This window comes from Cervus canadensis, chromosome 21 (assembly GCF_019320065.1).
Source record: "Cervus canadensis isolate Bull #8, Minnesota chromosome 21, ASM1932006v1, whole genome shotgun sequence".
Lineage (NCBI taxonomy): Eukaryota > Metazoa > Chordata > Mammalia > Artiodactyla > Cervidae > Cervus > Cervus canadensis.
The window spans coordinates 9,096,633-9,205,485 of record NC_057406.1 but is presented as its reverse complement, the minus strand read 5'-3'; the positions used below and the strand labels follow the sequence as shown (position 1 = coordinate 9,205,485).

The following is a 108,853-nucleotide window of genomic DNA, read 5'->3' as shown; positions in this document are numbered from 1 at the left end:
CGGCGCCCCCCCCCCCCCCCCCCCGTCCTTCCCGAGCTCGCTCTTTCAAGAGGTCTGGGGAGGGGCGGAGGCCCGGCCTTCGCGGGGTGAAGCCCCAGGCTCCAGCACTTGCTGCGCGCTGGCCGCGCCCACCGCCATGCCAGGCGCCTCACCCACATCATTTCAGAACGTCTGTCCTCAGGACCACCCAGCGAGGAGGCAGCATCCTCGCCTCCGGCACAGACCGGGAAACTGGGGCCGGGCGATGAGAACTGGCCTGTCCAAGGTTAAAGAGCTAGCAAGGGGCTGGAGACTGAGATTTGAGCTTGGGCCTGCCTGGCCTGAAGCCTGGGTACACAGTGGCCAGGGTCGGCCTCCCCCACAGGCTGCCACCACACTGGCTTCCTTCTTGTTCACCAGCAGACTGATGAATGGCTTTTCCTGTGTTGATGCCTACCTGTCGTATTGCCAGCACCTAGGACAGTGCCTGGCACAGGGATGGTGTTTAACATCTTTTCTGAATGGATGAATGGATACATGAATGAATGCCTGGGCGGGCCTCTGTTCTCCACTGGGATGGAGCCAGGGGGAAAGGTAACCTATTTTGCAGCCCACCTGAGACGGGGCACGTGGACAGGTGCGTCACAGAAAGTCCCCCGGCTCTTCTCCCTCTAGCACTGGGTCAGTGCCCGAGATAGCACCAGCTTCTGCCCTCACCGGCCTTCCACGCGCTCTGAATGCTTCCCAGGAAGGATTTAGCCTGGCCCCAGCGGCACTCTCTATAGCTGGATGCGGGGACTGGGGCCACAGGGGTCACCCAAGGCACGAGGGGCCACACTGATGGCAATACCTCATTGTTGTTGGAGAACTTCTCACAGGCCGTGACGCACAGCTCCATGGTCTCCACTCGCATCTCCTCCGGCATGTCCGAGTGCTGGAGGCGGGGCGGGGACAGACAGACAGAGCCTCAGCCTGTGACCCGTCTTCTGGGCTGGCCTCTCGTCCCAAGCTTAAGGCACGGGCAGAGCCCAGAGAGATGACCCGTCTGCTGACGGAACCGAGCGAGGCCTCGTGGGCTCTTACGCCCGGGGCCCCTGTGTAACCAATGCATCCCAGCGACATACAGGGGAAGGCGGCTGGCCCAGGCAGGAGCACGCCGGCCGCAGAGACACTTCACCAGCAGCCTCAGGGCACAGCTGACTCGCTCAGATCCTGAAGAGATGGTGTGGCCGCGCTGAGGGCCCCCTGCTGTTCTTCCTGGCCCTCTCTGGGTGCCCTCCTCCCCTGGGCTCCGTCTCCACCCTCGCCTCTTCTCCAGCTCCTGCTCTCCAGGGGCCCCGCCCTGCTCTGTGGGTGCAGACACCTTCTATGCGGGCAGGGTTCCCACATGTTCACCCCTACTTTAACTTCTTTTTTGGGGCTCCGGATTCCTATGTCCAACTGCCTACTTGCCAGCTTCAGAGGTCTGAAAGATAACGCTTGATGTTCTCCCACAAATCTAGTCCTCCGTCTTCCCCCTTTTGGTAACCGACACAGTTTTCTCTCCCACACTCAGGACAAAACCAACCCTGGCAGTCACCCTTGGCCTGCTTTCCCTCACACCCAGCATCCAGTGCACTGCTGAATTCTACTGCTCTGCCGTCAACATCTGTTGAGAACCCTACCCTGTCTTGCCATCTCTGCTCCGTGACCTGGACCCGGCCACCCTCTCTCTCCCTGGGCCTCTGCAGTAGCATCCTGGTTGGTCTCCCTCCTTCACCTCGGGTTCCCTAAAATCCACTCTCCATCCAACAGCTGGAGGGCTCTTTCAGAAACATTAAAAAGATCACTGGACTCCTACTCCTCTGCTGAAGGCTCTTTACTGTTTCCCTTTGAAGTCAGGATGGGATCCCCATTGCATGCTGTGGCCCCCAGGCCTGGCAGGCTGACACTTACATCCTGTGCCCCCTCCCTTAGCACTTATTCCAGCCACACTGGCCTTCCTCCGGCGCCTCCCAGACGCTGAGCCTGCTCGGGTTTTCCATGCCTGCTGCTCCCCCTGCCTGGAGAATGTTCTCCAGACTCTCACAAGGCGTGCTCCCTGACTTTATTCAGGTCTCTGATCAGAGAACCCTTTCCAGAAGCCAATCTTTACTCTCCAGCTCCTTGCTTTTGCTTTATTTTTCTTCAGGGCACTTGTGACCTGAAATTATGTTCTTTAAACCTTTTTTTCACGTGGGCCAGGCCTCTGTCTTGTTCACTCCCATATCCACAGTGCCCAGAACAGCGCCCAATATGTAGTAGGTGGCCTAAATAATTGTTGAATGAATGAATGGATGAATGAAAGAATGAATTACTGTAGGCGCCCTCTTGGTCTCTAGACTGGCCAGCAGAGCCCGTCATAACCTCCTCCCAATGCTATCCTGCAGCGGACAAGCTCCCCCTTGCCTCTTTCTCTAGGGCTCTTGGGCCCTGCTGGCCACCTGCCTCCCTCCCCTGGGCCTTACCCTGACCAGAGGGAAGGTCTGCAGTCGTTTATAATCAGCCTCATCTTTCTTCCCTTCTGTTTCTCCCATGATACTTCCACTGTGACCAGGAGGAGAGAGGGATGTTTTCAGGAGGTGCTGGGACTGGTAATTAAGACACACCCAGGAGATTCAGGAAGCAGGCCCTGCCAGCTTGGTGGAAGCAGAAAATGTCTTTCCCCAAGGGGTGCTGCAGAAAACAGGGAAAACCAGGAGAAACGAGTTGGCTTAAAAACTATACATCACAAATTAGAAATGTCTCAGTAACAATCTGACACCTCCCCGTCTCAACTCCTCCACATCCTTTTCCAAATGGCCAGCAAGTCTGGAGACAGGAGGATGAGTCAACACGAGATGCTGGGACCCAGTTAAGAACACGCTGATACGATGCTGCAAGCCCACACTGTCATTATCAAGACAAATACTTGACTGCGGGCCAGGCCGAGGGTAGAGCCTTCAGCTTGCAATTAACGAACTTGGCTTCTCTGCTAGGCCACTATGTACATCATCCTTGCTTCTCGGCAGAAGTGGTCAGGAAGTGAAATGTCAGGTTGTGCTCAACAGTCCTGGGCTTATGGGCAAGCAAGTGCCTCCTTCCACAGGTCCTGGCTCTAGAGGAGAAATGTGACCAGTGATGCTCTGTGCCCTCCATGGTGTGCCAGGCAGCCCGGCTCTCCTAGTCCACTCCCGCAGGCCGCCCTGTCCTGTCTGGCTGGCCCAGGAGCTGGGAGGTTCAGGCCTTAGTTCCTGGTCCTTCCACTCACTAGTTATGTGGTCTTGGGCCTCAGATTCCTCATCAGTAACATGAAGGTGGTCATGTCTACCTCGTGGGGCTGTTACAAGAATCAAATGAGATGGCGTATGCCAGGCACGTAGTAGGCACTCAGCAAATACCCAGCAAACTGTCTTTCCCTCCCTCTGGCTCCCTGGAGATTCACACAAGGATATGATGGAAAAGTTATAAAGCCTAATACACATGCGTAGATTTCTTTTTTCTTTCCAAATCTTACGGAAAAACAGATGGGGCTCTTCCTTAAAAGATGGGCCTGGATCCTAAATGACTGGAAGCAGAGCTTGAAACTCAGTGTTTCTCTCTATCCTACAAGTCAATTTATCCTATAATTAAAAGAACTTTTAATCTCAGAAGTACAACTAATATAAATGAAAACAAACCACCACATCATTAAACCCCTTTTAACTGTCCTTATTGGACAAATGGGTGTCCCTGATGGCTCAGTAGCAGAGAATCTGCCTTCAATGCAGGAGCCACAGGTTTGATCCCTGACTTGAGATGATCCCCTGGAGGAGGAAATGGCAACCCACTCCAGTGTTCTTACCTGGAGAGTCCCACAGACAAGAGGAGCCTGGCGGGCTATAGTCCATGGGGTTGAAAAGAGTTGGATAGGACTGAGCTGCTATGCAAGTACAGCCAAATAATGTTATAATATTCCAGCATCGCTCACATTTCCAAATTAATTTTCACTGCACAGCCCCCAAACCCTGAAGATGCCCAGCGTAGTAACCAACGGGTAGGTAATGACGGGTGACATCAGTTGGGTCTCCCGCGGGCCAGACACTGTTCCAAGGACTCCATGTGCATTTACTTGGCCCTGTGCCACCAACCACCCCATGAGTTAGGTCCTGCATGTGAGGGAGGTGTCACTACTCCGAAGGTCACTCAGCTACTGAACGGCAGACCTGGGGCTGACCCGGGATGGTCTCCAGCACAGGTGATCCTAACACCCTCCTCACAGCAGGCACACGAGGTGGGTGCCCACACACCTTCCCCCCTGAGGCATGACCACTAGCACGGCTCCCGTGATCCCAGAAGTGAGAGGAACGTTAGAGCTTCCCTTTCAGTGTCTCCCCTTCCAGTGCTAACTTGATCCTTGTTTGGTCAAGCCTTAAGCTTTCTGGGCACATTTTTTTCTGGGTGGTGCAGAAATCCTCAGCACTACTCCATGTGGTCGGCTCCCTCGAGGGAAGCTGGAGGCCTGGCGTCACCCTCTGCCTCCCCTCCCCCCCATCGCCTGGGTATGCTCTGGTTTCCCAGCGGACAGACGGCTCCTCTTATCTCACCATCCTGGGCATTTGTACCACCCGGATATTAGCCGTGTCTGTTTGTCTCTACATATAAGCTGGCAAACGACCAAGTACGATCTCACTGTACTTTCTGCTTAAGTTCCTTTATTTCACCAAAGGCAGTGAATCATCTTGTCCTTTCTTGTTCCTATTAAGGCCCCATTCCCCCCGTCCTCCTTGCAGTCTTTGGTAAAGGCCACTTTGTCGCCTCCTCCCCAGCATCATCAAGGGGTGACAGAAGGTGGGGGCTACACTGATGTAGAAGGATTATATCCTTTGTAAGCTTTGCTGTCTCCCGAGACTTTCAAGTGGGAACAACTTATGACACTGAAGCGGCTGCTTTAGGCCCCTTCCACCTGAATATTTCAATCCGATTCAATCCGGCCTCTGGGCTAACAAGTGCCAGCGTGGAGGGGAACTCAGAGGCAACTGTGTACACGTCTGCCCTCCGGGACCTCACAGTCCGTGACCACTGCTCGGACTCTGCTTCGGCACGTGGAATCCTGGATGAAACCACACTTCAGAGGTGTTATCAAAGCCGATTCTTCAGGAACAAAGTGGGAAAGCCACTGGGACAGTTTTTTTTTTTTTTTTTTCGGGGGGTGGGATATCACCTGATAGAGAAGAGAAGGTACAAGACTATAAGATAGGGCATTAAGGCTAGAGTACCAGCTCTGAAACCGAAAGCAGTTCTGCCCTCTTCCCTGCTTTGCAGCCTGAGGCAAGTAATTTAACCTCCTGAGCCTTGGTGTCCTCCTTTGCGAAGTGGGATGATCCCACTTTCTCCTTCTCAGGGAGCTGTCGTGAGCACCAAGTATATATGCATGTGAGCGTTTGGAAACCGTAGGGCCCTCTGCACCCAGCATCACGCTGCTCTAACCACCACCATGTTATCAGCCGGGACTTCGTCCACATCATTCGGCCACGTTTATTAAGGATCGTGACTGCAAATGGCTTTTCCTAACCTCTACACACACTTCTGGGGATCCAAAAGGGATGAGACAGAATGAAAAGGAACAGTTATAGACAAGGTGTCTCCAAATGTAAAAAGGTAGAATTTTTTATGACATTGTATCATTATGGTACAACTATAGGCATTCAGCTCGGATTTTAAAACCCTGCTGAAAGAATGTTACCCAAAATAGCACAACTCAAGTTTTAATAACCTTATCAATCTTCCATGCAAACGAGTGTGTGCCTGACAGGTCCAGGCCAGGAAGCAGTTGCGTCAGGTCTAAAAGAGAGCCCTTTAATAATTTAAGTGTGCTCCCGGCCAGGGCATGCGAATCTGTTGGGTAGCAGAGCTTGACTCTCCCCAGAGCCCGTCTGGGTACACAGAGCCAGCGTCAGCCTTGCTCCCTCTCTGCCCTTTATTCTCCTTCTCACCCAAGGGCCCTTCTGGAGCCTTACGCAGCCTCGCCCGTGTCTGACGCGAGGCTTCTCCTCGGCAACGAGCTGGGCTCCTCATCTCATCATCTTGTCAAAGCCTGTGTCCTTTGTTCTTTTGTGGGCACTGACCTCAGTCACCATTTATTCTTTTGCTTCTGAAATGTTTGGGAAGAATCCTTAAGTGGGTTAGGGGATGTGGGAAGGACGAAGGAAAAACGAACGAATTCTGGGAAACAAGGCCAAAAAGGTCTGCTAGCAGGCCCCTCACCACCCCCTCCAGCCACTCAGCACCTGGAACAAGCTTGGTCCGTAGACCACGGCTTGCCGCCTTGACCTCTTTCCAGCATCGGAGAGATGGGAGGACATGTGTGGAGCATAGCTTTATGGTTGTGAGTACAGCCTCCACAGGAAGGTCTGGCTTCACACCTCAGACTGTCTCGGATAAGTGTTTACCTCTCCAGGCCTCAGTTTTCTCATCTGGAAGCTGGGTCTAAGAACAGACTCTACTTCACAGTCCATGTCAGCTTTTGTTACTGGTGTGGGAGGAAGCGTCCTTCTTTGAATCCCAACCAACTAATCAGTGAAATGCTCAGGCAAACAGACCAACACTCATTGAGCTCCCGCTCTGTGTTGTTAGTACTGAGCCAGGAAGGAGTCACAGGGAATTCTGCAAACACAGTTGGGCCGGGGGGCTGGGGTGGAGTGATACGGTGCGTTCACACCTGCTGTCTCATTTCATCCCAGAACAACCTGTGCGGGCAGCACCCGCTCACAGTTCTCAGACAAGGCACCTTAGAGAGGTCTGGGGGCTGGCCTGGGGGGACACAGCCAGCAATGACACAGCCAGGATCGGAATCCTTATCTATTCTTCTCTACCTTTTGCGCTTTCTCTCCTGTCCCAAGTAAGAAGGAAACAAGACAGTAACACAAACAATGTCCATCCTTGGCAGCCGGCGGTTCAGACTCCTGCCCACATAGGCCTGCTGGTTCCAGCCGTAGTGAGGCTACACACACCCTCCAGACCTCGAACATCCTCCTGCCCTCCCCTGACAAGTCCACCCTCCGCCTTCTGGCAAACAAAAGGTGAGGCTCGTAAGGTGAGGAGAAAGGAATCTGAGGACTTGAAGGCATTCATCTAAGATATCGGGGAGGTCAGGAAACAACACGGACCATCTAGGTTTCACCATCAGTTTGAAATGCATCATCTACTATAAAAGAAAGTTTCAAGAGTAAGAAAGAGATGATTGCAGGATAAAGAACAGTCCTCGAGAAGACAGTTACTTTTCATGTACACAAAGGGTTTCTGTTTTTGTTTTTCACATCCCCCTTATTTTTTTTAATTTCACTTAGGTCTGGTGAAAACTGATGTGCCTTAAACCAGGGAGAGGGAAGGAAAGAAAGATGGAGAGATGGAGAGATAAGAGATCAAGACATTTTCTTTATGTGTAAGATGATGTAATAAACCATACTGACTCACATGGTACTCCCTCACGGACATACCCAAGTTTGGATGCAATCCAAACACTTTAGTCAAGATACAAAGTACAACAAATAGCATTAACTATCACAGTCATCACAGGGGAACAGCTGCTTACTACAGACAGTGGATTACTAAGTCTCTTACCCGCCCCTTCCCCACCTCCCCTCCCTTTCACACCTACTCCCCCCTTTCCTACTCAAGAGAACAGATTTGAACGTAAGTGACTAAGAATGATGTTATCACAAAAATAAACTGGAATTAGCACTGAGTTACTTTTTAAAAAAATCATTCATAATCACTAATTACCGGTGATGTCTCATAGCCAGTCACGACTCAACAGTGCGTCGTGAGTCCAGACAATCTCCCGGGGATGAAGGACTTGATTTGCTCTCCTGTAGATACCCCCAGAGCAGTTTCCAGTGTCTGGCACATGGCAGAAGCCCAAGAAATATCTAAACTCTAATTAAACTGTATTTCATTTGTCCCCTGGGAAGGGGGGCCCTATCAAATCCCTTCAATAACATCTATTGAGCACTGACCTTAAGCAAGGCAACAGGATGGGTGTTTTATGTAGAGGATCTCATTTACTCCCCCTAAGAACTCCATCAGATGAACACTATTATCCCTACTTCCCTGATGATCATTCAGGCTGAGCAAAGCAAAGTGACTTCCCACCCAGCTAATAAATGAATGAGCCAGGATGCACTCAGCCATAAATGATTTTAGGACTAAGCTTTTTCAACTGCTCTGCTATAAGCAAGAGAGAGTCTCTGCTTTCAAGGAGCATGCAATCTAATATGAGGGAACAACACACATACACAAGGAACTAACTATGTTCATGGCAGAGAACAGGAATGCCACCAGACAGACACAGAACTAGAGGAAAGAGGAGAATTCTAGAGGACAGGGAAGAGGACAGTGAGAGTTTGGTGGCAAAGGCAGCATTTGAATCAGACCTTAAAAGGTGAGTGGGAATCCTGACTGATGGGCAACGTGAGGAAGACATTCCAGGCAGAGTGATGAACAAACACAGTGATGTGGAAGCAGAAAGCTCAAAGTGTTTTATGGGAAAGTCTAACAGTCCAATATGGCCAGAGGACAGAACCTGGCAAAGGAGAAGAGAGGAGGCATGCTGGGAAAGAGGCTGTGGTGGGTTGTGGATGTGGAGAAGAGCCCTGAGACCCAGGCTTAAGAAATATGGATATTTTTAGTGGAGAAAGAGAAGTCCTTTGGAGGTCTCCTGGGGGCTGGTGACATGGCTGTGTTTTGACAATTACTCTGGTGGACTGGGTTAACAGGAGGAGATACTGGGGGTAGGAACACCAGTTAGGAAGCTATAGCAATGGCCTGGGTGACAGGCATTAAAAACTTGAACCAGGATGATGGCTTCAGGCATGGAGAGACTATGAGATCCTTGCAGAGGCAGAACCAAAGATGTAACACTGCCTAAGTGGGATAAGCAGGGCAGAGGGGCAGATGATGCCCCAGAAGGATGGTGATCTAACTGAGAGAGACAGGAGAATTCAGGTAGAACAGATGGACAGACAGAGATGTGGGATGCTGTGATGTTTGAATTACTGAGTTTAATCTGTTGGCGAGATATGCAAATGGAGGTATCTCCTCAGGAGCAGAGGATCACAGAATCATGGATTACCAGGGGCAGGAGGGGAGCCGTCAAGTCCAATCAATAAAGCAATATCTATTCCAACGCCCACCCCCAAAGTCTCACTAACCATGGAAGCCCAGGAGAAATACCTGAGCTGGAGATGTGAATTAGAGGGTGAAATGGAGAAACAGAGTGATTCTCAGGGGGAGGGAAATGCACGGAAATATGAGACAAAGGAAGGAAGTTCATATTATTCTCAGAATCCACCGAGGAGATGTGCTATAGTATCCTAATTCTGTATATACTCAGGCTGGACTCCAGGGAGATTAGAGAACTTGCTAGGGTCCTGTAGCTGGGAATCCAAATTAAGTTTGCCAAGTCCTTTTCTCCAGGAGACGTGAAGGACAGGGAAGCCTGGTGTGCTGCAGTCCATGGGGTCGCAAAGAGTCGGAGGACAAGACTGAGCGACTGAACAACAACAAAGTCCTTTTCACTACACTTCAAACTTCCCATGAGGATCACGTCCTCGGGGAAGTCTACAGTTGGGTCAAAGAATCACATCCTGGAACGTCAGAGTCAAAGAGACCTTAGGGATCATTTCAACCTCATTTACAAATAGGGAAACTGAGGCCCAAAGAGGGAAATGACCAGCCTCGACTCCCAGACAGTCGTCAACTGTCCAACTCAAGCGGTCTGGAAGGAGGCGATGGCGACCACCCACCCAGCCGCGGGAGGAGGGGGTTACTCTGCGAACGATGGGGAATCAAGGTGCAGGGGGAGTCGGGTTAGAGAGGACGGGGGAACGTGAAGCTGAAGGGCCTGCAGAGTAGCGACGGCGAAACTGTCTCGACAGAGCTCGCAGGTCCCCGAAGTGGTGGTGGGGGGTGGGGGGTGGGGGTTGGGAGGATCTGAAACTGGGGACCAACAGGCAGAAGGCTAAGGTGGGGCCTCCGCGGTGGGCGAGGCCCCGCCCGCCCCGCAATTCCTCCCGGCCCCCTTTCGGGCCGGCCCTCCCCGCCCAGTTGCCCGCCGCACCCCGTGGCCTCACCTGCTCCCGAGGGGGCCGGAGCTAAGGCCTCAGCGAGCGCACCCCCGCCAGGGTTGTCAAGGAGCGAAACAAGAGTGTCTTAGCAACAGCGAGGAAGTCCTGCCCCCTCACCGGACGTTACGGGACTTTTACTTCCTATTGGTGAGCCAAGATGTCAATCAACACTGAAGGGCCCTACAACGGGAGATTGTACGGAAAGAGGCGTGGCTTACAGATTGAGGAGGCGGGGCTTCACTTATAGTTGTCTTAAGTGGGCCTGAGGAGTCGGGCATAAACAGAAGTTCTCATTTTGGAGAAATTTAGAAGAGCGGTATTATCTGGAGAGTTTCTTTTAGTCATTCGAAACAGCAAATGCAACTTGTTAGTGTCCTGACACTAATAGGCCACACTTACTGCAGAAAGCGAAGAACTAAAGAGCCTCTTGATGAAAGTGAAGGAGGAGAGTGAAAAAGTTGGCTTAAAACTAAACATTCAAAAACAAACAAACAACAACAACAAAAAACTAAACATTCAGAAAACTAAGATCATGGCATCTGGTCCCATCACTTCATGGCAAATAGATGGGGAAACAATGAAAACAGTGACAGACTTTATTTTCTTGGGCTCCAAAATCACTGCAGATGGTGACCGCAGTCATGAAATTAAAAGATGCTTGCTCCTTGGAAGAAAAGCTATGACCAACCTAGACAGCATATTAAAAAGCAGAGACATTACTTTGCCAGCAAAGGTCCGTCTAGTCAACACTATGTTTTTTCCAGTAGTCATGTATGGATGTGAGAGTTGGACTATAAAGAAAACTGAGGGCCAAAGAACTGATGCTTTTGAACTGTGGTGTTGGAGAAGACTCTTGAGAGTCTCTTGGACAGCAAGGAGATTCACCCAGTCCATCCTAAAGGAAATCAGTCCTGAACATTCATTGGAAGGACTGATGCTGAAGCTGAAACTCCAATACTTTGGCCACCTGATGCGAAGAACTGACTCATTTGAAAAGACCCTGATGCTGGGAAAGATTGAAGGCAGGAGGAGAAGGGTATGACAGAGGATGAGATGGTTGAATGGCATCACTGACTCGGTGGACATGAGTTTGAGTAAGCTCCAGGAGTTGGTGATGGACAAGGAAGCCTGGCGTGCTGCAGCCCATGGGGTTTCAAAGAGTTGGACATGACTGAGCGACTGAACTGAACTGAACAAAAGCCTAATATAAAGTAGCATCATGTAGGGCTTTTGCATGAGTATTGCACCTGATTCTCTCCACAGTTCTTTTAGGTAATAGTATTCGTAACCACATCCATCTGAACTAAGGTTCAGAGAGGTTACATAGTTTGTTAAAGGAAAAAATCAAGGTTAAGTTCCTGGAGAAGGAACCCAGGGCTCTTGCACTGCAGCACACCCTCATAGAGCTGCCTCAACCTGGTCCGTAGGAGACACTGTAGCATCTGACTTAAAGATATAGTTGCCCAGAGCCTGCCTTTTCTTTCCCTTAGGAGAAATTAATCTGAATGTATTAGTACAATTAGGGAGAACGGAAAGGGGGGAAGGGAGAGAACCCTGCAGATTCAAGGTTTTGATTGGTGGATCAAAGGGTCAGTGAAGTACTTCATATTTTAAACATTTACCCTCCCATGATGGGTACTCTGGGTGGAACTCCACTTCACATTCATTGGCACTTGCTGGGAACTCAGCCCTCGCCAGGTTGATGATTCGCCCTCTCTGATGATTCAGAGAGGAATAAGATGGGGACCTTGGTCCCAGAGAAAGCATGGTCCAGTGTGGGGAAAGCCATGTCAACAAATAGACACAGAGTAATTCATTCTACCGGAGGTCTGATGGAGGTGTGGTCAAGGTCCTGGTTCTCTCCGGGAAGGGAGTAACTAACTCAAAGGAGGTGGTGATTGTGTTGACTGAGTCTAAGGTGACTAGTAGGCTAATGAAGCGGGGAGAGCAGAGTTCGCTGGGAACCTCTGGTGGCTCCAGCAGGCCTGGGTAGAGGATGGGGGGTAGTGAAGACTGTGGAGGTGAAGATGCAGAGGGAAGTAGAGTTTCTTGTTTGTTTTTGGCTGCTCTGCACGGCTTGTGAGATCTTTGTTCCTCGACCGGGGATTGAACTCAGACCACAGTAGCAAAAGTGCTGAGTCCTAACTACTGCACTGCCAGGGAACTCTGGGAAGTAGGGTTTTGAATGCCGGTTCAGGGAGGTGAGGTGAGAGTGGGGGAAGTAGCTGCTGGAGGGTTGTAGGTAGGGCAGTAACATGGGCAGATTTCAGTTTTGGACGATTCCTTGGATGGAGAAGATGGCAGACTGGATTTGGAATAGGTAGATGAAGGTAGGGGCAGCAGGTTTAGTTTTGAGACTTGCAAGTTTGAGGTTCCCTAGGCCTTTGGCGACTCCCAGCTTGCCTCCCTGGTGTGTTCTGGGGTCCACGGAACATCTGACTCAGCCTCTAGATTCTCCCAATCCTCCTTGCCAAGTTCCTCCAGGAGATGGAAGGTGGCCTTTGAGGGGGATGAAGCTCTTGCTTCCGCCTCTCATCCAAACTTCTCCCCAAAGGGGTCCACATTTTCTGTCTTCTCTTTCTCATCTCCCATTCATTCTGCAGCCCACTGCAATCTGGCTTCCACTCCCACTATGCCACCAAAATTCTTTCTTCCATGGTTACCAGTGACCTCCTGAAGAGCAGAATACAATAGACCCTTGTAGTCTTTATCTTACGGGACCCATCCCCTCTGCTGGAGTAAAACTGTCAACTAAACTCATCTTCAGAGAGGGCTGCAGAGCCACCAAACTGATAATGATTCCATTGTCAATGTCCCTGTAGATTCTGATGGCTCCTGTGTTTCTCTCTCCAGATTAGGCTTGGAATTATAGGCCTAAATATCCACCTCCCCCTTGGCTGTCTCCACCAGAATGTCCCACAAACCCTCTACACTCAGTGTAAACTGAATCCATCATCTTCCTCCAAACTCCTCTCCTGCATCCCCACCTTGGTCAATGGCATTACCCCCATCCCCAGTTGCCCTAATCAGAAATCAGGGCATCTGGGACTTCCCTGGTGGTCCAGTTGTCAAGAATTGTCCGCCTACCAGTGCAGGGGACGCAGGTTCAGTCTCTGATGGGGGAACTAAGATCCTACATGCCTTGTGAGGCAACCAAGCCTGCCAGCCACAATTACTGAACTCACATGCTCTGGAGCCCCTGAGCTGCAACTGAGACCTGACATGGCCAAAAATAAATAAATATTAAAAAATAATAGAATAACAAATAAATCAGGGAATCTTGTCCTTCTCCCTTCCCACCTGAAATCAATCACGAGCCTTCTGATTCCAACTCCTATGTCCTACTTACAGTCCCTTCTAGATGGCACTCCTCATAGACACAACACCATCATCCCACCTGTATTTTTGCAACAACCTCTTAATAGGAATACTTGACTGCAGTCTTGCCCTTCTCTGATCCGCCCTCCATAACACAGTCAGCATGATACTTCTAATACCCAAATTTCACCACTGCATTTCTCTCTTTTTAAAAAAAATTTATGTATTTATTAATTTTGGCTGCACCAGGTCTTAGTTGCAGCATGTAGAATCTAGTTCCCCGACCAGGACTCAAACCCAGGTCCTCTGCACTGGGAGCTCAGAGTCTTAGCCACTGGACCACCAGGGAAGTCCCTTCCTTCCTCTCTTTAACAACTGTTTCCCTCCCTCCACAGTTGCCCATTGCCTACCAAATGACATCCAGATGCATGGCCTGGCATTTGAGGCTGCCCCCCACCATGGTGTGGGCACCTCCATCACCTTCTGTACTTTATGCTCAAGCCACCCTAGCTGTCATGGCTCTCCACACACTCCACACCGTTCCTCACCTCCCTGCATCCTTTCCGCCCACGTTCTGCCTCTACCCATTCCTCCTTTTGACTCTATTAGCCCATACAGTTTTGGTCTTCTGTTGCACACACTGGGATCCTGTCACTTGCAACCAGAAGAGTCCTCTGTACTCCCATCTCATCCAGGGCACGTGCCTATCACTGCTGTTCTCCACTGTTTTCTACTTGACTTTAATTCTCCGTCTTTCCCCGTGAGTTTCCTGAGAGCAAGGGCTTTGTCTTGTTCATCTCCGCATTGCTGTGTTTCACACAGGACCTAGCAGAGAGTAGGTGTTTAGTAAATGTTTCATAAATAAATGAGGTAGATAGGATCCTACCCTACTTCTTCAGACTCAGCTCACATCGATCCCCAAGATCCAGCCTGTGTTCTAGCTGTCCCCTTTCATGCACTGCCCCTGCGGTTTAGGATGGTTGATGGTGGACACCCTGGAATCAGTTAGCAATTGCATTGGCTGCAAGTCATAGATAATGGAAAAATCATGATTTAAGATGACATACATTTGTTATTTTTACAGTTTTGGAGTCAGGAGTCTGAAATGGGTCTCAATAGGCTAAAATCCAGGTGACCCCAGGGTTGTTTTCTTTCCTGAGTCTCTGCAGAAGGCTATTTCTTTCCCTTTTCCAGTTTCTAGAGACTTCCTGCCTTCTTCTGACAGAAACTCTTCAGCCTCTTTCATTTCTGAGGACCCCTATGATTACCTTGCACTCAACCAGATAATCCTCATTAATCTCTTTATCTCAAGGTCATCTGATTAGCAACATTAATTCTATCCACAAACTTATTTCTCTCTGCCACATGAGAACATAGTCACAGGTCCTAGGGGATCAGGATGTGGACATCTTTAGGGGAGGGGCATTATTTTACTTCTTATAGTCAGTATGGGTAAAATTTTCACACATAATTGAAAAGAAAGTCTATTCTGTAGTTGCGCTGTTAGGTCAAGTCTGTTTACCATTTTGTTCATATGTTTTATCAGTTCAGTTCAGTTTCTCAGTTGTGTCTGACTCTTTGCAACCCCATGGACTGCAGCAAGCCAGGCCTCCCTGTCCATCAACAACTCTCAGAGCTTGTTCAAACTCCTGTCCATCGAGTCAATGATGCCATCCAACCATCTCATCCTCTTGTCGTCTCCTTCTCCTCCTTTCCCAGCATCAGGGTCTTTTCAAATGAGTCAGTTCTTCGCATCAGGGGGCGAAAGTATTGGAGTTTCAGCCTCAGCATCAGCTTCAGCATCAGGACTAATTTTCTTTAGGATTGACTGGTTGGATCTCCTTGCTGTCTAAGGGACTCTCGGGAATCTTCTCCAATACCACAGTTCAAAAACATCAATCTTTAAGCACTCAGCTTTCTCTATAGTCCAACTCTCACATCCTTACATGACTACTGGAAAAACCATAGCTTTAACTAGACAGACCTTTGTTGGCAAAGTAATGTCTCTGCTTTTTAATATGCTGTCTAGGTTGGTCATAGCTTTTCTTCCAAGGAGCAAGCATCTTTTAATTTCATGACTGTGGTCACCATCTGCAGTGATTTTGGAGCCCAAGAAAATAAAGTCTGTCACTGTTTTCATTGTTTCCCCATCTATTTGCCATGAAGTTATGGGACCAGATGCCATGATCTTAGTTTTTTGAATGTTGAGCTTTAAGCCAACTTTTTCACTCTCCTCTTTCACTTTCATCAAGAGGCTTTTTAGTTCCTCTTCACTTTCTGCCATAAGGGTGGTGTCATCTGCCTATCTGAGGTTATTAATATATTTCCCAGCAATCTTGATTCCAGCTTGGACTTCATACTTACACTGAAATTTTTTTCTTCTGCTGGCCCTATAAATCATTTAGATAGGTATGTTAAAATATCTCACTACAATTATGGATTTGTCAACTTTCCCTTTTATTTCTATCAGTTTTTACTTTATATAAATAACTATAAAGCTGTGTTGACACACACATGCAAATTTATAATTATCTTTTCCTAAGAGACTGACTCTTTATCATCATGAAATGGGCCTTCTATCTCTAGCAGTGCTTCTTGGCTTTAAGTCTACTTTGAAGTAAGTATAGCCATGTCAGCGTTCTTTGTTCATTTATTTGTTTTTGGCTGAGCTCTGTGGCATGTGGGACTGAAGTTCCCTGACAAGGGCTGGAACCCAGACAGTCTGCATTGAAGCCCGGAGTCTTAAATACTGGACCGCCAGGAAAGTCCCTACACCAAATTTCTTTGAATTAGTGTTTGCGTGGTACTTATTTTTCTATCCTTTTAATTTCAAACCTTTCATAGACTTACTTTAAAGTCCAGTTTGACAATATTAATATTTTCATTGGAATATTTATCTTTTCACATTTGATATAATTAACCACTGACATTAAATTTAGGTGTAAGTCAATAACTTCACTATTTTCTACTTATCCCTCCCTTTCTGTGTTCCTTTTTCTTTTTTCCTTTTCTGGCCTTCTTTGGATTTTAATTATTCTGTTTTTTTTTTTTTTCCTATAGTTAACTTGTTAGTTGCATATTTTTTTTACAATCTTTTTACTGGTTACCCTAGGAGAATTCAATATTGATACTATGCTTGTTAAAGTCAAACATAAAATTAATACTGTTTTCAGGACCGTGCAAGGATGTTAGGATATTTTAGTTGCATTTACCCACTTTTTAATTCTGTTGCTGCCATGAATTTTAAAGCTCACAGGACATAATTTTTTCCCAATCAATATTAGCTTAGATTTATCCACATATTCCCCTCTCCTTTGTTCTTCATTGGAATTTCCATATTTCCTTTTCCTTTCCATTTTCCCCTTCTCCCTAAAGCGTTCTGTCCTTTAAGAGAAACTCTGTTGACAACAAAAAGCCTTGGTGATAAATATTCTGTTTTTTTGTGTATGTGTCTGAAAACATCTTTTTATCATCTTTCTTGTGGGATCTTAGTTCCTCGGCCAGTGATTGAACCCAAGCCCCAGCAGTGACAGCGCGGAGTCCTAACCACTGGACTGCCAGGGAATTCCCAATGTCATCTTCATTTTTGAAGGGTCTCCAGTGAATGTGGAATTCTAAGGTGGCAATTACTTCCTTTCAGCATTTTATTGTCTTCCTTTGTTCATCCCTTCTCTTGAGAAGTTAGCTGTTGCTCTGGTCACTGCTCCTTGGAACATCATGTATCTTTTTTCTCTGGGACCTTTTAAGAATTTGTCTTTCCTTTACAGCTGTTTCACTATCAAAGCCCCAGTTAAGGTTTTCTTTGTGTTTCTCACCCTCGAAGTTCCCTGAGATTCTGTTTATTTATTTTGGCTGTGCTGGGTCTTTGTTGCTGTGTGCGGGCTTTCTCTAGTTTCGGTGAGTGGGAGGCCCTCTCTAGTTGCTGAGCAGGTTTGTCCTTGCAGTGGCTTCTCTTGTTGCAGAGCACGGGCTCTAGGGCGTGTGGCCTTGAGTAACTGGTGCAAAGGCTTAGCTGCCCCATGGCGTGTGGAATGTTCCTGCACTAGGGATGGAAACTGTGTACCTTGGAAACATTGTCTATTCAAATTTGATTTCTGCCCTATTTGCTCCCTCCCTTTCTGGAGCTCCTCATATTAGAGATTTTCATTATGTTCCATATGAATCTTATGCTTTTTCCCCCCTGTACTTTCTGTTCTTCCCCCTCAGTCTTCATTAAGGACTATTTCTTTTGAGATCTCTGATGGAGTGCACAATTCCTTCTTCACCTGTGTTTGATCTGCTGTTAGACCTGTGTATTAAGCTCATGAGATCAGTTAATGTATTTTCAGTTCTGGAGTTTTCATTTGATTATTTTTTAGTTTACAATTCTTTTTCGAAATTCTATTTGTCATCTGAATTCTTAGATATATTAACCATGATTATTTTCAAAGCCTGGGTCTCATAACTCCACTATATGAATCTCCTATACAGATTTTTAAATATTAGACTTTTAATTTTGAGACAATTATAGATTCACATTAAATTGTAAGAAATAATAGAGTTTATGTTCCCTTTCTAGTTACCATCAGTGGTAACATCTTGCAAAGCTATAATACAGTTTTATTACCAAGATACATTGATACAATATTATTTCAGTTTCTGCAGCTTTCCTTGTACTCATGTGGATGTGTGTGGATGTGTGCATATGTGTCTGTCTTGAATATAGCGTATTTATTTACTTCCATGCAATTTTATCACATGTGTAGGGCTATTAGCCCTTAAAAATTTTTTTTTTCACTCTTGATTTCCAGTCAGTTTTGTCTCTAGATATGTCTGATCATTTCTTATGGACTGCCAAACCTCGTGTGGCAAAAATACATGAGTTTGGATGATGCTATCTTCCTCCAGAGAGAATTTACTAGCTGGAAAGGAAGAAATGCCCCTTGGAGACCTCTGACCATGAATGTAAAATGAGAGTCAGCACACATCACAGCCCTGTGCTTTTCCACATCAGCGTTCAGATGTGCAGGTGCTGGCAGGAAGCAGGTGGACAGCGGGATTTAACCACGGTTGGATGGTACCAGCTGAGTGGGACAGAGGGAAAGAGGGTGTTGTAAGTAAATCGGTGGAAGAGAGGATAAACAAAGCAAATCTGCCTGCAGCTTCATTTTGCTCAGTGCTAAGTGATGAAAAGCAATGTTTTAAAACAAATCTGGATTCGTTCTGGAGTCGAATGCAGAAAGCACAGTTTTTCAGGTTACTCAGTGGACTTCAAACATGGTTTTCCTGTTTGAACTGCTGCTTCCAGCTATCCCCTTGCTTCATGGGGGTGAACTCCTCTTATTGGAAGTTTGGGAAACTTTGGAAAAGCCTGAGAAGGCTGTTCTGCTGGTGTGACTTCCTGTAACTCCAGACTGGCCCCCTGGCATTTCCCGGGGGCCATCTGAGGACAAGGTCTAACCAGGAGCAGTGACAATATTGATGGGGCAGGAGGGTGGCAGCTGCGCCCCTGCGGTGGTCTACACGGAGAGGGCTGGGGCCCAGATCAGCACCTCTCAGGGTGAGCTGAGCCCTGGAGGGGTGGCTGGGGGTAGCAGACCTTGACGCTGAGAGTCAGTCTAGTCTCTGATGCGAGTCCCAGGAGTCCAGGTAGACCGTGAGGAGGGGACAGGTTGAAATACAATAGGGCTCCTCCCACTCCACCACCCCATCTCCCCAGGACCCCAGGGGATGCTCTGGGGACCCAGGAAAGTAATTCAAGGAGATTGGGTCTCAGGGAACAAGTCAGGAACCTGGGATCCCGTAACTGGGGCATGAGGTGGGGATGAGGTGTTAGGAATGAGGCCAAAGCCCAGTTATCAAAACTGGGACACTTTCCATGTGGGACCCGTGTTCTTTACATCCTTCCTGCAGAAATCCTGGAAACAGGGGTGTGTCTGCCCCTGGGACCTGGCAGAGCCTGTCAGGTTAGGGGGGCACAGGTGGGGCTGGGTGAGGCTTTGGCATAGTGAGGTGGCACCCCTTCTGTCTTTGCCTACTGCCCTGCTCCAAGTAGTAGCCACTTCATTCCTGCCCAGCACCCCCAGGGTAGCCCCACCTTTGCAAGAAGAGCCTCAGAGTAAACATCACGTTTATTTTGGACATTCAAATTTACAAAAACAAAAAGTAACAAAAACCATGACATAGCACACACACACACACACACGCGCACACACACACACATACAGACACATGTTGCATCTCATGTCACTTTATATACAAAATCAGGCGGGGCGGGGGAGGCGGGTTGCCAGTAGGATGCACTAATTTCACAGTGTCTGACAGCTCGACATGCTCATTCATTGCTCAGCCTGGGCCCACATGAGCCCCTCCCCCACCCAGCAGGGTCAGGGGCCAGGGGGAGGGGTTTGGAGTGGCAGGCAGTTGGGACAAAGACGGTGAAGAGAATGATTCCACCTTTTGGGGAGGGGGGAGCAGTGTCCCTTCCCCAGTTTGCTCAGAGCAAGGATGCTGGGAAACATAGTAAAGAGGGGACCCTTTCAGGGGGCTAGGACCACTGCATCATGGAGTGAGCACTGAATGCAGAGTCAGAAAGCTGGGCTCAGGTCCCCCAGTGTCCCAGCTGGGTGGCCACGAAGACTGCTCATCCTCCCTGGGCCCTGGCATCTTCATCTGTAAAGAGGGCTTCGGAGCCCTTCCTGTCCACACCTGTGGTCCCAGGTATTGCACAGATGTGGCAAGGTGATCGGCCTCTTGGGATGTTAGTTAGGGGCACCATGTGCCACAAGGTGGGAAAATCTGGCAGATAAGAGCTCTGAAGCACCTGGCGCAGGGCTGGGCCCAAAGCAGGGGTTTGAGAAGGGGCAGCTCTCTCCCCTTTGCAGCCTGGGACTCTTGGGAGACACCCAGCTTCCTCTCCCTTTTCAGCTCTCCTGGAAACTCCAGCCAATGAGAGAAGGGCTACGCTGTGAGCACCCCGCACAGGGACAAGCTCCCTGAAGGGGCTGAGAACCCTCCCTTGGCCTCACCCAAGGGGACCCTGGCCCAGGGGCCAGTCCACCCCTCACCTTTGTGTTCCTCTGGGTCAGGGTGAACAGGCTCAGGAGCAGTGGATGGCCAAATCCCACTCCACAGGCAATGGCAACACCTGTCCCCTCAGGCTGAAGGGTGGGCCTTGGATGTCACCGACTTTGAACTCTGGGTTCCATCACTTGTGGGCTGATTGACAATGGGCAGGTTACTTAACTTCTCTGGGCCTCCATTTCTCTACTTGTACAATGTGGCTGAGAACAGTCCTACTTAGAACTGCTGTGAGGGTGAATGAGTTGATCCCTGTGAGGTGCCCAGCATGGCAAGTTTACAAGGGTGTAACAGACATGGTTCCAGCCTCATTTTCAGCTGGGACTAGCTCGAGGACGCAGCTGAGCACCTCTGCTCCTCCCCGTCTTTTTGGCGTGCCCGGGAGTAGCTGAAGATCAAAGCTGGAGTCCAAACAACAGGCATTCAGCAAAGAAGGATAATCAGTAGACGGAGGAGTGGGGACTTGGGACATTCATCATTCTGGAATGGGAATAGGGACCCAGGCCACTCACCGATGGCCCAGACTCAGAGCCTACACGACAACATCTCTGGTTTTGTTCCTGTTCTCTCTGGAGGGCTGACCAGGGTGATTCAACACAGGTCAGAAGTTTCATGATCACCATGACAAAGCATAAAGGACTTGGGATGATGTTTCTGGGTGGGCTCGAGTGACCAAACAAGTTCTCTATCACCTCCTTCCTAAGATTCTTTCTTTCCCTTTAAGGCCTCCACAAAAGCTGCTCCCTCAAAGACAATAACAGAAACCCAATAAAACCCAGTGTTCCTGAAATCTAAGTTCCAAATTTCGCCGTCACCCCAGCAACAGCGTATGTCATTATGAGATGCTTGACCCAGCACTGGGGCTGATGTCATTGGCTGTTACCAGGGCAACTAGATCTGGCAGGTTCTGGCTAAAGCACGCCATCCCTCCTTCTAGGGGGAGTTGGGCTGGAAGTGCTGAATGGTCTATTTGCACTCTTGAAATGGAAACGAGGATCCGGGGGCTGGAAGCAACAAGTCTTGGAAAAGCCTCCATGGCCCTGCGCCCCACAGTCTGTAGCTCAGGCATCATGCCTCAGGCTAAGTGGATGTGGGGAGCAGAGACAGGGAACCAAAGGAACAAAAAGCCACCAGTGCCCATCTGACTTAAGTAACCAACAGCTGTCCAGACACCCGGTAGGTGAGTGGGGAGGGACCCCAGTGTTCTCAGCTCTCCATTTCTGCCAGAGTGCCTGGAGATCACACCTCTCCCACCCTACCTTCCAGGGATCAGGGGTGGGAATGCCAAGATGTCTGTATGTTTCATACAGGAAAGTGGTCCAGTGTTGGAAAGCATTGTTGGAATGTTGGAAAGCATTCTGACCCCTCAAATGTCAATCCTCTTAGGTTTAGGCTGGACTCAAAAGACTCTCACAGGCAAGAAGTATGGTGTGGGGGAAAAAGCACTGGGTTCTAGTCCTGGCTCGGCTCCATTGAGCTGTGTGACCCTGTGCAAGTCACTTGCCCTCTCTGAGCTCCTCATATGAGCAATAAGAGGTCAGACTGGGTGGCTTTTCTCAGCTTTTGATATTCTTCCATTGTCTTGGGGGAGCCGGTGGGGACTCAAGTGTAGGGCCCAGGCAAGCCACCAGCCTTTTGAAACACTCAGATGGGCAAGGGTGCCAGGCTGGGGGTGATCCAGAAGAGCTGACCTTAACAATCTGTGTATGAGGTTGGTCTGCTTTGACCATTGCCCCTTGCCCTTGACTCTCTGGAGCCAGCTGCTGACCCTGACCCGTGCCTAGCCAGATCCCATATGCTGCCCAGCCCCAGGGCCTGCCCCTGCTATGCTCCTTGACCCCTAGGTAGGTTCTCAGGCTTGTCCCACCCTATCCACCTGGAATCATAGACCATCCCACTTTTGATCTGGAGAGCTCTCAGAAATGACCAAAGCTCGCAAATGAGGAAGGCCAGCTGGAGAGGACAGGGACTGACAGCAGATGACACAGCAGGCTGGCAGCAGAGAAGACCAGAACCAGGGGCGCCTTCTCATCCAGAGCCCTGCACACCGCTCCATGCTTCTCCCTGCCCTCTCCGCTTCTTTCCTTCCCCAAAGGCTGCAGGGACATGCAGAGCGGGTCAGTACTGTGGCTCTGCCAGAGCCTGGGTCTCCTGGGGCACATGCCTCTGTCCCACGCTATCCCCTCTGTGCCATGCTGTCCCCTCTGTCCCACGCTGTCCCCAGCCCAGGCTGAAGTGGTCCAGGCCCTGTTCTGGTCACAGAAGGCGCAAGGTGACCATACCAGTGGACGCAGCCATGGGTGGGCCTCCTGCGATCTTGGTCCACAACCCTTCAGGCTGGAGCTGGGAAGGGAATGTCCTGGAAATTGAGGTGGGGCTGGGCCAGGCATGGAACCAACATTCAAAGCAACCATTCAGCACACAAAGAAACAAGGAAAGAGGAGGAAGAAAGGGTGCAGGTGGGGGGGGGGTTGGGGGGGGAGAAGCTTCGTCAAGATTTCCCCTGCCCATGACTGGCAGCTGGTGGAAAGATGGAAGGGGGTGATTCTGAGTCTCCTGTGTGGTTCTGTCATTTCCTCTCAGCTGGGGGACAGCTCCACAGCCTGCGATGGCCTTGAAGAGGAAGGGGGCACACCTGCCTCATGGAAGAAAGGGGACAGATAACCATCCTGCCACTGAGACAGTGAGCCCTTTGCCCATACACAGCCCCATGGATGGTGCTGTGCGATCAGTGGAATCAACTGTGGTTGACGGGTGAGGGGACACAGGATGAGAGACGGCTCCACTCTAACGCCAGTGGTGGCGGAAGAGCCATGGGCTCTGTGATGCACTCCCTGCCAGGCCCTGGACTCACCCCAGGCTTGACCTCTTGACTCGAGCTGCTTGTCCCCATTCAAGTGGGATCAGAGGACAGACATCAAAGGCAGGGCATTCTGGAGGTGTGGGTACAGGTGGGGGAAACGGGAGGCATGGCAAAACAGGAGGAGTGGGGTAAAAAAGGAGACCAGTGCGTGTGTGAGTAGGCTAAGGAGGGAATGCTCTCCCGCCTCGGAAGGTCCCCGAATTGGCAGGCAAGGGAGGGGGCCCCCCCACGAGGTGGCCCCTCAAGCCTTGGCCCTGCCCTTGCAGACATCAAAGGCGGCCTTCGTTGCACCCCCAAAGGCCTCCACTAGCTTGTCCTCCCATGGGAGGATGTTGCCCAGCAGTGGCCCCGTACAGTTGGCAATGCCCAGGACTTGGGTTGGTGTCAGGGCGTGGTCCCAGAGGTTAAACTGGGCAATGTCACCCACGAAGGCCTGGGTGGCATCAAACCGGCCGCCTAGGGTATCCTGGACCAAAAGAGCAGAAAGAAACAAGAAAGACATGGAGTGAGGGAGCAGAAAAGATAAGCAGGTGCTCAGAAAGTCAAAACTCTGTCCCTGCTGAAGCTCCGCCCCCTCCAGGTTCTAGCCCCGCCCCAAGGTCCTAGCCACGCCCCAAGGTTCTAGCCCCTTGGGCCGGTCTCACTCAGTCTGCCCATCTGCAGAATGGCTGGGTCAGACTGACGGCTCACTTCTGTGCTCTCAGGGACGCTCCGCCTACCCCTCCTCCTGAGGCGCCCTTGGTGGGTGGGATATCTAGCTGCATCCCACCCTGACCCTTACCTGCTCCTGGCCCAGGATAAGGATCCCATGAGGCTTGATGGGGTGCCAGGCGGCCAGGTTCTCACCAGAGCCCCGCAGGTCCCCATCCTGGTAGGCAGACCACAGGCCATCCCTGGTGGTCCAGGCGATGCAGATGTGGTGCCAGCCATTGTCCTTCAGGCTCAGGGGTAGCTGGGCCACCTGGAAACACGTCCCCCAGCCCCAGGTCAGAGGTGCCACAAGCCCCAAGGCTGGAGCAGTGGGATGAGGGATGGGGAGACCAGTGTCCCTCCTTCTAGGGGCTTACCCAAGGTCTGACCCTCCCTGTCCTCCCAGCCCAGTGTCTTTCCACAATGTAGCAATATCATCAGGCACTTCACTCAGATCACAAGGGACTACTCAGTATTGGTTTTCGGTTGTTTCTAGGTAGTTTATTCACTCTGACAGGCCTGTAAGGTCACACAGGGTGGGAGTTGTATCTCACAAGCCTCCCTTCCCTGAATATCTCACATAGTGCCCGGCACACAGCTGGGCTCAAGAAGTGCTGGGAATGATGGAACAAGCCTTGGACTCGGAGGCCAAGCGCTGTCAACCAACACCCTGTAGGACCCTGGGGAGGTTGCTCGTTCCCCCCCGGGCCTCAGTCTCATCCATAAAGTCAGGGGCTTGGGCAAAGGATGGCAAATATGCAGCCACCTCTGCCTCCTACTCCACCCAAGGCAGACATGGCTAATCAATCATGAGCCTAGACTCAACCTCGGAATCTTTCTCATCACAGTGCTCTTGGAAGGCACTGCTGATTGATTGGAGTTGGCCTGTGAGATGAAAGGTACTTGCTGCTTGTGGATTTGGGGCTCCCAAGGGCTCTTTCATCTCCTAGGTTCTCCGAGATCACAATTTATTACAATATTCTCTGAGGCCTACTTGATGCCAGGCCTTGTTCTGGACACCGGGGGATATGGATCCGGTCCTAAAATGAGCTGAGTCTGCACAGGAGGGGAGGACTTCAGGGACAATATCACAAGACAGAGTAACGTAGGGGCCATGTGGGAGACACAGAGGCCGTGAAGGCCCAGAGGCAGAGAGGAGTGTGGGAACAGAAGATGTGAAATCTAAACACATCTGGAAGTATAATGAACTCTGGAAATTCCACTGTAAGGCCCCCCAACCAAGGTGGGGGGCGGGTGGCCGGTTTGCACAGCAGGGGCAAAGGATTAGAGACTGGAATAAAATGAGAACTGTGAGTAGCTTGTGAGGCTGGTACTCAAAAGGCACCAGAATTTCAGGAAATTGGGTTGCCTTGTGCCCTGTCCAGGGTGCTGAATTCCTTCTATTATACTAGAACCAATTGCTACCATGGGCAGAGCCAAGGATGGCAGCCAGGGGGGTTATGAAGGGGAACTGGGTAGCATGATCTAGATGTCACCCAGCTACCCTCTGATGGACTTAGAGGGTAAGTGTGTACTGGGCCACAAGGGAAATTCACTGTCCTGTGGGCTTATCTCTTTCCTCCTCCTCCAGGACACCCATGAAAGGCACCTCCTGCTGAGCAGGGTTCTGCTGGGTGTCAGCCACTCCCAGCAGTTCTATGTGGCTGTGGGCTGGTCACAAGTGGGTGCAGTATATGTTCTCTGCATTTCCCAGGGCATCTCAAAAGACCAGCATGCCATCAAGACCCAAAGCAATATGTCAGGCTGGGGAAGATATCTGCAGGGAATGGAGTGATAAGATGCTCACCTTGCTCCCCCTTAATCACCATGCCCCTGCTACATCACTCCCCCTGTCTCCCCAGCTTGTCCTGCCCTGTCCACTCCTGGGAGAGTGGTGACGGGGTGGGAGTCCTGGGCATGGGGAAGATCGGTGACCCAAGGGCAGAACAGTGGAACCCAAGACCCCCAAATCACATCATCACCCCTTCACCAGCTTTGTGGCCAGGGTGTGTTATTTGTCTTCACTGAACCTCAGCTTTTCCATCGCAAAATGGGGATAATAGGGTGTCTACTTCCTGGGGCTGTTGGGTCAAGGATGATAATATGGGTAAAGTACTAGCACGGGACTTGGAGTAATAAAATGGGGGCACATTTATCAAAGTTTGTTAAATGCCAGGTTCTGCTCAAAGCCCTTTACATGTATTTAAGCCATTTAATTCTTACCACAACTATGTACAGTTGAGGTTATTATTATTCTTGCTTTACAGATAAGCAAACTGAGGCACAGGGAGGGTAAGTGACTAGTCGAAGGTCACACAGTGGGTTAGCGGCAGAACGAGGATTCAAATCCAGCATTCAGGCCAGAGCTTGACCATGGCACCAGCCTACTCGCCACGTGAGGGGAGGGGCATGGGGCTGACTGCAGGGGGGAGGGGGACAAGGAATCCACGAGCACTTCTGCCCTTCCTTCCACCTCCCTCCCCAGAGAGGTCCTAGGACCTCATTTGCTGCTCTCTTCGTTCAGGAGAATGAGCAGGGCCCTGGGGGCCCCATAGGTGCCCTGCTGTAGGAAGCACTTCCAGTCCTGCGCCCACAGCCAGGTTGCTGGGGAAGTCTCTTAATCTCTGTGATCCTCACATGCTCCTCTGTAAACACCACACCACTGACAGCCTCTCTTGGACAGGAGCTCTTATCCTATCAGCCCCAGGTCTGGCTTATCTTGAATTCCCAGAACGCAGCCTGGCATGGGTTCGTCCATCTTGGAGGCATTTCATGCATGCTGATTCTGCTGAGCAGGAGAATGGAAACGGCCCGCCCGTCTGGGACCAGCGCAGTGCAAATGCTCCTGGCAGGGTCCCCCCTGCCTCACCCCGATCCCTCCGGCTCTGCCCAGCCCCCGCTCACCTTGTCATTGATCAGCAGCTCCATGGGGTCATGGCCCGCCTCCAGCAGCACAATTTCGTTGGCCTGCCCGGGTACCGAGTAGGAGAAGGGGGTGCCCTGGCCAGTGCCGCCAGACCTGGAGCGCAGCCACATGCAGACGGTGAAGGCGTAGAGCTCGGGCAGTGCCTTCCGCACGCGGGCGTACATGTAGTTGTTGCGGATGGGAATGCTGATCTTGAAGGCATCTGGGGGACTGTAGGCCGAGGACCCTGAGCGGGGTGAGCAAGGTGAACACGGTGGGGGTCAGTGGACACGGATGGGGGTGGTGGGCAGGTCATACTCCAGAATGAGGGCTACTAGCCCCCTGGAAACCTCACCTTGTCTGTAAGCCTCAAGGGTGGTTCTCACCAAGTTTAAAAGATGAAAGCTCCCTGAGAGTTCATGAGTTCTAAATTCCTATTTTTCAGATGAGGAAAATGAGGCCTGGGGAGAGGAAGTGAACTTTCAAGGTCGCGGAGCAAGCCGGTGACAGCTGAGGACTGAGGAGCCAGGTTTCCTCATGCTCACACCTGTACAGTGTCCAACACGTCATGATTTTATGACCCTTGTCATGCCAGGCCCAGGTATTGAACAAATGACAAAATTCTGATGGCAAAGGTACTCTTGAGGGTGGTTAAGAGCATGGACTTTAGAGCCAGACCTGATTTAAGGTCTAGATTCACCACTTACTGGTTGTGTGACCTTGGGCAAGTCACTTGACCTCTCTGAGCCTTATTTCCCTTATTTATTTATAAATATTTGTTTATAGTCTTATTTACAAATATAATAATTATAATAAAACAAATATTATGAATATATACATTTATACATTTTATTTATTTATTTATAGCATTGTTTATTATTAGGGAATAATAAACAGAACCACCCTTGTATGGTCTGTGAAGAGTAAACCAGCTGACATATCAAGTAGTTAGCCCACTCCCAGAATATAGTGGGTGAAAATGTGCCAGAAAATGCTAACTGGCAATGGTAACGAAACACCCCAATCATCCTCTCTGTTTCACAGCCTCTTCCCCACCACCCTATCTAGCTTTAACCTCTGGGAAACTTTTTCTGAGTGAATCTGCCACCCTGAGGACCATCCGAGGACCAAGGATGCCCTCACCCACCATGCCTTCTGTGGGGCCTAGGACCCACCATGTTCCAGTTCGGCTACCCGGTCCTGCAGGGCATCCAGCTCCTTCTCCACCTCCTGCCGCTGCTGCTGGCTGCTGTGACCGAGGGCCACGCGTTCCTTCTCCAGCGCCAGCACCTTGGCCAGCAACTGCCCCTCCAGCTCGTCCATCTTGGAGTGCAGGGTGGTGGGCATCACAGGCGCAGGGGCTGGGGCGGCCGAGAGGTTCACCCGGGCTGGGAGCTCTTGCTGCTTATGGACAGAGAAAGGGATCTTTGAAGTCAGTCAGGGGGAGGATGGAAGGAGACAAAGTCCCAGAGATGCCCACTGCCCCTGCTTGAGTGACCCCCGCTGAGCCTCGGCTTCCCCATATGTATAATGGGATGGCAATGCCTGCTTCAGGCAGTGAATGTGCACTGGGGGTCCAACAGCAGGCTGGCTGCTGTCCTCAGGACATCTCAGCCTCTGGGGGCCAGCAGTGGAGAGCTGCAAAAGTCCCCCAGAGGGTCCGACGTGCAGTTGGGGTTGAAAGCCACTGCCGAGCCCTTCATCACGGGAAGGCTGCACCCTGATGGGTCCTTGAAGAGGTGGGCTGTCCTGATCATCACTTATTTACATGCCAAACTTTTCCCAGATGGCGCAAGACTCTGTGTGGGTGCCGGGCAGACCCAGGGGCACAAACCAGGGGTACTGGAATAGGGCTCCAGTGCTGCTGTGATGGGTGGTTAAGATCACAGACTCCAGAGGCAGGCAGCCCAGGGCTCAAATCCAGCTTGAGAACCAATCTGCTGTGAAGCTTGAGGCAAATGCACCCATCTCTCTGAACCCTTGCTTCCTCTCAGGCAATATGGCACAACTGTAACTATTTAGAAGGGTTGTGGGGATGATTAGGTGGTAAATGCCTGTGAACAGTGCCTGTTTACTCTGCTGTCTAGAGCAGGGTGTTCGAGGGTGGTCTCAGACACCCCCCTCCCACCCAGGATGAGCATAAAGTGTCTTAGAGTCCTCCTTTGGTCTGTCTTAAGACCCCCACGGGAAGAAGAATTGGAACAGAAGGCAGGGAGTCTTTCTTTTCCCCTCCCCTGCTGGAGGAAACCCCTTCTGGGATGGAGGAGGGCAGCTGAGGCCATAAGTCCTGATTCTGGGAGGGGAGAGTCTCTGGTAGACACGTCATGGGAAGATGAGTAGGAAATGAATAATTCATTGAGCTTCTAGGAGCCAAATTAGACCAGTTCTGCCCGCTCTCCTCTCCTCCATGCTCCCTACTGACAGCCTGATGCTTCCTCACTGTCCTGGGGCTCTGCTGGTTCCCACTTCACCTGCCCTGGGCCCCGAACACAGGCTTAGCCCCAGATCTGAGCTCATTGAATTCTCACGATTCCTTCACCGAGCAAATATTCACTGAGCACCTCACTGTGGGCCAAACAGAAAACCAAGAGCACAACCAAGCATTCCCTGAGCGCCCTGTGCCTACAGGGATGGCCCCACAGCTCAGGGGCAAGCACAAGAGACCCCTCTCAGCTTCACTGGCCCAGCCCTGACCTTGTCAGTCATTTGCTGTGTGACACTGGGCAAGTCCCTTAACCTCTCTGAGCTCTTTTTTTTTTTTCTCCTAGCACTGTGATGAGAGGATGAATGTGTCCCCTGCTTCAAAGTGCTGGGGGTGGAGAGGGCAGTGCAGGCCAAGGGTCACTGCCACACTCAGCACCAGAGAGAAGGGAGCTGCCACCACAGACAGTGATGGGACCAGGCACTGGGTTCTGCCACTGCACCCCGAGAGCGGGAGCAGGTGGGTTCATCTCTCTGGGGTCATTTTTCCTCCTCTATAAAGTGGGGACTTGGAACATTGGACTTGCAGGCCTGTGGTCAGGATCAAAAGATGGTGCATAGCGGGAGCTCCAGCTTGACCCGGTGTGGCCACCTGTATCCCCCACGGTGTCCCACATGCGAGGGCACAGCCATCCACCTATGCAGACATCTGCTTGGTCCACCAGGTGGGGAGCCCAGGGGCATGGATGGATGAACTGCTCAGCACACACGGCCCCAGCCTATTACACGAATCTTCACTGTCCACTGTCTGGAGGGCTCCTTGGAATCCCCAGGTGCCCACGAATCCTGACTCTGGTGCTGACTAAACACAAAGCCTCAGTTTCCCCTTCTGTAAAATAGGGACAACCGGCCCCACTCTGATCACCCACAAGACAGATGTGGGAATGAAACAGTGGAAGTAACAGGTCCTTATGGACGGTAAAAGCAGAATGCATGGGACTTCCCTGGCAGTCCAGTGGTTTAAGACCCCATGCTTCCACTTCAGGGGGCCTGGGCTCGATCCCCGGTCAGGGAATGAAGAGCCTGCACACGGTGCGGTGTGGCCAAAGAAGAGAAAACAATGCAAACTGTGAGGCTTGAATACATCAAGTGACAGGGAGCTTGCTACCTCCAGAATCTTTCCTTGATCACAGACAGCTCATGGAGCGACAGGACCAGCCACCCACTGCATCTGAGGCAGTGGGACTTCCAGGAAACCTTAGGCTGAGGCAATTAGCTCATGAAGTGCCATCTACGTCAGCACTGGAAGGGCCGGGGCCAGGTCTCCTAGAATGGGCCCCCTTCTAGCCTCACTGACCCTCTATCCACTGGGCCTACCTGGGCACTTCTGAAGGAGAGTGTGCCAGGCACCCCCCCGCCCCAGCACTTTCCAGGTATTTATTCATGAATCCTCATAGCCACTCGTTTTGGTTGGCACTCTTAGTGTCCCCATTTCACAGATGGGGAAACCAAGGCAGAAGTCCTTTTGAGGGGCTGAGCAAAGCTGACCCCTCTGGAGCCGAAGCCTTCTCTCTCCTGCAAAGTGTCCTCCTCCTTCAGAGGGAGAAAGACCTGCCAGGAAGGAACAAGGACGTCAAGTGCTATTTACACAGACGCCGTTGCGGGGAGGCACGGCACAGGCTGAGGGAGGTGGGCACACAAGCTGTTCTTTTGTCAGAGCCGCCAGCTCTGCCGCCAGCAGGAAGGCCAGGGAGGAGGTGGGCTCACCGGATCCCATGTGGCCCCCTCCCCACCCCGATGTCTGCATCAGAAGAACATGACTCCCCCCACTTACCCATCTGTTGCAGGCACAGGCTGTGATGCGTGGGCTCTGGGCCTGATGCCAAGTGGGCCCCCAGCCCAAGATGGTGGGGAGACGACGCCATCACCCCACGCGGGTCCTGATGGGGGCTTGAAACCCACACTTGTCGTGCTTGGAGTCCGGGGTGGGGTTTGGTGGAAGTACGTGGGGCCTGGAGCCAGAGCCCAGGGTTCCGGTCCAACTCAGCTAACGTGCTGGGCTCATTAGCACTCGGTAACAAGATGCTAACAGAGGCAGCTGTCCTCGCTGCCGCGCACCGCGTGCCAAGTCCTGCACTCCGGAAGTACCCTGCAAACATTCTACCAGCCCTCTCAACTATCTGGGGAATTAAGGAGCTCTGCTTTTCAGATGAGAGAGCAGAGGCTCAGAGAGGTGAAGTCATCTGCCTGAGGTCACACACTGCCAAGTTGCAGAGCCAGGACCCCAGTTCAGCCCCTTCTGACTCCAGAACCTCTTCTTCTTCAGTCTTGCCCTGACAGTCTGCGTCTCAGTTTGTCGATCTGCCAAATGGGTACAGTGCCAGCTGTCCTGCCTGCCTCAAGGGCCGGCAGAAGAGGTTTCAGTGGCCGTGAGAAGGCTGGGACGATCTGGCAGGTGGTGTCAGACCCTGGGGTGGGGCAGCTTCACAGAGGGGCTCGGACAGAGGGACCTGCCTAAGTGGGGGAGCTCTGGGGCTGGGAGGGAGTGGGGAAGACCTTGCCACCTTGTCCCCATGTGGGGTCTGCTCCTTTCCCATGAGGGGCAGAGGGAAGGTGCTGGTTTTCACAGTCAAGGCTCCACCCTCTGCACAGTTCCCCTCCGCACAGACAGCACAGGGCCCAGCTCCAGGGGCAGTAGGGCAGAGAGCAGGCTTGGTGGCTGTGATGTGGGTCAGGCCACCTATCTCCCACGTTGGCTCATCCCCTAAGTCCTGTGTGAGTCTGCCCCAGCTCACACCCAGGCTCCATCAGCCCAGTGACCTTGTTACGGAAAGCCTCCCTGCCTCAGTTTCCTCATCAGCAAAAAGGGTACAAAAATAATAGCTCATAGCCTGCAGTGAGAAATGTTAACAGATATAATGCCCTTTGAGTTGGCAAATGACGGGCTATGTGTCAGCTATTATTATGATTATTACTAACACTCCTTAAACATCTTTGAAGGAGCCCATCCTCCTCCATCTCCAACCATAAATGTTTTTGTTTAATCATTATATTGAGAAAAAAAGCAAGTTACAGAAGAACAGTTGGATATCATTTATACAAAAGTGCAAAGATTCAAAGCTAGATCATGTATTTTATAAAAGCATAAAGAAATGCATGGAGTGATAAATACAAGTTCAGGACAGCGGTGACCCTCTCTTGGGGCTGGGACAGGGGAGGCCCTCAGGGACATCAGTCAGTTGCAACTGTCCTGGGTCTTAAGCGTCAGTGGGGACTTGGATGGTAGTCTTTACACTTTTGCATATGTCTTGTTTTAAAAAGTTGTTTTGGCTGTGCTGTGTATGCCGTGGTTGTATCTTAATTCCCCAACCAGGGATTGAAGCCACACCCCCTGCCTTGGAAGGCAGATTCTCAACCACTGGACTGGCCAGAGAAGTCCCCAGTAATTTTCTTTTAAAAAATGGGGGGAAAGATCCAAAAGCAGAGTCTTGAGGGTAGAATCTAACTCTAAATCTTAACCCCAGCCCAGACCACCATCCCCAGGCTCCTACTCTGGCCTTTCTCCACACAGCAGCCAGAGAGGCAGGCAGCTCAATGCAGATCCAACCACGCTGCTTACACCCTTCAGTAGCCCTCCTCTCCCACCATCAATACCCTGCCCCTCTACTCTCAGTCCTTACTACACACCCCAAGAGGCTACCCTTCATTCCAACTAAAAGGCCCACCTGTCCCCAACTCCCTCTCACTGCTGGGCCTCCGCACATGCTGTTCCTTCTGCCAAGAACACTCTTCCCACCCCCATTCCACCTCCTCTGGCCAGTACCTCCTCACCCTCACCAGATGGCAGCTTCCCTGACGCCTTAGCCATGATGCTCCAAAGGGAGAGGGAACAAGGGTATCTCTGGAGGGACTGCAGTCCTCACTCCATTCATTCATTCATTCATTTGTCACTATGTGCTGGGGCAACACAATGCACAGGTACCAGCATGACTCTCAGGAAACTGAGGCAGGGAGGCTTTCCGTAACAAGGTCACTGGGCTGATGGAGCCTGGGTGTGAGCTGGGGCAGACTCACACAGGACTTAGGGGATGAGCCAACATGGGAGATAGGTGGCCTGACCCACACCACAGCCACCAAGCCTGCTCTCTGCCCTACTGCCCCTGGAGCTGGGCCCTGTGCTGTCTGCGCGGAGGGGAACTGTGCAGAGGGTGGAGCCTTGACTGTGAAAAGGCTCCCCACTTACTAGATGTGTGACCCTGGGCAAGCTATTCAACTCCTCTGACCCTCAGTTTCCTCAACTGTAAAATGGGAATAATAATATCTACATCTTAGGATATATGTAATGACAAAAATGAAAAAATACATAAAGCCTGGCATATAAAAATGGCTGATAGGGAGTCATAACCATTATTATTACTTACTATTATTGAGAGGCAGGAGAGCATGAAAGTGAAAAAAGTGTTAGCTGTTTAGTCATGTCCGACTCTATGCGATCACATGGACTGAGGCTGGCAGGCTCCTCTGTCCATGGGATTCTCCAGGCAAGAATACTGGAGTGGGTTGCCACTTCCTTCTCCAAGGGATCTTCCCAACCCAGGGATCGAACCCAAGTCTCCCACACTGCAGGCAGATTCTTTACCATCTGAGCCACCAAATAGAGCATAGTGAGTAGTAACTGGGTGGGATGTGGGCCAGGGAGCCAGACTGCTTAGGACTGAAATCCCAGCTGAGTGACCTGGCCAAGGTTCTTAACCTCTCTGAGCCTCGGTTTCATCATCTGTGAAATGGGGAGAGTAACAGCCCCATGGTTCTTGTGGGACTAAATTGTAAGGCTCTCAGAACAGGCTGGCAGAGAGGGTGGGGTGAGTCGAGGGAAGCTCTTTCAGAGGGGCTGTCCTGCTCCCCCTTCCTCCCCAGGAGCCTGCCTGGCAGGCTTCTCTGTCTCCATCTCACCCCAGCAGGGCAGGGGCAGGAGAGCAGGTGGCAGAGGCCAGACCAATCTTGGTCCTGGTTCCCACTGCCACTTTGCAGTTGGAATGGAAAACAGACAAATGGACCTCTGTACACTGAGGGTGCCAAGAGACGGCAGTCGGCATGCAGGAGGGGAGGTTGGGAGAAGGGGGATTGGCTCCGTGAGGGTCTGTCCATACACCCTCCCGGGCTCTGAGCCTCAGAGCAAGCGACTAGACACGCCACCCCCAGGCCCCCTTTCCTCTCCCTTCACATACTCCCCATCAAGCTGCCACAGAATCCCTTCCTGGCCCTGCCTGCCCACATACCTTCTGGGCCCTGGCCCAGAATCTGCAGCAGAGACCAAGGACCCCACCCTCAGCCCATTTTCACAGAAAATCCTGGCTGTCATCTTGGCTCAGCATTCCACATGCTGTGTGGCCTTGGGCGAGTCACTCAGGCTCTCTGAGCCTCAGCTTCCCCTGGAGTCAAATGCGAGGTGGGCGGGGGCACCTAAGAGCTTCCACTTCAGGTTGGCTGCCTCGATCCCTGTCTCAAGTTCTGCGGGGATCAAGTGTCTGACTGTCCTGGGGAAGCCCAATGGCCTTATCACTCGGGGGATGGGGTGCACCAGCCCCTGACCTCGGTCCACCTCCCACAGGCAAGGACTTTACAAAATGGCCAATAAACATAAGAAAAGGTGCTCAACATCATGAGTCATCAGAGAAATACAAATTGAAGCCACGATGAGTCCACTACACACCCACCAGAATGGGGAGTGTCTTTAAAATGACCACAGCAAGGTTGACAAGTTTCACACCAGGTGGGTGTGCGAACGCTTACTGCCACTTTGGAAAAGCGTTTGCCAGAGCCTCCTAGCACTAAATATATGCCTCTCCTGGAACCCAAGCAACCACTCATGGGGATACATCCAGGAGAAATGAGGACTTTTAGCCAGCCAGGGATATCACAAGGACACTCAGGGCAGCTTGATTTGTAATAATCCCAAGCCAGAAACAACCCAAACGTCCGTCCATCGGAGAATGGGTAAATAAGGTGTTTCCCACACTGAAACACTACACATCGGTGAAAAGTAAACCTCTAACACACACATGCCATGACTGAAGGTCAACGTGCAGTGAGGACACCAGACATGAGGGGTGCAGCTCGTCTGAGTTGACCTGAGGGAAGTTCAAACACAGAGAAGACTGACCTGCAGCAATGAAAACTGGAATAGTGGTACCTCTGGGGAAGCAGGGATTTTGGGGTCACAAAGGAGCCTTCTGGGGTGCTGGAAAAGTCCTGATTCTTATTTGGATGGTGCTTTCATGGGTGTGCCCGTGTATTTTCATGCAGCTGCACATTTAAGATCTGTATCTTTTTCACAGACATAGAGAACTGACTTGTGGACACTGTGGGGGAAGGAGAGGGTGGGACGAACTGAGAGAGGAGCATGGAAATACATACGTTATCACATGTAAAATGGGCAGTCCGTGGGGATTTAGTGTATGACTCAGGAGCTCAAGCTGGTGCTCTGTGACAACCTAGAGGGGTGGGGTGGGGTGGAAGGTGGGAGGGAAGTTCAAGAGGGAGGGGACATACGTACACCTATGGCTGATTCATGTTGAGTACGGCAGAGACCAACACAATATGGTAAAGCAATTATCCTCCAATTAAAAATAAATACCTTAAAAAAGATTTGTGTCTTTTTAAAGTATGATATGTGAGCTCTTAAATATCTTGAATGTAAGATATACCTTTTAAAAAAAGGGTCACATGTAAGCCCATCCCTGTCTTCTGCCCAAGTGGCTCCTACCAGGCTTGGAACAGGCAGGAGGGGTCTTCTTTCCCAGGGGGAGTCCTGCCAGGGAGGAGAGGGCTCCAGGGCACAGATGACAATTCCTAGTCAGGAAACATCTGCCCAAGAATTCAGAATCTGAAGCCCAAAGGGCCTGAACCACACCCAGCCCCTCCTTCTACCCATTTTACAGATGAGAAGACTGAGGCCCAGAGAAAGCAATTAAAGTCACAAGCAAGAAGAACTCAACTTTATGCCATACAGTCCTCCCATTTCAGAGATATTTAGAGCTGCAAGGTGGTTAGGGAGCCTCTACCCACTGTATCATTTTACGGAGGGGAGATGGAAGCTGGGGGTAGGGAGGGCAGGTGGTGATGTAGCTGGCTCTGGTTTCTCCAGAGTCTATGAGCCTCCATTTCTTTATCTGTAAGATGGGAACGTGTACAGGCTGCTTCATAGGGCTGAAGACTGAATTAGCTAATATGCACTAAGTGCCTAATACATCTTACTTGTTATTATTTATTGCTTTCAGCCTCCTGACTACCTTGCCAGCCAGCAAGACAAACCTTTGAGGACTGGTCCTCATCACTCTTGCTGTAGATGCTCTGATTCAGAAATGGTCCAGGCTACTACACAAGAGGCACTTTCCTCACCTGTCTTCCTCACTCTCTTAAAGGAAGGTGAGGCCTGATCCTTCAGATGAACCTAGAGTTAATGATGAAGAACAAGGACTCTGGAGCCAGACACTGACAGAGGCAAATCCAGGCTCCAATGCTGTGCCCCCTTGTGCCAATTTCTTAACCTCTCTGAACCTTGGTTTCTTCATTTGTTAAAGGGGGATAGAATCGTACCTCCCTCATGGAAATTTTATCAGGATTAAATGAGATAATGCACAGCACCTGACACATGATAAGCTCTCAGTAAATGTGAGCTATAATCGTTATAATATTCCAGGAACCTCTGTGACTATCATCAAGGTGCTCCTTTTCATCACTTCCACCCCAAGATGAGGAGAGGCCACTAGCTTGCCACGCAGGATTAAGAATGTGGTTTATGTCAAAGAATTGCTACTTAAATCAATTTAGAAATTCCATTTTACACATAAATTAGTGCAAAACCAGAACACTGTAACATGCATACATGGCTGGTTGCCACATAAATGGTCCTTTTGGAAAGTGGTTTTTGGCCACAGCCATAAAAGTCAATATCACCTGACCCAGTAATATCACTCCTGGGAATTCAGCCTAAAGAAATAACTCAATTGACTTAAAAAGAAAAAAACAAAAAACAACTATCTGCATGAAATCGATCCTGCAATGAGCATCCAGAAGAAAAAATAATTAGAAACAACCTACATCTCCAGCAACAGGAGACAGCCAAAGGACTGATGGATGGAGAAGGCTGAGATGGATCCAGGATCTTATAACCATCATTAAAATGGTAATTACTAGCAACCCCAGCAACTCGGGAACAATGTCCACATTCTGATAAAGGACCAAAAGGGGAAGGGCTTCAGAAACAAATAAAATGGTGGAACTAAATGTAATTCCCCTCCCCAATCTTTTGACATTTTTTCAGTTAACAACAACAAAGATAAAAACATAAGACAAGCGATTTTTCCTAAGCCCTCAAATGTGACTCCAACTTGAGCTCTGCAGGGAGAGGGTGGGCCAGAGAGACCTTTCCTCCCTTTTAGTAGTCAGTCCAGTGGGGTGGGGAAGGGGGTGATGCAAAGAGGTGGAGAGGAGCAGGGGTGTGCTGAGATGTGCAGGGGTGGGGACAGGAAAGGGACAGAGTGTAATCAGGGAGGACCTCTGGGAGGAGGTGTCCTCAGAGCAGAGCAGACTTAAATGATGAGTATAGATAAGCTGGGGGTAATCTAGGCAGAAGAAGGAGGAACTGGGAAACATGCTGGAAATGAAATGGCAGCCTGGGAGCAGGCTGGAGTCGGCTATCACAGGGGAGCCCAATGGTGGGCTTAAGGAAGATCCCTGGGGTGGCCTGGAGGAGGATGGATGGAGGGGTGTGCCTGATCAGGTGGGAAACCAGCAAGGAGGCTGCTGCAAGCACCCACAGAGAAATGAAGCTGACGGGGAGGAGGAGGGAGAGACAGGAGCTGAGCAGGGCTTCCCAGGGTACACCTGAGAAGCAGGTTGGCAGAGGACCTGAGTTCAGGTTGGGACATGATGAAGGCAGGGGGCTGGTGGGATGCCCAGGGGAGGTGCTCAAGAAGCAGTGGATCTACTGGTCTGAAGCTTGGAGAGAAACCTGGGCTGGGGACGAAGCTGGTTTGGGGGCACTATGGTGGAATGGTGTTGGAAGCTTCAGGGTGTGGTTGAGTTCTGCCAGGGAGAGCGAGAGGAGGGCCAGGAAGGGTGCACATGTTAAAGGAGGAGGACCCAAGAGGGGACAGAGAAGCAGGGAGGGAGGACGGGTGGGTGAGAGGCACCTAGAAGCCCAGGGCATGGAGATTTGTAGGAGGGAATGATCTCTGGGGTCAGATGGCAGAGAGGGGTCCAGCAAGAGAAGGACTGAAATGTTCCTGTTCAATTTATCAACTCAACACCATGAGTACTTCTGGTGAATCAAGGTAGGAGAGAGATTAGTGGTGATAAAGTAGACCCTGAAGGGTATCCTTTTGAAGTTTTTGGAGAAGGGAAGGTTTTTGAGACGGGAAGAGGGAAGCTAGTCAGTGGCTGAAAGGTGCATGAGCTGAGACCAGTAGTCTGATCCCGAGTCCACTGGGCTCCAAGTCCCAGCCACTGTCAAACACCCCAAAGAGACTGGCTCTGACCGCTGTCAGGCTCAGAAGGCAGTCCTGGCGGGCAGGCAGCCCCTCCATGTCCCCTGCACTCAGAAAGCAGGAGTGTGTACAGGGAAGCAGGACTTCTTCCAGCCAGGAAGCTGACCTGGTGCTGAATCCCAGCCACTAGGATCCCCCCAGTCTCAGCGGGCTAACTGGAGTGGAGCCCACCCTGCCAAATGCACAGATGCTGGGGGAACAGGTCCAGAGCAAGCCAAGCCCTGCCAGCCCCAGAAGTGGGAGGAACCACGGGAGCCATCTGGGTGTAGGGGCAGGGGCTAGGGCAGGCAAGAGGAAATTGATTGAAGACCAGATTTTTTTTTTTTTAACAGTAATACAATCTATTTCCTAAATGGAGGATTTGTTCTCATTTTATATTTTGGCTATTTAAAAAAAATTAGTAATATTAGAACTTAATGATAAAAACAGCACTCAAATTGAGACCTCTGTGAGAGGCCTGTTAGAGGAGGTCCTCTGTGTGAGGAGGTCTCTGAACCCCAGGTTTGGGGTTGGCTGTGATAGCTGCCTGGCTGTGCGCGGACACCCTGCGGGGTGGGTGTAGGCACCATCACAGGCTTTTTGGAGGGCCACTGGGCCACGGGGAAGGCCAGGCTTCCACACAGCATCCCCTGTGCTGCTCCGCCAGGGACTTCACTGAGAGCCATGGAGAGGGAAGAGTCCCTGCCTTTCCTTTCTTCCAGCCACTCTCCCCGCTTCACCAGCTGCACTCGGCTTAGGGGGAGGTAATAAAGGGGGCAGCCGGTGCTTGGGCCTCATTCTGCCCCTCCTTCCATGGATCCCATTCTGCTGTGAACCCCCTTCTCAGCAGTCTGGAAGTCATGGATGCTGGAAGTGGTCAGGGTCTCCTGGATGTCTGTCCTGACTCATTTGTCCAGCTCCCCCTCCAGGTGGTTCCAAATAGGTTCTCAGAGGGAGGCAGGGGTCTGGCAGCTTCAAAGGAGAAATGGCTGGTCCAGGATCACAGGACAGCCAAGGGCGGACTGCCCCTATTGGACCCCTCGTGTCTGACTCCAAGCCTGAGACAGGAACATCTGAAAAAGGTGACTGGAGGGGGAGAAACCCAGATGGGACCTACTCTCCACTCAGCCCTCAACCCAGAGCTGCCGGCTTCTAGGCATCTTGGCAGGTCTATCGTCATCTGAGCTTCTGCTGTCCATGTCCATGGTCCGAGCCCAGTTGGGGGACTTAGAGGTGCAGAAGGTAAGGAGCCGATTATGAGACACTGTTCCCTGCCATTCCGCAGGAGAGGAGGACCCCGAGTCCCTCAGACAGCCCTCCTATCTCCTGACCACAGGGGACTGAGTGTGTGGCTGGTGCTGCTTTGGGGATGGCTGAAAGAAGGAAATGAAACGGACATTTAAAGAGGTCCTGGTACGTGCCGAGCATTTTCACGTATCTACATTTTAATCAACCACACTACAAGTGGGCACCGTTATACCCATTTTACAGACTCAGAAACTGAGGCTTACAGGGGTGCCTGGAGGGAAAAGGATCGGGAGCGAGCTTTTCCCGCGTGCTCCCTGCGCCGCAGTCAGGGTGAATTTCCGGCCCGTGTGCCCTCCCTGACTCCTCTCTTCTTCCCTGGGAGGAAGGTCCAACCATCCCCTTTGCACAGACGGAAACCCAAGACTCGGAGACTCGAGGGCGACCCCCACCACAGGGTACCTGAGCCGGCGGTGGCCGCGGGACCCGGGGATGCCCTCGCTTCCCGCGCTTGGCCCCTCCCACCCCCGGCCGGGTCCCCGACGGCGCGCGGCGCGGCGCTCACCTCGATGCGGTCGATGCGGTCCCGGAGGGCGCGCACCGCGTCTTCTAGCTCGAGGATGAGCGCGGGCGAGTCCCAGGGCCCGTCGGCCATGGTGTCGCGGCGGGGCCCGGCTTCCTGGAGGCCGCGCGGCAGGCCGCTCTCGCAGCGGCCCAGCTTGCCGGTGAGCTCGCGGATGGTGTCCTGGTCGGCGCGGATGCGCGCCTCCTGCTGCAGCGCCGTCTGGCGCAGCTGCTCCGCGGTGCTCTGCAGCAGCAGCAGCTCCTCGCGCTCGCCCGGCGCCGCGTCCCCCGGCTCGGCCCCCGACGGGCAGGCGGCCGCCAGCGGCGTGCACAGGAAGCGGCTGAAGAGCGGTACGGGCGGCAGCGGGTGCGCGCTGGCCGCCGGCGCCCCGGGCAGCGCGGGGGGCCCGGCCGAGCCGCCCGCGCCCTGCAGCGCGCTCAGGCTGCGCTGCGGGCCCGGGGACGCGGCGGCGGCCGAGGCGTTGTCGGCGCCGCCGGGCAGCGCCCGCGCGGGGCTGGCCGCCAGGGGCACGCTGGCGATGATGCAGATGACGGCACCGAGGAACGCCAGCATGCCCGCGGCCAGCAGCACGGCCAGGAACTTCAGCGTGAGGCGGGCGGCGGGGGCGCCCGAGGCCCCCCGGCAGGCGCGGCGGCGGGGTCGGGGCGCGGGGCCCGGGCGCGCGGGGCCGAGCGGGGCCCGAGCGCAGGAGGAGCCGGAGCCGGAGCTGTGGCCGCGGCCGCTGCTGCCGCCGTTCTGAGCCCCGGCGGCGCGAGGAGGAGAAGGCGGCGGGCGGCGGGGAGGGGGAGCGGGGCGCGGCGGCCCCGCCCCGCCGGCTCCCCTGGGCCGGCCCTGGCCCAGCCCCGCACCCCTTCCGTGCCGGGCGCCGAGTGGGGGCGCCGCCCGGGATGCGGCGAGGGGAGGGGGCGGTGCCGGGAGCCTCAGCCAGCCGCCGTCGTCTCGCAGAGGGCGGCGACCCGGTGGCCGGGCGGCGGGACTCCTGGGCGACCCCCGCCCCACCCCACCACGGCCTTTCTGGCCCCCTCCCCGAACCCACCAGGCCGTCTGCTAGCTTGCGAGGAGCTTTTCTCCACTTCGGGCTCTGTGCTGAGGGAGCCAGGGGCTTGATCACAATTAAGCCTCACCGTGGACACGTTCCCAGTACAAATGAGAATGAGACCCACAGGGGTCAGGTCGCTGTCCAAGGTCACACGGCTAGTATGCGCTGCAGCAGCATTTGAGCTCGGAGGCATCTGAGTGGACCCAGACTATGCAATGGAACTGGGGTGGGCCTAGGCAGAGCTAGGAAAGAGGCCAGTGTTAGGGGGGAGGGGACTGGAGATTTTGACCCAACCTCTATTTAGACTATGGCCACCCAACCGTCCTTTCCCATCCCAACCCCTTGAAAGAGCAGAGGTGACTCCTCTTAGCCCCATACAAAAAAAAAAAAAAATTTTTTTTCCCCAGTGATTTCAGAAGGCAGCAGAAGTCACCCCCTCTGAATCTTCAGGAGCACAGAACATCAAGGGTCTATGAGAAGACCCCTCTCCCACTGCAGTCTACAGTAGCATGGCAAAAGCCAGGTGGGCAGGTGGACCCAGCACTGGAAAGAACAAGTGGACATGGGAGTGGGCTGTGGTGCTGGGGTGATGCAGGAAACTTTTACTTTCTCCTGTTGAAAATGTCTATATACATTTTGTTGCAAATTAACTCGCAATGAAAAATGTTTTTAAAAATTCTACCATCCTTCAGAATCCAGCTCCATCTCCAATTTTCCATGAGGCATTTCCTGGCCAGCGTGGGTTTCCAGGACTTGGAGAATGTTCAGAAGGCTGGGATAGAGGAGAGGGGCTGTGGTTCATGGGAGGACGTGCCAAGGCCACACCCAGTTCAGTCCTGAGCCAAGGCCGCACCCAGGCCTGTCTCCCTGCCAAGCCTGCATTCTTGACTTGAAGGGAAGGCCCACGGTGGGGCTCTGGACCACCAGGGATGCAGTGTGGTCTCAGCAAAGTGGTGGGGAGAGACCAGAACATTTCTCAGAATCAACAGCCCTGGGAGGCCCTGTGTGGCCGCTGAGATCCTGCCCAGGGGTTCTCTGGGTACATTTCACACACTCCACCCCACCCCCAGCCTCAGGATCATGCCTGTCCTGCTTACCTGATCTCTGGGAGTCGAGGGTTACCTGACTTGTAAAGTAGGAGCAAATCAAATGCCAGCTCTGTACACAATGAACCCCCAGAGCTGTATGTGCATGGATGTGAGTTAATACTCATTGGAGCAGTGACCTGGAAACCTGCCAAGCAGCACAGCTTGGAGGAAGCATCTCCCCAACAGAGAGGTGGGCCAGGCTCTCTGAAGGTGAAGGCAGGCAGGCAATCGGGAGCCACAAAGTCCTGCAGGCACGTGAGGCGTTGGGATTCCTGGTACATCTACTTGTGTTCTACGAAGACAGAAGCACTCACATTCTATCTTGGAAGGGCAGAGAAGGCCAAGAGAGGGGCCTACTGCCCGGAGCAGAGGCCTCTGTGGTTTGGGCTTCAAATGGTGCCCCCTTTATGTAAGCTGCTCCGTGAGTGATGGAATAGTTGGATACATGGGTCCAGAGGCTGGAGTTGAATTTTGCTCAAAGTGATCTGTTTATCCCCTAGAATGACTTTTTAAACCTATGATATGAACATGTCACTCTCCTGCTTACAAACCTATTAGTGGCTCCCCGTTGCCATCCCTTTGGGGCTTCCCTGGTGGCTCAGCGGTAAAAGAATCTGCTTGCAATGCAGGAGATGCAGGCTCGATCCCTGGGTCGAGAAGATCCCCTGGAGAAGAAAGGCAATGGCAACCCACTCCAGTGTTTTTACCTGGAGAATCCCAGGGACAGGGGAGCCTGGAGGGCTATAGTCTACGTGGTCATAAAGAGTCAGACACAACTGAAATGACTGAGCATGTGTGCATCCCCATCCCTTTATGGAAGAAAGTCCAAATTCCTTAAGAGGCACTAGTACCTAGTGGTTAAGGGCAGGGATTCTGAAGCCAGAAGGCCTAGTTCAAACCTGCCTCTACCTGTTACCAGTCGCATAACCTAGTTTGCAAAGAGGGTAAAGTACCAGGTCTTTGACAGCGCCTGACAGCACCCTCTCTGTGCCTCAGTTCTATAATCTGTAAAATGGGAGAATAGTAGTAGTACATGGAAAGCCTTAATAAATGTTGGGCCTTATGATGTTAGCTTTTCTTGGTTTACAAGACTTGGCAGGGCTCCCCCTCCCAGCCCCATTTTCCATCTTCACTGCTTGGAGCAGCATTAAGCTGCGTCTGACTTCCCCCACACACCAGACTGTCTCCTGTCTCTCTCTTTGCTCATGTTGTCCCCTGCCTGGAATGCCACCCCTCCTTCTTCCTTGATTCATCTCTATCCCCAGCATCCAGCATGAGGCCACATCCAGAGTAGCTTCTTGGTGAATGTTTGCAGTACTTGTCTCCCCCGCAGATAGCACTGGCTGCTGCTGGAGGCAGAGGGGAGAAATTAGGACAGAAAGGACTTGAAACCCATCTCCCTGGAGCTCTGGGGAGAGGCCCTCCTGATCCCAAAACAGAATTCCTCAAGAGATGGCCAGAATAGGATTCTCAGGGGAACTTTCATAAGACTGCAACAGTCCTCACATTTTCCTTCTAAAGCTCACATCTCTGAGGTTCTTTATTCCTTCTCTTTCCTTTTTTTATTTCCTTCACTTTCATTACATCCTTAGGGAAAGGGAATTCTGCCCTAAATAAACAAATATAGTCATTAATTCAAAATATATATTTTGAGACCGACTTTGGATGCTGTTAAAGTGCTGCACTCAATATACCAGCAAATTTGGAAAACTCAGCAGTGGCCACAGGACTGGAAAAGGTCAGTTTTCATTCCAGTCCCAAAGAAAGGTAGTGCCAAAGAATGTTCAAACTATCGCACAATTGCACTCATCCCACACGCTAGCAAAGTAATGCTCAAAATTCTCCAAGCTGGGCTCCAACAGTTCGTGAACTGAGAACTTCCAGATGTTCAAGCTGGATTTAGAAAAGGCAGAGGAACAAGAGATCAAATTGTCAACATCTGTTGGATCATCAAAAAAGCAAGAGAGTTCCAGGAAAACATCTACTTCTGCTTTATTGACTACGCCAAAGCCTTTGACTGTGTGGATCACAACAAACTGGAAAAATCTTCAAAAGATGGAAATACCAGGCCACCTAACCTGCCTCCTGAGAAATCTGTATTCAGGTCAAGAAGCAACAGTGAGAACTGGACATGGAACAAAGGACTGGTTCCACTTTGGGAAAGGAGTACGTCAAGGCTGTATATTGTCACCTTGCTTATTTAACTTATATGCAGAGTACATCATGTGAAATGCCAGGCTGGATGAAGCTCAAGCTGGAATCAAGATTTCTGGGAGAAATATCAATAACCTCAGATATGCAGATAACACCACCCTTATGATGCTTTTGAACCGTGGTGTTGCAGAAGACTCTTGAGAATCCCTTGGTCTGCAAGGAGATCCAACCAGTCCATCCTAAAGGAAATCAGTCCTGAATATTTATTGGAAGGACTGATGCTGAAGTTGAAACTCCAGTACTTTGGCCAGCTGATAGGAAGAACTGACTCATTTATTTGAAAAGACCTTGATGCTGGGAAGGATTGAAGACAGGAGGAGAAGGGGACGACAGAGGATGAGATGGTGGGATGGCATCACCGACTCAATGGACATGAATTTGAGCAAGCTCTGGGAGTTGGTGATGGACAGGGAAGCCTGGTATGCTGCAGTCCATGGGGTCGCAAAGAGTTGAACACTGCTAAGAGACTGAACTGAACTGAACTTGGACCAGGCATAGTGCCAGGCACCAGGGAGAGCTGGAAACATGATAAAATTACAGTTTTATATTCCAGTGGGGAGGCAGGCAGTAAATAAATGAATAATTAAATAAGCAAGTTAATTTATAACAGTAATGAGAACTATAAGGAAATTTTTTAAGTAACATGATAGAAAGTTATAGGAGGTGTGTGAGGAGTGTGGGACGGGTGTTGGGAGATGGGCATTACTTATAAGGTTGTCAGAAAAGGCCTGCATTTAGCTGAGACTTGAATGACCTGAGAAACCAGCCATGGAGAAACTTCGGGAAGGACTGAGTGTTCTAGGCAGAGGGAACAGCTACTGCAAAGGCCCTGAGGCAGAAATGAGTTTGATAGATTCCAGGAACAGAAAGAAGGCCAGTGGGGCTGGAGCAGAGTGAACACTGGGGAGAGAGGAAACTGGAGGGGAAGGCAGGGCAAGGTCATGTGGGCCTTTACGGGCCAAGGGGAGGGAATGGGTTTGATTTTACGCTCCATTGGTGGGCTTTAAGCAAGGAAGCAACACCATGTGGTTTGTGTTTGTAAAAGATCAATGGTGGCTGTGTGGGAGCTGGGCCATTAAGGGACAGGAGAGGAAACAAGGAGACCAGGTAGGGGCCATGCCACCATCCAGGTGAGAGGACTGAGCAGTTTGGAGGTCATGATAATGGAGAGAATTGGTTGGACCATGGGTTGATTTTAGAGGTAGAGTCTCTTAGTTGGGTCCTTCAGGAAGCAGACATCAAGATAGCATTAGCTATGCAAGTGGTTGATAGGAGACTAAGGCTTGTGAAAGAGAAAGAGGAGAAAGAAGAATTGGGCAGGTTGAACCTCAGACCTCCATGCAGATCTGACAAAGCCTTGGCCTTCTTAACAGGGTGTTCTGGAGCCAATGGGCTTCCCTGGTGGCTCAACGGTAAAAGAATCGACCTGCTGGTGCAGAGACAATGGTTTGATCCCTGGGTTGGGAGGATTCCCTGGAGGAGGAAATGGCAACCCACTCCAGCATTCTTGCCTGGAGAATCCCATGGACAGAGGAGCCTGGTGGGCTACAGTCCACGCAGTCACAGGAGTCGGACAGGACTGAGCACGCATGCACCCTGGGGCCAGCAGTGCCTATCAGGGAAGTTTGGCATTGGGCAGAAATGCCCAGTTCTCAGTATACTTTTCATGCCCAGTCATCAATTGAGTACTTTTCCAGAAGAGGGTGGCTTCGGCTCAAAAAGTGGGGTGACGTCCACACAGAAACCTGCACGTGGACATTTACGACAGCTCTGTTCATGGTCGCTAAGACGCGAAAGCAACCAAGATGCCTTTCAGTAAGTGAATGAATAACTAAACAGATATATCCAGACAGTGGAATATTATTCAGCAATAAAAAGACAGGAGCTGTCAAATCATGAGAAAACAAGGAGGTACCCTAAATGCATATTACTAAGTGAAAGAAGTCAGTCTGACAAGGCAGCATACTGTATGACTCCACCGTATGACGTTTTGGAAGAGGCAAAACTATGGAGATGGTGAAAAGATCAGGAGTTGCCAGGGGTTATGGGGGAGGGGAGGATGAATAGGAGGAGCACAGAGGATTTTTAGGGCAGTGAAACTACTCTCTATGATACTGTAATGGTATCATTTATCGAAACCCACAGAATATACAACACCAAAGAGGGAACCCTAATGTAAACTATGGACACTGGGTATAATGATGTAGAGTCAGTCATAAAAATCAGTTCATCAGTCATAAAAAATGTCCCACTCTGGTGTAGGATGTGGATAATGGGGGAAGTTATGCATACGTAGGGGTGGGAGGGGATATGGGAAACCTCTATACCTTCTGCTCAATATACTGTGAACTGAAAACTGCTCTAACCAACCAACCAACAAAAACCACACCTAAAGGTGCTGTTCATGGCTGCCACGTCCCACCCCTTGCTCCATGAACATTCACTTCTCCATACACAGCCCGGGAGCAGCCCCTCTGAGGTTCCCTGGGCCCCTCTTACTGAGGGTATATTTAGAAGTAGGGGTTGTGGAGAAGGAAATGGCAACCCACTCCAGTATTCTTGCCTGGAAAAGTCCATGGACAGAGGAGCCTGGCGGGCTGCAGTCCATGGGGTTACATGACTGAGCATGTGTGCACAAGGGTGGAAGGAGATGGGTTGGTAGTAATAAAGTGGTAGAACTAAAAAAAAAAAAAAAGTAGGGGTTGGTAGGATGAACCACAGTCCCCATCACAGTTGGTCTCAGGGCCCCAAGAAGAACTCACTGCCTCCTACCTCTGCCACCCAGTCTAAATTCCCCTGCCTTCTGTTAGTACCTCTTGCTGAGTAAATGGCAGTGAGGAGGGGCTGGAGAATATTCTTTCCTTCCACAGCCTAGTAAAGTCCACGCACGACATATCTGCAGGCGGGGAGGGAGGAGGTAGGATTGTGGAGGGAGAACTTCAGACTATAAGAAAGTCATTTCTAAAAGAACAGGGGCGTGGGCGCTAGTCAGGCAGCTAGTTTCTGTTACAGGCCTGTGGCAGAACCAGACTTTGAAATCAGGGCTTAATGTGACCTGATTCACCCAGTTTCAGCACTGCAGTTCCTGTGTCCCAGGAAACCTCTCAGTCCTGGGTGGATCCAGCTGGCTGGTCAACCGAACTATCCCTAAAGTACACTCCCTCAGTGCTGGTACCGTGGACACCGAATAACACACGACTCTCTCTCTCCCCCTGCCTTCCTCAACCCCTGGGCTGCCCTCCACTATGGCCTCTCCCCCTTTACCTGTCTATCGAAAGACTGTGAACCCCTCGAAGGCAGGAACCGGCTGTGTCACCCTCATCTCTGTGTCTCCAGGGCCAGCCCCTGTGGATACTCAAACTCACGGGGGCTGGAGACAACACCACCTGGGCTATGCTCGTGAACCAAAGCACCTCCTTTCCTCGGAGGGTGGAGAGGTGGGGACTGGGGTCAAACAGAGCTGCCTGCGCCCATTCTGGACATCCCCATCCCAAGGACCTTGTCTCCACTCACGCATGGGCTGTCCCTGGACCAGAGCTGCCTCAGTCTCCCCATCTATAAAATGGGGCTGTGGATTATAACAAGAATTAAAAGACCAGATGAAGTGTTGCATGTGAAACCTCCCAGGGACTCGGAGGCAGGGATTGGTTCTTATTATGCTACTTCGTATTCCCAGGGCACTCAGTAGATGCCCGATACCTGCTGCATGCTTGCTCAGTCGTGTCTGACTCTGCGACCCCATAGACTGTAGTCCGCCAGGCTTCTCTGTCCACGGAATTTCCCAGGCAAGAATACTGGAGTGGGTTGCCATTTCCTTCTTCAGGGGATCTCCCCGAATCAAAGATCAAACCCACATCTCCTGCCTTGGCAGGTGGATTCTTTTACCACTGAGCCACCTGGGAAGCCCCTCCAATACATGCTACCCTCTTCCTTATTTATTCCTAGCATATATTAGATGCTCATTAAATGTTAATTTCCCTTTTTACTTCTTTCCCTTGACTCCCCAGGAGCCTACAGTGCCTTCCTCCATAGTTTCTCTGTCCTTTCTTCATTCCCCTCTCACCCTCTTTCCAAGCAGGGTTGGGGAGCCCTTCAGACTGAGGTTCATGTATGTGTTTCATCAACACACCCCAGTACAGGGCTTTCCAGGGAGAAGCAGGGCTCAGGTAAGGCCCGAAAGGCTTAGGTGTGAGCATCAGGTGCTGGGATAAGGATCCAGGCCAGAGAGGAGGGGCAGCAGCCAGGGAAGAGGGAGCTTTCCTCTCTGGGGAAGCCCAGAGATTTCCATCCAGGGTGTTTACTTCCTTGGAAGCGGGAAAAGGAGCCAACCCACCTCTCAGGCTCAAGCAGGAAGCGAGGACATCTGTTCTCGGCTTGGGAGGAGCTGAGAATCAAGGAGGAAACGGGTGTCCTCCTTGTGGGGGGCCTGGGAGTTGGCTGGAGCATGTGAGCTTGTGTCCAGGTCCAGTCAAGAAGGACCAGAAGGAGTGGCTGCCTGATAAGGCTGCGTCCTCTCTCTGAGGCCGTAAGGGCCGGGGCTCTCCCTGTTTCATCAGCATCCCAAATGCCCCCAGTTCCTCCTCCCCTGCACTTTTCATTCTGCCTGATCCTCACCGTTGGCAACCTTGGAGCGCCATACTGTAACCGTCCCCATTTAACAATAAGAAAGTTGAAATCAGAGAGATTCATTCATTTCCCCAGGGTCCCCTGATCAGTGGGTGTCCATCTAGGAGTTGAACCATGTCGCATGTTCTCACTGGGTTGATCAGCCCCACCCAGTGAGGAAGCAGTATGTCCTGGGAGCTTCCTTCCGCCCTCAGCTTAGTCCCATCCCCGTCTACCCTCTTCTCCAGGCAGTTCCCAGGCAGAGCCCAGGAGCCCCCCTAAATCCATCAGCCACTGCAGCACCCCTCCGGCCCTCACCAGTGGTCCCAGCACCAGTTTTCATTGCATTCACCTGTAACTTGCATTCCCAAGTTCAAGAACTTCTTGAGGTCTATTACCACGTCTGCTTCATATCTGGGTCACTGGCTCCCTGCCCGTGTTCAGGGTGTATTTCCATCCAAGCACGATGGAACCTCAGGGCTGGTGGCTGTTACTCCAGCTCTTCTAGAAAAGGCTGTTTTCCTTTTTGTTTTTGGTGGCACCGCAAGGCATGTGCGTGGGATCTTAGTTTCCCTGACCAGGGATCAAACCCTCGCCCCCTGCATTGGAAGTGTGGAATCTTAACCACTGGACTGCCAGCGAAGTTCCAAAAGGGCACTTTTCTGATGATCCCCAACTCTGTAGATATAGCTCATGGAAGCTGAGTTTTAGAGAGCATTCTTTCCTTAGCCTGTAAAATGGGTAGGAGCAGTTCTGTGCTGCCTACAGAGATGGTAAAAGGCAAAAGGCCTGCTGCTGAAGGAGGGGCAGGGGCAGGTGGACACTGCAGGGCCAGATGGAGGTGTGTGATGGGGCTCAAGACCAAGGGGGTGAGTACCTGGGACCTCACCTGGATGGCTGTTCACTTGTATCCAGTGAGGAGCCAAGGATGCCTGGCAGCCACTCCTCAAATGCCATCTGTTTCCTGATCTAGCCCAGGGTACCCAAGGTGATCCCTAGGGGAAGACGGGGGCAGGTTGGGGAGACTCTCCCAGAGGCTAGGAGAAGGCAGAAGGCATGAGACCAGGGTAGAGTGGGCAGTCCTGCTGGATGGACCCTTCCCTGATCCTGCCTGCAGAGCCTGCTGGCTCTCTCCTCGGCCCACCGTGGGGTGGGTCCAGGCTTGGATCTCTCTCCTCACTGAAGTTTGTCGGCCACCAGCACTAGCTGCAGCCACAAACAAATGGTACCCACGCACAGTTTATTTTTCGGAAACTGAGAAACAGGGAGAAAAGGGACTTTGCCAAGATTGCACAGCAAGGAGGAAGCATTTGAGAACAATGTTTATCTCTAACACTGGAATCCTTCTTACAATGTTCCTCAGGCCTTTATAAGTAATCATTAAAAGCCTCACAAAGCCTCGGTGGAACAGGCGTGTGGCTATTATGATCCCCCGTGGCAGACAGTGATACTGCCCAGAGAGGTTAGGCAGCTTATTTCAGATCACACAGCTGCCAAGTCAAGGAGCTAGGATCCTAACTCAGACATCCAAGCTCATGATCACTAGGATAGACTGTCTCCCTGGATGAGCAGGGAAGGCCTGGTAGACTGGGATGGGGTCAGGGTATGGTAGGATTGTACTGTATTTTATTGTTTAGACGAGTTACGTCTGACTCTTTTGCTACCCCATGGACTGTAGTCTGCCAGGCACCTCTGTCCATGGAATTTCCCAGGCAAGAATACTGGAGTGGGTGGCCATTTCCTTCTCCAGGGGATCTTCCCAATCCAGGGATTGAACCCACATTTCCTGCATTGGCAGGAATATTCTTTACCACTGAGTATTCTTACCACTGATAAGATCATCTGGGAAGCCCAGGGTGGGAACAGGAGATGGAGGTAAAGGGGCCTGTTAAGAGGCTGAGGCAGTGAAGGGACACACAGAATGAGCTGTGCTTAGAGGGAAGCAGGCAGAAAGAATTTTACTCTCAGTGGCTGCCCTGTTAACCTGTTCTGTTGACCCAAACTTCCCTACCTCTGGATGATACCTCGGGCATATCTCATAGCTTGTTCAGTCACTTTGGGGCTTTATCCTACTTTTAGATATTGAAACAGTCGAGTCTAATGGCAAAGCTCTAAGCTCTAGCCAAAGCTTCTCCTCTTCCCCGGCTCAAGTCTGCCTTAAACTCAAAGACCTATATAATGGGGAAGGAGGCACGGTGGGACTCTGCTCTAAGACCCCAATTTGGTCTGATCTCCCCTTGCCCTTTCCCCCACTAGTTGCCTCTGGTTTCTCCAGGGTGGGAGACTGGGGTGGGGAGGAGATAGAGGTAACAAGTCTGGTTTGTCTGGTTCAGATGTTCTCAAGAGATCAGTGTTTTTAGGTGGGTCAGATGAGCGCCTGGGAGCTGGTGCTTTTTCATTAGGGACACTTTTGTAGGTTCTTCATAGATCCCCCTATCACTAGGAATGTCCCACCTGTAGTTCCTACCTGGGCACAGCATTCCCTGGCTGGCACAACTCCTCTTCAGCACCTACCATTGAGGTCCACCCACCCAACATGAAGTCTTCCGATAAGATCATGTATCACTTCCTTGTTTCTCCCCATCCGCAATCCTCTTGGGGGCAGATCCTAATCCAACGACCTCAAACCAGCCACCTTCTGCGAAGTTCCAAGCATGGACTCCAGGAAACATGCTTGCATCCTGGCCCCCAAGTGCTGGGTTTGCCGACTGTCCCCAAAGCAGTTCAGCCTCTGCCTGCCTCGCGGAAACAGGGGACTCAGCCAGCCTCTCACCCAGTCACCCACCTCCCAAAACCCAGTGGACACCTGCCACTATGCTCTCCCATTCTCTGAAGCCCCCTCACCTGGCTTGAAGTTGGTGAGTGATGTCAACTGTCTCTAAAGACAACTCTCTTTCCCAGCTGTCTCTAAACCCCACCTCCACATGGCTTCGTAGCCCCACAGCCTGGGTGAGCTGAGGGACCAAGAGCATTCTGGTCCAGCTCCGTTGCAAGTCTACATTCTAGAATGGGCATCCTTGGTATCCATCATCCTCACCTTTGGGGTCTGGACTGAGCTGGGCAGCAGAACTGAGGAGGAAGGGAGGGATTGGAATGGTTTTTTCCATTCAGGGGTCAATTAGTCACGATGCTGAGGACTAGCTGGGAAGGGATGAGTCAAAGAGGAGGTGCGGGGTTCAGGCCCCCTGAAGGAGGGTGGTGAGTCAGGCAGACTGTGGGGGGCTGCCAATTTGCAGTCTGGAACTTGGTTTTGAACGTGGAGTCTGAGGGCCTCATAGGAGGTGGAGCAGGGCCGTTAATAGCACGGACTTTGAAGCTGGGGCTTCGGGATTTGAAGTCCAGCTCCACAAGTTTGTACCATTTGGAGCAAGTGACTCAATCTCTCTCTCCAGCTGCCTTGGCTGCACCGTGGGAGGGTTAAGGCTGGACTGAAACCCGAGTGTGCAGCTCAGAGCCTGGTCCCTGGAGCCCTCAGTAGAGTTCCCTGCAGTCCCAGGTGGAAGGGAGGATTACTCTCACCCCCCCCTCCCCATTTTATAGATGGGGAGACAGAGGCACGGAAGAGATAAGCAATGTGCTCAGGGTCCCACTCAGATAGGCAGTCCAGCCCCAGTGACTGAGCCCTCACCAGGCTACGCAGGGAGGATGCTGGCCTGGTGGGTAAGTATGACTGCATGGGTTCACACCCCAGCTTTACCACGTAGGAATTTTTGAGCAAGTTACTTTGCCTTTCTGAGTCCTCAGCTCCTCCCTCATCTATGTGTTGTTCTCACTGTGCTCTCTGGAAGCTGAGGATTTAATGAGTCAGTCCTTGAAAAGTCCACTCTGTACTCGTTAGTTACCCTTAGAGTCATTCTGAGTTGGAAAAGATAATGAGAGGAAGCTCTCCCCTCGACTTTACAGAAGAGGTTACAGGGGCTCAGAGAGGGTGACTGACCAGCCTGAGATCACACAGCAGGCAGAGCTCAGACTCCTCCACTGTTCTTCCACCACTGACAAGCTGTTTCATGGGAGGAAGGCATCAAGAATTTTTGAGGGGGAGGCTGGAACACCGGGATGGGAAGTCAGAGGAGTGGTCAATCCTGGCCACACAGGTCAGGAAGATCTGTGTCCTTTCTTACCCATGTGGTGCTTGAACAAATGCTTTTCACATTCATTCCATTCAGTCCTCCCAAAGAACCCTGCCAAGCAAGGAGTCCTGGCCTCTTTTACTGCTGAGGAGCTTCGAGGCCTTGAGAGGGGAGTGACCTAGCCACCTGAACCTGGACAAGGGTCTTTTTACGGTGCCCGAGTTGTCAAAGGCAGGCTGGCAGATGAGCACGGGAGGGAGCCAGGGATGGTGAGAACAGTAAGCCTCCATTAGGACACCACTGCGTGGAAACAACTGTGAGCACCCGCACGGGTGGCCCAGGGAGCCAGTGAGATGACGATCACTATAATGAGTCCCCGTGGGGGACAGAGGCCACGTGTGCCTCTTCCAAAGCGTGTCCTATTTCCTTGCTCACAGATGGAAGTATCCAAGCCTTTACAGAGAACCCCTGGGGACCTCCAAATCCACCCCAAAAGAGCATGGGGCTTGTTGGCAGGGGGGCTCATCTTTATGACATAGCACTGAGAACCCCTGCCACCTGCTCTGTCCCATTCCTAGCAGCCCACCCTGGCTGGCTCTGCAAGAGTTTCCCAGACCCTCTGGCTCATAAAGGCTGATGGCTGATATCTGTCTTTTAAATGCAGGCTCATGTCTTTGTCACCCGCTGAGCCCATTTTTTGGAAAAGACAGAGAGGACTTTGGTCTTTGGCTCTAATGATCACATTCCGTCTAGAGATCAGAGGGGGACCAGTTCCCACATCCAGCTTCAACTCAGACTGGCTGTGACCCTCTTGTGTGCCCGCCATCTGACCAACACTTTCACATCCATTCTGGAATCTCACTGTTCTAAAGAGACTTCAGAAGTTTGGGGAGGGAGAAAAATGCACAGGAATGAGAGATCTGGGCTACTGTCTAAATACATGAGGTTTTGTCTTTAATTAACAGTTAAGTTTTTGCTATTGATTTTTAAATTAAACATGATCTGTGATACCAATTTCTTGAAATTTATTGGGACTGGTTTCATGTCCTACTACAGGATATTCACGATCATTTTTGGAAACCTTCGGTGTGTGCTTGAAAATAACACATCAGATGCAGGATTCTATATATGATGTTTGTTGTTCTGTGGTTTGTGGCTTGCTTCTTTGTACATTTTGTAATTTGGAATTGAGAGCTCGTGTTAGCAAGGCTTTTATCTGTGAGTAGCCCACGTGGCCTTTACTGTGGGAATGTCTCTCCAGAGAGGTTTGCCTTTGCTACTGCCACCTGCTCTGTGGGTGTAAACCACCCCGTGTTTGCTTTTTATATTAATTTCCAGACTTAGGAGTTCTGGGACCGTGTGGGCAATGCAAATTCAAACCTCAAATTTTGTGTGAGGGAATGCCTAGAGTTAGAATTTCTCAAGAGAGACTCAATTTTTATTTTTCCAACAGAGCCAAAAATGAGCCAACTTCTTTGACAACTTCTTCTGCTTTTTTTGCAAAAGGATTATTTCTTTTCTGTTTGCTCTTTCACTGAAGATATGGGTCCAGCTTTACTCAGGTGTCTTAGTTCCAAAACTCTCTCAACAGGGGCCCAAGGCCTTGTCTCCCCAAGCTCCTCAGTTGCCAAGATCAGCAAAGGTCAACAACCTCTCCACCCTTGTCCCCAAGCCGCCCACAGACCCCCCTGAAGGATTGGCAACAAGCAGTCACCCCGATTTTGGCTTCCTCTTTGTTTGTTTTTAGTCCCTGGGGATTTCTCTACTCTCTTGGAAGCTCAGTTGGGTATTTAAAAGAATGTTCTAGTTTCTTTAGTGTCTCTAGTACTGTGCAGCAGTTGGCTCTTCAAAAGCTTCCATCCGTCATACCCAAGATCCGGCTTCCATTCTTCTGCTTCTGAGTGACCCTGGGAAGTCCCTTGCTCCACGTCCTCACCAGCTGATGGGGTTCATCATCCCCCAGCCACCTACTTCACAACCTCACTCAGGTGAAAGGCATAAAGTTGGGAGAGTAGGGGTGGCAGGCAGGGGCTGTATATCCCAATGGCTTCAGCAGCTAAGCACCTAAGTCCCCGGGGGTCCTTCCAGGATGTCTGGTGATCAGTCATCTCAGAGCTGAGGGGCACCTGGGGGCAAAGGCTCTTCAGCAAAGGGACCGATTTCTCCAGCAGCACCAGGGAGGTGCCTGCTCAGTCCCTAAGTTGTGTCCAACTCTCTTTGACACTATGGACTGTAGTCCACTGCTCTTCTCTCCATGAGAATTCCCAGGCAAAAATACTGGAGTGAGTTGTCATTTCCTCCTCCAGGAGGTCTTCCCCAACCCGCATCAGGAATTGAACCCACGTCTCCTGCATTGCAGGCAGATTTTTAACCTGCTGGAGCCACTGGGGAAGCCTGAGAAAGAACTCGCTCCACGTCTCAAACCTCTGGGTGAAAATTCCTCCTGGCTCCTCTGCCTGATTCACATCCAAGGTGTCCCGAACTACACTCACCTCCCTCCCAGGCTGACTCCTCCGCCGGCTTCCCAGCCCGTGACGACAACACCCACTCCTTTACCTGCACCAGATGCCCAGGAGGTTTTTCAGAGGGTCCCTCTCACAGCACTCAAAGTCAAAGTGAAGTCGTGTACGACTCTTTGCAACCCCATGGACTGTCGCCTACCAGGCTCCTCCATTCATGGGATTTTCCAGGCAAGAGTACTGGAGTGGGTTGCCATTTTCTTCTCCAGGGGATCTTCCTAACCCAGGGATCGAACCTGGGTCTCCCACATTGTAGGCAGACGCTTTACTATCTGAGCCACCAGGGAAGTCCATAATCAAAGCCAATCACCAAATCCTCAGTATTCTAAATCTCTGTGCCCACTTCCTGTCACCCCCCTCCCACTACCTGGGCCTCATTAGAGCTCACGCAGTGATTTCAAGTCCTGGCCTATATCCCTCCTCTGACTCTCAGAGGCTCAGAGCCCATGGATGCCCAGAGGCCAGGACCCCCGCTCACTTCTGCTCCCTTCGGGGCCCCGCCCTATGGGCAAGCTGTCCCTGCTTGTCTCTCCCAGCGGAGACCTTAAGTGTGAGCCCTCAGAGGACAGCAGCTTGAACAAAGAGGGGCAGACAGGCACACAGGCTTGGGCTCTGGCTTGGGGGGCACTCGGCATTTAGATGCTGCCACTCTGACCCCCCTTCACCTCAGGTACAGCGTAACAAGGACAGAAAAAGCAGCACACTTTCAGCTTCTATGAAATGACAATAAATTTGCAAAATTGTCGTTCTCACTGCATCTCAACCCCTCCGCCTTACCTGGCTCCTAAACTTCACCCCACGGCTGACCTTCACTCCAGTGATGTCCAGGAATACGGTGGGGTGAGGGGAGGGGGCTAGTTAGGAGCACCAGCTCGGCGGGACGCCAGGGCGCCGACCCACCTCAGGCGGGGCACGCTGAGCTCCCTGAGGCCAGCTGTGTGGTCTTGCCCAAGCTTTGGCACAAACCCTCCCATCCTCCGTAAGAAGCTGCCAAGGTCACACTCATTTATTAGCAGCTAAGAGTCGGACGTAGCTGCTGAGACAGGGCACCCAGGACTTGTGACAAGGGCAGTTGAGATGCTAAACCCTGAACATGATGCTTGCAACGAGATGCTCGCCCCTGACAAGGGCAGCCCCCATGGTCTCAATCCCAGAGAGAAACGGGTGGGGTTGGGGGAAGCCCCGCTCCGCTGTGCCACCGGGGGGGCCAAGGAATTTCTTCCATTCCTTGGCTCTCCTCTGTGATGCTGGCTCATCACCCGGGGCACTGGGGAGGGTGGGCAGGGCTCGAGGGGGGGAGAGAGCTCACAGAGGCCCGACAGGCAGCCGGTGTGCTAACTACTCAGGTTATTGCTGTTTAAGTACAGAGTGGGGGTTTCGGAGAACGGAACCCTGAACTGGGCGGGATGACGAAGTGCGAGTGGGCCCGGAGGCGGCCAGCCCTGACTCAACACGGAGTCCCACCCCCCCTGCCCGACTTCTGTTTCTAGACCATTCTCGGACAGAAACACGCTCCTGTTGGGCCTCGGCCAGCTGGACGAGTGGCACTGGGGCCCCACGTCGACCGTTCAGCCATTCTCAAGCCTCGCTGACGGTGCTAACGAGGGAGGCGGACCGAGCTTGGTGACAGTTAGAGGAAAAAGGTGGACAGGGGCCTCCAGGTGTCAGGCATGGACTCTTGGGGGGCACGGTGAGGCTGGAGATGAAGACCCAGCCTGCCGTGAGCGATGGGAGGGCCAAGACCTCAGACCCGGACAGGGATGGGGGCTCAGGCAGGGCGCTCTCCCTGGGTAGAATGTCTGCGTGTGGCGGGGGGGACACACTTGGGACACAACCCTGAGTAGAGTGCGTGTGTCACAGGGGGACATGTATGTGTGTATGTGTCGGGGGGACACTTGTGTGTGCATGTGTGGTGGGGGGTACACGTGTGTGTGGCCAGGGGGGTGGGGGACACTTGGGACACAATCCTGAGGGCAGTGGGCTTCCCGAAGACTCTCAGCAGGGCTGCCAGGCCCCTGAGGTGAGGTGTCGGGAGGGCACAGCAGATCATGCAGGTTTTGTCAGAGGAGCTGGGGTCAGGACAGGTGGGGTTGGGGGCGCAGGGTGGAGACACCTTGGAGAGGCCAGCTTTGGGGCTTACACAACAAGGGGGTGGGGGCGGTGGGGAAGGGGAGGGCTGGAAGATGACATCTGTTTCAGGCCTGATAAATGAGTGGCTATGGATGGACGGAGGTGCCGCTCACAGCAGACCTGTGAGGGGGGCTCTGGCGTCTGCAGGGGGTTGATGCTTTCAGACCCCTGTGGGCGTCCAACACGCTTCTCAGTCCATTCTTCTCATTAGAGAAGGCGCACAAGCACCCATGAAACAGGCTTCTCTGAACTGAAGCAGCTTCTTGTTAACACGGGCTATTACTGGCAAGGGAAGTATACAAGTCTGGGCAAGCTCTGGGAGATGGAGAAGGACAAGGAAGCCTGGCGTCCTGCAGTCCATGGGGTCGCAGACTCAGGTACAACTTAGTGACTGAACCACCACCACCGCTGGCAAAGGTATAGCCTGTGCCCCCCACCCCAGCCTGCTCCCTCCCAGGCTCTGTGGTGACCCGCTGACTAGGGATCCAGCCCCCGGGGGACCCCCTCTCTGCAGGTGCTGTGACTCCAACTGGGGATTGGGCAGTGGTGGGACCCTCAGCCCTCCCACATGCCCGCCAACCAGGCAGGCTCCAGGTTCCAAGAAGTGGCACACACGCACTTTACCTGTGTAGCGGGGGGACTCCCTTCAAGTTTAGCTTACGAGGTGGAGGCGGGGTAGGACAGGGGGAGCTTGGAAATGGGCTGGAGCACTGGCCCCCCACTGCTGAGGGCCAGGGCCCCCCTTTCCTCGCTGCAATGGGGGAGGCATGGCCTGAGCTTTCTGGACCACAGTCCCAGCCAGAAGAAATGAGACAGACCAGGGGCTAGACCTTAGCTTCGGAATGTGACAATTTATTTGGGGGGGGCCAAAGAGGCTTTTCGCGCCCCCTTCCTGGCATTGATACAATATTGAAGAGCAGCAGAACAAAACATACAAGACGAGAGTAATCAGCACAGACCCCCCTCCCCCGGCCCAGAAACAACCAATTCCAGAACAGAACCGAAATCCACACCCAACACAAGGCGTTTCTCCACCCGCGACCTCTGGGAGAGGAGCAGGTGGCCTGGGGGCCCAGCCCCATGCTGGGGTAGCGCCCCCCTCCCCGCATCTCCGGTCTCCCACTCACCCTACTAGTTTCCTGTCTTGAACCACTGGAGGCAAAGTTTAGCCAGCTGGGAGCTGGATGGTTGAACCACAGACAAAGGCAACAACACTTCATTTTTAAAATGAGAGAAAAAAGAGACAGCGCCCCTCCCCAAATATAGAGTTATATATGTATATTTTATATATATAGAATTCATTCGTGCACAATTCATTAAATGAGCTTTTCAAAAATTAAAAAAAAATTATAAGATACATTTCTTTAGGCTTTTGTGTTTTTAAATTAAAACCAACAAGAAGTCTCCATCTCTACTCTGCCCAATAGCAGGGGGAGGCCCCAGGACCCTTGGTTCCTTCTAGTGTGGCCTCTTGCAAGGGGTCCCTCATTAGACCACCAGCCCCCCTTTGCCTAGCTGAAGCTCTGCATACAATAGGCACTCACCCACTGCTGAAGTGGAGTGCTGACTCCTTCAAGGCGGGATAGGGTGATGCCACAGGCCTGGGAGGTGGGTACCTCAGTCTCCACCCAGCCTGTCCCCCCCATCTTGGTGTCTTGGCAACTATCAATAAGACAGGGCCAGGCTGGGGACACCCTCCCTCTGTCTTGGAGTGGTGGCCCCTAATTCTGGGCTTTCTCAATCTGAGAGGAGATGCAGACAGAAAAAAAAAAAACCACAACCTTTAAACACTTTCTTTTTTTTTTTTTTCTTTTTTTCAAAGTGATTCCTTAAACCATACAAGCCCCCAAGAGGCTGCCTTGGGCTAGTGCATGGGAGCCTGAAAGTGGAACTGACCAGGTGGGTCCCACTGTCCGGCATGGGCCAAGTGCAAAAAAAAAAAAAACAGAAAAGAAAAAAACCTCCCAAAACACAAAACCAACAACCACCAACAAAACCCCTAAAGACACAAAAGGCAGTGTGTCCACTTGGGTCCACCCAGAGGCTAGAAAGGCTGGTGGTGTCCCAGCTCCCCGAGCCAACAGCTTCCTCCTTTGGGCTGACCTCTCACCCAAGACTGCCTGGCTCAGGGGAAGCCCCTGGCTTTGTGGTAGCTCCAGGACCCGGTCCCCACCTTTCAAAGGTTGTCCCCGAAAGGCCAGAGCAGCTGGGCTCTTCACTCTAATGAAGCAGCTTTGCCTCTCAGAGGCCAAGTTTCCTGGCCTTGGAAGTGGGGTGACCCCTCCCACTCTGCCTGCCCCACTGGGCTCAGTTGGAGCCCATTTTGATCCTGACCCCTTTGCAGGATGAGAATGAAAAGCAGCTGTGGGAGAATAGAGGCCCCAGTGCCAGCAACCTCCACCACCACTTAATCCTCAGCAGCTGCCGGGACACCAGCAGGTGAAAAGGCCATGCCGCCCAATACACCCATTTCAGACGGGCAAACTGAGCATCTGGGAGGGGAATGAGACAGAGACGGGTCCCAAATTCCCACCTCAAACCAGACACCAGACCTCATCTGTTTCCTATGACATGGGGGTGAGAACAGGGTGGCATTAAGGGGAGATGACCCCAGCCAATATTGAACAAGGAAGGAGGTCGGGTCTTGAGGGGTCTTTCACATACAAAAAATAAAGCCAACCAAACTGCAACTTCTGCTTGGTAATTAGGCAAACGGAAAAGCAGCAGCAGAGGAGGAAGGACCCACGGGAGGCTGATCTGTGCAAGTGTGGTGGGGGGCTGCGGGGCCCGACTCAGAGCCACCCTAGGAGAGAGGTAAGGAGGGCTCCACTTGCTCTTGACCTGGTGCCCACTTGGGCCCCCAGGTGAGCTGCCCGCCTGGGAACCAGCCTCTGCTGGGGAGGGCTGCACAGCTGGGGGTCAAGGGCAGCAACTCGCCTGTGGAAAGAGATGGAGCGGGCACACCCTCTCCCTAGGGCTACCCCCAACCCACCATGATCACCACCAAAGGCTCTCCCAAGTCAACAGTGCCTGTCTTCCTGACACCTGCAGCAACACCTACCTGGCCATGGAAGCTTGGGGGTGTCATGGTCACTGGGGCAATGGGGAGGGACATGCCCCCATGGGGTGGCAGTGGAGGGACCAGATGTACCAACAGGCTGGCAAAGGAATGAAGGGGGCAAGGAACCCAACTGTACCCACTCACCAGCCTTCCTGGAGAGTCACAAACGCTGGGTCCCGGCTACAGTGGGACCCCTGCTGACCGTTATCTCCCCCAATCTCAGCTCTACCTGCTTCGCCCCTGCAGCTTCTGGCAAGTTCCTTTGGGAACAGAGATCATCCTTCCATCTGAGCTGGGACAAGAGTGGAACCTGGGCTGAGCACAGGAGGGAGGGCTTACCTTGCCTCGGGCCAAGGAAGAGGGGCTGTCGCCATGCCCGGGGTGGGGGCGCCCTCCCAGCTGGGCCTGGGCCTCTGTCCACGTTCCTAACATTGCCGCCTCAGCTGTGCAATCGCTGCGTTACTAGTTTTTCTTTAAATAGCTTTCTCCCCACCCTCCCCAACCCCATAGGAATCCCACAATATTTTTTTCTATTTCTTCCCCCCCCCCCTTTTTTTTTTATTTTTTTTTGTTTTTTGCAAAACTAATTCTTTCACTTTCCTGTCATAAAATCACCTCTGAAAACACAACTTCTTTACAAAAAAGGTCACGAATGACACGGACTCTCAGGAAAACACATTTCTATGGTCTCTGGAAACACCTGTAACTGGCACCCAGGTGGATACGCACCTGGGGTGGGGGTTGGTGGGGGGGATCCCCTCTAACGACAAGAGGAGAAATACCAGCCCTTATTTGGGGCGAAGCCAATTGGCACTTGGACGGCCACAGAGCCAACAGAAGGGCGGGATGGGGAGGGTCAGAGGACCCTGCCACAGTCTCTGGCAGGGACAGTCGGAAGACAGAGTCCTCCCCATGCTCAGGACCAAGGCATTTGTTACCCACCCGGAATTCCCTTTCTGCGTCCTCCTGACATCACGGGTTCTAAGCTGACATACCAAGAAGCCACCTCGAGCCACCAGTAAGGACTCCCACTTGTGCCAAACAGCCCAGGCAGTGCCCCAGGGCTGGCCAGCGGGGTTGCGTTCCCTGTGCCCCAGACCCCAGGTCCTGCACAGGCCCGCTCTCCGGAAGGACACCGGGCCCCCTCTTCCATCCCCAGCTTGGGCCAGCCTGCCCTCCCAGCACCAGGCCTAAAACCGGGGTTTTGGTCTTTGCCACTGGCATGGACGACTCATGTTCCCAGGCCGCAGCAGAAAACGAAGCTGCCTAGAGCAGTGGAGGCCTCCTGCTGCTTGGAGAAGGCTGGGCTGTGACAAAGCCTGGGCGATCACAAGCAAGAGAGAAGGGGCGGGGGGCTGGGGGCGAGGGGGAGAAGCTGGAGACGCTAAGAACCGTGTCCAGGCTTCCTCCTCCCCGCAAACTGCCAGGAGGAAGCAGCAGCTTGGGACGGTGGTCTGTCTCCCCTCGGCCTCAGTCCCCATCATGTCAGGCCCGACAACCCCACAGAAGGGCGGGGGTTGGGCGACCCGCCCCTGCACACGCGTGCCGGGAAGCTCGGCCTCCGCAGCAAACTCCTGGGACCTGGATCAGGTCCCAGGCCCGGCTGATGGCCAGGGAGGGTCCGGGGCCCCACGCAGATACGGATACACGCGGACGCGCCTGGGTCGGCAAGCGCATGCGCAGCAGGAAGTCCGCGCCGCAGGTTCTTGTAGCACCTTTGGTTGAAAACTGAGGGACCTTTAGATGCCGGGAGGCCATGGCAGGCGAGGTTCGTGCCAGCCCCTCCCACCTTCAAGACAGAAATTAGGAAAAAGATGGGTGGGTGGGAGCCACGGGGGCCCGCTTGGGTGGTCCAAACGTGGGCCCAGCTCCTGCCGCCCTCACAAGGGAGGCGGAAAGGGGAGGAGAGGGGCCACGGCCGCCTTCAGCTCCACCTCTGTCCTGGCTTCCCCATCCCTGCCCCTCCTTCCCGGGTTATCTGGAGGAAGGAGAGGGACGGTGCCCATGCTGGGATGGGGGTCCCCTAAGGGGCCCTGCAGCTGCCGGGGGTTAGCACCGAGAAATCAGATGCTGTGCGCGAGAGCTGGAAGCAAGCTGGATAGAGACAGGACGGGATGTGGGGAGGGCAGCTGAACCCTAGGTTCTGGGGCTCCCTAGGAGCCACCCAGCAGGCCCCACTGTGCGTGGGCAAGGAGGGTGCCAAGAGACAAGAGGGAGGACTTCCCGGTGCCCTCGCCCCCCACCCCAGCCCCACCCCGTTCCAGGCCTGCCCCTCCCATTGGGCTTCAGGGGGTCTCCAACTACCCAGCCCCATCCCGGGGTCAACGCCGAGCCTTTTGAAACAAGCAAAGCACAGGCGGGGTTGTCTGAGGGCGGGGGGGTGCGGGGGCGGGAGCAAGAGTATGACTTTGGGCAGGAGGGCGCCCCCCAGTCCCCCCCTCTTGGTGGAGCCCCCCTTACTTGCTCGCCCCGCTGCTGCCACCCCCTGCTGCGGCGCCTGCTACCCCAGCAGCCACCTTCTCGAAATCCTCTGGGTTGCAGAATTCCTTGATAGTGACCGTGAGGAGGTTGCTGGTGACGTCGGTGACGACCACGTTGGAGCAGGGTGACATCTCAGGGCGCCAGTCCCCCGCCTCGGGCTCGGAGGCGGCGCCGGCCGGCTCAGGGGCGGCGGAAAGGGCCTGGCTGGCAGCTGCAGGGACCTCGGGAGGCGCCCGCTTGCTGGTGGCCGCCGCCTCGGGCGGGAGGGACAGGTCAAGCACTTCGGGCTCCCGCCAGTCGGGGACCGATGGGCTCGTGGTCTCCGGGAGCAGCTTGGGGGGCGCGTCCTCCGGCTCGGAGGAGTGAGGGGCGGGCGAGGGGCAGCCGGAGGAGCCGGAGCTGCGGGCGTCGTAGGGAGCACTCGGGGGCGCCAGGAGCAGCCCCTGGCCGGCGGAGGCGGCGAGGTCGGTCTTGCCGGCGGGCGGGGGCTGCAGAGGGCCGGGCGGGGGCTTGTTGTAGAGCGCGAACGTGCCGAACTTCATGTGGCGGACCTGCGTGCGCAGGATGCTCTCGCTGAACTTCTTGCTCTTGCCGATAACGCGGTTCCGGGACGGGACTTTGGGGCGGGCCAGGGCCCCGGCCCCCTGCCCGGCGCCGCCTGCGCCCGGGCCCTTGTCGATCACCTTCAGGTTGAGGATAATGCGGTTCCGCTTGGGCTCCCGCGGCTTGACCTTGCGATTGATGATGCGCACGGTCTCGGAGAAGGGGGAGATGGGCGGGCGAAGGCCGGGGCTGCCCCCCTGGGGGTCTGGGCGGGGCAGGGGGCGGCGGGACATGCGGTGGCAGCGGCGGATGTCCTTCTTGAGCCGGTGCACCGCAGCGCTGGAATGGAGCTTGGGCGAGGAGGCGCTGGCGCTCGGCTTGACGGAGAAATGCACATCGCTGATGCGGAGGGCCTCGGCCTGGGCCCGCGCCTGCGAGACAGAGGGAGGCAGGTGGCTGAGGGTTCGGGCTGCCCGCTGACCTCTGGACACCCCCTGCCTCGGCCACCCACGAGTACTGACTCAAGAAACAATCCTGACAGCACTTAAGAAAATCAGCCGGTGCTCCTACCCCTGCCTGAGCGATAAAAAGAAACAGGTTCAGGCAGGTGATGCAAAGTGCAGAAGGCTGGGGGGCAAGGCAGACTCTTAACCAGGCCCAACTTGCAAGGCTTGACTTTCCCAGCTCAGCTGTGGGCCCGAGGGACAGACTAGTCACTGTCATTGCTGACACACAGAAGGAACTGCCAGGATGTTGCATGGAAAGAAGCCCCGGACCACTTCTGACCAGGGAAGATCGCAGCCCAGCCTGGCACTCCTCCATGGACGAATTCTTAGTGACCAAAAGCAGAGGGTGATCTCTCCCTGCCCCACCCCTCTGGGCCTGTCTGTAGACGCCCTGAGCTCTTTCTCTGCCTCTGAACAAGCTGCACCTCCAGCTCGGGCTCACCTCAACTCTGGGGGCAGACCTTTGGCCCCTCCTCTTCGCTCCCAGCCCCTGGCACTTCCCCTCCTGGGTCTGATTCATCTGTCTGCCCAGGGTCTGGCTCAGGGCCTGGGTCTGAGCAAACTGGTGCCAATGGATTTCACAGCCGGCACCTAAAACCTCCTTGGCATTGGCTTGGTGGGGATGGGCTAAGAGGTGGGATGGACCTCACCACAGTCTCTGTGCCAAGATGGCCTGGGGGCAGGATGGCTGGACAGAAGTCTGTGAGGAGCGAACAATATTTACTGTCCCAGGCTCCTGAGCCCAGCTGCACACAGTCCCAGGTGTGAAATGTGTAAAGCCCCAGGACTCTGCAGCAGCTCACCTGCTACCTCAGGGAAGGTGCAGGATGTGTGTGGCAGGGCCCTCAGAGACCCCAGGTCCAGGGCAGGAGACTCGCAAGGTTAGGTAAGCCATCCTCGGGGGCCAGTCCTTCCCTCACTAAGCAAGCACTAAGCAAGTGCTAATAAGCTGTAGCCTGGGGCTACAGCTGCGACCACACACAGCTTCTATGTCCAGGGGGGCAGCACTCCAAGGAAAAGACAGGTAACAGGCAATTAGGGTACAGGATGCTTCAATGCGAGGAAGAAAGTACAGGCTCCAGAGGAGGACAGATTAGGTCCCTGTCTTGGAGGATGAAGCATCAGTAGGAAAACAAACAAAAAACACCCTTGACTTTCCTGAGCTATGCCCCAAGCGGCTGTGGAGGCTCAGGTGGCCTGCTGAAGGGGTACTGCTAAGACCAATGGTGGAGGCAGAGAGAGCCCAGGGAACTGAAAGTAATGGCTGGACAGAGGGTAGAGATGGATGATCATTCTGGGTTCTGTACAGATACCCTGGCTCCTGGTGGGGGAGATCAGTAGGCAGTGACTGTCTTCAGCCAGGGGAGCTAGGATGGCTGAGAGGAAGGGCACATTTCCATAGGTCAGTCTCTGGGCTCCCCAAGAGTGCAATCTGTGGTTGGGGGTCTCTCCACCTCCCATCCCCACGGTGCTGGATGCTTAATCAGTACCCCGGAGGCAGCCTGGTAGACAAAACTAGAGTGTATTTGACCACAAGCCCCAGAAGAGGTTATCTGTGGACTTAGATGCTTAATAAGTGAGGATGTCATTTAGAACGTGGGAGAGGCACGTGTCCTCCAAGTTCTGTCTCAAGTCTCCTCCTGGGGTGGCTCAGTTAACAATCCCTCCAGCCACTAGGTGGCAGCAGATGAGGCCCCGACCTCCCTGTGCCAGGGCTGCCAGCTCCTCCAGCTCAGAGCCAGTGGAGCCAGGGGCTGGTTCCCTCATACCCCTTCCCAGACAAAGGCAGGGGAAAGCCAGCCTTCCTTGGCATGGCAACAAGGGCTTTTTGCAGCTTCATCCCCGAGGGAGCTTAGGGGATTCCCCACTCTTTCCAATACCCCGGGGGTTAGTGTTTATTCCCTCTGCATGCTGCTGGGGCTCCAGGACCTCTGTAATTACTGTTCTGCCAGAGTCCAGCAGTGATGCATGGTCCCTGGGGACTGGTGAAGTGTGTAGGCAAGGCAAACGTCAGATCCAGAATGAAACCCCGGCTTGGTGGGACTCCTGGGACCATGAGATAGTATATGTTACCTGCTTAGCAAAACGCCTGGCACACAGCAAGCACTTGAGAAATGTTAAGACTTACCTATCCAAGGGGTGGTGCTTTTGAGAGCAATCTTTTTCTAACATATGCCTTCCAAACATTCTACAAAAAAATTTCTTACTTTGTAATTTCTAAGTGTTTTTTCAAAAGGGGTTAGTTAGTTTACCCTCCTCCTCCTCTCCCCTCCCCAGGTGGAGAATTCTTTGAAGGTGAGACCTGGGTCTGCCTGTGAATTAAAAATGGTAACCACAGCCAATGCATTTATTGCACTCTGACTGGGTGACGGGCACAGCTCCAAGGGCTTGGCATGTACTACATCTAGATAACGTGGAAGATAAAGCCCTGGACTCCACCACTCCCTCTCTGTGATCACGAGCAAGTTATTTAACCTCTCTGGTCTCAAGTTTTTCTATGTATAAAATGGGGATAATGCAACCCACCTCATGGGCTCCTGTTCTCTTCAGAGGAGTTCCCTGCAGAAAGTGTGATTTGTTTACTATACACACTGCCTCTTGGGTTCAGACCAAGCTGATCTCCATCACCCCTTGCAAATCTCTCATGCTCCCTGAATATCTATTTCATCTCATCTCCAAATCAAGGTCCTCTCATCTGCCTCTCCGCCCCCTGCCCCACCAACTCTGCAGCCTTCAGTTTCCCGTGTGTGTCCATCTTTTTCCCTTAACCTGATGTATACTTCCCTGAGGGACAGGGTTAAGAAAAGGAGACATGATAAAGCCTGGAAGCTAGGTGATGGGAGCTCAGGTAAAATCACCTCCTTTCCCTGGGCCTTGATTTTCTCATCTTCAAAAGAGGGGATACCATTCCCTACTTCGCAGGGGGTTTTTGAGCAATAGAAAGGAGATAATCCATGTGGGGGCTCAACACTATGAGGCCCACAGCCAGAGCTACAGCTATTAAAAAAAAGAAAAGCATTCTGAATCAATCGTCATGGCCATTGCTCACTTCCCCGCTAGAGGGCACTCCAGCTGCACTGTCAGAGGCTGTCACACAGCCCACGGGCCTCCAGCTGCTCTGCCCCATCCCTCCCGAGAAACATCAAGGGTTAAGACTGCTCCACGGATCTCCTAAAATGTGTGTAATTTGGAGACAAGGGTCACAGAAGGATGTAATTCTGGAAACCATTATTTCTTTCACTTCTGCTTTAAGTCCGAGGCAAACTTTATACCCATGTACAGTCCTTTTGAGGGAGGTGGGAGGCTGCAAAGTCCACCAACTGGGCTTTGAGCCTTTCGAACAGATTGGAGATTCTGAGGCCCTGCCATTCTGCACAGCCTTTTTTTCTGCAGAGTCCCGTCTGCCCTGCCCATGCCAGCTGCCACAAAGTCACAGGTTGTCGGGGTGGGACGGGGCCTTGAGAAAATCTTAGCACTAGTGGGGAAGACAGTGCTTGCCCATGGAGACCGCCTGCAGCTTTGCCTGCCACCTTGGGTCATCTCGACTTCCCTTTCCCAGACTCTGTTCTTTCTCATTAAAAAAAAAATAAACACCAAAACCCTCTAAGATGGCTTCCTTTGGAGCTAGGTCTCCCTCCCTTGCCAAAGCCAATGTGCCATGCTTTTATTCTCTCTCCCTCCATCCTCATTAGAACCTCCAGACACAGCCAGAAGTGGGGCTAACAGAACCAGTGGCCCAGCCTGGGTGATAAAACTCCAAGTGAAGTGACTTAAGGTCAAATTTAAGTTCGATCCTCCTGTCGGAAGGGAAGGCATGCAGAACAAATCTGAGAGAGGCAAGCTGGAGACAGGGAGGCAGCCCCCGACCCTAAAAGCCTCTCCCTGTTCCGATGAGGGGGATCACATCCACTCCTCCTCTGGACGTGAATTCCAGGTAGAGCCCCACCACTCAAGGCTGGGGGAGAGCAGGGCTCTAACGTGCAGAGGCCACCTCCCTGCCACCCCCGCAGGTGGACCGCTCCCACCTGCCTCATTCACCCTCTTTCTGCTGGCCTCCCCAGACCCTGGTTTTGTGAACAAGGATCATCCTCCCTCCTCGTCCCCATTCCCAGGCCCCTCTTGCAGAGAAGCTGGAGCTGGCCAGGGCCGCCTGCCAGGGGCTCGTCGGGGGCTCACAACCACCCCCTGCCCAGCTGGGGCCCCCTCTAGAAAGGCCCGCCCGCCTGGGCGGCCGCGGATCTGTCCCTCCCCTGCAGGCCCCGTGTTGCGCCCGGGCTAGGGGCCCGAGAGGGGGCTGCTGGGGCTGGGCCAGGTTACCTTCAGGAGGAAAGTTTTGGGTTTGGGTCCCCTCTTCTTGGGCCCATACAGCTCACGCTCCCGCTCCCTGCGGCCGAGAAACACCCGAGGTTAAAAAGGTTAAAAACGATCCCCTTCCCGGGCCCCACTCCGCGCTGCCCTCCCCGGCCCTCCCGCTTCCCCGCGCGGCGCCCCAGCCGAGCCTCGGCCCCGCCGCCCCTGCCAGCTTCCCAAACTCACTTCTGTTCGAAGGCTGCAATGAGCCGCGAGTCCAGGATGTTCTCTTCGGGCTCCCAAGTGCTGTACCTGCCGAGTTACACATGCACAAAATAAAAAACAAAACCAGAGAGGCAGAGGCACATGCGAGTGAGCAAATGTGCGCACCCCCCCAAGGTAAAAAAAAAAAAAAAGGCCCCGGTGTCCGCTGCCTCCCTTCCCCCCTCGCTCCTGGATCCCGTGACACTCACTTGATGGCCCACCCCTTCCATTTCACCAGGTACTCGATGCGTCCCTGAAAAAGAGAAGGAAAAAAAGGGGAGAGTGGGGGTGGGGAAGATGCGGGGACGCGAGGAGGCGACGGCGCGGGGGTGGGCGAGAGAGCCCGGGTTAGCGGGACCGCTTCGCCTAGCTGGCCCACGGACTCGGGCCTCGGCTGCGGGGCGAGGCGTCCCGCCCTGAGAGGCGGCTCACCTTTCGGATCCGCCGTTTGATGATAGATTCGGCCGCGAAGACCCGCTCGCCCACTGCAGACAGCTCCATCTTGCTCAGCGGCACCCACAGCCCATAATACTCCCTGCTCCCGCGGCCGGTGCTGCACCGCTCGCGCACGCGCCGCAGCGCTCAGGCTCGGCGGGCGGGCTCGCGGCAGGGCGCGCGCTCGCGTTCCAGCTGCGGGCCGTCACGTGACCCTCCGGGCTGGTGCGCCGTTGCCAGGACCTCCTCCTCCCCCGGGGCGGTTGCTAGGGAAAGTGAGCGCACGCGGGGCCGGGGCGCGCGCTGGCTCTTAAAGGGGCCTAGCCTGGCTCGGGGAGCCGCGGCCCCGAAGTCAGGGAAGGAGATGCTTGGCCTGCGGGAAGCCGGGTTGCGGACAGTGCAATCTTACAAACACTTTCTCATTCTCCCCTCCATCTTCCTGGCCCCCGACCGCTGACTACCTCTCCCTCTTAACCCTTCCTTACAAGTCACTCCTAGGCCCTGGGCGGGGAAGCGGGGTGGAATTTCTACAGTCGCTGCTCAACCTCCCAGCAGAAGTTTGCAAACAGTTAAATATGATACAGCAGAAATGCATTTGCTGTTGCCTTGCCAGGCCCTGCGGGAATTTCTTTAAAACACTCCCCCCCCCCTCCATTATTTATGTATTCGTGGGAGTATGGTTTTGTAACCAGTTCAGATGAATTAAAACAAAAACGCCACCGCAGGAAAGGGTGGAGGGAGGCTGTGAATGGGGCCAAGGAACGTCGGGGTGATCCCTTGGATTTGTTTTCGGCCGGGGTCTTGGGCGGGCACCTGCCTTCACCGGGAGGGAGGTCGGGTGAAGACGCAGCGAGCAAGATGTGGCGGTGGTTGGGGGGTGGGGGCTGGGGGGTGGCGGGGGGGGGGCGGCGGTCCAGGGAGGAGAGGCCGCGGGATGACTACAGGCTTCCCACGTACCAGATTGGGCCCGAAGCGGGTCATCCTTGGGTCACTCGGTAAAAGCCGCCATCGCGGTCAGGTCTGTCTGTTTTCTGATTCCCAGGCCCCCTGGCCGCGTCACCCTCTTGCCGCCTACAGTTCCTCTAATGGTTCCGCCATTGCTAACGGGGAGACCACAGCCCAGCTTCCTATTTGGGGAGCGAACGGGAGACTTCGGCTGTCCTGGAAGGGGCACAACGTAGTCCTGCCGCACAAACCGCGCCATTTCTTTTATTTTGAATTATCTAAACTTTATTTTTAAAAAAGAACACCAACAGCCCTGTTCTTTGCAATTTTTTTTTAAGTAAGAAAGAAAAAAAAAGGAACTGTCTATAATCTCCATCCAACCGTTAACCTCTTCTTGGATCTTCTTCCCGCCTCTGTCCTATGCCTAATAAACACACGTACCTATGCTTTGTACGTTATATACATGTAGTACAGATGTGTATTTAAATACTTTCTTTTCAGCAGAACGGGCCGCATTGTTCACACTAGCTGGAATCCACTTTTCTCCCTTAATGATACAAGGCGGACCTTTTTTGGTGTCATTGAGTACACATTTCCCAATCGTTTGTTTGCTGTGGCACGGAGTCGGAGGTGGAGAGGGCTGGGGATGTGGTTCCGATCAGGGCTGTCTCTTGCTCTCATTATTTATTTGTTGGAAAAGAAGATTTTTACATGTCCTGTGGTGCAACCCCAATTCTTGTGGTTTCAAGTCAACCACGTCAAAATTTCTGTTTCTCATCCCTACCAGCCTGCTAATTTGTCCAATTATTACCTTGGGCGAAATCCCCCTCCTCTCTTCAAGTCCACATGCTCATGAGAAATAGCTATTTGCTGTCCAGCCCAAAGTGGGCTTCTGTGTAAATATAGAAGTGCCCTCCTGGGGGTGGTGGAGGCGGTTGGACAGGTGAGCTATGTGGATATGAATGTGTGTGTGTTCTCAGGCTGCAGAACACAGGCAGCTGGATGAAGCCGGTAAGCATTAACCCATTTGTTGGTTCTTTCAGCAGCTCTTGTGAGTCCTTTTCAAGGCTTTGTGTTCAACTGTCAGAAACAGCGGTGCCCAGGCTTGAGAAGCTCTGAGGTGAGAAAGGCATCTGCTATGCAGTGTGACCAGTGCTGGGATAAAGATGTATTCATTTCTCATGGCTGCTGTCACATTACCACAGGCCAGTGGTTTGAAATAACACAAATGTTTTATCTTACAGTTCTGGAGGTCAGAAGGTTCAGATTGGTGTCTTTGGGCTCTAGGGAGAGAATTCATCCTTCTTCCAGCTTCTAGAAGCTGCTGGCATTCCTTGGCTCACTCTAATATTTACTTTTGCCTTCCCTTGACTGACTGACCACCTCCTTCTGATAAAGATCTTTGTGATGACATTGGGCCCACCCAAATAATCAAGGACAATTTCCCATCTTGACATATCTTACCTTAATTGTATCTGCTGAGTCCTTTTCACCATAGAGTTACATATTATGTAAAGTATATAAGGTATCATATTCATAGGTTCTGGAGATTAGAATGTGGACATATTTGGTGGGTGGGACCTTATTCAACTTACTACAAAAGGTATGTTTAAGATGCCCTGGGAGTCTAGATATATTAGTCAAGGCTCGCCAGAGAAACAGAACCAATAGCATGTATATAGAGATACAGAAGACTTCCCTGGCGGCTCAGAAGGTAAAGTGTCTGCCTACATGGGGTCGCAAAGAGTCGGACATGACTGAGAGACTTCACACTCATTCAGAGATACCTAAGAGGAGATTTCTTATAGGAATTAGCTTTATGATTATGGAACCCCAAGAAGTCTGCTGTCTGCAAACAGGAGAACCAGGAAAGCCAGTAGTGAAAGGCCTGAGAACCAGGGGGCTGCTGGGATAAGTCCCCAAGTCTGAGGGTCTGAGAATTAGGAACTCTAATGTCTGAGGGCAGGAGAAGATCCATGTCCCAGCTCAAAAAGAAAGGGAATTTGCCATTCCTCCATCTTTTGGTTTTATTTGGGTCCTCCATGGATACTGTTATCACTTTGCCAACAAAGGTTCATATAATCAAAGCTGTGGTTTTTCCAGTAGTCATGTACAGATGTGAGAGTTGGACCATAAAGAAGGCTGAGCACTGAAGACTTGATGCTTTCGAACTGTGGTGCTGGAGAAGACTCTTGAGAGTCCCTTGGACTTCAGGAGATCAAACCAGTCCATCCTAAAGGTAATCAACCCTGAATATTTATTGAAAGGCCAGAACTGAAGCTCCAATACTTTGGCCACCTGATGCGAAGAGCTGACTCATTGGAAAAGACCCTGATGCTGGGAAAGATTGAGGGCAGGAGGAGAAAGGGATGACAGAGGATGAGATGGTTGGATGGCATCATGGACTCAATGGGCATGAGTTTGAGCAAACTCTGGGAGATAGTGAAGGACAGGGGAGCCTGGCGTGCTGCAGTTCATGCATGGGGTTGCACAGAGTCAGACACAACTGAGTTACTGAACAACAACAATGAATACCATGGTGCCCTTCTACATTGGTAAGAGTGGACTTCTTTACTTGGCATACTGAATCTAATGCAGACAAGTGAATGATAGTGTTTACCAGCTATTTGGGCATCCCGTAGCCCAGGCAGGCTGACCTATAAAAGGAAACATCCTGCTAGATAAGGGAGCATCCCACTGCCTGGAGGAAGGGAGGCTGGGAAGTCTTCTCAGAGGTGGGGACGTTTAATGTGGGACCTGAAAGATGAAGAGGCGTTGCCTGCTAGTGAAGAATGAGAAAGGCATCTCAGGTCAGTGGAGCAGGAGCTTCTGTGAGAGAAAGTCCCTCCCACCTCTTCCACAGTCTGACACCTCAGTTCAGTTCAGTTCAGTTCAGTTCAGTTGCTCAATTGTGTCCAACTCTTTGTGAACCCATGAACCACAGCACGCCAGGCCTCCCTGTCCATCACCAACTCCCGGAGTCCACCCAAACCCTTGTCCATTGAGTCGGTGATGCCATCCAACCATCTCATCCTCTGTCGTCCCCTTCTCCACCCACCCTCAATCTTTCCCAGCATCAGGGTCTTTTCAAATGAGTCAGCTCTTTGCATCAGGTGGCCAAAGTATTGTAGTTTCAGCTTCAACATCTGTCCTTCCAATGAACACCCAAGACTGATCTCCTTTAGGATGGACTGGTTGGATCTCCTTGCAGTTCAAGGGACTCTCAAGAGTCTTCTCAAACACCACAGTTCAAAATCATCAATTCGGTGCTCAGCTTTCTTTATAGTTCAACTCTCACGTCCATACTTGACTACTGGAAAAACCATAGCCTTGACTAGATGGACCTTTGTTGACAAAGTGATGTCTCTGCCTTTTAACACGCTGTCTAGGTTGGGCATAACTTTCCTTCCAAGGAGTAAGCGTCTTTTAATTTTAGGGCTGCAATCATCATCTACAGTGATTTTGGAGCCCAGAAAAATAAAGTCAGCCACTGTTTCCATTGTTTCCCCATCTATTTGCCATGCCGGATGCCATGATCTTAGTTTTCTGACTGTTGAGCTTTAAGCCAACTTTTTCACTCTCCTCTTTCACTTTCATCAAGAGGCTCTTTAGTTCTTCACTTTCTGCCATAAGGGTGGTGTCATCTGCATATCTGAGGTTATTGATATTTCTCCCGGCAACCTTGATCCCAGCTTGTGCTTCCTCCAGCCCAGCGTTTCTCATGATGTACTCTGCATATAAGGTGTTCAATAAATATTTCTTGGACACATGAGTGGGCCATTGAAGGAATTTTTGAGAGTAAGTTTGACCGTATAACATATGTGTGAATTCAGACCCAGCAAACACTCTCTGGGTGTCCCCTTCCCTCCCCATGTTGAACTCAGGGAACACAAACATGGAAGAGGTGGGATTTCTACCCTCCAGGAACCAAGGTGCATGGAGGGATGAAGGTGTAAACAGATGTGATGTGATCTGTGCCAACTTTTAGTTGTCAACTTCTCTGAGCTTCTGTTTTCTTCATGCCTATCTTGTAGGGCTTCCCAGGTGGCTCAGTGGTAAAGAAGCCACCTGCAGTGCAGGAGACACAGGAGACATGGGTTTGATCCCTGGGTCAGAAAGATACCCTGGAGGAGGAAATGCCAACCCACTCCAGTATTCTTGCCTGAAAAATCCCATGGACAGAGGAGCCTGGTGGGCTACAGTCCATGGGGTCGCAAAGAGTCGGACACCACTGAGCGACTGAGAACACACATTGAGTGATAATAAGCACATCCTGTAGTTTTATTGCGAGGATAACGAGATAACACAAATATGGCACCTGGAACTCTGTTGGGCACATAATATGTGTGTGACAGTGGAGGTGTATGTATGTGTATACTCCAGTCTGAAGACACACACACACACACACACACACACACACACACAATGTATATACTTACAAGCCTTTCTTCCAGTTAAACTCAGGTCTAGAAACTAAAACTGTATTGGTCAAAGAGGACACCAAACACTTTGTATAGCAATCATCGTGTTTCAAGGACTCTTCCAAGTGCTTTACATACGATATTAACTAATTTACTCCTCAAAATAATCCTATGAGGTGGATACTATCATTCTATTTCACCATTGAGAATAACGCGTTAAGTTCTACATTCATTAGATGCCCCTCATCTCCTCCTGGTACCAGATGAGATCCATCATGTGATGTAATTTGACTTAACAAAACTACGGACAAAGAAGCTGAGGATCTGCAGTCAGGTGTCAATACGAGTCTCAAAGAATGGAAGCACATGTACTGCCTTCCGAAGTATTGTACTGTGAAATTATGTGCCCCCAGAGAAAGGCTAACTATTTTTAGAAAGAGACCAGTAGAGACTTTTGGAAATATGCCTGAATACAGTCATAATTGGGCAAGGGATACAGGGAACGCCAATTTTGGCAGAGGGATCTTTTGGAAAAGCAGCTCTGACCCAGTCATTCCTCCCTTTAAGACTTTTCAACACTGGCAGAAGCTAAAATATCAACAGGGAGAAACCCCTCCAGTGGCTCTTTGCTGTCTCTAGAAGGCAACGAGAGCTCTTCCTCATGGCGAAGGGGCCCCTCCCGGGGGTCTTCACTCCCTGTCCTCACCCTGCGCAACCCCCTCCTTCGGCCTCATCGAACCACGCACTGTCTTCTGAATGGCCCCTGCTTTTTCACACTTTGGTATCTTCAGTTCATCTAGGACGCACCTACATATCTTTCAAAACAGAGTCCTGATTTATCCTCCTGTATGAAACTGTCTCTGTTCCCCCAGGTAGAACTGGCTAGACACCCTTGGCCCCATTTGGGTGTCTGCAGAGTTCTCATAGCACAGAAGAGTTCTGTTTGGTCACTTGCTATCACTTCCTATAAAGCATGACCTCCCCAAGGGCCAAGTTGCATATACCCCCTCACTTCCCTGACACTGGGCAGCCAACCAACTAACATTACTGAGTGCCACTAATGTACCCAGCACTATTCTAGGTGCTGGAGGTTTGACAGAGAAAAGACAGATGGATCCCTACCCTCCAGAAGATTGTTAAGAAGGTAGCTACAGACATGGAACACACAAGACAAGGGCATGATTTTCAGGCATGCGAAGTGCCAGGCTGACTGAAGCACAAGCTGGAATCCAGATTGCTGGGAGAAATATTAATAACCTCAGATATGCAGATGACACCACCCTAACAGCAGAAAGCAGAAGAGGAATTAAAGAGCCTCTTGATGAAGGTTAAAGAGGAGAGTGGAAAAGTTGTTTTAAAATTCAACATTCAGAAAACTAAGATCATGGCATCCAGTCCCATCACTTCATGGCAAATAGATGGGGAAACAATGGAAACAGTGACAGACTTTATTTTCTTGGGCTCCAAAATCACTGCAGATGGTAACTGTTGCCATGAAATTAATAGACATTTGCTCCTTGGGAGAAAAGCTATGACAAATCTAGACAGCATATTAAAAAGCAGAGATCACTTTGCTGACAAAGGTCTGTATAGTCAAAGCTATGGTTTTTCTAGTACTCATGTACAGATGTGAGAGCTGGACCATAAAGAAGGTTGAGCATCAAAGAATTGATGCTTTCAAACTGGGGTGCTGGAGAAGCTTCTTGAGAGTCCCTTGGACAGCAAGGATATCAAATCAGTCAATCCTTCAGGAATTCAAACCTAAATATTCATCGGAAGGACTGATGCTGAAACTGCAGCTCCAGTACTTTGGCCACCTGCTGTGAAGAGCCATCTCATTGGAAAAGACTCTGATGCTGGGAAAGATTGAAGGAAGGAGGAGAAGGGGATGACAGAGGATGAGATGGTTGGATGGCATCACCAACTCAATGGACATGAGTTTGAGCAAACTCCAGGAGACAGTGAAGGACAGGGAAGCCTGGTGTGCTGCAGTCCCTGGGGTTGCAAAGAGCCGGACACGACTGAGTGACTGAACAAAAACAACAATGCAAGACTAAGATCGTGTGGTAGGGAAGAACAGAGTAGGTGGACGGGGTGCTCAGCTAGGGCGGTTAGGGCAGGCCTTTTGAGGGGCTGGATCTGAGATGAGTCCTGCACAAGGAAAAGGAGGGAGCTACACAGACCTGGGAGAAGAGTTTTCCAAGCAGAAGGAAGAGCAGGTGCAAAGGCCCTGAGGCAAGGACATGCTTGGTGTATCTGAGGGACCAAAGGAAGTCTGTGAGCCTGAAGTGGAGACTGAGGTCTTCCAGGAAGGCAGAGGCCCCATGTGCAGAGTCTTATGGGCCCCAAAGGAGAGCTTGGGCATTGTTCTCAGATCTGTAAGGAAACTCCAGGAGAGAGCTCATGGCGAGAGGAGATGGGTGGGTCATGGTGTTAGGGGAAGCACACTGATTGAAGCCGCCCACCCTGGCCAGGCACCATAGTAACCATTCCCATGAGTTGTTTTATGACAGGAGATCCTGGTAAGGAATACGGAACTAATAAGCCACCACCAACCGAAGGAGTTTGGGAAAGGTCGAAAGGAGACACTGCGTGTCCGTCCATTTCCCAGAATCCCTCTCGCTAGCATCCATCTTGGCTGAGCGTTCACCACTGGGAAAGACTCTGAATTAGAATGATTGGCCAAAGGCCACCCAGAAACTAATCCCATCACCATAAAACCCGAAACTGCGAGCCATGTGGCAGAGCAGTTCTCCTGGGTTTCCTTACCCTACAGCTCTCTGCCCAGGCGCCCTTTCCCAATAAAATCTCTTGCTTTGTCACCACATGTGTCTCCTCGGACAATTCATTTCCAAGTGTTAGACAAGAGCCCAATTTCGGGCCCTGGAAGAGGTCCCCCTTCCTGCAACAATGGCACAGCGAGGTTGAGGCTGATGTAGGGCAAAGCCTTGGGTGGTTGGAGAGGTTCTGAGCACTGAGCAATGACTGCTTCTCCAATCAACCCCAGTCCAGCCTCCTGGATGTAAGTCCAGGAAGGCAGAGTGTGCGTTAGTCACTCAGTCATGTCCAACTCTTTGTAATCCTATGGACTATAGCCTGTTAGGCTCTTCTGTCCATGGGATTCTCCAGGCACGAATATTGGAGTGGGGTGCCATCGCCTTCTCTAGGGGATCTTCCTGACCCAGGGATCAAACCCGGGTCTCCTGTATTGCAGGCAGATTCTTTACCATCTGAGCCACCAGGGAAGCCCAGGGAGGCAGTAGACTGTGGTTAAGAAGGGAGAGCTGTGTCAAGACTCTCCAAGCTTGGGCACCCTCTAACAGAGAGATGAGCAAGGGTGAGAAGGCTATTCCCCTGGTCTGCTGGTTCATTAAGCTTCTCTGCAAAGACACCCCAAAGTAGAAGGATTTGTTTCTCTCTTCAACAGCTGTCTGGCTTGTTGATTGCTGGTGGTCCCCAGCAAGATCAGCAGGACTGAATGGGGGAGAGATGGTCCAGGCTACGATAGGGTGAAGCTGACTCCTGAGCCATGACAGATAGAATCCATGGATGATTTCCACTCCTGTGGGCCCCCTGGCCCTGGTGAGCCCTCCCTCTTCTAGCGAATGCAAAACAGATGGGAAGAAATGCAAAGTTCCCAGCAGTTCCCTTTCCTCTCCCAGCAGAATGGAGCCAGCTCTGTGCAAACTTGCCCTCTTCCTGCTCTTCCTGTTTTGCTGGGAAACTTTTTTCTCTTTTCAAATACTTTTCAGTTGTTTGGGAGGAGATGTTAATTTCTCCAAGTTCTTTTTCACTACAAGGAAGGGTGAGGGCAACCTGACAGGTGGTGCTGGGAGGATGCACCTGGGAGGAAGAGAAGCAAGAGGCGAGTGCTTCTTGGGTTTCATCCTGAGAGATCTGCCAAGTCACTTGTCCTTCCCACACCCCCCGCCCTCCAGCAGTGGGCCAGTGAGAGACCCAGAAGAGGCTGGTTGCTGCTCATCTCTCTGTTAGAGGCTGGAAGAGTGCTACCTGCACTCCCCACCATCCTGGCTTCATCCCCATTTCTGCTCACAGTGGGGACCAGTGTCACCCTAGAGCTGGCTAACCTGGTCGGAGAAGGAGAACTCACTGTGTTCCATCACCTTTGCCTTTCCTTCTCCGTCCTTCCCCGGGGGTCTCAACAGTAAAAGAAGTGTTGGTTGCTCAATCATGTCCAACTCTGCGACCCCATGGACTGTATAGCTCACTAGGCTCCTCTGTACATGGGATTCTCCAGGCAAGAATACTGGAGTGGGTTGCCATTTCCTCCTCCAGGGGACATCTTCCCAACCCAGGGATCGAATCCTGCATTGCAGGCAGATTCTTTAGTCTGAGCCACCAGGGAAGCCCTGGCGTCTCCAGGGTGGGTGCTAATAAAAACTAAAATCAGGGACTTCTCTGGCAGTCCAGTGGTTAAGACTTTGCCTTCCGATGCAGGGGATGTGGGTTCGATCCCTGGTTGGGGGACTAAGATCCCACATGTCTCATGGCCAAAAAAACAAAACTTAAAACTGATGCAATATTGTAACAAATTCAATTAAGACTTTAAAAATTATCCACACACACACCAATCTTAAAAAAAAAAAAAAAAAAAAAGACCAAAACCTTACTGTGACACAGCAGTTCTGGGGCCTGTTTTAAAAGATAAACTTCTTGGGGTTAAATTAGAAAGAATTCCTCTGATGGATTCACTGAGCTCTGCCTCTAAGTTGCATGCCTGGCAGAGAAAGCTACTGTACCCAGCTCTGCAGCTCAGATAAGGTGGGAGGGAAAGGGGATTTCCAGCACTTGGGGACACACCTAGGCCTCCCAGCCATCGCTGGGAGGGATTTCCCAGGTGCGTGATTTCTCAGGTGAGCAGGTAAACCACAAGCAGAGGACAAAAGAATGTGTCGGCCTGATTTTGTCATTTAGAAGCAGTCATGCTGGTGGAGATCCCCGGCTAAAGGAGGCCGTCCCTGACTTTTGTCACCAGCCAAATTCATCAGCGTTCCTCCAGGGCTGAGAGAGCATTCTAGTATTGTGTGCATACCCTGATTTGTAAGGTCAGCTCTTCCACCTGGGCAATCCTGCTGTCAGGCACAGGCCTTCACCTGGAGGGGGTGGCCCATGAGGACTTTGCCAAAGAGAATTTGTACCTGATCTTCCTGTTCTGAGCCCTGGAGGGAGCAGGAGGCCTGGGGCACCTCAGGTTAGGTCTGCATGCCACCATCTCTCAGAGGTGGGACATCCCTCTGGGAGACACTGTGAACCACAATCTTAGTCTCATGGGGGCTGGGAACAATTTTGTCCTCTGGGTCCTAGGGGACCCATAACAGGTGATGGGTGTTTGCAGCAGGCAGAGTCGGCACCCATGCGCAATTTCTGTGTGAATTGTAGGGGGCCAGGTGGTCAGCTGAGGGGCCTGCTGGGATGGGTCCTATTGTTGACCCCACAAAGATAGAGAAGTAAGAGGTGATGCATGCATGCATGCATGCTCAGTTGTGTCCAACTCTTTGCGATCGCATGGACTATAGCCCACCAGGCTCCTCTCTGCATAGGATTTTCCAGGCAAGCATACTGGAATGGGTTGCCATTTCCTCCTCCAGGGGATCTTCCTGACCCAAGGACTGAACACGTGTCTCCTGCATTGGCAGGTGGCTTCTTTATCACTGAGCTACCAGGGACGCCCCAAGAGGTGATGAGACTGTCTCAAACAACTCAAACCCATACACACATATACACATTAATATGAGTTTTTGGATGCCCTTAAAAGGAGCTTTTGTGTGCTGAAAAGATTATTTAGGGGTTTGTTCAGCTTTTTAAAAATGAATATTCAATTTATTAAAGTTATACACAAAAGGAAAAACAGTAATTCATCCTTAAGCTCTTAATTTTGGCTTACATATTAATAATTTATTATTTTAATTAGAGGTCTAGCAAAGTTTAGCTATCACTTTTAAGAAGGTTTGTTAATTTTGGTCTCATTTACAAACTTAACTCCTTTAAACATTTCATATTGCATTATCCAGCATACATGTTTGCTTAACTTCTTAAGTAGAATAGGCTGATAAATCTTATCAAGTAATTAAGCAATTATAAACTCAACACGTTTAGCTTAAAACTATGGCGACTTTAAAGTTCAATGAGCCATCTAGTCCTGTGTATGAAAGAGTAAAATCTTAAGTGCAGATCAATTACCAGATTACATATTTTAAATTGGAATCACAAGGCAATCTATTCTAATAAACTAAGTTCTCTTTAACATTGTAAGGATATAAAACAGCAAAACTGCCTTCAAATGAAAATATTAACATTTCAGTTTTTGTTCTTTTTACATTTCTGTACTTAAGTTTTCCTGAGAGTAAAAAGTACTTAAGCAATTTCTGAGGATACCTACTCAACCATTCAAAGTCACATAAACATCTGAGACGTTTAGCCAAGATTCTCACCTGTGATCCTCCCGTGCCATTTAAGCATCTATAAACGTGTTTATGTCTCAAGATCTCCCTTGTGGGGTGATGTCAGAGCTCTTGGTCCATTTCCTTGGGCTTGAATCATACCATTACCTAATTCTTCCCTCTGTTCATAGAAATTTGTAATTCTGACCTTAGTTTCTACATCATTGATTGGATTTTGTATGATTCTGCCTCTTAAAATGTATAAAAATGTCTAAAGTCCTTCGAGTTTGATGAGATTAGTAGCTAACGTTTATGGGAGGCCAACTCTGTGCCAGGAATAGTTCCACGTGCTTTTCACTATTAATTCATCCCATTCAAACATCTCTTGAAGTAGGTGCTATTAACTCTCCCATTTTACAGATAAAGAAACTGAAACACAGTGAGATTAGGTCATTTGTCCAGGGTTACATGGGCAGTTGGGCTTCCCAGGTGGCACAGTGGCAAAGAATTCGCCTGTCAAGGCAGGAGATGTGAAAGACATGGGTCTGATCCCTGGCTCGGGAAGATCCCCTGGAGTAGGCAATGGCAACCCACTCCAGTATTCTTGCCTGGAAAATTCTATGGACAGAGGAGCCTGGTGGGCTACAGTCCATGGAATCACAAAGAGTCTGACATGACTTGAGCAAACACATGGGCAGTTAAAAGATGATTCGGGTTTCAGAGCCTAAAATCCCATTACGACTTAGGCACACTCATGTCCCATGGGTTTGATGTCTGCTATTCAGACATATCTATTCTGTTAGCCTTGATAAACTGAACTCTACATTTTGGGAAATGGCCCTTTCTTCTCATTCTGATGAGATGGGAAATGTTTTAGCAAAACATAAAACAATGGAGATGTATCAGTAAGCCTTTGAATCAAATAAAGCATCCCAAAACTCAGTGGTTTAAAACAATACTCATTTATTCTTTTTAAAAACAGCTTTATTGGGGCTTCCTTGTTGATCCAGAAGATAAGATCTGGCATTCCCAATGCAGGGGGCCTGGGTTTGATCCCTGGTCAGGGAACTAGATCTCATATGCCGCAACTAGGACCCAGTGCAGCCAAAATAAATAGATACTTTTAAAAATGAAATCAGCTTAATGATATATAATTAACCTATAATAAACTTACATATTTAAAGTATACAGTCAGTGAGTTTTGCATAAACCTGTGAAACCATCGCCCCAATCAAGAGACCTAAGAGAGAACCTACCCAGCAAGAACAGTCCGTTTCTAAAATCCACTGGTAAATCATTTAAAACAGTATTTTCAAGCTCCTATCATATTCCAGACACTCTCCCAGTGCTAGGGACCATATTTTGTTATCATGGCAACTGGAGCTTATATCATCATTGGAATAGGTTGATGATGATGTCAGCCTTCCTCTGGCACGATCAATACACTGGCCATCTGGAAAGGCAGGACACTTGGATGCCCTTGGTCCTGGGCAAGGCGGGGGCCTCAAGCTTTAGAGAGGCCCAGATCAATTATCCCCCAAATATCCTTTATAGCTGGTTTTCTAAATTAGGACCCAGGGCCCAATCTACTTACATCCGTAAATCTTTATAAATTTAGAACAATTCCTATTTTCCTAACATGAATCGAGGGGACTAAGCTATTGTCCTGTAGAATGTTCTACCTTCTGGATTGTCTGATTGGTTCCTGGTCGTGTGGTGAATTCAGCTGGGCTTTTTGACTTCTCTTCTTACCAGTGCCCCCTCACTCTGTCTGACATACCTCACTTGGATGGAGCAAGCAGCCCTTCATCCCCCAAAATGGGTGAGGATAGAGAAGATGGGAATTATGGAATTACAAGTGTCACTTCATGGCAATTTCTAGAACATTTCACCAAGTAGCTGGTGATGTGACATTCTTTTCAAGCACACCTGGAACATTTATGCAAATTGACCATTTAGCTCATCAAAAAGGAATATTTGGTTAATGACAAAAAGTTGGATTGAACAAATGACATTTTCTGACCACCACATAATTCAGGACAAAGTTAGTAACAAAAAACATAGAAATAAAAACCCTCTGTAAGTAATTCATGGATAAAAAGAGAGCATAATAAAATTTTGAATATGCTTAGAAGTGAATGATAAGGAAAATTCCACACATTAGAACATGTGGGAGGCCTCTGTGAGATAAAAAGGCCGAAAATCAATAACCAAACATTCAACACAAGAAGTTAGCAAGAGAACAGCTGAATAAACTCAAAGGAATTACGAAGAAGGAAATGTAAAAGATAAGAATAGACATAAATGAAACAGAAAACATCCATAAGGTACATGTGACTAATGACACCAAATTCTGGTTCTTTGAAAAGAGTAAGAAAACAGGCAAACCTCTGGCCAGCCTAAATAGGAAACAGAGAGGTGGCACCCAAAAACTATCGAGAGGAATTGAAAGGAAACACGGCCCCAGACAGAGAAAACATTTAAAATATATCAAGAGACTATTAAGAGCGTTTTTTGGCCAATCATTTGGAAAATTTAAATCAAATTAAATTTTGAAAACTTTGAGTGTGCACAACTTTTTACCAGTAATAAACTTTGGCTCCAGAGAGATTTCAAATGTGAACAATGCTATAACCATTTTAAAAATTGAATTGGTGACCAAACATCTTTATATCAAAGAGTATCAGAAGGCTTCCTTCCTGGTCCAGTGGTTAAGAATCCTCCTTGCAACGCAAGGGACACCGGTTTGATCTCTGGTCTGGGAAGATTCCACATGCTGTGGTGCAACAAAGCCCATGTGCAGCAGCTTCTGAAGCCTGGATGCCCAGAGCCTCCTCTCTGCAACGGGAAAAGCCAATGCAATGAAAAGCCTGCACACTGCAACGAAGCGTAGGCCCCACTCTCCACAACTAGAGAAAGACCGTGCACAGCAACGAAGACCCACTGCCACCAAAACTATAAAATCAAATGAATACATAAATGGATCTTATAAAAAGAGTGTCAGAACTGAACTTAAAAAAACAGGAGTTCTACCAAACATTTAAAGACTTAATAACTTCAGTCTAACACAAACTCTTCCAGAGAACAGAAAAAACAATCCCCAATACTTCCTAACTCATTCTTTATGAGGTTGGCTGAATCTTGGTATCCAAACCAAAGACGGCTGGAGAAAGGGAAATACAGGCTAATCTTTTTCTTAAACAAAATGTCAGCAAATCAAATCCAACAATACATACAAAAGATAATGCATCATGATCAAGCTGGGTTTGTGCCAGGAATGCTTTGGAAAATCAAGCAGTATAATTCATCCCATTAATAGATAAAAGGAGAAAAACCACATGAGCATCTCCACAAATGCAGAAAAGATGTCTGATAAAATTCAACTTCCATTTATGATTTTTTAAAAATTCCAAGCAAACTAGGAACAGAAAGAAATTCTCTTAAATCAAAGATTTAAAAAAAAATCTAATTAAACATGTTAGTAAATGATAAAATGTTAAGATCAGGAAAAAGGCAAAGATGCCTGCTTCCACCATTTTTATTCGGCATTAAAATACAGTAGAGCCAGGAAAAATGAATAAAAAGCATAAAATTGGAATACAAAGACCAAAACTGCTGTTATTTACAAAGGACTTGATCACTCTCTTCTATATTAGGAGTTGCTAAGAATTGTGCCTGGCACACAGTAGTAACTCAAAAAATTATTTGTTAAGTGAATTAATTCATGATTGATGGAGAAAACTGTGTAAAAATGATTCACTCTGACAGTGATTTGTCAATTTCTATTTGTGATTTTTTTTCATTTTTTTGTTTATATACTTTGAAGCGATGTTGGAAATGAAGGTTAGAATTTTTCTATCTTCCTGAGGAAAATGGTGTCACTTGCATCAAAGATAAAGTGACTCACTTTGTCATTAGCTATTTTTGGCCTGAAGTCTCTTTTCCTCTCTGAATATTAAAATATGTACACCTGCTTTCTTTGGGTATTTTCCCAGTATATATTTTTCATTTGTTTACTTTCCAACTTGGATGTTGTTTTGATATCAAACCTGACTAACCCTCACCTTTTTTATTGCCATGAAATTTACATACATAAAAGTCATCATTTATTTATTTTTTCTCACTTGCATCTTTAAAATTCCAGTTTATCGAGATATAATTGACAATACAGCAGTGTATGAGTAAAAGGTATCTTGAAAAAGTGTCTATTCAGGTCTTCTGTCCTTTTTTAAATCAAGTTATTTTAAGTTAATCATTGAAAATGAACAATTCAGTTGCATTGAGTACATTCACTAAGTGTTGTTCAACCCTCACCTCTGTGTGTGGGCTAAGTTGCTTCCGTCGTGTCCGACCCTGTGACCTTACGGACTGTAGCCCACCAGTCTCCTCTGTCCATGGGATTCTCTAGGCAAGAATACTGGAGTGAGTTGCTATGCCCTCCTCCAGGGGATCTTCCCAACCCAGGGATCAAACCCAAGTCTCATGTCTCCTGCATGGGCAGATGGATTCTCTACCATGAGTGGGACCTGGGAAGCCCAGCCTCTACCTCTATCTAGTTCCAAAAAATTTTCATCACCTCAAAGGGAGACCCCATATCCATTAAGCAGTTTATCCCCATTCTCTCTTCCCAACCCCTAGTAACCACCAATCTGCTTTCTGCTTCCATGGATTTACCCATTCTGAATATTTTACATAAATGTAATCACACAGCATGTGACTTTTTGTGTTTAGCTTGTTTCTCTCAAGATAATGTTTTTAGATTCATCCATGTTGTAGCATGTATCAATATTTCATTCTATTTTATGACTGAATATTGATAATATTCCATTGTATGCATATACTACAATTTACCCATGGATATTTGAGTTATTTCCATTTTTTGGCTATTGTGAATAGTGCTACTATAACATGAATTCATATTTGTTTGACTACATATGTCTGTTTGAATACTTATTTTCAGTTCTTTGGGGTATATGCCTTGGAGTAGAATTGCAGAGTCATGTGGTAATTCTATATTTAATTTTTTGAGGCGCTAACTGCAAAGCCATCTTCCACAATGCCTGAACCATTTTACATACCCATCAAAAATATACAAGAATTTCGATTTCTCTGTATGCTCCCTGACACTTGCTATTGTCTGTCTTGGATTATAGACATCCCAGTGGGTGTGAAATAATATCTTATTGTGATTTGATTTGGTGGCTCCAGAGAAAAAATCCGCCTACCAATACAGGAGACATGGATTCAATCCCTAGGTCAGAATGATCCCCTGGAGAAGGAAATGGCAACCCACAGCAATATTCTTGCCTGGGAAATCCCACGAACAGAGAGGAACCTGGCAGACTACAGTCCAGGGGGGTCACAAAATAGTTGGACATGACTTAGCGACTAAACAATAGTGACAATGACTAATGACGTTGAGCATCTTTTCAAGTGCTTATTGGCCATTTGGGAAAATGTCTTTTCAACTTCTCTGGTCATTTAAAAAATTGTATTACTTGTCTTTCTGCTGTTGAGTTGTAAGAACTCTACACATTCTTGATACTGGACAAAGCAGAGTATAGAATGTTGATTTCAGAGCTGAGAGACAATAGCTTCAGATAGATGATTTGCAAATATTTTCTCCTGTTCTGTGGGTTGTCTTTTCACTTTCTTGATAGTGTCCTTTGAAATACAAAAGTTTTAAATTTAGATAAAGCCCAATGTGTCTATTTTTCATTGGCTTGGAACATTAGTGAAAATTAACCATATGTTATGCTATAAAACAAGGCTCAACAAACATCAAAGATGAAAATTATACAGATCACTTTCTGAGATTATAGTGGACAAGTTATAAATCAACAAAAAGATAATAGATTATTAATGTAGTTGGAAGTTAAGATGCTCACATCTTATAAATCCTTATGTAAAGGATTTATATAATCCTTTAGTCAAAGATGAAGTATAATGTTAAACAGAAAGATAATATGAAAATATCACATATTAAAAATTGTGGCATTCAATTAAAATAGTATTTAGAAGGTAATTTAAAGCCTTAATTTCATACAATAGAAAATAGGTGCATGTGTGTGTGCTCAGTCGTGTCCAGCTCTTTGCAACCTTATGGACCATAGCCCGCCAGGTACCTGAACTTGGTAACCTTCTACTAGGATTGATCAAGAGAAAGCAGTAAGGTATGAATAATATAATAATATCCAGAATGAAATAAGGAGGACATAATTCCATACATTGCAGATATCCATAAGATAACAGTGGGATATTATACCAATATATTTGGAACTTTATATTGGACAAATGCCTAGAAAAATATATCTTACTAATATTGACTCAAGAGGATGTAGAAAACACGAATAGTCCTATAACCATTAAATATATTGAGTGAATTGTATAACATTCAGGATATACTCAGGAAATAAAAAAAAACAAACAAACTGGTTATTTGAGCAGAGAGAATTTCATGGGAAGAATTGTTAACTAGTTACAAAGGCATTAACTGGGTAACTGAAAGGATAAAAAGATAATTCTGAGATTTGCAGCTAGCAATTTTAGAATGCATTTACCACTCCTAGGATTGGGGAAACAAAAGGACAGTGTTGGATTTATTAAAATTTAGTGACTTTGAGGAGGGGGTCCATAAAGATGAAACTCAGACCTCTAATGGAAGGGATAAAGTCAAGCTGATCCAGGTGTCCCTTCAGCTTGGAGGAGGCACCCCACGGGTTTGAAAACCCAGCTTGTAAGGAGGGGCATAAGCTGGCTAGTGTCTCTGGGGTGTGCGTGTGGGGTGTGATCAGGCTGGTTCTGCAGGTGTTGGAAAGACTTCAAACTGGAATCAGTTGCTGTTGCAGGGTGAATTGCTAGGCGATTCTCACGGGAATCAAATAGGAAGCAGATGGAAAATAGGCAGACATAGCTTCCTCCCCTGGATTCCTATTATTCCTCTAGCGTCCCCTACTGGCCGTCTAACACGGCACCAGCTGGCCAAACTGAAAAGAGGTTTGGACTGGCAGCTACAGCATCACGACTCAGAATGTAGAAGTGGATCTGGGCTTCCCTTGTGGCTCAGCTGGTAAAGAATCCGCCTGCAATGCAGGAGATCGGGGTTCGGTCCCTGGGTTGGGAAGATCCCCTGGAGAAGGGAGAGGCTACCTACTCCAGTATTCTGGCCTGGAAAATTCCATGGACTGGAATCACATGGGGTTACAACTTTTACTTTTGAGCTGAGAGGCAATAGCTTCAGAAGGGGCAAGTCCATCTCATGGGCTTTTCAGCATTCATTATATATGTGTTTTGACTTTAACACAACAAGAAAACAACTCTAGGTTTCCATTTAACTTGATGCCACAATCCTTCATGCAAATAAAGACATTCCCAGTCTCTCTCCCAAATGAGAAGATGCAAAGTACTAAGAGGCATGTATCCATCTCTGAGCAATGTTAATAACTCCTAAATCCAGTCACAGTCACACCTGAATATTCTGTTACCTAAATACAAAATTGGAAAGTTAACCCCCAACAAAACTTATATAAAATAATAATAGGAAAGGGGGAAGGAGAAGAAACACAGAGAGAGAGACACACACACACCCCATAAAGCAATCAAGGAAGAAAATAATCTCAGTTGACACAGTCTTTGTTTCTATAACAGGTCATGAGGCTGTGGCTGACATTTATCATTTCTCCTTCTACTCCTCATTCTGCATATCCTTTGCTTTCAACTGGCTAGGGTTTTTTAGCTGATGGAGTGACCTAAGTTTTCATTCCCAAAGTCTTTGAATCCTTAGTGGTCCTGACTTTCTGATTGCTATAGTTTTCCATTAAGTTTTATGATTTGACATGAAAAATTGAGATGGCCAAAAAGTTCATTCAGGTTTTTTTTTTGCATGATGAGTGTCAAAAACCCAAATGAACTTTTTGGCCAACCCAATACTAAGGGGAATCCCAGAACATCCTCTCAGTTCAGTTCAGTAGCTCAGTCGTGTCTGACTCTTTGCGATCCCATGGACTGCTGCATGGCCAGGCTTCCCTGTCTATCACCAACTCCCGGAGCCTACTCAAACTCATGTCCATCGAGTCGGTGATGCCATCCAACCATCTCATCCTCTGTTAACTCCTTTTCCTCAATCTTTCCAAGCATCAGGGTCTTTTCCTATGAGTCAGTTCTTCGCATCAGGTGGTCAAAGTATTGGACCTCTAGCTTCAACATCCTCTAGGTTTCAGATATTGCTCTCCCTGCCTCCACTGTGTAGCAGCAAATCAGTTTCTCTTCAGAATCAAAATCAATCACCCCAGGCAGTAATCCCTTTCTAGGCTTAGTGGCAGGGAGACCCAAAACGGCTGGTAGCAACCCCAACTCTTGGAAACCACCACCTCCAAATCCATAGTACTCAGAGTCGTGGGAATGGGAAGAAAAAGTTCTGTAAGCAAGTTATTAGGTGTAATAGTGAGAGGTGGGGGTGCATGCCAAGTTGCTAGTCAGTCCGTAGTTGACCCTATGGACTGTAGCCTACCTGGATCCTCTGTCCATGGGATTCTCCAGGCAAGAATACTGGAGCGGGTTGCCCTGCTCTCCTCCAGGGGATCTTCCCAACCCAAGGATGAAGCCCATGTCTCTTACGTCTCCCTCATTGGCAGGTGGATTCTTTACCACTAGTACCACCTGAGAAGCCCCAATAGTGAGAGGACCTTCTCTTATTTCTATCTCTTAATTCCTGGACTCGAATATTCTGGTGATGAGAGAGAAAACACCATATATCAATTTCTAACCCAAAAAATAAACCACGTCCCATAAGCTAGAACTCCATCCTTTTAAGTTGTTCTTTCTGCCTGGTAGCCTAGAAGATTTTCTTTTTATCTTCTAAGATCATGCATTTTACCAAGATGTGCCCTCCTGTGTGACTTTCTCATCAACCCGGGTAGAATTCAGTGAGCCTTTAAGTCAGTTGGTAGGCGTATTTTCCCCAGCTCAGGAAAATTTTTCTTCTAATATTTGATTATGACTTCTCCCCCATCTGTTAGCATTTATCTCCATCTGGAACAGCTATTATTTGTCCATTACATCCACTGATTTTGTCCACCAATTCTTCCTTCCCTCATAAATTACATTTTGTGGGGGATTATCTTTCTTCTCCCTATTTTTGAGATGTTTCCTGCATGTCACCTTCAGAGTTGCTAACTGGATATGAATAATCTTCAATTTACCTGCTGATTTTTTTTAGTTGAAAACCACGTTTTATGCCCCAAGAAATTTTGTGTGTGTGTAAACAAAAAAATAAATCCACCTGGATTCTATTTCATCAGGTATATTAGTTCCCTATTGTTATGGTAATAAATGGCTACAAGTTCAGTGGATTATAATAACATGAATTTGCTGTCTTACTGTTGTTAGTTCTGGAGGTCAGAAGTCCAAAATCAGTCTAAACAAGGTGTCAGCAAGGCTGGCTCCTTCTGGAGACTCTAAGGGGAGAATCTACTTCTTTGCTTTTTTCCAGCTTCTCAAAGGCCACCCTCGGCTCACAGCCACTTCTTCCATCTTCAAACCACACCATTCTAACCGCTGGTGATGTTGCCACATCTTTTTCTGACTCTGACCTCTTACCTCCTGCTTATAAGGACCCTTGTTATTTTATTGGGCCCACTAGATAATCCAGGGTACTCTCCCATCTTAAAATCCTTAGCTTTATAATGTCTGCAAAGTCCCTTTTGCTATATAAGGCAACATGTTCATAGGTTCTGAGATTACAACATGGACATGTTTCAGAGGCGCATCATTCAGCCTACCCCACTAGACCTGTGTTCTAATTGTTCACCTTGATCTTCCTTCCTCTGGTTGCAGGGGTGCCTCAGTTACCTTCCTTGAGAACGTTTTGGGATATTCTCAAAGGCAAGAACTTGGCAAGTGATGAACAGCAGGGAAGTTGTACACTGTGTGTGCCAGTTCAAGGGTGGCTTCTGTCAGTGACATCACCTCCCAGAAACCCCAAAGGAAGCTTCTCGGCAGTGTTTCCCAACCTAGAGTCAGAGCAGGCATCTATGTCTTTGAATCCTCTTTATGTACTTCTTTAAAGCCACTGTCATATTATTCTATGAGATTACTTAATCAGTCAAGGAGTTTATAAGGACCAACATCATCAGAGGTTAGCAACGTCGGTCAAGGAGTTTTGCTATGAGAGGCATCGCTCTAAAAGTGGAGTCTCAAGGAAAGAAAGATCACCTTCCATGTGGTGACTTCATGTGTTGATTTTGTTGCGTTTCTTTTTCAGCATTAGTTTTCTTTCTAGGTTTTGGGAATTTTGGTTTGCAGACTTCTTTGGAGAGGAAACGTTGGTTTTTGTTTCTCTTTCCTTCTCCTCCCTTTCTCTTAATTATCCTCCCTGTCAGCATCTTTCAGTTGCTAGATCCTTGAGGCCCCAACCTTGATCCCACTTCACAGTGGTAGCTCAAGTGGTTACTGTTCTGCTATGATATTGGGTGACGACTGGTCCCATTACAGAACAGTGGGAGGTTAGCACAGCCCCTGGCCAGAAAGTTTCTATCTCCCTCCCTCCCTTCCTCTAAATCTTCTTTTCACAAGCAGGGAACAATCCACCCAAGATCCAAGATTTCAAACAGTGAGCCTGGGCCCTGCCCTCCATTTTGTGAGCAGTCCTTGGTGGCAAATCTCATTCATTGGTTGAGTTTTTCTCCATGCATACCCAAACATCATCAGTTTTTTCTTCTCCATCTATTGTCAGTCTTTCAGATTATTTTCTTTTCTGGGACTACCCTTTTATTCTCTTCTTAATTTGGGGTTTATTCCCTTTTTATTCTTTACCATCATCTTGGAAGGATCTCCAGGGGTGAATAGGCTAAATGTGTGTGGTCACCTCCTCAGTTTCAACTGGCAACCTGTAAAATAATTAAAAACCTTCATACAAAGATTTTGGATGAATGGTTGATTTAGAGACTTCTAAAGAATGGATAAAAGTTTTCATTAGCATATATAACAGAGGAGGAGGGAGAGGAAGAATCAAAGGTGATTCCACATTCCTAGCCTCAGGGATGAGAGTTTAGCATCTAGGATGGTGAAGCAGATTTTGTAGGCAAAGACAGGGAGGTGACACCTGAGGCTTGAGACACAAGGAAAGGAGGACAGTCAGAGAGTAAACAGACAGTAGATGAAGTAAACAGACTTCATGTTCTCCAAGGCCTTCAGTGAGGGATTGAAGGAGGAAGCAACATCGGTCAAGGAGCTTTGCTATGAGAGGCATCGCTCTAAAAGTGGAGTCTCGAAGAGGGAAAGATGTGCAACATCTTCCATGTGCAACAGACAAGACCAGCAGAAAAGGCTCCACCCTCCTTTGGGCTTGGTCCTTGCTGGGACACTCCTCCATGGACTCTTGTAGCTGAAAGTCATTGACTAACTTGAACAGGAGGCTTACAGCAGAAAAGTACTGTGACTTGGCTTAGGAATAGCTCCTAGGCAAATCCACAGATGCCTCATCCCTTTACATCTGCTTACCCCCAAAGCTGACAGTTGGAGTTCCCCTTTCTCCATGCATGGGTCCAAATGGAAAGTGTTCCTGGTATTTTTGGTTTTCAGAGCCACCTTCCAGCCCCAAGAGGAGGGCTGTCAGCCTAATTCACAGCATGAGCCCTGCTGTAGACCCAGTGACTCCAGCAGCAGGAGCCAAACCTATGAGAGGCAGCCATTCTGTCATCTTGTATGCAGGGAGGCCCTGGGCTAGGAGGACTCACCTGTCTGGACCAGGAGGAGTCCATCTGGCGCTGTTCATGGTCCTGAACCACAGCTACTGGCCTTTCTTGCATTGTTATTCCACTTTCCACTGGAGCAGTGATGACTCGTGTTCAACTCCTCCCGGGGGCTGGGAACCAAGTGATCAAGGATGTAAGAGGTAGAGAGAAGGGGAAAAACCAGACTGATTTCCTTTGGAGAATCCTGCTGCTGAGACATTCCTGGAGAGAAGAAACTGGCACTATTTCTTTTGAGTGTCATTTACAAAGTTTTATGGTCACCAAGACCTCTGGGAGGTTGGGAAGTACATGACTCCACTATTTCCTACTGATGGTAAATTTATAGGTGAGGATAGAGATATGGAGATGTGATTTCCTGGAGTTCAGGGTTCATGCTGGCTTCTCTTATTACCTTGTCAGTGTATATGGCAGATGTTCAATAAGTGTTGGTGGGATTGATCAGCTTTTGGGTGGAAGAGAAAGAGTGTGGAGTAGATACCTAGAATAGGTTTTGCTTTCATCCCTTCCCCAAAGGAGGACAAAAGGCTTAACATTTGAGACTCAAGTGTTTCAGCCATTTGATATTAGGTTCTTTAGTTTAATTCTCATGAAAGTTTTACCACAAATTTCCCTGTCAAGAATTAGGGCCATAGAGACAAGCCTCCTGAATGGGATCCCATTGCTCCCGTGTGGGTCAAGGGCTCAAATCCAGGTCTTACTTACCCCAAAAGCCATGTTTTCCTCATCATCACTTCTACTTCCTTCTTATGCAAGGAGAGAGAGATAAAATTCCATAAGGGAAAAAAAGTGGGCTTGTAGTCTGTAAAAGGACCTTGTTTTATTTTATGTCAAGGAATCCAAGGTTCCTGGCTTTTATTTTTATTTATTTGTTTATTAATTTTTGGCTGTGCTGGGTCTTCATTGCAGTGTGGGCAAGTCTAGTTTTTGTGAGTGGAGGCTACTCTCTAGTTGTGATGCGCAGGCTTCTCATTGCAGTGGCTTCTCTCGCCGCAGAGCACAGGCTCTAGATGAATGGACTTCAGGAGTTGCAGCTCCTGGGCTGTAGAACACAGGCTCAGGAGTTATGGCCCACAGGCTTAGCTGCTCTGCAGCATGTGGGATCTTCCCGGATCAGGGATCGAACCCGTGTCTCCTGTGTGACAGGCAGATTCTTTACCACTGAGCCGCAAAGGAAGTCCAAGGATCTTGTTTAATGTCTGGAGATCATGTTAAAAGGTTAGAGAGCTGGTTTGGGATGGCAACTATTGCCAGTAAGGGTTTGGGGTCAGGAGCTTACATCCAGGGTAGGGGATGGAGCGGGAGTTGGGGTTCAACCCTCAGCAGGGCTCAGGGGTTTTTTCCTGCTTCAGTGCCTCATGCATGTTCTAGTTTTGTACAGCCAAAGTAATGAGTAACTTTCAATGACAGAAGAAGTCATCAGAAGAGTCAATAAAGACACAACAGATCTGGCAGGGGAACAAGACACGAGTCAGGTGATGTGGTATGAAGTTTGGTCTAAGCTACAACCCGGTGGTTTTCTCCAGATCCTGGATGAATCAGCTTGGCAATCACCCAGACTTCAATCAGATGCAGGGGTGCAGCCAACTCTGGATCCATGTCAGGCCAGCTCTCTCCTCATGTCAGCAGGAAATGGAGGTTTTTCTAGCCTACAGGGAGCTTACCCTGATTCCACTTGGTTCACTGGAGTGCTGTTCTCCACTCACGGGGCAGCGAAGACCCTGTGGTCCTATGAACTGTCTTCGAAAGGTGGCAGCAAAGACCATGCTGTCCTATGAACTGTCTTCGAAAGGTACACTTAGAGGAGGATGTCAGGATGTCGTGTAAAGGATCTATAGACACACTTTGAAGTACTTATGGAGCCAGTGTCCCCTTTGTTGTGATCTTCCCTCTTACCCCACATCAGTAGGACCCACAGGCTTCCACAGCTAATAGGACCAGATGTGGACACCTGATGCAAGCAGAACAATTTCTCTCTTCTGGAGACTTAGACTTAAGAGGCAGTGGTTCTCCTAGGTGAGTTTTGGCTGCTGGACCTGGAAGGTCAGGGAGCCCTGGGGCTGAGCAGGTCATTTTGGGACAGGCATGACAGTCCTTGTGCAGGAAGAGAGACCAGACTGATGAGGGATGGAATGTAGGAACTGCAGAAGGAGAAGCAGAAAGAGAGAGGATGAGGCAGAGAGAGGCGCTGCCTTGGTGACGACAACTGACAGGGGACACTGACATTGTGGAGCTGGTGCCAGGTGGGCAGAGTTGGGAACGATGGCACAGCAGAAAGTCAGCCCTGATGCTTCCAGCTCTTTCCCTGCCGCTTAGTGACTCCATTCCCTGTGACAGCAACGGATGAAGGAGACTTATTAGGAGGTGTGAATTTGTAGTAGTTGTTTAAGTATTTGCTACTAAGGGAAACGTGGATTTGCAAGGGATGGTCATTAGGTATTAGATTCTTGAAGCATCCTCTTAAAGCACGCTCATGCATGTTCAGTCGCTAAGTGCTATTCGACTCTTTGTGACCCCATGGACTCTAACCCGTCAGGTTCCTCTATGGGATTTCCCAGGCAAGCATACTGGAATGCCATTTCTGTCTCCAGGGGAGCTTCCCCACCCAGGGATCCGACCCACATCTCTTGCGTCTCCTGCATTCTTTACCACTAAACAGAGTTCTTCAAAGGTTTCACACCACGCATCACCAATCTGTAGCAAAAAAAAAAAAAGCAGAGTTTCAACAATTATTTTAAATTACAAGATAAAACAGTATTTTAAGCATGAAGAATAATTTGTATCTGTAAGATTGCCCTCCCACTCCATCCCCTGTTCTTTTCTGGCTTTGCCTCTTCATTTACTCCAAGGGATGGAGCAATCAGAGGGTTCCACGCCCCCACCAGCCACACTGTGATTGGTTCAGAAGTGGACATATGACCTAAACCCATCCAATCAGTGTGAACCTCGGGATATTTATGGGGATTCGGCACGCCGCCATTCTTTTGGTCTGGAGTGTGTGGCTTGAACGTGTGGGCTTTCGTGCTGCTGTAACCGTTTTCTACCACAGGGGAAGCTGAAACGAAGCCAATACAAAGGAGGAGGACAGAGCCAAGGCACCTGCAGTGAAATGGAGCCAGAGCCCTGACATCACAAACGATCTAATTAGTTCCATTTATTGTTTAATCCACTTGGATTTGGGTTTCTGTTGTCCCTAACTAAAAGCATACTGACCTATATAATACCTGTTCCCCCTCCCCCCATATGCTGAAAAGATGTGCATTTCAGTCTACCAGAATTAGATGATAGTTTGTTGTGTGTGTTTTTTTTAACTTCCTCTAACCCGGAATCAAGGTCCAGCTGCATTTTGCTGACCATTAACGCTTTTCTGTGAATAAAGCAGCATGTAAGGGGGCAACCTCTTTTATCCACAGTGCAGAGCTTTGCTTATGGCAGCCATGGCCGCTTCAACTCTGGCACCCCTCCTAAAGTACCATTTCCAGCACATGACTCACAAAGTAAATAATCTGTAATTGAGGCGTCTCTTATCATACTTTGGCACGACAAACAAAATGACAAGCCAGGCAACATTTTCCTTCATGTTGGAACCCCATATATGCCAAGGGCTTGCTTCATACCCCCCACGTGAGCAGTTTTGGCTTGCTGAAAAGCAAAACTATCCGATAGCATGTGTAGGCACTAATTGCTTTTCTACTTTTGTGTATACTTAATGTTATGCAATGTCTAACCGTGTTATCTGATAAAGGAATTTTGTCAATAGTCTCTTTGGCTCTCTCTCCAAGAATAGTCGTTATCATTGTTTTTGCAGCTGGTTTACAGCCTTTTTGGTAGTTTGTGTGACATTTGTTAAAGAGGGCAGCAGCTTAAAACGATGCCTAGAGTGATGCTTTGGTCTCCTTTGTACTTTTAGTAACAAGGATATTAATTAGGTTTAGAAAGTATTATTTCATGCTTGTTCCCGGAAAACTGGATTGGTTGCTTTTTTGAAAGACAATGGAGCCTTTTTTTTTTTTTTTAATGACTTCAGACTACTATTTATCAAAGTTTTAATTTTAATGGTGGGAGCTTCCCTTGTAGCTCAGTCGGTAAAGAATCTCCCTGCAGTGTAGGAGTCCCGGGTTCGATCCCTGGGTTGGGAAGATCCCCTGGAGAAGGAAATGGCAACCCACTCCAGTATCTTTGCCTGGAAAATCTCATGGACAGAGGAGCCTGATGAGCTGCAGTCCATGGGGTCGCAAAGAGTCGGGCATGACTGAGCAACTAACAATTTTAATGGTAACATGTTGAGGACTAGGGGCAATGGATTGCTGGCCCAATAAATAAAATTTTCAAATATTTTTCACTGAACTTATACTCACAATTTTCATTTATGTCTACATGTGTAAAAATCATTACCCAAGAATTCATCTATGTTAGAATATGCAGTTTCGTATTTCATAGATACACTGGAGAACTATTTATTCATTATGCTTACTGTGTTCTTCTGATGATTCATGATGCCATTTTCATCATTCCTTTACATTTTGAAGAACCTCTTTTGAGCCATTGATCCATTTTTGTGAACTGGGGGGAAAAATGCAGCATAACAGTAGCCACAGTAATTCAAAAATAGCAAACATAAACAGCAACTTGCAAGCGAAAAGCCCTCTGCCAGGGCTGTCTGATTCTTATTCCTTTCTAGGCAGTGTATCTCTTCTATCTGGTAGCTTTGAAGATTTTATTTTTATTCCTGATGTTCTGAAGCTTCATAGTGGCATTTTTTGGTGTGTGTGTGTGAGAGAGAGAGAGCAATAGAAATGGGGTTGGGGGTGGAAGGAGATGGGTGAGAGCAAGCAAGTCTTTGAACAAATATATCAAAATTGTGAGACCATTAATACTTTGTCTTTGGTCTCTTTCCCTCTGTTCTGACCTTTCTATAGAAGCTTTTTGCTTTTTCATTGGCCAGGAGGTGGTTGGTAGCTAGGTGTGTAGGGAACACACCAGGCATGTGCATTCTCTGTATCTAAGCCAACTCCTACTTGTGCTGAGCTGGGACAGTGATGCCAACTTCTGCCGGGCTGTGGCCTCTGTCCTTTTAAGTGGAGCTACAATAGAAAAACAGTGACAAGTGTAACCTCTTTCCTATTATCTTACCTCTTTCCCTTTTTTGGACTTATTTATTCATCAGACCTTCCCAAAGAAGTTAGATAAACTACTGTGTATATATGTTCTCAGTCACTCAGTTGTGTCCAACTCTTTGAGACCTCATGGGACTGTAGACTGCCAGCTCTTCTGTTCATGGAATTTTCCAGGCAAGAATACTGAAGTGGGTTGCCATTTCCTACTCCAGGGGATTTCTTCCTGACCCAGGGATCAAACCAGTGTCTCTTGCATCCTCTGCATTGGCAGGCAGAATACCTGGGAAGCCCCAGATAAACTGTTAGAGAAATGCAAATCAAAACTGCAATGAAGTGCCACCTCCCACGGGTCAGAATGGCCATCATCAAAAAGTCTACAAGTAAGAAATGCTGGAGCGGGGTGTGGAGAAAAGGGAACCCTCCTACACTGTTGGTGGGAATATAAATTGGTGCAGCCACTATGGGAAACAGTGTGAAGTTTCCTTAAAAAACTAAAAATAGAGTTACCATATGATGCAGCAATCCCACTCCAGGGCATAGATCCAGACAAAACTATAATTTAAAAAGATACATGCACCCCTATGCTCATAGCAGCAATGATTACAATAGCCGAGACATGGAAACAACCTAAATGTCTATCGACAGATGAACGTTTGCAGCAACATGGATGGACCGAGACAGTATTCTACTAAGTGAAGTAAGAAAGAGAAAGACAAATACCATATGATATCAGTTATATGTGGAATCTAAAATATGATGCAAATGAACTTATCTATGAAACTGAAACAGACTTACAGAGAGAACAGACTTGTGGTTGCCAAGAGGGCAGGGAGATGAGGGAGGCATGGATTGTGAGTTTGGGATTGGTAGATAGAAGCTATTAAATATAGAATGGATAAAGAACAACCTGCTGGATATATAGAGCACAGGGAACTAGATTCACTATTCTGTGATAAACCATAATGGAAAAGAATATGAAAAAGAATGCATATATACATGAATAACTGATCACTTTGCTCTACAGCAAAAATGAACACATCGTAAATCATTAAGTATTGAAATACTTCAGTAAAATAAATTGAAAAAAACAAAGAAGTTGGCTCAGCACAGTAATTGGATGATGTGATGGCCATCAGGGCTACTTTAGAACACTCCCATTATCCTTGTTCCTGCCCCTGCTGAAGTTTTATTTTCCCATACCTTTGGGGAAGCATGTGATTTGCTTCGGCCAATGAAAATGGGAGCAAAAGTGACACACCACTTTCTGGCAATAGTTTTAAGAGCTGGAGAGTGATGTCCAGTGTCCCTGCCGGGTTGCTGAGTGATCGGGTGGAGCCTCGGTGGCTTCAGCCTGCGTCCAGGAGGCTGGTGAGCACTACCGGATAGAGGGTCCCCTAACCCCTACGGTGGACCGGGAACACAAGCAAGAAAAAGACTCCACTGATGTAAGCCATTGAGATTTCAAGGACTGGTTGTTCCTGCGGCATAACTAGCCTTCTTCTGACCCAAACGGGTGGGGGCACATAAAAATAAAGAGCACGGATCCCTTTGCCAGATGCGCTTTCTGAGAGCTTAACCTGATCGGCGATCCGAAGAATCTCATGAGCGGGCCTGTCCCCCAACCCCTTCTCCCGACTCCCCAAGGTTTTCTTTTTTTAGAGAAGTACATTCGTATATTCTCAACCTCTTATTATTCTAGTCGCCATTCTTTCATTTTTAATTTGCCAATCATACACCCCAAATCAGGACTACTCTCAATACATCATTTTATCGGTATGTATTTTCAAAAGCAAAAATAATCCCAAAAGCCTTTTTTTTTTTTTTTTTAAGCAAAACCAAAGCTTGATGTTGAGTCAATCATCTCGCGTACCAAGGAAGGATCTATGCAATATTCAGAGATTTCCGGTGCGAGGCGCTGCTGCGCAGTCGGCCGAGTCCCTGGCATCGCCGCGCCTGACGCCGAGCCTTGTTCTACCCTGGCACGGATGTCCCGGGGCATGGGGGGATGGGGGGATAGGGGGGTGGGGCAGGGTGCGGGGCCAGCTGCGACCCAGGCTAGCTGGATGGCGGCGGGCGCCCAGCCCGGCCCCAGTGCACCCCAGGGACGCGCCTGGCCGCCCTCCGCGCGCGCCACCTGCGCCCCCGACTCGCTATCGCCCCCGCTCGGGCTGCGGCCGGAACAGCAGCGAGCGGGGGACCTGTCCCCGCAGCCACGCAGGAGACCCAGAGGAGGGGAAGGAGGGTTGGGGCCGCCGCGAGAACCTGGCCGTGCAGTCGGAAGGCAGGTTTACGAAGCGGTTGGCATCAAAGGAAAATGAGGGAGACGCTTGGCAGAGGTGACCTGTAACAAGACGCCAAGTTTTAACCTTTTTAAAGAATACGATGGCTGCTACAAGTCGAGTGCTGTTACTACAGGGGACATCGGAGCCACGGTTTTGAACACGAGATCTTATGCCATAAATGCGGCGCAGGACACGTGTTTATGTCCTGACTGTCACTGAAATATTAGACGACTGGAGAAATTCTGTGAATATGGCGAGAGAATGATTCCACGTGGAAGAGGCAATCACGGTTCTCGAAAATCTGCCAAGCGAGAGCCGAGCTGTTTTCGAGCGATGTAGATGCCACGCCCCTTTCCTGCAGACCACTTGTTTGTGACTCTGCATCGTCCTCGGGGTTCCACCGAACGTCAGGGAGGAAGAAGGACCGGACACCGCCAAGAGTCGGCTTTATTATCCTTGGCAAACATCTGAAGGACACTTGCAAACTGAATTTGCCACGGCAGGGTTTTTGAAACAACTTGCCTGTTTCCCACATGCTTGAAATCCTCTTTTAAAAAAATAGTGTAAAATATTGTAAAAGGCCAAAGTCACTTGGATTAAAAAAATTTTTTTTTAGGTGCCTTAACTCTGCCCCCGCCCCCTTGTTTTTTGGGGAGTCCACTGGACATCAGTCTGTGGTTTGTTTTCTCATGGTGGCTTCTCCAAGTCAGAGTCACTTCCTGTGGGTACAGTTTCGCATTTGCTTTCTCACAGTATTTACATTTTCAGCCACTCCTTTGGTGGGGGGAGACTGGTGACCATGCTCCTTCTAGCACCTCGAGAAATTTTCCATCAATTCCAAAACCATCTTAATTTACACATTTCAGGTTTGGACCGGTGTTGTATCGTCCAGTGTTTATTCTGACAAATGATGTCACTTGGCTTTTCTCAGGAATTTGTCACCTCATTTGCTTCAGTTTTCACAAGTGTTTTGCCACTAGTTACTTCCTATGAGTATTTCCTCTAATAACTTAAGGGTTGATTATGTATTTTAATGATTTAATTTCTTTATTTTAATTTTATTTTTGGTTGCGCTGGGTCTTCGTTGCTGAGCATGGGCTTCTCTTTGCAGTGGCTCTCTTGAAGCTCAGGCTTCAGTTGTTATGGCCACCCAGCTTAGTTACCCCATGGCACGTGGAATCGTCCCAGGATCGAACCTGTGTCCCTTGTATTGGTGGGTGGATTCTTAATCACTGGACCACCAGAGAAGTCCTGAAGAGTGATTTAACACAAAGCGTAACTCTGTAGAGCTGGGGAGTTCTCAGAAGGTATTGTTAACAACAGGTTTCATCAGTTTGCATCAGAAGGTGTATTTACTACTTGCTGTCAGTTCTGTTTGCATGACTAGTTGACTAGTTAACTAAGGTGACTTTCTTGCTAATCTACTGTTGCATATGTATCAGATTACACAGAGAGGGACTTTCGATGGCCCCATCCTCTCAAGATTCTTGACACATAACTACTTCTCATATCTAATTTTGGGGACACTGTAAAACTAAGGATTTTTTGTCTTCTTTCTGCCTTTGGGGCTTCCCTGGTGGCTCAAATGGTAAAGAATCTGTCTGCAGTGCAGGAGACCTGGGTTTGATCCCTGGGTCAGGAAGATCCCCGGAGTAGGGAATGGCTACTCACTCCAGTATTCTTGCCTGAAGAAGTCCATGGACAGAGGAGCCTGGTGGGTTACAGTCCATGGGGTTGCAAAGAGTCAGACATCACTGAGTGATTAACACACTACCTTTATACTCACTCAAAAGCTAGAATTCTATCCAAAATACGCAGGTACCTCTTCTGAAATTCCTGCACTTGCACCAACCAAGCTAGAAATGAGCAAGGAGGAAGGAAAATCCTTTGAATAAGATGTGGGATGGGAGCGTAAGAAAGACCATCTTGTAGGTAGATTACTCTTGCTGCAAATAGTGTAACTGATAAACAGTGAGTAAAAAGGTAGAAAATAAATATGGCTAGAATATTTTTTGTCCTATAAGTTGTTAACCTTTAAAAAATATAATTGCTACTAAAAATTGAGCGCTGTTACACTTAAGGAAAATTAGTGTCACTGATTTGGAAACGAGATCTTGTGCCATAAATGTAGCTGAACTAAAGGTGAACTTTAGTTCACAAATTGATGCTATTTAAGGAATGAGTACAGTGGAAAATAGCTTTTAACCATAGACATGGTTTCATTCTAAATCATTGGTTCCCAACCTCTTTTTGGCACCAGGGACTGGTTTTGCGGAAGACAGTTTTTCCACGCGCCTGGGGTGGCGTGGGGTGGTGGTGGTGGTTTCAGGATGATTCAAGTGTGTTACATTTATTCTGCCACACTGATCTGACAGGAGGCAGAGGTCAGGTGGTAATGTGAGTAATGGGGAGTGGCTGTAGATATGCAGATGAAACCGCTCGCTTGCCCAGCCGCTCACCTCCTGCTGTAACGCCCAGTTCATAAAAGACTGTGTACTGGAACCAGTCTGTGACCCCAGTTGGAGACCCCTGTTCTAAATCATGTAGTGTGATCGGATATGGTCATCCAGAAGTCTGCTATTTTTCTCTGTATGGAAAGTGATGTGTTCTGAATTTTTTTCTTAAGCAAGCATTTAAAATCCCACAAACTGACTTTTTCTATCAGTCTTAATGGACCAAGATTTTTTTTTTTTCTCTCAGTCATCCCTCAAATTTAAGATATAGACACTAGACTGTTTTTGCATAAGACTGTTTCCACCTGAAATACTGTCATAAGCACTTGGGTTTATCTTGTGCATAATGTCCTTAGGGGTAGTAATTGTTCTTTAGTCAGTAACTCGTATTTGTGTCTGACTCTTTTGCTACCCCGTGGACTGTAGCCCGCCAGTATGGAGGCTCTTCAAATAACTAAAAATAGAATTACCATTTGACCTAAGAATTCTACTCCTGGGTATATACCCAGAGAAAACCATAATTCAAAAAGATACATACACCCCAATGTCTATTGCAGCACTATTTACAATAGCCAGGCCATGGAAGCAACCTAAATGTCCATCAATGGGGGAATTGATAAAGAAGATATGGTATCTATATACAATGGAATATTACTCAGCCATAAAAGGAAGGAAATTGTGCCATTTGCAGAGATGTGAATGGACCTAGAGACCGTCATACAAAGTAAAGTAAGCCAAAAAGAGAAAAACAAATATAATATCACTTATATGTGAAATCTAGAAAAATGATACAGACGAACTTATTTGCAAAAATGAAATAGAGATACAGGCACAGAGAACAAACATATGGATATCAAGGGGGGAAGGGGGATGGGATGAATTGGGAGATTGGGGTTGATATATATACACTACTATGTGTAAAATAGGTAAGTAATGAATATATACAGAATCTAGAAAAATGGTGCTGAAGAATTTATTTGCATGGCAGCAGTGGAGATACAGACATAGAGAATAGACTTATGGACAAGGGGAGAGGGGAGTAGAGGGTGAGATGTATGGCGAGAGTAATATGGAAACTTACATTAACTTGTATAAAATAGATAGCCAACGGGAATTTGCTGTATGTCTCGGGAAACTCAAACAGGGACTCCGTATCAACCTAGAGGGGTGGAATGGGGAGGGAGATGGGAGGGAGGTTCAGAAGGGAGGGGATATATGGATACCTATGACTGATTCATGTTGAGATTTGACAGAAAACAATAGAATTCTGTAAAGCAATTATCCTTCAATTAAAAAATAAATAAAGCAAGCAAACAAAAATGTCAGTAATGAAAAGCTACTGCCTAGCTTAGGGAACTCTACGCAGTGCTCTGTGGTGAGCTAAATAGGAAGGAAATCCAGAAAAGAGGGGGTATATCTATACGCACAGCTGATCCACTTTGCTATACAGCAGAAACTAACACAACATTGTAAAGCAACTACACTCCAAACAAAAAAATTAATTAAAAAAGGATATATACATCCCTATGTTCATAGCAACACTATTTATAATAACCGAGGTACGGAAACAACTTGACTGTCCATTGACAGATGAATGGATAAAGATGTGGCATACACACACACATATACAATGGAATATTACTCACTCATAAAAAGAATGAAATAATGCCATTTGTAGCAACATGGATGGATCTAGGTATTATCATACTAAGTGAAGAAAGTCATAAAGAGAAAGACAAATACCATATGATGTCACTTATATGTGGAATCTAAAATATAACACAAATGAACTTATGAAACAGAAACAGATTCAAAGACATAGAGAACAAACTGGTGGTTAGCAGATGCAAACTATTGTATATAAGATAGATAAACAACAAAGTCCTCTATAGCACAGAGAGCTACATTCAATATCTTATAATAAACCATTGTGAAAAAGAATATCTGAATATATATATGCATTACTGAATCACTTTGCTGTATATAAGAAACTAACCCAACATTGTAAAAAAAAACCCACAAAAAACAACTGTCTTTATGCAGTTTGCAAAATTCCTGTTTTCTGTCTGTATACGTAACAGATTGACTTTAAAGTTGTCATATTTTGAATTTGTGTTTCTTGTTCACTATGCTTCTGGAGCCCAGTCTTGCAAAGTTAGACCTGACACAGACTGGTTTTTATTAAGAGAATAAGCCAAAAGTCTTGGGTGAAACAAGTCACAACTACTCTAATCAAATAACCGCAATCCTTTCAAAATTCGCAGCATTGGGACTGTTATGTCTGTTTTCTGTGTGGTGGCTGAATGAAATTGGGCAGCTAATTTTGCAATCCTAAGAGACTTCTTAAAAAAAAAATCAGAAAAGAATTTGTTGTTGTGAATTAACACTTTATTAAAGTAAAATTTTAACTTTATTAAAGTGAAATAACACTTTATTTATTTAATGGGGATTTTTGCAGAAACTAACGCCTGTGACATTAATGTGTCTCCGGTCAATGAGTGAAGACTTGCAGACGTGAAGTAGAAACTGTCTGACACGTTTTGCAAACAGCTGACATTTTTGCCACTGGAAGGGAAAGGGGAATGGAGACGTAGTGTTTAATGAGCACAGAGTTTCAGTTTGGGAAAGTGATAACATTCTAAGACTTGGTTGGCGGTGACGGCTGCACAAAAGTGTTTATTTAATGCCGCTGAACTGTCCACTTAAAAATGGTTAAGTTAAAAAAAAAAAAAAAAAAGGTTAAGTTTATGGGAATTCCCTGGTGGTCCAGTGGTTAGGATTTGTCACTTTCACTGCCATGGTCAGGTTCAATCCCTGGTTGGGGAACTGAGATCCCTGCAAGCCACGTGGAGCAGCCAAAAAGCAAACAAACAAAAAAGGTCAAACAATTTTTAAAAAAGGCCTTCTGTGTCCTGGCTTCACTACCAGCTCAGCCCCTCTTGGCCCTCAGGTCATGTCCCAGTGACATCAGTGTGCTGTACTTCTGACCTCCCCCTCAACAGCCCTGCCTCTCCTGGCTTCTACATCTTTGCTCTGCTAGGCTCCTTGTCTGCAGGGCCTTCCTCTTCCTCTTCACCTGGTCCATTCCCCGCCCTTCCCCCCTTCCCCCATCATTCTGAATTAGGAAGAAGACAGTTGGGAATCATAGCCTTACGAAAATCAGCTTTGGGAATCCATTCACGATCTAAGTCCTCCACATTCTGTCCTTTCTATCTGCAGTGAAGTTGCCAGTGAGTCAGAACATACCTGGGCAGGTTCTGGGGCCCTTGAAATTCTTGACATTTACCTTAGCCTGTGTGGCCACAGCAGCTGTGATGCAAACTTCCCCTTGGTTCTAAAGCCTCATACCCTACCTGGCCACTCCTCTCCCCAGCACTTCCAGTGCAAAAGGGGTGAGGTTCAGGTCTGTCCAGGTGTCAGGGTCCTGGGAAGTCTTGGAGGATGCTATGAACTGAATGTGTTTTCCTAAAACTGAACACTGCCCTGCCCCCGCGCCCCGCCACTGCTGGCCATGAGATGGTATTAGGTGGAGCCTTTGGGAGGTAAGTAATATTAGCTGAGGTCATGAGGGTTAGTGCCCTTATGAGAGTCCCCGCAGAGCTTGCTTCCTCTCTGCCCTCTGCCATGGGAGGTTACGAGGAGTCAGCCGTCTGCCGCCTAGTAGAGGGTCTCACCAGAACCCAGTCATACTGGCACCCTGATCTCAGCCTCCAGAATTGAGAGAAATAAATGTATATTGTGTTTAAACCATCCAGTCTATGGGACTTTATTATAGCAGCTCAAACAGATTAAAGCAACAGAAAACCATGCCATCTCAGGATATGGATTTTAAAGAATTTAAAATCATGAAACATGACATTTCGGGCTAAGCAGGTCCATCTTTTGTGGAAGAATTGGACTCCGTTGATCTCTGGTTTTGAAGGGACCAGTGTCCAGTAAGATTGAGCTGTCCTTACCCGTCAGTTGCTGCAGCCAGAGGCACAGTCTGGAAACGTACTGTCCTTAGGCTTTAAGGTATTAAGCGCATTAGCAAAACTCATCTTGATCAGAAAGATCCGAGGAGGTAGAAAAAAGCAGCGCACTCTTTCTAGGTGAACATGGCTTCCATCCTTCAACTTCTGACTCCTACAGCCCACACGTGTCCTGTCTCTTCCTGGCCCTTGGGAGGCACTCTGCGGAGGGTCAGCCCCTGCTCGCCCTGCTGGTTTCTTTGTAGACTGAAATGGCTCCCATGGTAGGGGCCTTATTAGACTGTGCCTGGGGTGAGATCCACCCTTGGAGAAATGATGGCTTCGAGACTTCTTTCTTAATAACATCTGTAGCTATTATGAAGAACACTCACTGTAGAAGTTTGAAAAGCAGAGATAATCGACAGAAAAGGATTCATATTACCACCCTAGAGATATTGAGCATTTTAATTTTACTTTTTATTTGTTTAAACTTCTTATTTTAGCTCAGACTTACAGAAAATTGCATATAAAGAACATCCATATACCCTGTCCCAAATTCACCTGTTGTCAATCTTTTCCCCATTTGCTTCAACATTCAAGTGCTCTCTTCCTACCAAACAATCATCTCTCATCTATTTTCCATCTACCTGTCTTTGTCTTTATCGTCTATCTATCGTCTATCTTCCAACTGTCTACTTGTCTACCTGTTTATCTATCTTTTGGGGTGGGGAGGAGCCATATCACACTGCATGTGGGATCTTAGTTCCTTGACCAGGGATCAAGCCCCTGACCCCTGCAGTGAATTCTCAGAGTCCTAACCACTGAACTACCAGGGAATTCCCTCTGTCTATCATCTCCATCATTTATCTATCTATCTATCTATTTATCTATCTATCTTTGTCTATCTACCTCTTGGTCACTTACTTCTCATTTAATCATGAAATTGACATTTTTCTGTCTTCAGGTGGGCCTGCCACCCCTTTGTACAGAATTCATCACTGTGGTTGTGTGAAAGAAGGGGCCTGGCCATCACGTCACTGCTGTACCCCAAGCCTCAGACTGGTAGCCGACATGGGTCGCCTCAATTCATCATGTGGGGTGTGATAGTTGGCAGCTCTGGGCACCATTCCCACAGCCAAGGTAGGTTCCAACGGGCCAGCTGGCACAGGCCCAGGTGTCTGCAGAAACGCCAGCTCTGTCTCTACGGCAGGGTGCACGCCGCAGCCTCACTGTGTCACGGCCTTTGCCCCGTAACCTTGTAAGGTAAGTGCGTTGGGCCGTGAAAGTACTGACGCGGGTGAGAGGAAACTCAGGAGCCGTGCGTGAAATGCAGTGTAGACAGATCTGGGGATCACGGAGCAGGAGGGAAGGTACAGCTCTGGTCTCCCCAGAGGCTGGGAAGGGGTCTTTTCATTGTTGAAGGAAACAAGATTTTAAAACCTGTATCACATGCTGAAACCAAATGGCCACCAGTTGTGTCTAAAAGGCAAGCTATCCTGGGAGATTTTGAGAAATATTGGAATGGAATCCTGCAGTTGTGGACCTATACAGTTCCTTTCACACGTTCTTCCATTTCTGAAAGAGCTTTTT

At 49.6% G+C, this 108,853-nt stretch overlaps 3 protein-coding genes across 5 annotated transcripts in view; all 3 read right to left on the bottom strand.

Annotated features, from left to right (window-relative positions):
- The window catches only part of DNAL4 (dynein axonemal light chain 4), an 11,758-nt gene extending 1,566 nt beyond the window's left edge, over positions 1-10,192 (bottom strand). For all 3 annotated transcript variants that reach the window (XM_043441476.1, XM_043441475.1, XM_043441477.1), the window contains exons 1-3: positions 10,089-10,192; positions 2,466-2,673; positions 830-913 (exon numbers count right to left, since the gene is read on the bottom strand). In XM_043441476.1, coding sequence (XP_043297411.1) covers positions 830-913; positions 2,466-2,534 — 153 coding nt within the window. In that variant the 5' untranslated portion in view covers positions 2,535-2,673; positions 10,089-10,192. The remainder of the gene's footprint in view (positions 1-829; positions 914-2,465; positions 2,674-10,088) is intronic.
- A 9,300-nt stretch (positions 10,193-19,492) lies between these two features.
- Positions 19,493-61,799, bottom strand: NPTXR (neuronal pentraxin receptor). The gene is made up of 7 exons (XM_043439897.1): positions 61,765-61,799; positions 59,026-59,115; positions 40,679-41,678; positions 28,093-28,321; positions 26,917-27,164; positions 24,104-24,283; positions 19,493-23,788 (listed from the first exon to the last, which is right to left on the bottom strand). The coding sequence occupies exons 1-7, from the start codon at positions 61,797-61,799 to the stop codon at positions 23,564-23,566; spliced, it is 2,007 nt and encodes a 668-aa protein (XP_043295832.1). The 3' UTR covers positions 19,493-23,563.
- CBX6 (chromobox 6) lies at positions 59,190-70,541 on the bottom strand. The gene is made up of 5 exons (XM_043440143.1): positions 69,942-70,541; positions 69,719-69,762; positions 69,492-69,557; positions 69,273-69,339; positions 59,190-64,880 (listed from the first exon to the last, which is right to left on the bottom strand). The coding sequence occupies exons 1-5, from the start codon at positions 70,008-70,010 to the stop codon at positions 63,882-63,884; spliced, it is 1,245 nt and encodes a 414-aa protein (XP_043296078.1). The 5' UTR covers positions 70,011-70,541; the 3' UTR covers positions 59,190-63,881.
- Positions 70,542-108,853: the final 38,312 nt, after the last annotated feature.

Bases quoted from the DNA above. Each gene is read 5' to 3' on its own strand.
- NPTXR (XM_043439897.1), bottom strand. From the start codon at position 61,799: ATGGCGACAGCCCCTCTTCCTTGGCCCGAGGCAAG. The intron at 41,679-59,025 runs GTAAGCTAAACT...GGGGTCGCCCAG, and splicing joins TCCTACCCCGCCTCCACCTC to GAGTCCCGCCGCCCGGCCAC. The intron at 28,322-40,678 runs GTGAGCGCCGCG...TCTGTCCATAAG, and splicing joins ACCGCATCGACCGCATCGAG to CAGCAAGAGCTCCCAGCCCG.
- CBX6 (XM_043440143.1), bottom strand. From the start codon at position 70,010: ATGGAGCTGTCTGCAGTGGGCGAGCGGGTCTTCGCGGCCGAATCTATC. The intron at 69,763-69,941 runs GTGAGCCGCCTC...TCTCTTTTTCAG, and splicing joins TCAAACGGCGGATCCGAAAG to GGACGCATCGAGTACCTGGT. The intron at 64,881-69,272 runs GTAACCTGGCCC...TCTGTCTCGCAG, and splicing joins CCAAAACTTTCCTCCTGAAG to GCGCGGGCCCAGGCCGAGGC.